Genomic DNA, 144,179 nt, shown 5'->3' on the forward strand with positions numbered 1-144,179 from the left:
AAATTTGAAGCTGGCTTCCTTTGCCAAGAATTATCCACTAGGGCACCGCCTATTTTTAGGGTGCGGCTGTCTGGATCAGGGGCTGCTTCTGCAGAGTGTAATTGGAAAGGATGGGGGAAGCAACAGCTGTACTTTGGGGCCTGCCTTTGAGCTCATCATCTGGGTTACTGAGGTCCCCTAGCGGCTGGCAGAGGAGGCCCAGATTGTCCAAATTTGCTAGTAAACGTGAAGAGACCACAAGACGAGGGTGGGAACCAGCCTCCGCCCGTTCCCAATCCATCCGGCTCACGCTCCCCACCCCACCCATCCCCAGTATCAGCAAGAAGCTATTGTGATAAATGGATTAGGAAGAAACAGGAGCCCAGACTACAGAGACGATAGTGAGAATATAAATTAAGAAACAGATCTCTCTCTAAATCTTTTTGACTTTTGTAAGAGGCCTCATTTTTCCCTTTTTCCCCTCTTTTCTATTTTTTCAACAACCTCTTGTCCAACAGACTAATTTTCTCTAGATGCCATTTTTTCCATTGCAGAATTACTTGTAAGAAAGAAAGGGGAATAAAAAAAAAAAAAGAGTTGGAAGCTGTCCTTTTGGACAAGATATTTAAAACCCTATTGTCCATCTTCCATCCTAAGTGGTCCCATCTTTCTAAAAGGAAATGCCTTCCATATTCTTCCTAAAAAAGCAAAAGCATAACAAAACAAAACTGGAAAACTGTTTCTTCTGCTTGGGACACAAGGGCCATTATCTTCCTACCTTTGGCCCCACTGATCCTCGACAGGATGTCCTGGACCTGAAGCCCAGACGAGGAAAGGTGGGGTGTGGGTGGGGGGTTGATTGACGCACACAGCAAGTAGCCTCAAGGAACTTGGGGCTGGGGCAGGCTGCGCCCCAAGGCTTTGGTCCTATCCCCCGCCCTTGCGTTTTAACTTAACACCCGATCACTTCCGTTGTAAATAAAAAAGAAATAACAAACAGTTAAATTTAATTAGGGGTAAGTAATAAAGTGACCTGGTTCTCGCTAACTGCGCTCCTGAGCCCTTCGCTGCCGGCCCTGGACTCAGTGGACGGAGCGGGAGATTCCCGCCCGGGGAAGAGGTTCCCCCGGAGGGCATGCGGTCGCGGGTGCCTTTGGATCCGTGTGTGCGGGGAGGCGGGAGAATCTCCTCCTCGCGCCGGGGCCCCTTTTCCTCATTTCTAGCCTTTTAAAAAAGGTCAAGAATACAGTGAATCCGGTTGGGGACTGCCCGGCTGGGTGACGCGCCTCTGGCTAGACCGAATGGCACAGGCTGAGCCTGGGTGTGCGGACAGGTGGGCACGGGACGCGGAGAAGGGTCCCTCGGCTCAGACTCGACTGCAGGAGCCGCGGCGCCAGGGGCGGGGGTCGTGTGCCGCCCGTGAGGGGGCCGGAGGACTTGACAGATCGCAGCGAAAGAAAACATTAAACCAAAACAAAACCCACCGATTCCCCATGTCGTTCAGCAAAGACATCATGGGTGGAGCCAGGAGGGAACGATTGAGTAGAATTCCGCGCGGCCGCCTCCACCCACCCAGTCCGCGCCCCCGGTCCCCGGCCCCCTGCCCTGCCCGCCCGCCGGGCTGGGCCCGCAGCAGAGGTCAGGGCTCAGCGAGCGCCTCCTCCCACCCGGGCTTCCAGAGTACTCGGCTCTGCTCCTCCGTAGTAAACAAAGTGTCGCCGCCGCCTCCACGCTGCTTTGCTTCCTAGCAATCAAAACACTGAGAAGGCGAGAGAATCACAGAAACACTCGAGAATTACCAGAAAATAATAGCGATCCAAAAAAAAAAAAAAAAGGAGGTGAGTGTGTGAAAGAGAAAAACACCCTACTACCCCCCACCAGCCCACCGCCGCCTCCCCGTGGAAAACCGGGCCCCCGCCCAGCCCGGCGCCCACTGGCTGCCCGGGCGGCGGTGCCGCATGCCCATTGGCCGCGCGGGCTGTCGGTCAGGGGCGGGCCGGCGCGCGCGCCGGCGCGGGCGGGGGGCGGCGGCAGATCCCGTAAGTCGGGCGGCCTGGTAGTCGCAGCAGCTGCCGCCGCCGCCGCCACATTCAACAGGCAGCAGCGCAGCGGGCGCGCAGCCGGGGAGAGCAAGCGGCCCGCGGCATCCGTCTGTCCTTCCGTCCGCGGCCCTGTCAGCTGGAGCGCGGCGCAGGCTCTGCCCCGGCCCGGCGGCTCTGGCCAGCCGTCCAGTCCGTGCGGCGGACCCTGAGGAGCCTCGATGTGGATGGCCCGGCGAAGTTAAGTTCTGGGCTCGCGCTTCCACTCCGCCGCGCTTCCCTCCCAGTTTCCGTCCGTTCGCCGCACCGGCTTCGTTCCCCCAAATCTCGGACCGTCTCTTCGCGCCCCCTCCCCCTCGGGCCCCAGTGCTGCGTTCTCCCCTTCTTGGCTCTCCCGCGGCTGGGGGAGGGGCGGGGGTCACCATGGCCGAGGCGCCTCAGGTGGTGGAGATCGACCCGGACTTCGAGCCGCTGCCCCGGCCGCGCTCGTGCACCTGGCCGCTGCCCAGGCCGGAGTTTAGCCAGTCCAACTCGGCCACCTCCAGCCCGGCGCCGTCGGGCGGCGCGACTGCCAACCCCGACGCCGCGGCGGGCCTGCCCTCGGCCTCGGCTGCCGCTGTCAGCGCCGACTTCATGAGCAACCTGAGCTTGCTGGAGGAGAGCGAGGACTTTCCGCAGGCACCCGGCTCTGTGGCGGCGGCGGTGGCGGCGGCGGCCGCCGCGGCCGCCACCGGGGGACTGTGCGGGGACTTCCAGGGCCCGGAGGCGGGCTGCCTGCACCCAGCGCCGCCACAGCCCCCGCCGCCGGGGCCGCTGTCGCAGCACCCGCCAGTGCCCCCCGCCGCCGCCGTGCCTCTCGCGGGGCAGCCGCGCAAGAGCAGCTCGTCCCGCCGCAACGCGTGGGGCAACCTGTCCTACGCTGACCTCATCACCAAGGCCATCGAGAGCTCGGCGGAGAAGCGGCTGACGCTGTCGCAGATCTACGAGTGGATGGTCAAGAGCGTGCCCTACTTCAAGGATAAGGGTGACAGCAACAGCTCGGCAGGCTGGAAGGTGAGCGGTCTCGGCGCGCGGCCGGACCTTGGGGGCGAGGTGGGTCAGGCGAGGGCGCAGCTGTGCAGGTTTGCTCGGCCTGAAGGTGCGGGACAGGAGGGCAGCGCGTTCCCGGGAGGGCGGGCGAGAAGCGGTGGTCGCGGTGACCTCGCCCGGGTCCGGTCGGGGACGGCAGTAGGTGTGCGCGCGCGCCAGTCAAGAGTTCGCGTGGGACGCGAAAAGGGGCTCGTCGAGGAACTAAGTAAAGAAAGTGCGCCAATAAGTGGATGTCAGAGCGGCCGAAAAGTTTGCCAGTGAAAGGAGAAACGGGTTCGCTGGGAGGGGCACTCCCCCGGCCAGCGCTGACTGCTTCGACTGCCCCTTCCCTCCCGGACCTCCGCGGGGGGAGGGCGGGTCCTCTGCGGCCGCGCTGCGGAGCTGTTTCCGCCTGGCGCGGCGGGGGAGGGCGCGGCGAGGGGCCCCGGAATCTCCCTGTCCCGGGACCGGGCTGCAGGTGGAGGGGACAGGCAGGGCGCGACCGGCCGTGGACGGTGCAGGGCCAGCCAGGCAGTTTCTGGAGGCGGTGCGCATTTTGCTTTGTTTTGGTTTTCTCTGGAGTGGCCTCGAGTGCCGGGGGCCGGGCGTCCCGAGCCCGAGGTGGTGCCTCCGACACGTGCGAAGGGGCGGCCACCGCCTGCGGAGCGCCGGCGCCTGGCTGCGCTGGGCGAGCTAAAGTTCAAGTGTGACCCTCGGCGGGGGCGGGCGCGGGCGGTGGCGATGGCGTGGGAGGGGCCCCGGGCCCAGGAAGCCCGCGCCTTTAAAGGCCCAGCGCGTCCGGGCCGGGAGCCGTGAGGCCAGCGTTTCTCCACGAGGGGAAGCGCCCGAACTTGGTCTTGCCCCTGGTAGGAGGCTTTTATTGAGAAGCCAGAGGCTGCCCTGGGGGCCCGGGAGCTGGGAAGTGTGCGTCTTTTCCTGCCTTGCCACCCTGTTCTTGAGAATGGAGGTCCAGATGAGGGACCAGGCGGGGGGGCTTTGCGACCAATGTTTTGAGGGAGTCGGAGTGGTGATGGGCGTCGAGGGAGCGATGCCTCAAAGGAGGATTTTTGCCATTTTTGCCTTTTAGAGAGTGGCCAGTAGAGACTTAGCGTGGGGGCAGGCATTTCCCGACTCCGAGGAGTAGACCTGGGGCGGGGGGGTGGCCTCGGCCCCGGGGAGGCTTCCCGGGGGCGGGGTCCAGTCGCCGCGCGGTCTCCCCAAGCTGACAGTTTCTCACTGTCACCGGTGGCGGAATTGCTGTAAAGGCTGTCTAGTTGAGCTAAACACCTTTTTTTTTTTCATCTCCCCTCCGAGACGGAGTCTTGTTCTGTTGCCAGGCTGGAGTACCGTGGCGCGATCTCGGCTCACTGCAACTTCCGACTCTCTGGTTCAAGCGTTTCTCCTGCCTCAGCCTCCCGGTTAGCTGGGATTACAGGCAAGAGCCACCACGCCCAGCTAATTTTGGTGTTTTTAGTAGAGACGGAGTTTCACCATGTTGGCCAGGATGTTGTGGATCTCCTGACCTCGTGATTTCGCCCGCCTCGGCCTCCCAAAGTGCTGGGATTACAGGCGTGAGCCCCTGCGCCCGGCCGAGCTAAACATCTTTCTAAACCTTTCCTCGCCTCTCATATTGACTCTACAGCATAATAAAGATTGGTCTTTGCTGCGCAGTTGTTAACACCAAGGTTATTTTACATACAGTGTCATCCCTGTGGTTAATGCGTGTCAAAAAGGTTAAGTTACTCACACCATATTGAAGTTCCTGGAGAAGGAAAGGAGTTCAAGATTCATTTTATTTTTTCCAAAGTGTGTTTCAGAGTAAAGGTATCACTTATCGCTTTATTACGAGGCATTGCATGCAATTTTACCAAGTGTTTCAAAAAGGTAAAGTGCCTTCTTACCTTTAAGCTTGGCATATATTCTATTAAGTCACAAAATCGAAATTGTCTGCCAAATCTTGTTTTACTTAACATTTGAATTTAAATACTTGCTCATCTATCAATTCCATTTCAACTGTTACAGAGTATTAGCCATTAAAAAAAAATTCCCCCCCTTTTTTTGCCTTCAAAGTACAGTGTGTACTTACACCATTCTTTAGTCCTTGGAAATGGATACAACCTACTTCAACTTGCTGGAGTGCCTTTCTTTAAAGATAAAGGCAGTGTTTTGGGATATTTTTAGTTTTGCGTCTCAAATGGCATTGTCAAAGTGTTAATCTTAAACTAGGAATGTGACTTACACTTCTTAAGATTTAGGTTTTTAAAAAATAGATTCTGATGTTAAATCATCTTTACAACCATTTTATCAGGTTCTTGTTCTGATTCTTTGAAAAATGCAAGAATAATTTAGTTTTTTTGTTTGTTTGTTTGTTTGTTTTTAAATTTCTTTGCCAGAGCTAGGAGACCTGTTAAGTTATCTGTCTGGAATTGGAGGCCCTTGGGCAGCTCCCAGTGGGAGCCTAATGGGGCTTTGCTTTGGAGTAGGCTGCTTTTCTCAAATGAGTAAATGTTTCAGGTGTAATGTCAGTTGGTTTAAGTCGGATTACAGCAAGTGCATTTTCAGTTTGAGTAAAAGGGTATTTTAAGAAGAAAAGAAACAACCTGAGCTGTTCTAACTCATAACTAGTCTTCTGGTTAGAGTTTCATAAAAATGAGTTACTTGTTAAAACCAAGTTTCACTCTCAGATCTGAAAGACTCCTGTTCTAAGAGTCATAAAAGAGAAATTTTACTATGACTTTTTACTTAAATCCAGTTTTTAAATGCAAATCAACCAAAACTTAACTGTTTTAGGACTGAGGAGACGTTGCTTTGGAACAAAATATTTCCTGTGATTTACTACTGGGAATTGGGCTGAATCTTTAATTAAATAGTTTCTTGTGTGCTGCTTCCTGGGGCCTGCCTGAAAGTTTGAGTCGTTTGCATAGGACAAACCAGTTGGAAAACTGTTAGTGAATTCAAAAACTTTTAATGTCATTCTTTAGATAGTTAAGTGCCGGTTATATTTGAAGAATATGCATTTCGTGTTTGTGGGGATGGTATGTTAAATGTCTTACACTTGTTTTAATACTGCCTAGAATTGCTATAAGGTCATGCACAAAGTGGAACCTAAGACTTTTGGAAAACCCGGGATCTTCTAAATCTAGTGCAGTATTTATAAATAGTGAAACTTCATTTCCATGACCTGTTTTCTCACATAGAAAGCCTTCTAAAGCTTGGGAAGTGGTATTGTGAACTCCGATTTTTTTAAATAAATGGCAGTTTTGAGTTGACTCTTCTGTTTTGATATTATTTAGAATAGTTTAGATTAAAAGAATGACTATACCACTTAACTCTTGTTACATACATTTTTAGATTGTTTTATTAGAGGTATCCTCTTTGATTCTAATTAAAGATAAATATTTATTTTATTTATTTATTTTTTTGAGATGGAGTCTCGCTCTGTCGCCCAGGCTGGAGTGCAGTGGCGCAATCTCGGCTCACTGAAACCTCCGATCCCAGGTTCAAGCAATTCTTCTGCCTCAGCCTTCCGAATAGCTGGGACTGCTGGCACGCACCACCACGCCTGGATAATTTTTGTGTTTTTAGTAGAGGGGGGGGTTTCATCATATTGGCTTGGCTGGCCTCGAACTCCTGGCCTTGTGATCTGCCCGCTTTGGCCTCCTGAGGTGCTGGGATTACAGGCGTGAGCCACCATGCCTGGCCCCAAAGCTTTTTATTCTTTTTTTTTTTTTTTTTTTTTGAGACGGAGTCTTGCTCTGCCACCCAGGCTGGAGTGCAGTGGCCGGATCTCAGCTCACTGCAAGCTCCGCCTCCCGGGTTTATGCCATTCTCCTGCCTCAGCCTCCCGAGTAGCTGGGACTATAGGCGCCCGCCTCGTCGCCCGGCTAGTTTTTTGTATTTTTTTTAAGTAGAGACAGGGTTTCACCGTATTAGCCAGGATGGTCTCGATCTCCTGACCTCGTGATCCGCCCGTCTCGGCCTCCCAAAGTGCTGGGATTACAGGCTTGAGCCACCGCGCCCGGCCTATTCTTAAGATAAATACTTAATTGGGAGTGATGTTTCTTATTTGGCCTATGAACTGACAGTGGATTTGCTTATATTTTGAAATAAATATTTATTCTGTAATTTGGGTATAATCTGTAGGTGAGTAATTGAACCAGCCACAGAGATCCTGTTAGAAGGATGGCTGCATGGTCACATTTGACTTAGACAATCCTGGTGAGACTGAGTGGTTAGAGGATCTGAGGCATCTTTCCTACTTCTGGATTGTCACTGAAATTACCTTAAAGGAAGCCTTGATAATCCTGTGTATATACTTGGGGAAGCAAGAATGAGGAAATAATTTAAAATGGATGGGGGGATTATGCAGCTAAATGTAGCATCATCTTAAAGGCTGAAAGTTACCTGAATACGTCTGACAGCTAAAAGATTTTGTTCAGAAATTCCAGAATAGATGCCATATTGGAATACTTTGTTTCATACTCCCAAGAACTTTACTTTTTACCATGGTTTTGTGGCAAGTCCGTGATTGAGGGGATGGCAAGAAGAGTGGCCTCTTTTTGAATGATACTAAGTTTTTGTTGTTGTTGTTGTTGTTGTTTTTCTGAGACAGGGTCTCACTCTTTTGCTCAGGCTGGAATACAGTGGCTTGATCTCAGCTCACTGCAACCTCTGCCTGCCCCTGGCTCAAGTGATCTTCCCACTTCAGCCTCCTGAGTAGTTGGGATTACAGGCACGAACCATTGCTTATGGCCTAGTTTTTTTTTTTTTTTTTTTTAAGTGACAAACACTGAAATACTGAAAATAAGGCATTTTAATTCTTATGTAAACTTAAAAAAAGGTAAAGGTCTTCAAGACCCCAAAATTGCTGAAAAGGTGTCACATTGGCAGCAGACACATAGATTTCATGCTCTGCACACACAGGGAATCTTCTCAGAGGTGATATGAAATGGGGATGAGGGGGAAGAATATTCAGTGGCAAGTTAGTATCCCTTGTAGACTGAACATGTTGCCTGTCCTTGTGCTTCTAGCCCCTCCATCCAAGCATCTAAACTGCAATTTTGTATTAGACTTTCTAAGATAGGAGCTGTATTTGGCTGGAATTTCTTTGGGGAAGCATGAATGATTTGCATTTTTCTGGAACACTCTGCCCTTGGAAACTACCCAGTTCCCTGGCATCATGGGAATTTACCGAGCCATTCTTTTGTCCTATATGTGCTGTAGCTTTGGGACTTTCTGGGGATCCTCTTGGAAAGGCAGTGTAAATACCGCATAGTGATTGGGGAAGGCAGAATTTTCAATTGTGTGGGAGTTGGTCTGCTTCCCTGCAGTTCAAGATTTGCCTTTGCCTTTGTAGCAACAACTTGCAGAGACTTGCCCAACCCCCCAGGATCTCCCTGGGGTCATATAACCAACCACCTTTTCTTGGTGCATACAGAATTCTGTTGCCTCTGGTGGTGTTCCTCAGCCATGAAACAGAAGACCACATGTACTCGAAAAAGTAGGTATTTGGTGCCTAAGGGATATGCTGTGTACAAGTACTTAAAGTGTAAAGTGTGGAAGACATCTTCCTCTTTGCCAGTTGCTGATGAGGATGAACAAAAATCAAGTCAGTGGCACAGAAATTCTTTGTAGGTGTTACTGCTTGTTATTTGTAGTCTTGTAAGGAACATATGAAACATGAAAAATACATTTTTGTACGTTGACTATTTTATATGGTTCAGCCTTTTAAAAAACTTGCTTTATTAGCATCCCAGTTTACTCCACTCAGTCTTCTCCCTGTGGTTTATCAACTTGTAAGTTAAGTACCGCCAATAGTTGAATCTTGGGTTGACTTTTTCTTGCCACTTGGCAGGAATTTGGGCTACTTTTTTTTTTCTTTCATCCATTTTTGTATAGTTTTGATAAAAGCTAAAAAGGAAAACAAAAAAGCAAGTTAGTTTTGATATTAAGTCGAATACAACTGAAAAGGTAAATCTGCAGCTCCTTTTATAATTTAGTGAATTTTACCTTTACTTACTACTTTAAAAAGGGCATAAATTCAAAATGTGTCCTTTATTTCAAGCCATATTGATTACTGGAAAAAAAAAAAAAAATCAAGGGAGAGCTGTTTAGGGAATTAGCCTGTGTAGCCCCCAATTCTGGTTTTTGTTCTGATGATCCCTGAAGCTGCAGTCTTTGGGAGTTGGGGGCATGTGTGTCTAAGTCTTCCTTTTCTTCTTCTTTTTTTTTTTTTTTTGAGACGGAGTCTCGCTCTGTCATCCAGGCCTCTAGAGTGCAGTGGCGTGATCTGGGCCCACTGCAACCTCCGCCTCCTGGGTTCAAGTGATTCTCCTGCCTCAGCCTCCCGAGTAGCTGGGATTAGCGCCACCACACCCAGATAATTTTTGTACTTTTAGTAGAGACAGGATTTCACCATGTTGATCAGGCTGGTCTCGAACTCCTAACCTCGTGATCTGCTTGCCTAAAGTGCTGGGATTACAGGCGTGATCCACTATGCCCAGCCTGTCTTTCTTTTCTTTTTCTTTTTTTCTTTTCTTTTTTTTGAGATGGAGTCTTGCTCAGTTGCCCAGGCTGGAGTGCAGTAGCGTAATCTCGGCTTACTGCAAGCTCCACCTCCTGGGTTCATGCTATTCTTCTGCCTCAGCCTCCCAAGTAGCTGGGTCTACAGGTGCCCGCCACCACGCCTGGCTAATTTTTTTTGTATTTTAGTAGAGATGGGGTTTCACCATGTTAGCCAGGATGGTCTCGCTCACCTGACCTCGTGATCCACCTCGGCCTCCCAAAGTGCTGGGATTACAGGCGTGAGCCACTGTGCCCGGCCAAGTCTTCCTTTTCTTAACTTTGCTTTCAGAAATCATTTCTTATCTTGGATTCCATTACAGTGGTCCTCCTGCCATTTGGCTTCTCCAGTGGGTTCACTTATTTTCCCTTCTCCTATCCTCATTCATAAGTGTACCTCAGGACTAGGTGTGAACTTTTTCTCTGTTATTTTCTTAGATAACTTACTCTCTGTTGCCTTGTCTATCTAGTTACCTAAAGGCTCTGGATGTCCCACTTTTATCTCAAATCCAGTATGTCTAAAACCGAACATATTGTATTTCCCCCTGCCCTCAGATGGCTCATTTCAAGGTCCCCAGTTGGGTTAATCGTCTAGTTAGCTCTCCCTAGTTTTCAAACCTTGATGTCCTCCTGAGCACTCTACTGGTGTTCAGTGTTCCCAAGTCTGTTAACTCTTCTTTCTCAGGGTCTGTTGAGACTTTCAGTTCCCACCCCCTAACCATTCTCCTAGTTTAGCTTTTAGTATTTCAGGCCTAGACTCTCCAGAGCTTAGATCATCTTGTGCCCCAAAATTCTGCAGATCTTGCTCAGACTGCAAGGCTCAAGTCAGTTCACCAACTTCCAATCTTGGCTCCTACCCAGAGGAATTTTTGTCCTTTGAGTGACTATTTGGTAATCTTTTAATTCATGCTGCTGTGTATTATATATAATTTAATGTCTGTATGTCTTAGCTTCTCAGTTATATTGTAAATATGGTGTTAGGAAAAAAATTCTTTCTTGAAACATGGGTCTTTTATATTTCAGCTTCCTGTGTGTTGAGAATATCAGTCTGTATCATGTGAGAATAATTTAAGAAGTAATATAACTAAAGAACAGTTATTTTATTTTCAACAGATTGTCAAAGTACTTTTTTTCCTTTTATTTGTTGAATGATTACTGTGTACAAGATGTGCTAGGTACTTTTGAGTGGTAGCAATGACTCAAAACATAGATCCAGTAGGAAGACTAGATGCAACGTGTGAATAACTATGATATGCAGTGGGAAGAGTTAAGTGTCTTAGAGAAAAATGAAGTTCTGTATTGGCCATTGAAGCAGGCATTGAAAGTGGGAGATTGGGCCGGGTATGGGGGTCACGCCTATAATCCTAGCACTTTGAGAGGCCAAGGTGGGCAGATCATTTGAGGTCAGGAGTTAGAAATCAGCCTGGCCAACATGGCAAAACCCCATCTCTGCTAAAAATAGAAAAAATTAAGTGAGTGTGGTGGCGTGCATCTGTAGTCCCAGCTACTTGGGAGGCTGAGGCAGGAGAATTGCTTGAACTTGGGGCAGGGGGCTGGGGAGCGCTGAGGTTGCAGTTAGCCTAGATCCTACCACTGTAGTCCAGTCTGGGCAACAGGGTGAGACTCCCATCTCCAAAAAAAAAAAGCGGGGGAGATGGGAGATTGTTGCCTTATGATTTTGCTATGAAAATTTTCAAGCATTCAGCAAAGTTGGAAGAACTTCTGCTACCTTTTCTACTAATAACATTTCATTATGCTTGCTTGATCACATATCTGTGTAAATGCACATCTTTCTGTCCATTAGTTCATCTTATTTTCAAGGTACATTTTTGGGATGGTGGACTGGTATTCATAAAGGCCTGAAAATTCTGGAAGTATCAATTTCTCTGAGTGCGAGGTCGGGAGATCGAGACTTTTAGTGCGAGGTCGGGAGATCGAGACTATCCTGGCTAACACAGTAAAACCCTGTCTGTACTAAAAATACAAAAAAAATTAGCCGGGCGTGGTGGCGGGCGCCTGTAGTCCCAGCTACTGGGGAGACCCAGGCAGGAGAATGGCGTGAACCCAGGAGGCGGAGCTTGCAGTGAGCCGAGATGGCGCCACTGCACTCTACGCTGGGCGACAGAACCAGACTCCGTCTCCAAAAAAAAAAAAAAAAATTTCTCGAGTGATAGGCGTATGAAATACACACAAAGTTTGAGAAGTATAGGGTAGGAAGGACATACTATGAAAAGAACGCTGTGTTACAGACCAAATTTATCAAATGATATCTTTGTTTTTGCCAAATAAGAAATTATGAAAATGTGATTACATTAAAAAATTTTAAAATGCAACTTCTTGGGAACACACATGTGTAAATATGGAGTCCTGTGGAATGCAGTTTAAAGCCAGTGTACTGCAGTTGATTTTGAAACTGACATACGGAATTTGGCAATACGTAGAACAGATTATGTAATTGACTTAATGTGAATAGTTGGCATTTATAATGTATTTAGCTTTTTGCTTGATCTTTTCTTTAAAATTAACTTCAGTGAGGCCCAGTGTCCTGGTAGCAGAGTGATTCAAATAAAGATTACTGTTAAATGTAAGTCTTGCTTTTTTGAAAAATGAGAAATTCTGAATTGAAGTTAGCAATTTCAAAATATATTTAAGGCAATTGTGAGAGAAGGTTATATTGGATTGAAAAGATATTTCAAAATGTAAATGTCAGTTCTAATATTGCGCTAGCTAAATATTAGATATCCTTGATAGCTTTCTCATTGTAATATTTATCTTCTCACTAACCGAAATGCAAGAATGAAGATTAAAATGGGGTATTTCAGTAGATCCAGAGGAGGTTAAATTTGGATAGGCCAAACCCAAAATTGACACCATACAGTCCAGTAGGACTGAATATATTCAGTGTTAAGTGTACTTGGAGTGAGTCTGACTGGCTCATGTTGAACCAAAAGGTTTATGCAGTAAAAACGGCATTGTGGCACATCAGAAGGCACAGATGCAGATTAAATAATACTCATCAGCCATTTAGAAATGACAAGTGTTTAGGAGAGCTGTCTGGGCATGGTGGCTCACACCTGTAATCCCAGCACTTTGGGAGGTTGAGGTGGGTGGATCACTGGAAGCCAGGAGTTGGCCTGGCCAATATGGTGCAATCCTGTCTTTTCTAAAAGTACAAAAAATTAGTCGGTGGTGGTGCATGTCTGTGGTCCCTGCTATTTGGGAGGCTGAGGCACAAGAGTCCCTTAAACCTGTGAGGTGGAGGCTGTGGTGAGCTGAGATTGTGCCACGACACTCCAGCCAGGGCCTGGGTGACAGCAAGACTCTGCCTAAAAAAAAAAAAGAAGAAATGTAGAAAATTATTTTACTAAGATGTTTATCCCTATAGAAACAGATATTTTATTTAAAAGGTACACTGCTGATGAGGGTCCGGGGGACAGTTAAGTAAAAGTAAACGAGAAAGGCCACTACCATGAAGTTTTATTACATGTCTAAGTTATCTTCCACGTTCAGAAAATAGCTTTCAAAGCGCACCAGGATCTCACGCTTGTATGATTGTTAATGATGCCAGGCAAAACTATTCAAAACCAACCAGGAAACAATATGGAATTGGCCAGTCTAATTTTTTTTTTTTTTTTTTTTTTTTTGAGGTGCGGTCTCACTCTGTCACCCAGGCTGGAGTGCAGTGGCCTGATCTTGGCTCACTGCAACCTCTGCCTTCCAGGTTCAAGCGATTCTTCTGCCTCAGCCTCGCAAGTAGCTGGGATTACAGGCACACCTGTAATAGTAGAGACCACCAGGCCTGGCTAATTTTTGTATTTTTAGTAGAGACGGGGTTTCACCATGTTGGCCAGACTGGTCTCAAACTCCTGACCTCAAGTGATCCGCCCACCTCAGCCTCCCGAAGTGCTAGGATGACTGGCATGAGCCCCCGTGCCCTGCCGACCACTATTGATGTTTGTAGATCCAGTGAAGTTCAGAATTACAGCTCATCTTTGGTCTTTTAATTTCTGTAAGTAAAGATATTATGTAAAACATATTCATCCTTCAACTCCTTTCTCATCTTGGTTCTAATTTTGAAGGGAAGAAATGTAGTAGGGTCTTATCTCCCTCAGGGAAGGGAGGTAGATCATTTCTTTCAAGATAGCCTATCTCTGCTGACCTTAAGTCATAGGAGTTCTTTAATTCTTAGAGACCTCTGCCTTCTCAGAGGCCAGTACCACCTCTAAAGTGTTGTGGCCCCTTGGTCTACACTGCAGCACCCCTCATCTGGGAAGTGCTGTTACTTCCAACAAGCCCCACTGTATCCTTTATACATCTCTGGCCAACCACTCGAAAACTTTCCAGGCTGTCAACTTTTTCAGTGTAACTTGGTTCTAGCATCTGTATACAGATCTTCAAGACCTAAAAAGAAAATCTTTTTTCTGCCTTGATGTATTTTTCTCCCTAGATGATGTTTGTCTTAATAACAATGTCATTCATTCTTTGTGCAGTTGAGGTACAGGGCTGGTCCTAATGATATACCCCATGAGCTTAAGAGCCCTGGAGCCCCTACCCATCTTATCCGATTAAAGCTAACCTGTGATGAGAAAGAGGGTGGAAGAGAGGCCTTCCCTTGTATCCTTGTGTTCTTTTTTGTTTGATTAAAGGTATTTCTTGGATGAACAGTTTTTCTCAATTGCTGTTCTAACAGTCTGGAAAATATAGGTCATGGTTTTGTGAATCTCTGCTCTTACCATGTTAGAGATATGATAAAGCATTCAAGTTGGGGGGAAAATGCGTGTTTCTGTTTACAACCATGGTTTCCCCATCTTGAAGGTGTTAGAGTACTGCCTTTGCAAGTACTGCTGAGTACTTACAAAGTACTTACAAATCTTAAAGTAGCTAAGTGAACCTGGCATCAGGAAAGGGAGGGAAGCTCAGTGGTTGCATTTTGTAACTGCAGTAAAAAAGCCAATGTGCATGATTAATCCTCTAAGTCTTATTTGGGCCTAATAAGAAAAGGAGGAAGAGGGAAACCAGTTTGGATTATGTGGGAAGATAAAGATTTCTTTAGTGGTTTGGCATTCTGAAGAGTTAGCTGAGGTCTGGAGGCACTGGGCTTTGTCTCTTCAGTGTTTCAGCCCTCTCCTTTTATATTGGTTTTCCTTTTTTAATTAAAAAATTAGTGCATTTCCTCTGCGGGTACCAGGCTCAGAAGCCTGCCATGCGAGTGACTGAGGGAAAACCCCTTTTTGAGTGAGGAATTCCCAGCACAGAATGAGAGGGTCTTCATTTTTGCAGCAGTGGCAAGGGTGAGAGTGAAAAGGCATGCTGCCTTCTGTATCTGAAAAGAAATGCTTTTAGAGGTTCAGCGTGGTGGCTCATGCCTGTAATCCCAGCACTTTGGGAGGCTGAAGCAGGTGGAGCAGGTGGATCATGAGGTCAGGAGTTCAAGACTAGCCTGGCAACATGGTGAAACCCTGCTTCTACTAAAACCACAAAAAATAGTGAGGTGTGGTGGCGCGTGCCTGTAATCCCAGCTAGTCAGGAGGCTGAGGCAGGAGAATGGCTTGAACCCAGGAGGCGGAGGTTGCAGTGAGCTGAGATTGTGCCACTGCATTCCAGCCTGGGTAACAGAGCAATACTATGTCTTGCGGGGTTGGGGGGAAAGCATTTAGATTCAAATTAAGTTTGGAGAGATAAATTATAATTGAATCACCTAATTCCCAGGCTTGTGTAAATATTGTGTCCTTCAAAGCTTGAAAACAAAATAACCACATAAATATTTGGGAGTGGTCCATACAAGTAAACTTCAAATACTTGAGACATTTTGGTTGCTTGGAAGCAAGGTCAAAGGAAATGGTTTGCATATGGTTTAGCTAGAAGCTCTTATTTTGGCAGATTCTTGAGGTAGTAATAGTCACAATGTGGATTTTATTGTTCTATTTTGACATGAGAAAGTTTTTTTCTCTTCTAACCTTCAGCATAAGGTTGCATAAGTAACATCGAGATAAGTATGTTCGGTCACCATAATTTTGTATCAGAGATGATGTGCCTTCATGAGCTGTGAGGTTTAATTTGCAGAATCATCAGTTTGGGCTGGCACGGTGGCTCATGCCTGTAATCCCAGTACTTTGGGAGGCCTAGGCGGGTGGATAACCTGAGGTCAGGAGTTCGAGACCAGCCTGGGTCACATGGTGAAACCTTGTCTTTACTAAAAATACAAAAATTAGCCAGGCATGTTGGCGGGCCCTCAGGAGCCAGAGGCAGTGAGCCAAGATTGCGCTACTGCACTCCAGCCTGAGTGACAGAGAGAGACTCCATCTCAAAAAAAAAAAAAAAAAGAATCGCCAGTTTGTCACACCAGTAGCTTTCAGCCTGCCATCGTACTGTACTGTGATTTGAATACAGGAGAAAGTGGGCTCTCTTGAGTTACAATTACCTCCTCTGTTTGCAGCAGAACTCTCTCTCTGCAGGGCTACCTCCTAAACGGGGAGGGAGGAGGAAGGAGAGGGGAACTTGCAAAACTTGTAAATATCAACTGGGGTTGTTTGTGTACTTGGCACCAAGCTGGTTGCATTGGAAACTTTTCTCTCTGGATGGGTAGGTATGTAGGCCATCATGAAATTTACATGTGATGAATGGGAAAGCTTCCTGTGGATCATCCTACCCTGAGAGTTCTGTAATCTGTATGACTGAATTGGTCTCTCCCCTTCATCCTTTTAGGATTTAATTTTCTCTTCAGTGGCCCATTATGACATTTACATACGTTGAATTTGAAAGATTCCCATACTCCCAGTCTCTTCTGTTACCAGTGTGCCTGGAGCAGTTTACTGAACTTGTGAAATTTGTGAGATAGAATGAATTTTGTAGGACCTGGATTTACTTATAATAAATTATATTTATATTATAAATAAATGTATAATTGTATGTCATGCATTTGTATTAATATGAAGGCTTTCTGATGATAAAACACTTTTTAAACATTTAGCAGTTGATGACTACATTTTAGAGGTTATCAGAATGTTTTTCTTATTGTTTTTTTCTCTCGAAGTATTTGGTATAATTAAAAAAAAATCATGGGAAGGAAATTTGTCAGGGTTAAAGATTCCTGTAATTAGGCCTGTTTTGATGTTGCTGACATCCTCCTTTCTGGTTTTGGAGTGGATACTTTCCTGCTGTGACCTCTGTGCTCTGTAGTGGTTCTCCTAGGGAATTACATTCCAGTAATTGTGGATATTTCTTTAAGGTGCTTTGTATTTCTTGAAATGCCATTTTGATACTTTCAATGTTCTGAACTATACCTAGAATGTACTTTTTATATTAAAAAAAGCAGAATCCATCCAGGCAGAGAGAGTAGTGTGCGCCTGTAGTCTTGTCTATTTGCAAGGCTGAGGCCAGAGGATCCCTTGAGCCCAGGAGTTCAAGGCCAGGCTGGGCAACACACCGGGACCATGTATCTTCTAAAAAAAAAAAAAAAAAAAAAAAAAGCAAAACTAGGCAAGGTGCAGTGGCTCACACCTGTAATCCCAGCACTTTGGGAGGCCGAGGTCAGCGGATCACTTGAGGTCAGGAGTTTGAGACCAGCGTGGCCAACGTGGCGAAACCCAGTGTCTACTAAAAATACAAAAATTAACTGGACGTGGTGGTGGGCGCCTGTAGTCCCAGCTACTCGGAGGCTGAGGCAGGACAGTTCCTTGAACACAGGAGGCGGAGGTTGCAGTGAGCCGAGATTGTGCTGCTGCACTCCAGCCTGGGTGACAGAGTGAGACTCCATCTCAAAAACAACAACAACAACCAAAGCTAAACACAATCCAGATTATTAAAATAACAATTTAAAAAGCATGATTGTCACAGGCTTCGAGAATTACCTGCCTGCTCTTGAGTGTTTGGTTTGGAATCGGCCTGTCCCTGTGCTTGAGGAGTAGACCCTCAGGGTGTCACTGCCCTTCTTTGTGATCTCTTTTTAGCCTACAGTTCTTCCTGTGGTGCCTAACTCAGAAATAAACATTCTTTATCTGTTCAGCTTAATTGAGATTCAAACCTCTTAAAAAGTAGTTTTGTCAAGAAGCATGTGAACCAGAGAAACTCCATTTTGAATAGGAGCTGGGTAAAATGAGACTGAGACCTACTGGGCTGCATTCCCAGACAGTTAAAGCATTCTAACTCACCGGATGAGATAGTTGGTCAGCACAAGATACAGGTCATAAAGACCTTGCTGATAAAACAGGTTGCAGTAAAGAAGCTGGCTAAAACCCACCAAAACAAAGATGGCCACGAGAGTGACCTCTGGTTGTCCTCACTGCCACACTCCCACAAGCCCCATGACAGTTTACAAGTGCTATGGCAAAGTCAGGAAGTTACCCTAGATGGTCTAAAAAGGGGAGGCATGAACAATCCACCCCTCATTTAGCGTATCATCAAGAAATAGCCATAAAAATGGACAACCAGCAGTCCTTGGGGCTGCTTTGTCTATGGAGTAGCCATTCTTTTATTACTTTACTTTCCTAATAAACTTGCTTTCACTTGACTCTAGGGACCAGAATTTTTCCTTGCGTGAGATCCAAGAACTGTCACCTGGAGTCTGGATTGGGACCACTTTCCTGTAACAGTTTGAATGTTAAAGTTTGTGCCATTGCATTCTTTGGTGTGATTGCTTTATTTTGAACTAGAGGTGGAGAATATAGGGATGTGGAATAAAATGAATACAGATGGAGCCCATAATTTATTGTGAATTCTGCTTCCTCACAAACAATTGGAGGGTATATGTTTGAAGTCAATCAATTTCTGAATTTATTACCTAATTTGATTGTATGCCTTATACATTATATTTCTAAGAAAAAAAATAATAACGCTCTGCGATCTCATTTAACGATGTAGATGATCTTAGGTCATATAAAATGCTGAACATATAGGCGGACCCTACTTAATCATTTCCTTTGTGATGAAAATAGGGACACGTTTCAATCAAAGACAAGCTGTTGGTGGTTATGTTTCTTAGACTAACCATGACTTCCGCCTGTGTTTATGGCAAGAAGGGACAAGGAAAACACTTTCTTTTTTTTTTTTTATTATTATACTTTAAGTTCTAGGGTACATGTGCATAACGTGCAGGTTTGTTACATATGTATACTTGTGCCATGTTGGTGTGCTGCACCCATCAGGGGAAACACTTTCATCCATGGAAGTCATCATCAATTCTGTCATGATTGACAACTTGGGGGCCTCCAATTAAGCCTCATTTACACTCCCCACCCCCCCATTTTTGTTTTAGAGAATTCATTTAAAAAAGGGTATTGGGAGGAAGAAGTAATTAAGTCAGAGAGATAAAATGAGAACTTAACACTTAGATTCTAGGGTAATGCATCAGATTGATTCTTTTCAAGACAGAATTGTCTGTGATCCTTAACTGTGTGAATACACTCCTGGGATTTGAAATGAAGACACCCCCTTTCCACTTTGTCATGTGTCCTATGAAGCTTGTTTCTGTGTGGCTTGCTGAGACTCAGTTAAAATGACATTGACTTTTATTAAACCTTAAGGTTTGTGATGGGCTGTTTGCACAAAAGCCCACTTCTCCAGGGGACATCCCGGCTCCCTCACGTTGCTGTCTTGTTACCTGGCCTGAAACAAGTTAGCCACTTTTCCGCAGACCTGCACAAGGCACATCACATGAAAGGCTGTTGATTAGAGCATAATGACTCATTTGGTCATATTTATTGTGCAAATGAACCTGAATGTTACTAGGACAGCATATCCATGTAGGCTTAGAAAACTTAATTTTTAATGCCTGTTCTTTCATCAGGCTAAAGCTTTTGGATTTATGGTTATTCATACTAGCTATAAATATATTAATAGTATTTTGGGCTGGCCAGATATGGGGTATGACCTTTGACATCCTGCTTGGCTATGCCTGGGAATTTGACATCCTTCAATTTAGGTGGAATTCCCTTGTTTTGTTTCCTGTGGTAGTGTGGGGAAATACACATTTTGGCTCCTTCAGCAGAGGAAGACAGGAAAAAAGTAAAATTGGAATGCACTAAGAAGGTATTAATAATTTTATTTTTGCTGTGTATAGTTGAATGCACATGCTTTTTTTTTTGAGACGGAGTCTCGCTCTGCCGCCCAGGCTGGAGTGCAGTGGCCGGCTCTCAGCTCACTGCAAGCTCCGCCTCCCGGGTTCATGCCATTCTCCTGCCTCAGCCTCCCGAGTAGCTGGGACTACAGGCGCCTGCCTCGTCGTCCGGCTAGTTTTTTGTAATTTTTTAGTAGAGACGGGGTTTCACCGTATTAGCCAGGATGGTCTCGATCTCCTGACCTCGTGATCCGCCCGTCTCGGCCTCCCAAAGTGCTGGGATTACAGGCTTGAGCCACCGCGCCCGGCCTTTGAATGCACATGCTTTTTATGGAAGCCGGAGCCTATGAAAATAGTGCACAATAATGAGAAAATGCTAACAATCATATTCAGGTTTTGCATTTTTTATTTGGATTTATTTTTTGACTAGTTTGACATTTTAGTGTTTTTGAACTGTTTTGCATCTAAGTATACATGGTGGGAAGAACTTTTTGTGATGCCTTTACGAGTATTGTCAGTACAAAGTATCAACAGTTGGGAAGAGCTACAAAAAGGAACTCGTAGCCAGTTTGTATTTTGACCTGAGGAAGGGAGTGTTCTGCTGCTACCAACTAAAAGTTTATGAGTGTGTTTCTGTTTCCTGAATGTAATCAGAACCTCCATCAATAATTATCCCTGTAGGGGAACACAAAATGGCTTTCCTCTACTCTAGGTTCTTTGACGGAGCCAATAATTAAATTGACATAAGGCAGACTAACAGGATAAAAAAATTGTAGTTTCGTATGCATTGGTGACTCGAAGAAGAGTCAGATGATTGAAGCTTATAGAGCATCCTCAGCTGTAAGTTAATGAGGATTATACAGATAAAGGGAAAAAGAAAAAGAGACTCTTACCACTCTTGCTTTGACCAGACTCTGCAGGCAGAGATGTGGGAGCCCAATGTGGTAAAAAGTTTTAGCTGCAGCTGGCGTTTGTCAGGGTCTCAGGATCCTGCAGCTGGAACAGTCCTGGAGCTAGTGGTGTCCCAGCCAGTGAAGGATGCTCCACATTGGGCACCAGAAGCTATATGTTAGGGAAAAATGGCTTCCCCCCACCCTTCTAAGTTCTTTGGGCTGGGCTGTGATTTAAATTGGCACTAGATAGCTGGGCGTGGTGGCTCATGCCTGTGATCCTAGCACTTTGGGACGCTGAGGCGGGTGGATCACTTGAGCTCAGGAGTTGGAGAGCAGCCTGAACAACATGGTGAAACTCCATCTCCACTAAAAATACAAAAACTAGCCAAGATGTGGTGGTTCATGGCTGTAATCCCAGCTATTTGGGAGGCTGAGGCATGAGACTTGCTTGGACCCAGGAGGTGGAGGCTACAGTGAGCTGAGATCAAACCATTGCACTCCAGACTAGGTGACAGAGCAAGATTCCATCTCAGGGCAGGGGAGGGGAAGAAATAAATAAATTGACACAAGGTAGACTCTTACAGGAGAAAATGTCATTTTATTTATACTTATGTTTGCACAAGAGTCCCACAAAATACAATGCAGGTTCCTTGATTGAAGCTTATATTGTATACTGAGCTGCAGAAAATAATCAGGGTTTGAGGTTTTTGGTGGAGTGGTGGCTACATAAGTTATAGGAAGATGAGGGGAAGAATTATATGGTGAATAACAATTGTCTTGCTCTTGGGGATAAAGTCTCTCAGGTAATAAAAGTTGTCTGGAGCAGCCCTATTCCTGGTACAGATACTTTACTAATGTAGATTTCCTTTATGGATGCAAATTTCTTTTACAAAAGGACAGCTTTTCTTGTCTACTCCGGTGTCTGCAGTTTCTCAGAATAACCAGCTCAAAATACGCCAAGGAAGTATATTTTGGGGTGGCATATTCTGATCTCCTACAGTCATATTTTGGGGTAGTGTGTCCTGGGTCCCAACATCCCTTTTGAATGGTTACAAAGTTCAGGCCGGGCACGGTGGCTCACGCCTGTGATCCCAGCATTTTGGGAGGCTGAGACAGGCAGATCACTTGAGGTCAGGAGATCGAGACCACACTGGCCGACATGGTGAAACCTGTCTCTACTAAAATACAAAAAATTAGCTGGGCGTGGTGGCACATGTCTGTAATCCCAGCTATTTGGGAGGCTGAAGCAGGGGAATCGCATTAACCCGGGAGGTGGAGGTTGCAGTGAGCTGAGGTTGCACCACTGCACTCCAGCCTGGTGACAGAGTGAGACTGTGTCTCAAAACAAAACAAAAATGAATTGTTACGAAGTTCAAATATCCAAAATTCGATGAAGCAGAGGGAAATTGCTGAAGCTAGAATTTTATAATATTCACGTTTTAGAAGTCACAGTCGTTGGCCGAGTGCCGTAGCTCATGGCACCAGCGCTTGTAATCTCAGCACTTTGGGAGGCCGAGGTGGACGGATCACAAGATCAGGAGTTTGAGACCAGCCTGGCCAACATGGTGAAACCCCATCTGTACTAAAAATACAAAAGATAGCACTCCAGCCTGGGTGACAGAGCGAGACTCCGTCTCAAAAAAAAAAAAAAAAGTCACAGAAGTCAGCTTTTGCTTTAAAAAAGAAAACCACAATTCCCTCACACCCCCCAAATAATCAATTAATAGGCTTGCTTTTTGTTCATTAATTTTTTCATTTCCTATCTAAGGCTGATATCCATCATAGACTAGTTAAAAATGTAGATTGTGGGGAGTCTGTTCTTTTCTCAATTATTCACTAAATGGAGAGTGCCATGACTTTTTTTTTTTCTTTGATACGGAGTTTCACTCTTGTTGCCCAGGCTTGAGTGCAGTGGCGTGATCTCGGTTCATCACAACCTCCGCTCCCTGGGTTCAATAATTCTCCTGCCGGCCGGGCGCGGTGGCTCAAGCCTGTAATCCCAGCACTTTGGGAGGCCGAGATGGGCGGATCACGAGGTCAGGAGATCAAGACCATCCTGGCTAACACGGTGAAACCCCGTCTCTACTAAAAAAATACAAAAATCTAGCCGGGCGAGGTGGCGGGCGCCTGTAGTCCCAGCTATTCGAGAGGCTGAGGCGGGAGAATGGCGTAAACCCGGGAGGCGGAGCTTGCAGTGAGCTGAGATCCGGCCACTGCACTCCAGCCTGGGCGACAGAGCGAGACTCCGTCTCAAAAAAAAAAAAATAATAATAATAATTCTCCTGCCTCAGCCTCCCGAGTAGCTGGGATTACAGGCATGTGCCACCATGCCTGGCTAGTTTTGTATTTTCAGTAGAGATGGGGTTTCTCCATGTTGGTCAGGCTGGTCTCAAACTCCTGATCTCAAGTGATCCACCCGCCTCAGCCTCCCAAAATGCTGGGATTACAGGTGTGAGCCACGGCACCCGGCCACTGCCATGACTTTTGAGGGTGCACATCTAAATGGCTGATGTTAAAAATGAGTACTTTTTGATAATCTCCTACTCCCCTTCCCTAGTTTTTCATCTCTTCTTTGCTTTCCTTCTCATTTTCAGCCACCTCATTTAAAATATTTGACTTGAATAAATTTCTCTAACTTTAATTAGATGAAAAGTTTTTTTAGTCATTACTGGTTGCTGGTGTGAGTTTTAAGTTTGCTACAACAATCCTATTTTACTTACTACTGCCTTTAGAAATAGTCATTGTTATTAATAGAACTGATCCCATTTAGAAATATTTGCAGGTGATGATGATACACTTGACCCTGGGCATGCAAGTCACCTTAAGGCCCGTAAAGAGGAAATCCACAAGGAGAATGACTTAGGGGAGTGAGCTAAATAGAAGTTACCTCTGTGTATTTTCACCTTTTAAACTGAAAGTATGTAAGTATGTGTTTGTCTTACCGTAGTTTTACTACCTTCATTGTGTCCTGGTAAATAGGACCTTTAAAATGGGCAGGGAAAGGGAGGGAAACAGTTTTTCTGGCATCTGATAATCTGGATATATAGATGTAAATTTCCACTGAGACTGCACCTACCCAATCTTTTTCCTACTGTGATATATTGTTAACTCACACTTGACTTTTGGGAGGAGATAACGACAAACTCATGCAGAAATACCAAGGTGTGAGGTAAGAAATCATAGCCATTTCAGTATTCTAGATGTGCACGTCACTGGCTATTCTCATTGAGCTAAATGCCTTTGTGTTTTCAGTGTTGTCTCGACTCTGTCGCCAGCAGTAGTCTGGTTTACCAAATTCTGCAACTTTCCTGCATCATCTGTGTTGAATGCTAAGATTAGTAACTTTGAGATGAGTAGTGTTGGCTGCCTTCACATTCTGAAGTTCTTAATTTTAACTTCTAGCTTAGAGAGTATGAGACCATGGACTGGATGAAGCAGTCTCTTAACGTTAGTAAAAGGAGTTAAAATTCTCAGGGTGGTTTGGTTTTTGTGCTTGAATGAGGATGGGAGAGAATACTGCCGTTCTCTGTGTTTGGGTGAATAATCCCAAAGACATTTTATATGTTGAGAGTATAGAGGTTTGACCCAGTCAGACTGGGCATTGTATAACTGGGATGTCTAATACCAAGGCCTCTGAGCTCCTGTAAAACACTTGAAAGTTCCTGAGCCATCATTGTATGTGTGACCTGGTATATCTCACTGGACTCATGTGCAGATCTTATGTTGGGATTTTTTTCTCCGGCTCTGGTTAGATTTGGCTTTTATTCTTATCTCTGGCTTCTAATCGGTCCTCCTTTCATTCTCCCACCCCACTTTTCTCTCCCAGTAAATTTTTCCTTTCTGTTAGAGGCAGTAAAGTCCTCACTCTTCCTTGTCAGTCCACATGGAAACTTTGCCTACTTGGCTACCCTTGGGGTGTGGTGAGGTGAGAGGAAGAGTCTAGTCCTGTGCTAATCGCAGATTGTTGGGGATATGTGTTTCAATTTCCTTTTGTCTCGGTTTCCCCACCTGTAATTTTGGAGCATGATAATGGCCCATCCAGTGCTAGTGTCTGCGAAACTTGCTTCGAGATCACTGGATGAAAGGTGCTGGTTAGATGTATTTACTGGCATGCCTTGGGAGGATGTCTTTAGATCACTATGGTGTTTCAAAACCCATGTTGGGGTCACATCAGAACTATCGGAATTCCCTTTAGCATTTGCTCTTTATAATGCCCTCATGAGCCTAACCTAGATCTGTAATTTTGCAGTAAATATTAGGAGTTTTTGGTTCTGTTTCTACATTGGTAACCAGATAATTCATATTTAGACAAGTCACATCACTGCTGTACTAGCGTCGTCATCTGTAAAATGGGGATAATGATACTGCTGGGAAGTACTTGTAGGACAAGTTGAGGTGCTGAAAGGAAGGAGCTATGTAATTATGCTGTATTACATATTCTAGCACTAGCCAAAATACTTGGACTTAAAACTTAGCAAACCTGAGATTCTGGGGCTTTCGTTTTTTTTTTTTTTTTTTTAATTTATAGACATTAGGATTATATAGAATATTTTTACATAAAAACATAAGATCAGAACCAAAGAAAGAATCAAAACCTTTAGACCTATCTTTCCTAGCATTCCTAGTAATTGTGTAGCAAGTTTGATAAGGGTGCTCTGGCAGACTTTTATTGTTTTTATGCTTTGAAAGAACTTCTGATGGGATGGGGAAATAACCTGGCAGCATGAGAAAGTGGAATATAAAATTGTTTATCAACTGATTTCAATTGTGTGAAGTATCTTAGGCTGTACTGTATAGCTACACTTGGGAGGAAATACACCCAAAGTTTGCAGTGGGTTGTATTTGGAGTGTATAAATATGGGTAAGTTATATATATGTATGTATGTATGTATCTCCTTTTCTCTCTTTTTTTTTCTTTTTGAGACGGAGTCTCACTTTGTTACCCAGGCTGGAGTACAGTGGAGTGATCTTGGCTCACTGCATCCTCCGCCTCCCGGGCTCAAGCAATTCTCCCACCTCAGTATCTGGAGTAGCTGGGATTACAGGTGCCTGCCACCACACCTGGCTAATTTTTGTATTTTTAATAGAGACAGAGTTTCACCATGTTGGTCAGGCTGGTCTCAAACTTCTGACCTCGAGTGATCCACCTACCTTGGCCTCCCAAAGTGCTAGGATTATAGGCATGAGCCACCACGCCCGGTCCTGTATTACATTTTAAGTAACAAGCACTTTTAATAGAAATGTTAACAATTTTGAAATGAAAATGCTGTTTGTGGTTTTCACACTCTCCTCCTTGAGAGAATTTTGGATTCAAGCAAGTCAAACTTGAGATTATTTATATTTTTTATTTTTGAGACAGGATCTCACTCTGTCTCACCCAGGTTGAAGTGTAGTGGCACAGTCTCGGCTCACTGCGACTTTCACCTTCTAGGCTCAAGCCAGTCCTCCCACTTCCGCCTCCCAAGTAGCTGGGACACAGGTGCACGCCACCATGGTAGACTACTTTTTTGTATTTTTGGTTGAGAGGGTGTTTTGCCACGTTGCCCAGGTTGGTTTCAAACTCCTGAGCTCAGGCAATCCACCTGCCTTGGCCGTCCAGAGTCTTGGGTTTACAGGCATGAGCCACCCTGCCCAGCCTATTTATGTTGTTAAAGGGCCACCCTGCCCAGCCTATTTATGTTGTTAAAGGGAAGAGCAGAGGGCTGGAATTAAACTTTTGAGGGTCTTTTATGGGATAGGCAGTGAGATAGGACCGAGCTGATCATGTTAGGATTGCAAAGAGTTAAGTTTGCCAAGCTTATATCTGTCATCTGATAGTCTGGATGTATAGATGTAAATTTCCACTGAAACTGAAATTTACATTTATATGTGGTGACAGGCATGAGAGATGCGTTTTTGGAGTGTAGTTGCCAGTGCATAAGTGAAGACAGACTGGTTGAGGGAAGTACACAGTGTACACAATCCATTTTGAGAGGGCATTCGCTAACTGTATGTCTAGATTGAGGTTTGGTTGCACTTGATACACATCCTAGCAATTCTTAAGAATGTGAAAAAAATCTATAGAATGAGACCTGTTTTTCAAAGCAGTGAAGTTACACTATCTACAGAAAAGAAGCTGATATTTATTGTGTGCTTACTCTAGCAGGCACTGCTATAAATGCCTTTTATGTATTATTTAGTCTCATAAACATATAATGTAGATATTCCCACTATCCCCAGTTTGTAGATGAGGAAACTGAGACACAAAGTTGAGTAATTTGTTGAATGTTACACAGTAAATGGACTCAAGATGCCAATGGGTATTTATTTATTTATTGAGGTGGAGTATTGCTCTGTCGCCCAGACTGGAGTGCAATGGTGTGATCTCGGTTCACTGCAACCTCCGCCTCCCAGGTTCAAGTGGTCCTCTCTCCTCAGCCTCCCACGTAAGCTGGGATTACAAGTATGTGCCACCATGTCTGGCTAATTTTTACATTTTTAGTAGAGACGGGGTTTCATCATGTTGGCCAGGCTGGTCTTAAACTCCTGACCTCAAGTGATCTGCCTGCTTTGGCCTCCTAAAGTTTCTGGGATTACCGTGTGAGCCACTGTGCGCGGCTGCCAATGGGTTTTTTTTTTTTATTTTTTATTTATTTTTTATTTTTTATTATACTTTAAGTTCTAGGGTACATGTGCATAACGTTTATATCATGTATAACTCCCCAAAGCAATCCCTCCCTCCTCCCCCCTCCCCATGATAGGCCCCAGTGTGTGATGTTCCCCTTCCCGAGTCCAAGTGATCTCATTGTTCAGTTCCCACCTATGAGTGAGAACATGCGGTGTTTGGTTTTCTCTTCTTGTGATAGTTTGCTAAGAATGGTGGTTTCCAGCTGCATCCATGTCCCTACAAAGGACGCAAACTCATCCTTTTTGATGGCTGCATAGTATTCCATGGTGTATATGTGCCACATTTTCTTAATCCAGTCTGTCACAGATGGACATTTGGGTTGATTCCAAGTCTTTGCTATCGTGAATAGTGCCGCAATAAACATACGTGTGCATGTGTCTTTGTAGTAGAGTAATTTATAATCCTTTGGGTATATACCCAGTAGTGGGATGGCTGGGTCATATGGTACATCTAGTTCTAGATCCTTGAGGAATCGCCATACTGTTTTCCATAATGGTTGAACTAGTTTACAATCCCACCAACAGTGTAAAAGTGTTCCTATTTCTCCACATCCTCTCCAACATCTACTGTTTCCTGACTTCTTAATGATTGCCATTCTAACTGGTGTGAGATGGTATCTCATTGTGGTTTTGATTTGCATTTCTCTGATGGCGAGTGATGACGAGCATTTTTTCATGTGTCTGTTGGCTGTATGGATGTCTTCTTTTGGTCTCTGACTCTTAATCACTTCAGTTTGCTACATCAAAAAGAATAATTTGGAATTTTGGAGAGAAAAACTAGGACTTAAATTTGAAACTGGAAATACTAAAGTAAAATAAAATTAACAGATAAATAATCAGTTAATTAACAGAATCTAAGCAATTAATGCACATACTGACAATCCTATGGTAGAAGTCTTACTGGCTCATCCAGCTAGTTAACTAGACTCTTAAAGATGAAAGATATATATATATGTTATGTAATATATATATATATAATGAGATATGAGATTTATATCAAAGTATTCTGTTGTTCGCTGAGGAGGAAGATTCAGGTGTGTTTGTGGTGGTGATTAATGAGCAGTTGGGAGGAGTTGACCAAGTAGCCCTGTTGTGGCTCACGGTGTGGAGAAGAGGAGTTGCCTGTGGTTTCCTCACCAGATGGATAGGAAGGCTCTGTTTAGTTGGCTTCACAGTTGGCTCTGTCACCCCCTGCACATACTGCCTAGAAGATGGAGGAAAAGAACCTCCTTTTACGGGGAATGGAAACTTGTTCTTGTTGATACTGTGGGGTTGGCACATAGAAATAACAAACACTGGCCGGGTACGGTGGCTCATGCCTGTAATCCTAGCACTTTGGGAGGCCGAGGTGGGTGGATCACCTGACGTCAAGAGTTTGAGACCAGCCTGGCCAACATGGTGAAACCTTGTCTCTACTAAAAATACAAAAAATTAGCCGGGTATGGTGGCAGGTGCCTGTAATCCCAGCTACTTGGGAGGGTGAGGCAGGAGAATTGCTTGAACCCAGGAGGCAGAGGTTGCAGGGAGCCAAGATTGTGCCATTGCACTCCAGCCTGGGAAACAGAGCAAAAATTCCGTCTCAAACAACAACAACAAAAGAAATAACAAACACTGACCTGTTTGGACAGAAAAGACTTTGTTTTTGAGGTGAGATTAAGCTTCAGGAAGGCTACTGATCCTTCAGTTAAGGGACAAGAACAAAATGAAATCCTGAAGCTGTCATTCACATTTTACTAAGAACAGGTCAGCCCTTCCATTAAGTACCGTCTCTGTTGCATGCACAGGAAACAGGCCAAGAGAAACGAAGTGATCTGCTCCAGACTGGAGGTCTGAGACTCAGGACTTGGGGGATGCTAAAGCTGCCCTTCTAACTGGATCATCAGCTGAGCAGAATGGCACCCAGGAGGGCCCTCATTGAGAAAGTCTTTTGGTTTTGCTTTGGACAATACACAGAGAGAGAGTGGAGTGTGTGGTTCAGAGGCAGTGGTAGCCAGGGCTGCCTTCAGAGCCAGACATTGCTTGGCTTAGAACTCTGCTTCCAAATAATGTTCATCCTCCCTCCCTTTCCCGTTCCGTATCCTTTAAAAGAAATCACAGTGGCCAAAAGCAATTCTTTTAATTCCCTTTACGTATGATGCTTGCATGATGTGTGGCCCTTTAGCTTTTTCTTGAGTAAGTGGTTCCTAATAGACGGACAGGATTTGTGCTATTTTAGTGTAGGATTATCTAGAGTTATTAATGTTTGTTTTATTCAAGGAGTAGAATCTATGGCCCTTTGGAGGCAGAGTTTCTGTAGTGTTTAGAACCTTGAGTATTGTCACCAAATCCATTCAAGCTTTTTTAACTTAACCTTGGACAAATTAACATCTAAGTATAGGTTTTCTCACCTGTATAATGAGGATAGTACTAGCCGAGATTGCTGTGAGGGTTGAGGGATTGGGGTTGCCACATAAGGCAAAGGTTGCTCTTTCCTCTGTCCTCAGTTGTTTTGTTTTCGAAGATTTTTCAGATAGAAGGGAGAAAGGAAAAAACTTCTAATTAGGTCTAAATTCTTCCTCTGCTAAAGACTGGGCTAGTGGTTCTCAGCTGGTCCCTCTGACATTTGGCAATTCAAGAAACATTTTTTTTGGTCACAACTTGGGTGGGGGTGTGTTGCTACTGGCATCTAGTGATTAGAGATCAGGGATGCTGCTAAACACCATGCAATTCATAGGACTGACCTCCCATAACAGAGAATTATCTGACCAGTAGTGCTGGCCACTATGTATGTCAGTAGTGCTGAGGTTGTGAAATCCTCCCTGCTCTAGACAAAATTATTGGCCTTTTTTTTTTCTGCATGAAAATGCCTTTATTCCTTACTGAGTGATTTTAAACTATTGGAATAAAAAACTGAGAGAATTCCTAACTTAGTTACTAGTGTCTTTATTTACTGCACCTAAAACTAGAAGAATGATGTGTAGGGCTCTGGACTCCTGACAGGCAATGCTCTGGTAGGGCCGAGCAGGCTGTCAGAAGGTCAGACCTCCTATTCCATCAGCCTTAAGGCTTGTGACCTCTGAAGAGATGCCAGAGTCACTCTGATGGCTCTTGAACCTTCTCCATATCCCTGCTTCTCTTTTTTTCTTTTTTTTTTAAAAAAAAGAGACAGAGTTTCCCTCTTGTTGCCAAGGCTAGAGTGCAGTGGCTCTATCTGATCTCAGCTCACTGCAACCCCCGGCTCCTGGGTTCAAGCAATTCTCCTGCCTCAGCCTCCCAAGTAGCTGGGATTATAGGTACACGCCACCACACCTGGCTAATTTTTGTATTTTTAGTAGAGATGGGGTTTTACCATGTTGGCCAGGCTGGTCTCGAACTCCTGACGTCAGGTGATCCACCTGCCTTGGCTTCCCAAAGTGTGGGATTATAGGTGTGAGCCACCGTGCCTGGCCTTAGTGACTGTTCTTTTTTTTTTTTTTTGAGACGGAGTCTCGCTCTGTCGCCCAGGCTGGAGTGCAGTGGCCGGATCTCAGCTCACTGCAAGCTCCGCCTCCCGGGTTCACGCCATTCTCCTGCCTCAGCCTCCCGAGCAGCTGGGACTACAGGCACCTGCCACCTCGCCCGGCTAGTTTTTTGTATTTTTTAGTAGAGACGGGGTTTCACCGTGTTAGCCAGGATGGTCTCAATCTCCTGACCTCGTGATCCGCCCGTCTCGGCCTCCCAAAGTGCTGGGATTACAGGCTTGAGTCACCGCGCCCGGCCCATGACTGTTCTTGAGTTACAGAGATGGTGTGCTGCCTTGTCCCCCTTCCTTCCATTTCAGAACTTCCAGTGATGGTCTGAAGTTTCTGCTGCCTTCAGTGCCTCATTACAGCATGAACACAGTGCCCATCCTTCTGATGACCGCTTCTCGCCACTGTCATAAGCGGACATGTATTTTCCTAGGACCATTGCCACCTTCTGAAACCTTAGGCCCCCTCCTCCTCCCAGACTGCCTGTTTTGCTGCCTTTTTCATGACGCTTGTTGTCTTGATTTCCTTCCCAGTTGAATGGGATATCTCTGTTTCCTTTAATTCCCCCCGTAACAGGTGTGCTCTCTCGGAACTTTTTGTGAGTTAGTCTCTTGCCCCCAAATCTCATTGGACTGTAAGCTTTTAAGGGCAGAATTTTACTTACTTTTCCTTTCTGGTCCCAGGAAACATCTTAATATAGTTTCTCACACACAATGGGAATGAAACAGACATTTAAAAATGAGAAATTACAGCTTTTTTTTTGTTGGAGGAGCAAAAATGTATTCTTTCATATAATGTCTTCCTTACATCACTTTAACATTCCTCTATAAGTTATCTCATTATGGTGATGATGGTGATGCCAGACGTTCTCATCTGGCTTGACATGTTTTTCTAGTGCAACCTTTTAAATTACTAGGTCCTTAAATTAAATGATCTGGTTCACTGCTGCCATTGTACTAAACTGACCCTAAACCAATCCTTGCTATTCCTAAATTTAGAAATGGAAAGAACCTCACAACATTCCAGCCTTTCTGCCACTGAAGTCTACTGACAGAAAACCAAATTTCAAGAATTTTTTGAAATACAAAAACTTTTAAGTGGGTAGACATATCACTGTTAACTCAGTAGTGGACTGTTGGTAGTAAAATGTATACTGCAACTTGCAGATGACCCTAAGTGTGGTGCATCCAATATTTTAGTCTCATCTGTAATACAGATAAACATGAACCTTTTCTGCAGTTTTGTATAGTATTGCTTATCTAAATAACCAGTTATTCCCGTAAAGGGAGTAGTTGCTGAGGAAGTCAGTGTAGTAGAGTGCTTAAGAGCTTCGGTCTGCCAGTCACACTGCCTAGGTGGAGTCCTGCCTTCAGTGCTTACCAACTTTTATCAGTTGGGCAGTTGACCTCACTGTGCTGCTCTTTACTCGTGTGAAGAATGTAAATAGTAACTCTTACAGGTTGTTGTGAGAATTGAACAAAACATAAAATGTGTTCTAGAGCAGTGTTTGGTGTGTAGGAAGTGTTTTATAAATGGTAGCTATTATTATCATTACTTTGGCGAAGTACAGATTATATATAGAAAGTAGAAAATAGAAGACTGACATTTTTTTTTTTTTTTTTTTTTGAGACGGAGTCTTGCTCTGCCACCCAGGCTGGAGTGCAATGGCCGGATCTCAGCTCACTGCAAGCTCCGCCTCCCGGGTTTACGCCATTCTCCTGCCTCAGCCTCCCGAGTAGCTGGGACTACAGGCGCCCGCCTCGTCGCCCGGCTAGTTTTTTGTATTTTTAAGTAGAGACAGGGTTTCACCGTATTAGCCAGGATGGTCTCGATCTCCTGACCTCGTGATCCGCCCGTCTCGGCCTCCCAAAGTGCTGGGATTACAGGCTTGAGCCACCGCGCCCGGCGACATTTTTTGAGTTGGTTAAAATTTGATAGATAGGAAGACTTAAGATCAAGGGTGAAATCCCAGCGGTACCTATTGTAACCTGTAACCTTTTTTTTTTTTTTTTTGAGATGGCGTCTCTGTCGCCCATGCTGGAGTGCAGTGGCATGATCTCAGCTCACTGCAACCTCCGCCTCCCGGGTTCACGCCATTCTCCTGCCTCAGCCTCCCGAGTAGGTGGGACTACAGGCAGGTGTCACCATGCCCGGCTAATTTTTTGTGTTTTTTAGTAGAGACGGGGTTTCACCATGTTACCCAGGATGGTCTCGATCTCCTGACGTCCTGATCCGCCTGCCTTGGCCTCCCAAAGTGCTGAGATTACAGACGTGAGCCACTGCGCCCGGCCATAAGTTTTTTACATGGGATCAATTGCCACTGCTACCAGAAAGGCTGCCACAGTGTTGAGTTGGGGGATCTTTCTGTCAAGTTTGAATCCAGCCTTCCTCCACTTGTGAATGAAATTCTTAATCTTCATGCCTCAGTTTCCTCATTTATAAATTGGCACAATAATGATCAAGGGTTGTTATGAGAACTACATAAATTAGTAATACATGGCAAGGTACCTAAAGAACAGTACCTGGTACATAGTATTCAGGAAAAATCATTGTTTATAATTACAGTAGTTTATTCAGCCTAGCACTTGTACTCCACCAGGTACTGTGCTAGACTTCTTGTTATTTCATTGTTTTAAAAAAGCATTATTATTATTTTTTGGCCAGGCACGGTGACTCACGCCTGTAATCCCAGCACTTTGGGAGGCCAAGGCGCGTGGATCACCTGAGGTCAGGAGTTCGAGACCAGCCTGGCCAACATGATGAAACCCCGTCTCTACTAAAAATACAACCATTAGCTGGGTGTGGTGGCACATGCCTGTAATCTCAGCTACTTGGGAGGCCGAGACGGGAGAATTGTTTGAACCCGGGAGGTGGAGGTTGCAGTGAGCCAGATTGTGCCACTGCACACCACCCTGGGCAACAAAGAGCGAAACTCCGTCTCAAAAAAAAAAAAGTTATATTTTAAAAATAGAAATGGGATCTTGCTATGTTGACTAGGCTGGTGTTGAACTCCTCACCGTAAGCAGTCCTCTCATCTTGGCCTCCCAGAGTGCTGAGATTACAGGCATGAGTCACTGAGCCCATCTTATTATTTCATTTTTACAATAGCCTTTCATGGTGTAAGTATCATCAACATTTTACAGGTCAGGAAATGGAGACCCAGAGAAGTAGAGGACCCTACTTTGTTTGAGGTTGTAGAGCTTGTGTAGAGCTTACGGCTGTGTAGAGCCTAACGGACCTCACTGGTTTTTTTTTTTTTTTTGGATGGAATCTCGCTCTGTGGCCCAGGTTGGAGTAGGGTGGTGAGATCTCAGTTCACTGCAACCTCTGCCTCCCAGGTTCAAGTGATTCTTCTGCCTCTGCCTCCCAAGTAGCTGGGACTACAGGTGTGCGCCACCACGCCATGCTTGGCTAATTTTTGTATTTTTAGTACAGACAGGGTTTCATCATGTTGGCCAGGCTGGTCTTGAACTCCCGACATCAGGTGATCGCCCGCCTCAGCCTCCCAAAGCACTGGGATTACAGGCGTGAGCCACCGTGCCTGGCTCCCACTGGTTTTTAGAGATGTATGCTACTGTGGGTCTGTCACATGCATGCATCTGGTTCCCAGGGAAGGGCAGCAGGTAGAGTACAGCTCATCCTGATGGCCAGGACCTCTGTCACGTCCCCAGAAGTGGGCAGGGCAGGCCCTCAGTGAAGGGGAGAGGACTCACTCTGCTCAGTGGTGTGCCTGACAGTCCAGAGGCCTTTCCTGCACAAGGCATCAGCCTTACTGACTGTAGAGGGCAGTGATTAGAGGTGAGAAATTTAGCTTAAGGGATTGTCCAGACATGACATCTCAGTTTTCCTCTGTAAAAATACTCTTCCAGACTCATGGTAATGAACATATTTTCATTGCAGTCTTAGCAGGATATTTGTTTGACAAGCAGATGATAAAGCTGAGTAAAAGCAAAACTGACCAGGATGATGATATTTTGAAAACGTACTCAGTGATGTAAACAGTGCCTCTACCTGGTCCCCATGGATGCAGTATTAAACTGGACATTAAGTCCTTCAAAAGTTGCCCTTCTTGGGTTAAAGCGTTCTTTATCAGGAACAGTTTTTTTTTTTTCCTCCTAAATGTTAAAAGAAGCTTGTAATGATTCTGTAGATGCTGCAGAATTACAGCATTACTTGTATATTTAGTAGTATACAGAAAAAAATTTATCTTAAATTTACCCCTGTGTTTCTTTGTAGAAGGAATAAACAGTGAATGGGAACCAGTATTTTTCAAAAAATTTTTTTGGTTAGTTAATAAAGAATTAGGTATTACAATTTCTTTGTCTGATATCTAATACTTTGTTTCAGGCAATAGTGAACAATGCCATATGCCTTACCAGGTAGATTTTTATATAAATGATTGCTTATGAATTATAAATGATATGAGTTGGGTTTAGAGGTTTAGAATGAATGATGCTAAATTGATGTTGAAGTTGTAGAGGGTTGTTTTGTTTTTAAAAATTGGGGCCGGGCATGGTGGCTCATGTCTGTAATCCCAGCACTTTGGGAGGCTGAGGTGGGTGGATCCATGAGGTCAGGAGTTTGAGACCAGCCTGGCCAACACGATGAAACCCTGTCTCTACTAAAAATACAAAAATTAGCTGGGTGGGGTGGTGGGCACCTTAATCCCAGCTACTCAGGAGGCTGAGGAAGGAGAATCACTTAAGCCCAGGAGGCGGAGGTTGCAGTAAGCCGAGATTGTGCCTCTGCGCTCCAGCCTGGGCGACAGAGCAAGACTGTCTCCAGAAAAAAAAAAAGGTATCAAAGCCACCTTTGTTGCTTTCTGTTTTTGTTGTTGTTGAGACAGGGTCTTGCCCTGCTGCCCAGGCTGGAATGCAGTGGCATGATGATGGCTCACTACAGCCTTGGCCTCCCAGGCTGAAGTGATTGCCCTGCCTTAAGCTCCCAGGCACTTATTTGTACATTTTTTCGTAGAAGTGGGGTCTAACTGTATTACCCTGGCTCATTTTTCTTACTAATACACTTGGAGTGACTTAAATTGTGTGTATTCTGCAGCTTCTTAGGTTTGTGTTCAGTTTATTGAATGTGGGAGTGTTCATTTGTTAATGCCTAAGTGAGATTTTATATTGTCTATACAGCAAGGTATAATAATTATATTTTCTTGTATGTAGTTGTGTGGGTGTGGATCTGAACCAGTTAAATTGTTGAGTTCTCTGTTGCACATTAGTCCAACACAAAGCAAGGCTTTGTGGTATCATTGGGAAAAACTAAAAGGACTTTGTCATGGGCAGTTTTATTAGAAAAGGGAAACTTCTTTACATTTTACTATAAAATCACACAGCCTTGGTACCCTGTCATATACCCATCATGTGGGCTAACAGTTTGATGTTGAAGAACTATTGTCAGTTATTAGATTGTAAAGTACCTCATCCAGAGAATAGGCATGAAACTTCTCATCATTCAGTTTCCAACCTTGATAGTGAATGCTTTACTGGGTACAGTAATTTGTAAGTTTATTTTGATGAACCTGGGTGCTTGGCAAAATAAGAATATCATGGATTTCTACTGATGTGTGCCTGTGGTGAGGAAAGTTGAGTTTCTATACTTGAGCATAAGGAGACTTGGGAATTCTTTCCTTGGTCATTTATAAAGTTACTGTGACTATGTATCTTTTAGTATGAAATGGATAAAGAAATCTACATTCATATATATTTAATAACAGCTTTATTGAGATATAATTCACATACCAGTTTACCCACTAAAGAGTACAATTCAGTAGTTTTTAGTGTATTTGCAAGAGTTTGGGCAACTATCACCACAATTTTCAAACATTTTTATCATCCCCAAAGCAAACTACTACCAGTGACTCCCCATTCTTCCCATATCTCCCTAACCTGCATTTACTTTCTGTGTTTATAGATTTGCCTGTTCTGGACATTTTGTATAAATGGTATCATGTTACAATATGTGATCTGCGTTGACTGGCTTCTTTCACTTAGCATAACATTTTCGAGTTTTATTCCCGTGGTAGCGTGTATCAGTATCATTCCTTTTTATTACCAATTAATATGCCATTGTATGGAAATAGTACATTTTATCCATTTATCAGTTGATTTTGAATAATTTCAAAACCTCCCCAGATTTCAAAATTATTGCTGTTACTAATAATGTGATTATTCATGTATAGTTTTTTATGTGCATATATATATGCTTCATTTCTCTTGGTTTGGGTATATACCTAGGAATGAAATGACTGGATCATAAGAACTGTATGTTTGACCTTTTGAGGAACTGTCAAACTGTTGAAAAGTGGCTGCACCATTTTATATTCCTACCATGAAAGGTATGAGTATTCTCATCTCTCTACATCTTTGATGACACTTGTTATGGTCTTATTTTAGCCATTCTAGTGGGTGTGAAGTGATATCATTGTAATTTTGTTTTCCATTTTTCTGATGCCAAATAATGGATGTTAAGCATGTTTTTATATGCTTATTGGTTATTTGTATATCTTTGAAGAGATATCTACTCAGATCCTTTGCCCCCTTTTTTCCCTTTGTTTCTTTTCCCTTTTTTTTGAGACAGAGTTTCGCTCTTGTGCAATGGTGCAACTTTGGCTCAGGTTCAATTGATTCTTCTGCCTCAGCCTCCCAAGTAGCTGGGATTACAGGCATGCACCGCTATGCCCAGCTAATTTTTTTGTATTTGTAGGAGAGACAGGGTTTCACCATGTTGGCCACTCTGGTCTTGAACTCCTGACATCAGGTGATCTGCCTGCCTCAGTCTCCCAAAGTGCTGGGATTACAGGCATGAGCCACTGTGCCTGGCCCTTTTTTTTTTCTTTTCTTTTTTTTGAGACGGAGTCTTGCTCTGTCGCTCAGGCTGTAGTACAGATGGCACGATCTCAGCTCATTGCAACTTCCACCTCCCAGGCTCAAGAGATATTTGTGCCTCAGCCTCCCAAGTAGCTAGGATTATAGGTGCCCACCACCACCCCCGGCTAATTTTTGTGTTTTTAGTAGAGATGGGATTTTGCCATGTTGCCCAGGCTGGTCTTGAACTCCAGGACTCAAGTGGTCCCTTTGCCCATTGTTAAATTGCGTTATTTGTTCTTTTAGTACTGAGTTTTTTTTTTTTTTTTGAGACGGAGTCTCACTCTGTCGCCCGGGCTGGAGTGCAGTGGCCGGATCTCAGCTCACTGCAAGCTCCGCCTCCCGGGTTTACGCCATTCTCCTGCCTCAGCCTCCGGAGTAGCTGGGACTACAGGCGCCCGCCACCTCGCCCGGCTAGATTTTTGTATTTTTTTAGTAGAGACGGAGTTTCACCGTATTAGCCAGGATGGTCTTGATCTCCTGACCTCGTGATCCGCCCGTCTCGGCCTCCCAAAGTGCTGGGATTACAGGCTTGAGCCACCGCGCCCGGCCTTAGTACTGAGTTTTAAGAATTCTTCATATATTCTAGGTACTAATGCCTTATGTATATGATTTACAAATAATCGCTCCCATTCTATGGGGTTTTTGTGTTTTATTTTTGAGATGGAGTCTTACTGTGTCACCCAGGCTAGAGTGCAGTGGTGCAGTATTGGCTCACTGCCACCTCTGCCTCTGGGGTTCAAGCTATTCTCCTGCCTCAGCCTCCTGAGTAGCTGGGACTACAGGCACATGCCAGCATGCCTGGCTAATTTTTTTGTATTTTTAGTAGAGACGGAGTTTCACCACGTTAGCCAGGATGGTCTCCATCTCCTGACCTCGTGATCCACCTGTCTCGGCCTCGCAGAGTGCTAGGATTACAGGCATGAGTCACCGTGCCTGGCTGGGTTTTTTTCATTTTTTTGGAGGTAGTGTCCTTATTTTTTAAAAATTTGTGGTAAAATAACATTTTTAATTTTGATGAAGTCCAGTGTATCTTTTTTCTTTTGTCATTTGTGCTTTTGGTGTCATGTCTAATAAGAAACCATTGCCTAATCCGAGATAACAAAGATATATCCCTATGTTTTCTTCTAAGAGTTTAATGTATTAGTTCTTACATTTAGGTCTTTGATTCTTTTGAGTTAATTTTGGTATATGCCATGAGGTCACAGTCATAGTTTATGGAATGGCGGTGCTAAACTTAAGCTCTAGTTGTTAGTCTGCTTTGGTTATGCTGAAAAGTTGGAGCATAAATGCTTTTCACGGGGATCCCTCTCCACAATGCTGCCACTTCATCACCCTGCAGGACCCTAAGTCCAGCCTCTCTTGGCCCTGAATGATTGAGAACTCTGGAACAAAGACCTTGGCAATAATGTTTTTATATCCATTTCATTTATCCTCAGTGGTCATAACAGCTCTATTCTTTCTCACGTATCCACCCCACAACATAATTTATGTTAGCTGGAAAATTCCCCCTACCTTTAGTAAGCCTCTTGGGGTGGGAAAAGCCTCACCTGTGTGGAGGCAGTGCCCCTTGCTTCTTGGTTTCGGAACCGCGTCCCTGCAGGGATCTTGGTATTATACCTTAAGGCAGCTTCCTTCCCATTTAAGAAATTAAAAAGATTTAAACAAAGAAAGAGGACAGAGTGGTGTTGGCAAAACTCATAGTCTTCACAGTATGGCAAGGGAATAATAGTTTTAGGCTCTTTTCCTGTTTGCCAGGACAGATATTAAGTGACAGGCTTTTCCTGGTTTTTCTTTTTTTTTTTGAGAAGTCTTGCTCCCTGGCCAGGCTGGAGTGCAGTGGCGCGATCTCGGCTCACCCCAATCTCCACCTCCTGGGTTCAAGCAATTCTCCTGCCCCAGCCTCCCAAGTAGCTGGGATTACAGGCGTGCACCACTGCAGTAGGCTACATTTTTGTATTTTTAGTGGACGCGGGGTTTCACCATGTTGGCCAGGCTGGTCTTCAACTCCTGACCTCAGGTAATCCACCACCTCATCCTCCCAGTGAGCTAGGATTACAGGCGTGAGCTACCGCACCAGGCTGGTTTTTCCATGTTGACAAATGATTTTTGCTTTTCAGTGAGAACAAAAAGAATAACAAAAGCAAACAGCCCCGTACTGTTTAGAAGGATCCCGTTGGCTTGCCCTGTGTATAAACTACATCCAGATTTTCTGTATAATCAGAGATTCTCAAGAGTTTCAGTTCCCCTTGCTGTTTAAATTAGCAGGACTTGAATTCCTAGAACAAAATGCCTAGCATTGTGGCGGGACTGGAGTTCCTGGTTTAGCTACTTATATTTTAAACCTCCTTCCCTTATTTTTTGGACATAGAAAAGTAGAAGATATAATACTATCAATTTTTTTTGAAGTGGTGGGCATTATTTCGTAAATTAAAAATGTTAGATGTAAAGGTTCTTATCACTTGAGTGCTGAGCACAAGAAAAGCACAAACTAGGCTACTTGTTGTAGGTCCTCTAGTTTCAGAATGATTTATGCTCACTTTACTAGCACATATTCAGTTGCCTTGAACCTTCTCAACTGTAGCTTCCTCTTACAGAACACAGTGCCCCACAAGGAAACTTTGAATCTGTGGTCTCCCCAGGTTTTAGCCGAAGCCCACAACCCACCAAGCATGTGAAGTGAGGGTCACTGGTCTTATGGGTCTTATGTCCATATACGGGTTGAATATTCCTAATCTGAAAATCTAATATCCTAAATGCTCCAAAATCTGAAACTTCTTGAGTGGCAACATGATGCTCAAAGGAAATGCTCAGTGGAGGATTTTGGAGTTTTGGATTAGGGATGCTTAACTGGTAAGCTTAATGCAAATGTTCCAGAATCTGAAAAAAATCCCAAGTCCGAAATGCTTCTGGTTCCAAGCATTTTGGATAAGCGATAGTCAGCCTGTACTTGATGTATCTCTAGAGGTTGTGAAGTCTTAGGCAGTTCAAAAGTCATGTTGTTTGGCCGGGTGCAGTGGCTCACACCTGTAATCCCAGCACCTTGGAAGGCCGAGGCGGGCAGATCACCTGAGGTTAGGAGTTCGAGACCAGCCTGACCAACATGGAGAAACCCCGTCTCTACTAAAAATACAAAATTAGCTGGGCATGGTGGTGCATGCCTGTAATCCCAGCTACTCGGGAGGCTGAGGCAGGAGAATAGCTTGAACCTGGGAGGTGGAGGTTGCATTGGATCAAGATTGCGCCACTGCACTCCAGCCTGGGCAACAAGAGTGAAGCTCCGTCTCAAAAAAAAAAAAAAAAAAGTCATGTTGTTTTAACTATTCATTGCCATTTGTTGGTTGGGCCTCTTCAACCATTGTGATCTAATCCTAGTTCAATACATTGTTAAATTCAAGTATTGAGGTCTTAGGATGAATGAGCAAGGCTTTGGGCTGGCACATAAAGCTGGGACACTCACAGGTCCTGATCTTGGGGAGTTTGGGTAAGTATATTTTATTCATGAGATACACTTGTAAAAATATACATGGTAGGCTATAGGTGGTCTCACAGTTTGTCTGTAGTAGTACAGTTACTGCTCGATTCAGGGGAGTGAGAGATGAGTCTGTTTCAGAGCCAGGTGCCTGGGAGACAACCTGGGGAGGAAGGTTGAGCCTGCAGGGCTTTGGATGTGTGAAGGTAATGATTCCCAATAGTGTTTTGTATTATTTCAAAGTACTTCTATACCATTGTTACCTCCTGCCAGGTCTCGTCTGCTTCTGTCAGTAGGTTGGCCATGTGCCCATTTCATGGATGAGGAAACTCGGCTTTGAGCATGTGGCTTGGTGTAACTGAGATTTGGGTTTAGATCGTATGAATCAATTCTACTGTACATTTTCTAGGAAGTGGTAGTAGCATGAACAAAAAAGCTGAAGAGGATGGACTCAGCACGGTGAGTTCTTTGGGATTGGGGAGGGGAAGGGTGAAAAGTACAGAAAGGGATGAGGGGATCCTACAGTGATAAGGTTTGTCCAGACAAGTTGCGAGAGTGCCCGGGAAGACTGAAACCCTCACAGGGGTGTGTGTGTGTGTGTGTGTGGTGTGTGTGTGTGTGTGTGTGTGTGTGTGTAAAAACAGCTCTATTGAGGAATAGCTGATGTATAATCTGCACATATTTAGAACGTACAGTTTGGTAAGTTTTGACATGTGTATACTTGTGAAACATCACCACACTCGAGAATGAACATTATTCATCACCCTGAAAAGTTTCCTCCTGCCCCCCAGAAGGGCTTTTTAAAAAAATTTTTTATTTTGAAATTTTTTCAAGTAAGTTTGAAGAATAAAAAAAACTTTTATGTCCCCATTACCCAGATTCACCAGTTTTTGACATTTTGATAATTTGCTTGCATCCTTTATGTATGTATATATGTATACATGTGTATATGTCTATATTTATAGGTACATACATTTGTGCACACAGACACGCATGTGTTCCCCTGCCAACCCAGTCAAGGGTAGCTTTTATGAGTGGTGCTGCTGTAGTCATTAATGTTTCAATGTGTATTTCCAAAGAACAAGAATAGTCTCTTATGGATCTATAGTACAGCCATCACATTCAGGAAAGTTACTGTTGTTTTTTGTTGTTGTTGTTGTTGTTTTTGAGTCTCGCTCTGTTGCCCAGGCTGGAGGGCAATGGCGCGATCTCGGCTCACCACAGCCTGTGCCTCCTGGGTTCAAGTGATTCTCCTGCCTCAGCTTCCTGAGTAGCTGGGATTACAGGCACCTGCCACCACGCCTGACTAATTTTGGTATTTTTAGTAGAGACGGGGTTTCACCATGCTGGCCAGGCTGGTCTCGAACTCCTGACCTTAGGTGACCTGCCCACCTTGGCCTCCCAAAGTGCTGGGATTACAGGCGTGAGCCACTGCGCTTGGCCGGGAAAGTTATTGTTAATGCAGTATTTTTTATTTCATGTTCCAGTTTTGTCAGTTTCCTAATAATCTGCTTAATAGCAAGGACATTTTTCTCCTCGTACAGAATCCAGTCCAGGGTTGTACAGTACATTTGAGCATTACCTTTCTTGAGTTACCTTTGCTTTGAACATTTCCTCAGCCTTTCTGAGTCTTTCATGCCATTGACACCTTGGAAGAAACCAGACCAACTATTTTTAAAGTGTCCAAGGGTTTTGAGTTTTGAGCCGGTGTGTGAATGTGATCTATCTGGGTTTGGGAAAAATGAACGGTTATGAGTGAGGTGGATACAGTTGGTGGGGAGGAAGTTGGAGGCAGTGGCCTTGTGCTCTGATTCCCACAGGCTTAGGTTGGTGGAAGCTGTGGTTGGGGGAATTGTTGGTAAAAGTGCTTGGGTAGGGATGGACCTGGAAAAGAAGCAGAGGTGATGGCAGGGTTCTAATGCTTGTGTTCTGGAAAATTAAAGAAATAAAGAGCAGGGAGGATTAAAGATAAAATTGGGAAAGGGCTGTTTTATGTCCAGGAGTTGTTATACATACATTTCTTCTTTCTGCACACTGTGATAGCCCTGAGGGTAACTACTTAGAAAAAAGGTTGTGAAATTTTAGGAGTTTGGGACCCAGTGGCCAGATTGAAATTCAGTGCATGTGGGGCAGTTGCCAATAAAGTCACCCTTGGGTACTTGTTCATAGCTTTAGATAGAGGAATGTTTGTTCTCCAGCTTTAAGGGATTGAGAGTGTGGTGGACCTAATTTAGGGGAAGTTCATGGGCCAATGTCTTTGCAAGTGAAACTAGGCATCTTTCCCCAATGAGAGAGCATATGGAGACATTCACTTTAAGGACGGGTTTTGAAAGGGGAGGTATTGGTAGAACTTACCAACTTTGTTATGTTGCCTAGTTATCATTTCTGTAGGTGCGTAACAGTTTATCGAGTGCAAGGAGTTACCTCTGAATCTTCTATATAAGAAAGGAAATTTAGGCATGTTTAGTAACTTGTAGTAACCTCTGGGATGCAAAATGCATTTATACTTTCTTTTACTAAGTCTGAGTAGAGAATATTTCAGTGTGGGACTTGAGTTGTCTCACCAGTAGTACAGCTTTAGAAGTCATTAGGCTTTCAGTGTTGTAAACTGTTTATCACTTATATTAAAACATCACAACCGCCTGAGACCAGTGCTCGCTCTTGGTTGCTTTGTCAGGAGACTTGTGAATATTGAATCCTTTAAAGTTTTTACATGTTTTGAGAAGTGGAATTAGTTAAAAATATATCCTATTATCAGAATGTCTGCTGGCTAGGATTTGTTATTCTGTTGTTCTATTTAAATAGAATATGTCATGTATTAGATGTTTTCTTAAATAGCCTTAGGTTTTGATAAAAAGGAAGGCCGGGCATGGTGGTTCAACCTGTAATCCCAGCACTTTGGGAGGCTGAGGTGGGAGATTGGCTTGATCCCAGGAGTTCATGACCAGCCTGGGCAACAGAGCAAGAACTTGACTCAAAAAATAAATAAAATAAGATAAGGTAAAATAAAAGGTAGTGAAGACAAAGACGACTTTATCCTCGTCCCTGGTCAGGGACCTGGTTCATAATTTAAAACTCTTGCTTCAATTTGAGAATCTATAAAGTAGGATTGATAAACTGTACTGCCTTGGATTGCTTTTGAAAATGTATGTGCCAGGGCCTGCTTTCACACGGTAAGAGGAAAGTCATTACCTATCATATGCCATGTTTTTCTTTAACTTATACCTAAAGTATTTTAGAGTACTTATTGCCTTATGTAAAATTACAAGATCATATAATCACATTCCCCCCTGTGGAAAAGTAAACTTTTTTTTTTTTTTTTTAAAGTGAAAGCAGCTTATTAAAATAAGGGAACATAGAATGGCTACTCCAAAGGCAGAGCAACTTAGACTCTCTTTGTAATTGAGTCTAAGCTAATGGAAAATGTATGATTATTTTAAAAAACTCTGTTTTATAGCAGAATTTTCTACCGGGCCACACACGAATTTTCTGCTCTTGCTGTCTTGAGTGTTAACAGTGGGAAATTGTGGACACTTACACTGAGCAGTACTTAGAATTTGCTGGATTTGCTGAAAAGTAATCCATCAGCATTGGAAACCATAAGCAGTATAAAATTGTTGATACCCATATTTATTTTTATTTTCTTTAGGTGGAGAAAGAGACCCTTGAGTTAAGAGTTTTTGGATGATGAATTTAGTACTTAATCATTAGTACATTTGTACATGTCATATTCTAGGTCAAAATAAATTATCAACATGCCACATTTGTGGTAGTTAGATAATGCTTTTATTTCCTCTTTTTTCCCCACTTTGAATCCAGATTAACATAACATGTTAATTTGTGTTTTTCTCAACTCAGTGTGGTAATTCCATTGCATTAAAGCTTTAAGCACTTTCATCTTCACTAATAATCCACTTAATCTCTCACAATAAAAAGTACTTTCATTTGTACTGACTTACATTTATCCAGTCAAAACTTTATATATTACTAGACTTTTTGTTACTTTTACCTAGCATCCAAAACCATGTTTTATGATTGGTTCATAAAGAGCTATAGAAAACAGATTTTAATATTGCAATGTATATTGCTAAATTTTCTATCTAATGGATTGCCAGAAATACTCTGTTATATACATAAAAAACTGTATGCATAATTCCTAGTGAGATAGTTATTTTCAGTACTCGAAATAACTCTCATTGAAAATTGTAATTCTGTGTTCCATTACATGCTTACCAAAAATGATTCCAGGTTGAGGGAGTGGTTGATTCCATATACTCTCAAAATTTCCAAAAAATAATTTGAGTGGACTTGATAAACTTTAAAAAGTATTAAATTCCTACACAGTATCATCTGTCACCTCCCTCTGCCAAGTTGCCTGCCTAGCCACCATTTAATTTATGATGAGATGAGTACTCTGGCCCTGGGGTTCCCATCCCACCCCCTTTATTCAGAGTGCTGTTCTTATCATATGGTATGAATCAGAACTGACCACTTATAATGCATGTTATAAGTGATTGGGTAAGATAGGCAAGCACAATTTTTAAATATTATAAAGCAAAGCATTGCTGCAATTTCTGGGTAAGTTTTCATGAAACTCATGCAGTACCATATGTCTCTTTGCTCTTAGGAATGTTCTGAGTGATCTGTTTTTTTTTTTTTTTTTAAAGCAATATTAGTTTTTCACAGCTTTGATGACATTCCTGGTCTGTTTTCTGTTGGTGGTACTATCAGGCTATGATATGATAATAGTCCCCAGGTGCATAAAATCTTAGAATTGGGACTAGGCCACATATCTCCTTTGGCTTCTTCTGCAGAGGGTCCCCTAGGCTTTGTTTATCTCCAGAGATTAGGAGTCTTTTATTTCTTACTTTTATTTATTGAGACAGTCTCACATTGTCACCCAGGCTGAAGAGCAGTGGTTTGATCACAGCTCATTACAGCCTCAAACTCCTGGGCTCAAGCCATCCTCCAACCTCAGCTTCCCAAGTACCTGGGACTACAGGTGTGCGCCACCATGCCTGGCTAATTTAAAAAAAAAAAAAATTTTTTTTTTAAGAGATGGTGTCTCACTTTGTTGCCCAGGCTGGTCTCAGACTTTTCCTGCCTCAGCTTTCCAAAGTGTTGGGATTACAGGCATGAGCCACCATGCCTGGCCTGGGGAACTTCTTGACCATGGTCCCCGGAACTGGACCCCTTTCTCATTATGGGATGCACTCTAATTTATCAATGTCCTTCTTTTTTTTTTTTTTTTTTTTTTTTTTTTTTTTTTTTTTTTTTTTTTTTTTTTGAGACGGAGTCTCGCTCTGTCGCCCAGGCTGGAGTGCAGTGGCCGGATCTCAGCTCACTGCAAGCTCCGCCTCCTGGGTTTACGCCATTCTCCCGCCTCAACCTCCCGAGTAGCTGGGACTACAGGCGCCCGCCATCTCGCCCGGCTAATTTTTTTGTATTTTTTAGTAGAGACGGGGTTTCACCGTGTTAGCCAGGATGGTCTCGATCTCCTGACCTCGTGATCCGCCCGTCTCGGCCTCCCAAAGTGCTGGGATTACAGGCTTGAGCCACCGCGCCCGGCCCCTTTTTTTTTTTTTGAGGCAGAGTCTCGCTGTGTCGCCCAGACTGGAGTGCAGTGGCCAGATCTCAGCTCATTGCAAGCTCCGCCTCCCGGGTTTACACCATTCTCCTGCCTCAGCCTCCCGAGTAGCTGGGACTACAGGCGCCCGCCACCTCGCCCGGCTAGTTTTGTATTTTTAGTAGAGACGGGGTTTCACCATGTTAGCCGGGATGGTCTCGATCTCCTGACCTCGTGATCCGCCCGTCTCGGCTTCCCAAAGTGCTGGGATTACAGGCTTGAGCCACCGCGCCCGGCCTCAATGTCCTTCTTAAAGTGTGTTAATAAATAACTCATCTAGTTCTCTAGATATAGTGTGGCCAGTTCTGAGTGTAGTGAGACTTTTATTTCCTGTGATCTGGAAATTGTACATTTGTTACTACAACCTAAGACTACCACACCTTTTTGTCACTTACAGTGGTTCATATGACACAGCAAACATTTCTGTGCCTGCCTCCAAACACATTTCCCCTTAAAAAGAAAAAAAACTATTGAACTTCCAATTTTATGTTGATTTTTAAACCCAGCATTCTAACTTGTCAGTGTAATTTAATTCTGTTGTTGATTTTATTGCTTATTTTATTTCTTCTTGTTGGCAAGTTTACCGATCTGTCTTCTGGGTTGTCATGTGATACACACAGATGTAAATGCAGAGGAAAAAAGTTGATTTTCATAATAGTCAGCAACAATAATAACTAATGCCCCACATGGTCCCCCATGTCACTTTTGAAAAAAAAAAAAAAAGCCTTTGTTCATAGAGCAGCCTTACCAAGGGATAAATGTTTTATGGCCTGGAGAGAAATACATCTCAATATAATGGCTGTGTTATTTTTTAGAAGCCAAGTTTGTTTTTCTTTACCCTTTAACTGTATTTCATTTTTTTTAAAACATTCCCATTGGAGAACTTAGAGAAAGGTGAATAAATGCAAATCAGGTGGTTTTGTTTTGATTTATTCGTACCTTTGATAAAAGGAATTGATTCTGCTGAGAATTTGACTGTTTAAGTGTGTTGCCATAGCAGACTTGCTGCCATAAAATGATTGGCATGGGCTTAAACCTTTGAATCACACCCTGGAAGCAGATAATACTTTAAGAAATCTCTAGTCTGGAATTGTTTCTTACAGAGCAGGACTCTCTTCTTCTTCCATGCTTACTTATAGTGATCCTTAGGGAATGGGCAAAATAGTAAATTTGGAAAATAATTTTTAGGTGATTGGAATCTGAGGAATAATGATAAAAAATAGTTTAACTTTGAAAAACCATGTTATGCCAGGCATAGAGCCGTGTGCTTTCTGTGTACTATCTCATCACAGGCTCAGGTAATGGTGGAATTATATTGAGCAGGCAGGAGGCTTGGTGATTTTTGTTTGGATTTTCTTTGGCTTGGGAAAGACAGATTTGCCTTTTGCCAGAAAAGAAATTCCTTCAGTGAGCTAGCACTTCAAAGTTGATGTCTCAGAATGTGGTGGAGATGCAGCCATTTCACCTGAAGGTAGTGGTGGTGGTTAAATAAACACTCCCTCTATAAGTCTAGCTTTTCCTACAGTTACGAAATTTGAGATTTTTTTTGTTTGTTTTAATGTTTATTGGTAGAAATAGATCATCAATGCATTCTTTGTGTTTATATAAACTGCATTCTCTTAAAGGTTTTTGTTTTCATTGGAGATTTTTAGCCTCCAAGTGAACTTAACATATTATCTATGCAATTGATTCTTTATAGACTTTTTTTAGATTTTAAAACTAAATTTGAGAAACTATGCATATTGTATACCTTATTTAATAATCCAAAGAATTGTTTGCACTTTCAGAAAAGTTACAAAAAGGCTGAGCACAAGTTTAATAACCTGTATGTCCTAAATTTTCCATTACTGAATAGATACTTGTTCAGTGTTATATATTGCTTGCTTTCTAATAAGTCAGATTGTCAGAGATGCTTCAGTAAATTATCTCTATATTAAAATGACATCTGAATCCCCTTTCTCTCTGAGATGATCTTGCCAGTATTAAACATTGTGCCATATGCAGTATTAGCCAAAAAGCTTAAATAAGAACCAAACTTGTAGACTGAATCTTCTAACCTTAAAATTATATACCTATATATGCATATATGGTATACTATATATTAAATTTAACATTTCAAGTAACGTATGTATAGCAAACATTCAGCCCAATACTCTTTCATGAAAAGGTATTATTCTTAAAAAGTTAATGAAAAGCTTATTTAGATAGAAATGTCTAGACACAAATACTAAGCCTGTGAAACTTGAAAGTAAAGTCTGCTGTGCTATTAAGAAAAAGAAGATTGGTTTTTAACCTATTGAATTGTGCAGAGACAAAAGTGCTTAGCATGACAAAATTACCAAAATAAAAACATTTTAGACGTTATTTGGTTCTAGCAATGTTAATTATTTTGTGTTTCTGGATAATTTAACATTTATATTTTTAAATTTTATATAAATTTCCTCTTCATAGCAAGTTTTAAAAAGCACACAAAAATAGTTCCAGCTATATATAATCGGTTATTTTTCATCCTAGTTAGCTCATCACAAGTAACTAAGCAAAACAATGCCTGAACATTCAGTTCTACTAAAATACAATATTTGAGTAGATCCCATCACTTTACCCATTGTTTGCTATGTTGGACCCTAAAACAGATCGCTGACAGATAGGACAAGTGAAATTCTCGGAGAGCCATCGGTCAGTACAATGAATATGAAATTCATGCATGCAAAGTAATTGCCTGAGCTTGTTTCCAGTTATATAGTCACTGATAACAAGCACTACGGATTTTACCTAGTTCACTATCAATACTGTTATGCTCTAGCACCGGGTGGAAAGATTATCAGTCTGCTCTTTGGTTCAATCATATATTCGGGCAGGCGTGATGGCTCTTGCCTGTAATCCTAGCACCTTGGGAGACTGAGGCGGGTGGATCACCTGAGGTCAGGAGTTCAAGACCAGCCTGGTCAACATGGTGAAACCCCATCTCTACTAAAATACAAAAATTAGCCAGGCATGATGGCGGGTTCCTGTAATCCCAGCTACTAGGGAGGCTGAGGTGGGAGAATAGCTTGAATCCGGGAGACAGTGATTGCAGTGAGTTGAGATCGTACCACCGCACTCCAGCCTGGGTGGCTGAGCGAGACTCACATCTCCAAAAAACAACAACAACAAAAAAGAGAAAGCAAGGGGAAGAATAGGTAGTGTTCCAGTCTGACTAAATCATTTGAATTTTGCAACTACGTGCTACCCCTATTGTCACTGTTTCAGGTTTGGGGCTGAGTGGTCTCATTTACACCATGCATTTCAGTGCTATCTCCTTGGGCCTACCTGTCTTGAGAGGAACCTTCCCTGTGCTGGCTGCTGTGTAACTGTACCTAAGTTACTCAGTTCTGAGTGCATCTCTGGTAAATGCTGACCATTTCTCTGAAGCTCTGACTTGGAGAACCAGAGCTTCTCTCTAATGGTTGAGCCCTCCATTAGAGTACTAGGTTCTCCAGACCCAGTCATAATCTGCCTTAAAATTGACCAAAGAGCCACTGATGATGGCTCAACAAGCTCATTCTCAGAAATCCTAGGAAGAATTCTGGTACTAACATAGGTTTGAATACATGACCGCTCTAAACCAGAAGTGATTTGGCAGAAGCCTCCATTATTGCTTTGAATAGTGACTGTATTTTTTGTTAGCCCTACTCTGGATGAGTTCTGTCTGCAGTACTATTCCGATCTCTGTTTTCTCCAGGATGGATCCTTCTCACTTGAAGGTCCAGTGTGATTGTTGATGTTGTGGTACAGCAGTTGAGGATCTGCTGGATTCTTCTTCTTCTACTGTTAGTCTTGACACAAGTCTTGAATTAGAGAATGGGGTATATGCAGTACCTCTGTGTTCTCTATCTTGCTCTAAAAAGACTTGAGTTATACCTCTCCTCCTAACAGATCTTCTAGTGGTTTGCTGGTATTGGTCTACTCTCCCTTTGTGAATTATGATAAACAGTGCCACTCTGTCTCTTGAACTGGTGAACGACTTTGGCTACTGAAGGTAGATCTTATTGGCCTTAATCTTTGGTTTGTATTTCTCACTGTAACATTACCTCTAGCTCCATTTTCCCAAACATGTCCTGCTTTAAACCGTTGGGCCTCCCTTTGCCTGAGTTTGCTACCACCTGACTGGTTTGTATGACTACTGAAATTAGTGCGTGAAGCACTAGCTCCGGGAATGCCAGCTGATCCCCCAATTCCAGTTCTTAATCTTCCCAATGTTGAGAAAGATCCTTCAGCTGAATTTTTCCCCCTTGAAGCAAGACTAGTCCTTAGAACGTTGGAACTACCACCATTGAAATTCACTGAAATTTGGCTTCTTGTTCGCTGAGCCACAGGACTAGTTGACCTTTGTTGCCTATTTGTTTTTTTGTTTTTTTTGAGGCGGAGTCTCGCTCTGTCGCCCGGACTGGAGTGCAGTGGGCAGATCTCAGCCCACTGCAAGCTCCGCCTCCCGGGTTCATGCCATTCTCTTGCCTCAGCCTCCCGAGTAGCTGGGACTACAGGCGCCCGCCACCACGCCTGGCTAGTTTTTTGTATTTTTAGTAGAGACGGGGTTTCACCGTGTTAGCCAGGATGGTCTCGATCTCCTGACCTCGTGATCCACCCGTCTCGGCCTCCCAAAGTGCTGGGATTACAGGCTTGAGCCACCGCGCCCGGCCCCAGTTGCCTATTTGTAGTATGATATCTGTTACTATCTGAAAGTGGAATGTTTGTATAATCCCCATGAATTTCACATCCTTTATTTTCTTGATTTATGTGGATTTCCAGACTAAACTGAAACTCCACTGTTCGAGTTTGTTTGACTCATAGCTCTCCAATTTTGATTCTCATTTTGTCCACTTCGAGTTGCATTTCCTGTGCCCCAAAAGGTGTTCAACTATTCTGGAAGAGAATATTCGTTTGAACTTTCTCTGGGGACTTCTGAGTCTCTGTAATTTGTTCCTTTTATTTTATTTTATTTTTTTGAGACGGAGTTTCACTCTTGTTGCCTAGGCTGGAGTGCAATGGCACGATCTCGGCTCACTGCAAACTCCACCTCCCAGATTCAAGCGATTCTCCTGCCTCAGGCTCCTGAGTAGCTGGGATTACAGGCATGCACCACCTACACCCAACTAAATTTTTATATCTGTTTAGTAGAGATGGGGTTTCACCATGTTGGCCAGGCAGGTCTTGAACTCCTGACCTCGTGATCCACCCACCTCAGCCTCCCAAATTGCTGGGATTACAGGCATGAAACACCACGCCCGGCCAATTTGTGCCATTTCTCAAGTCAGGCTGAGATGCTAGTTGTTCGTTGACCCCATCTAACCGCTGTTGCAGTTCTTCTGGTAATTCTCCGGGGGAGCCTAAAAGATTATGGTCTCTCATAAGCCGATAATCTTCTTCGTTGAGTTATTTAATAAACTGCTAATAGGCCTCTTCTCTTTGGAGAGGCTCTTGCTGCCATCTTCTCCTATTTTCACAATGATTACAGTCTTGAGATAAGGTTTCTTCACCACCACCATCTGATCTAGATCTAGACTGATTCATCCTGAGATTCCTGGCTTTCTTATTTTCCTTTCAACATTCTTTTAACATATGCCATAGTATCCATCCTTCAATTGTTTGTGCCTTTTTTGAGAGCTGCCCATCTCTTCCCAACTCAAATCCATGCCTATTGGTCTTCAGGGTTCTTAGTTTTAACTACTGTACTGTTCTTGGTTTCATAACTCTGCTGTTCAGTAAAATAACAATTATTGTCCTCTCTGCCCTCATCACTCGGCTTAGCCAAATCATCCACCAGAATACAATCCTGTTCTGTGGAACAGCTCTTGGGAGCTTGGAAGAAGAAAGTTGAGTGGGTATTTTAGTATGAATTGGTAGTATTCCACATGTACATCTAAAGTTTTCAGGGCCAGGTGTCATGGCTCATGCCTGTAATCCCAGCTCTTGGAGGGGAGTGTAGGGTGAGATGGGCGGATCTCTTGAGTCCAGGACTTTGAAACCAGCCTGGGCAACATGGTGAAACCCCTTTGCTACAAAAATTAGCAGGATGTGTAGCATATGCCTGTTGTCCCAGCTACTCTGGAGGCTGAGGTGGGAGGATCACTTGAGCCTGGGAGGCGGGGTTGCAGTGAGCCGAGATTGCGCCACTGCACTCCAGCCTGGGTGACAGAGCCAGGACCGTGCCTTAAAAAAAAAAAAAAAAGGCCGGCGCGGTGGCTCACAGCTGTAATCCCAGCACTTTGGGAGGCCGAGGCAGGCGGATCAGGAGGTCAGGAGATAGAGACCATCCTGGCTAACACGGTGAAACCCCGTCTCTACTAAAAATACAAAAAACTAGCTGGACGTGGCGGCGGGTGCCTGTAGTCCCAGCTACTCCGGAGGCTGAGGCAGGAGAATGGCGTGAACCTGGGAGGCGGAGCTTGCAGTGAGCTGAGATCGCGCCACTGCCCTCCAGCCTGGGCGACAGAGCAAGACTCCGTCTCAAATAAATAAATAAATAAATAAAAATAAAAAATAAAAGTTTTCAGATCTTGCACTACTCTAGAAGAAATATCTAGAAAGGCAGATGATGTGATTTTGGCAAGCGTGTCACCTGTTGATTTCTATTTTGCCAGTGAATGCATCAGGCCTGAGGTATGTGTGAGATCTGGACTTCTCCATTTCTTGTTTCTGATCACCTGAGGCTTGCACTTTGGAGCTTTTCCTTGTTTTCAGAGAATTTCCATTGTGGTACATCTCATTTGTTGTATTACAAACAACGTACAGAACACTTAATGCTTTCATTGGTTAGGAATCTCTGAAATTAAAAAGGAAATACCATGTTAGTTTTTGCCTTCTTATTTATTGTTCAACATTGTTACTTAAATCTTTTTCCCTATTTTCAGGTCATGTCCGCCCCCCGCCCCCCAACATGCTTGGTATTCTTTCTATCCACCTGTTCCTTCACCCAAATATAGTTAGGAGAGAGGAGTGCTGATCTATTAAGCCTTGTGTACTGTGGCTCTGTGTCTCTATTAGATGAGACTGAGTTCCTTTTCTGGCTGCTAGATGCTGGGGACATATTACCTGGTCACAAGAATGTGAGTTCTGATGATTTCCCACCCTTCTCTCTTTTAATGGTAAACATTCTTAGTAACTTTTCAACTTTCTTTCTTTCTTTTTTTTTTTTTTGAGACGGAGTTTTGCTCTTGTTGCCCAGGCTGGAGTGCAATGGCCCCATCTTAGCTCACCGCAACCTACGCCTCCCCAGTTCAAGCGATTCTCCTGGCTCAGCCTCCCCAGTAGCTGGGATTACAGGCATGCGCCACCACATCCAGCTAATTTTGTATTTTTGGTAGAGACAGGGCTTCTTCATGTTAGTCAGGCTAGTCTCAAACTCCTGACCTCAGGTGATCTGCCTGCCTCGGCCTCCCAGAGTGCTGGGATTACAGGCGTGAGTCACCGTGCCCGGCCTTTCACCTTTGTTATTGGTCAGAGATAGATTGTTCCCTAAACCGTCATTTCTCTGTTATCCCATTAGAAATTCATGCAGAAATTAATACTTTCGTATCATATTTTAAAATATCTGTTCAGTTATTTCTATTTCGAATGACTTGTATCCAGCAGGGCGGGTGTGGGGAGGTTTTGTTTGTATTCGCTTGTTAGCATAAAGATGCTAAAGCATGAGGGCTATCCATTGAAAAAGGAGCCCCAGGAAGCTCACAGGAGGTGAGTTGCAATAGAGTGTTGTTTCCTGGTTCCTTGCTCCTTTCTCCATCTGTCCCTTTTGCTCTGGCTCCCAATCTAGACTGCCAGGTAGTGCCAGTTTTTCTTTTCATTCCTTGGTCTGCTTCAGGATTTACTTTTATTGTGCCGCCTTCCCTTCACACCCCTTGCACGCAGCCTCACGGATCAACTCTGTCCTAAGTAGAGAAACACAGCTTCGTCTCCCTCTTGTATTTCCGTCTTGTTCTGCCCTATAGTAGCTCCTGATACCTCTAGCATAAATACAATTGCTCATCATGGCCTTTTCAGGCCATTCCTGCTGCTGCTTCCTGTGAGTGTACCAATAGACTTCTCCTCCACGTGCGTTTGGCCCTCCACGGTCCCTCTTCTTCAAATCGTTTTCCTGTCTGCTTCATTAGATGAACATCGTCTCATCCTTCAGACTCATTTCCTTTACAGAACTTTTCAGAATACCTGGTTTAGTTCTTGTCTTTTTAATTTTTTCTCTCTCCTTCATACATCTTTAAACATTAGTCCCTTTGCAGCATTCTCTGACTTAATTTTCTGTTGTGTGCCGAGGCATTCAATGTTCTTTTTTTGTGTTTTAATTTTTTTTTTCACTTAAAAAAAAAAAAAACCCTCCTTACTATCATTCCCAGATATTCTTGTCTCAGCTAAAGATACTTGTTTTTCATTTTGAGTAAATATTCCAAGTAACTAAAGCTCTTTCAAATTTAGGAAGAAGGTGTTTTTCCTTTCCCTTCCTATCCCACGTACGGTTTATCAGCAGTGCTGGCATCTTTATCTTCAAAATATATCCAAGTTCCTTTACTTCTTACCCCTTCCACTTCTGTGTCTGGTTCAAGCCCCTGTAGTTTCTCTGCAGATTGGTTGCTCTGTCTCCTAACTGCTTTTCCTGCTTCTGCCCTTTCTTTTGCAGCCTGTTCTCAGCAAGGCCAGATGGATCCTCTGCTCCAAACTTCCCCTGGCTGCCTACCTCCCTCAGCCTGAAAGCTGAGGTTCCCGCAGCAGCCTGCAAGCCTCTCTGTTATAGCCCAGCCCTCCTGACCTCATTTTCCTCTCTTTCATGTCTCTCTGGTCACTTGGCCTCCTTTCATGCCATGCATCCTTCTGCCTCAGGGCTTTGGCAATATCCCTTGCCTCTCTTTGGAACACTGTTCCCCAGGTGTCTGCCTGGCTACTTCCTTCACTTCTCCTCGCTCACTCAGATGTCACCTTTTCAAAGCAATCTTCCTTGACCTCATTGTTGATAATCACAGCCTCCCCGCATGCCCGGTATATATGCCATGCACCATCCCCTCTGCTCTATCTATCTATCTATCTATCTATCTATCTATCTATCTAATTTATCTATCAATGTGCGTATGTATGACGGAGTCTCACTCTGTCACCCAGGCTAGAGTGCAGTGGTGCGATCTTGGCTCACTGCAACCTTCCCCTCCTGGGTTCAAGCGGTTCTCCTGCCTCAGCTTCCTGAGTAGCTGGGATTACAGGTGCACACCACCATGCCCGGCTAAATTGTATTTTTAGTAGAGATGGGGTTTCACCATATTGGCCAGTCTGGTCTCCAACTCCTGACCTCAGGTGATCCACCTGCCTCGGCCTCCCAAAGTGCTAGGATTACAGGCGTGAGCCACTATGCCTGGCCCGCTCTGCCAGGCACTTGTTGCCACCTACCCCCAGTGTGTATTCTTGTCTATCTCCCCCACCATAGAGCACAGGCTCCACAAGGACAAGCATCCTCTGTTTTGTTCATTCTTTTGAACTCACATGGTAGTAGGTGCTCAGCAGTTGTTTGCTGCATGAATGTGCTTTTTATCTACCTCTGCATTCACTGTGTGCTTTTCTGCCTTACTGGAGTGATGGGAGTGATCATGGGGATCTTCTGGTTTTTTGCTTACCACCTATGCCATGTCTTCTGGAGCTTGGCAAAGACCTTCTCTTCCTGTGTACATTGCTTTGCCTCCTAGCTACTTCAGCATGGTTTTCAAGCTAGGAAGGGGTGAGCCTTTCAGGAGAAGCTTTATAACAAAGTGTGTTAAATAACTGGCCTTATTTTATACACAGTTTAAATCCAGCCAGGCCCTGGATGAGGATTTGAGAGGATCTCTGTGCTCTGTAGTTCTGTGGATTAGCACTTGGCTTTCATTGTTTTCTTTTAGCCCTGACTTTCTGGTTCATGTTTGTTTAAATAGTCTTGAGTGTTTCAGAGGCTGAGGTGGTTGGAAGGTTGGCCACCAGATAAGGGGAGCATCGCTATCCTTGTGCTTTCTTCTCTGCAGGGCCAAGAGATCTTCCACTGTCTGTGCAGTGTGAGAAAGTTGCCAGCGTTGTTCTCAGTAACAAAATCTTCTATGTGAAGGTTTGCTGTCCTCTCAGTTTCTTAGTTTTCCTCTTTACAAAATGAAACGTCATTGACCATATTTTCAGGCTGCTTACAACTCCAGTGACCTTGAGTCCTGTAGGTCCCTCTTGCTGAGTAGAAGATTCAGATGAATTAAATTGTGTTGCAGAATCACGCTTTGAAAAGAGGTCCTAATGCCTGCAGTGTTCTTGACTTTCTTAAGTGGACTGAGCTCATGGTCAGCATGTTTCCTGGTGGATAAACATATCTAGCTTTAAATTTTCCAGCTTCTAGAGGAGATGAAGACGATGAGAAGCAAGCACACAGCAAACTGTTTGGCTTTTGGATGCATCCTGGCCTGGCCGGGTGGACTTGCACAGAACTGCTGGTGCCAGGTTAGTTCCCTGGGACTTTTCCAACATTTGTCTCTGTATTGAGTTTTGTCCTTATTCCTGAAATAGAGTAGCCACTGAAATCAGGAACCAGAACTGCTGGAAAATACTTTTGCAAATCACTGTGTTGCATGGTAGAGGAAAGGCAACTGCCAGTAGTTAAAATACCGGGTTGAGTGCTAGTTTTTTCACCATTTATTTTTTCTCTTTTAAGAGAGGTCTCGTTTACTTTCTTCTGTCTGTTAAAGCTCTTCGCAGGCTCTTAGAAAAATAAGCCATTTAATGGTACCAGCCGTGAGGACCCAACTTCAGTTCCATGAAAGCTGCCTGGTAGTTCTGGTCACAGGGTCCTGATGGAAGACAGTGTAACTGCTGCTAGGCAGTCAGCTGGAGGGCTCTGGTGTGGCTCACGCTCGGGTTTGTTCAAGTGACCTGAATGTGCTTCCTCTTTGGGGACCTGTTTCAAATGCACATGCTGACGCCGTAATCATCCACTAAACCAAATGAGAGTCAGGAAATTCAAATTCGTGGGGCCTGTGACTTGGCCACAGTCCCTGTACACATAAAACAAGGTCTTAAATCAGAGAGACTACCATCTAGATTAACACTCAAGCTGCAGATGGGGGCCGGAGCGGCTCTTGGTGTGGGAACTGCAACTTTGAAGTTCCAGACTTTGATGTGATTAACATTTCAGACTTACAGTCCTTTCTGTGTGGTAACTTTTTTGTTTTTTTTAAACACCAAACTGAAAATAAAAATTGATTTAGATTAGGGATGTTGGAGAAGCAGATCGTAAAGGGAGAAGGCCTCTTTGCAAACCACACGTAACTATGTCACATCCTTATGTGCCTCAGGAAGAGAGAGATGATAGACTAGTGACCTTTCACCATATCTCTTTTACTTCTAGCCGTTCTCACAGAGATCCTGCCCTCCAACACACACACCACCGCCAAAAAGAGGACACTTTTGACTTTGCTATCCCTTATTGACCAAGTGATAATCCTGATGGAGAAATAGGGTTTACAGGCATGAGGTGTTCTTTTTCACCTCATGATTTCAAGGTTTAAATACTGGAGATCATCTGACAGCCTTCAAATTGTGGCTGATTAAAGTTTAGTTCTTCACCTCTATCTTGCTGGTGAAAGGAATACGAAGACAGGGAGAGTAGAGTTTGTGGATCATTCCTCTTTTAAAATGTTGCCGTTAAAATCGTAGATCAGCTGATACACAGTAGTCCTCCCTTATAGGAGGGAGATAGTTCCGGGACCCACAGTGAGTGCCTGAAACTGGATAGTATCAGACCCTGTGTATACTACATTTTTCCCTATACCTACATACCTATGATAGTTTATACATTAGTCAGAGTAAGAGATTAACAACAATAACTAATAATAAAACAGACCAATAATAACAGTATACTGTAATAAAAGATAGATGAATGCAGTTTCTCTCTCAAAATATCTTACCATATCGCACTGCAAGTAACAAAAAGGTAGAAAGTGAAAACTCAGGGAAGGACTACTGTATATGAAATTGACATCAAGGAAACAAGAAATGTTGTGCCTGGGATGATAAAATTTCTTGACCACTGAAATTGTTGGGCCAGCCTTCTTTTTGAAAGAAATCTCCTTAGGCATGCTTGCGCGCATTTGTGTTCGTACATATGTGTAACACACACACACAAGTCTCTTCTGTTTTCTTCCTTAAGGTTGAAAACCTGAGGTGTCATCCTGATAATTTCATGGAGACCCTGCAACATTTTTTCCATCATACATGGCACTTTCTCTTCATAGCTGTGTTTATGATGTGCTGTCTGCCTGCTGTGCTCTGTCCATTTGAGCTTTCTAAAACCTGTAGTAGAAGTGGGGAAGCCTAGATTTTGTTGGGGAGATCCAGGGTCTCCATGGCATGACAGCTGATAAATGGAGAATGGATAACTGTAACCCTTGAGTCAGTGCATTTTCTGCTGGCCCTCTCAGTCTACTGACCCTGTCTTCAGTAGGCCTGTAAAAAGGCAGGGCAAAACCTAGCCCTCTAGTAGAGTTTTTATTTTTATTTTTGTTTGTTTGTTTATTTGTTTATTGAGATAGGGTCTCACTCTGTTGCCCACGCTGGAGTGCACTGGCGTGATCTTGGCTCAATCCCCGACTCGTGGGCTCAAACGGTCCTCCCACCTCAGCCTCCTGAGTAGCTGAGACTAAAGGCATGCACCACCACGCATGGCTCATTTTTTGTATTTTCAGTAGAGACGGGGTTTTGCCATGTTGCCCAGGGTAGTCTTGAACTCCTGGGCTCAAGTGACCCACTCAACTTGGCCTCCCACTGTGCTGGGATTTACAGGTGTGAGCTACCATGTCCAGCCTCGGTTTTAATATTTTACTGTTGACAATACTGTAGCTGTGATGGGAGGAGGGAATTAACAGGGCTCATGGGAGAGTGCTGAGCACCATCCTCTCTCCCAAACACAGCTTCCGTGTGTTTTAGATGTGTTCTTTCCCTATCATGCCATCCATGTTTAGGGGCACGAGACGAGTCAGGTGAGGAGGGATTGGGCAGGTAAGTCCATGTGAACCCCTCTAGCAGGGTTTCCCCCCGCATCACTGTTTCAAGGACATAGGATACAATTATGGCTTAACTCTTTTAATGTACGAAATCAGCAGATGTGATGAATATTTTTAGCTTCAAATTTGTGTTACACACTGAGAACCTTATGTATGATTCTAAATTTGTTGGTCGGTCATATCCTGAACTATACACTGTATGTACCTAGTAATCTAGTATTGGTTACAGTGATGCTGTCTTAAGTTTGTTTGTTTGTTTGTTTTAAATAATGTCTGAACCTACCATAGTGGTAGCACTCTAGCACAGTTTTGGGTAACGAATAAGATTGCATTCTGACACGGTGTCATAAATCATATCTAAAACCCGTGAGGTCACATAGAACTTGTTTATGTAACAGGATAGAACAAAACTCATTGTTCTGAGAATATATTGCTCACTCATTTTATCCTCAGTCACGATGAGTTTTACAGCCTATGTGCAGTATTGGTGCCACTGAATAAGCATTTATTTTTGATAAAGATATAACTTTTCTCCTAACATTCAGTTGAGAGGTTGCAACAACTAAGACTTTGCATTCTGGAATTTATTATATGTATGTGTATAGATACATGTGGTTTTTAAGGCCTGGCAACCTTAATGAATACTGGTAGAAGATTTTGGCTGTCTTTTAACAGCATTACCACGTGGTTGACCATTTAAATAAGCAGCACTTTATCTTGATGTAGTGAATGCATTTCACTGGTTATTTTGGCAAACCAGGGTATTTGTTGGTTACAAGCATAATTTTCTCAGTTTATGTTATTTTTCCTTCTAGATGTTTGTGAGCTATTGTTTTTATAGCCTGTATTGAAAACATGCTTTTTCTTTTTAAAATGGATTGTAGAGCTTTGTTAATAAAAAAATTTAAAATAAAAATGGTAAGGCAGAATGGCTTAGTTATTTTTATATTTTCCTGTAAAAACAGCCTCAGTTAAGTGAGCCACAATGAGCCATGATGTATTTCCTCCATCAGGATGGAAAATAAGCCATTTATTATTTCAGGTCTGACTCACAGTGAACCTGCTGACACTGGGAAGTTTTAAAATCATAATCATAAGGAACAGGTTAGGGCAGAAACTTGGACGCTGGGCCTAGGATTACCTGCTTATTACAATGTTTTACAACTTGGATGCTTTAGGTTTTCTGGCACAATGTCCTAAACCTCACACACTAAACACCCCCTTGTTGTACAATTATTGCTTGCTGGTTTTAGGTGGTGCCAAATAGACAGATGCCTCATCATAATTACCATTTTAAAAAATTTCACTGTTATAGATATATATAAATAGGTTGTTATCTCCTCTCCCTTCCCTCAGTACAGTATGCTCATGCTTCCACAAAAAGCACCCCGGATGTCCTTAGTTAATAAAGACGGGCAGCTGAGGAGTGAGAGTGTGGCAAGTGGATGCAGCGTGTCCTCAGTGTTGCAGGGTACATAATATTAAATTGCATGTGATTGCAAAGGAAAGCAGTTACATCGAATACAGTTGTCAAAATTGTCATAGGGTAATAGATGTGCTTCTTTATCAATACATTAAATAATATTTAGTGGTGGGTCACTGTAATTTTGAGGTGGAGATGAATAAACAATATTTTGGATTTTTGACAGCAACTGTAATGTGAAGGCATCCAATTTCTATTGTTGTCAAAGTCACAGGTACTGCCAATACTGTGATGTGTTGCCTACATTCGTAATTGGAAGAAATGCTAAATTTTAATGAGTGACTCATAAAAATGTGTTTTTTCCTATCCAAGGTCATGAATCCCTTGAGTTCTGTCCATGGGCTCCAGGTTAAAAACCCTGGGCCTTGAGGAATTTTTTTTCCCACTCTGAAGAATTTCTTTAGGCATGAATTTGAATATATGCAAATAAAGTTTTCCTTGAAGACAATGCTATTCTACTAGCTTTGGTTCAAAAATAGGAAGACATGTTTACTTGTTTTTGTAGTCAGTTCTAATGATCTGTAGTCCAGAATTGAAGAAATTAGCTTTCATTTTCCTGAGAAAATCACTTACTCCTTTGACATCAAAAGAAGGATGCACTGAAACCTGTATTTTCTGTGGTTTTGAGTAAACAGACTTAAATTTACAAATACTCATGCATAATTCTATACACACTCTAGGCATATTAATACAGTGTAGACTGATACATATATAGAAATTACATCCTTTCCAAAGTAAGTGTATGCATCTCCTTTGTAAGACAGAAGGAAGAATAAAGAAAGCAAACAAATTAACCTTGTCATGGCAAGCAGAAGGAAAAAGAGGCAGTAGGCTCCCAGTTTGGTATTCTACCCTCCAGATGACTTTATTGCATAATGTGTTTTGTCATCCAAACGTAATTTTATTTCGGGTCTACTGAGCTTCAAAAATTACAAATGATAATGATAATTAATTAAATTTGAGTAGTTTTAATGACATTGAGCTGTGTGCTGGAATGGGAAAATGGCACAATTGAAGGGCATTTACATTGAGTGTCATTGTTTAAAGTTACCCTGATTTGGAGGCCCTTTAAAAATACCAAAAGTCATTGTATTTTAACATTTATTTCAGCTGAAGGTTTTAAAACAGCTTTTAAAAATCTTGAGTACTTGCAGTGAAGATACATGTACCCCTTTCCCACCCATCTCTAGGACCCATCATATGAGCTGAAAATTATCTTTAATAAATTAACCATGATCATGACAAATCTTACTTTACTGCTTTGAAGGAAAAAGGAGGCATTTTGTGATGTGACAGTGAAAGGATAACATTTTCTGCCACCCTCTTATATAATACCTACCTTAAGAATCAGGAAAAACCTTGGAGATGACACTTCAATTTGTAGACATTGTTCTTTTCTGAAGAGAATCTGAAAAAAGCTAGCCTAGAGAAATTAAGAAAATGTAAAACAGAAAAAGAATAAGGTGATTGCTACTTCAACAGCGAGCTAATACTCTGAGGGGTTACAGCAGTGACAGATAAGGAGAAATATGCATTTTTGACTTGAAGGATAACACATTGTGATTATCAGTCAGCTTTTGCTCCATAACAACTCCCAAAGTCTCAGTGGCATGCAAACGTATGTATTTATTTATTGCTCACATGTATGAGATTCCCTGCAGCAGCCTACTCCATGTGTCTCACTTTGAGGCCTTGGCTGGAAGGTGAGTAACTAGGGTAAGTTCTTCTCATGGTAGTGTCATGTGCAAGAGGGCAAGCCTGACTGCATGAGTATGTTTCAAGTCTTTGCCAGCATCAGATTCCCTAGCATCCCATTAGCCATAGCATCTCTGGAATCAAGAAGGAGTAAAGTGTGCTTTACCCACAAGAGGCCACAGAAATACAATTACCAGAGAGTGAAGAATTGGGACCAATAATTCTGTCCTACCACAAATGCTAAAAATGTTAGCAGCTGAGGGTAGCTTTTGGTTATGATATTATATGGTGCTGTCTTACTGCCTTGGCTTTTGTCATTTCTTCTGCCCCAAGAAACACTAGTTCAGTTTTTCATATGCACGTGGACTGAATTTAACACACCATGAGAGACATGTTACTATCAACTAGGTAAGGGACAAGAAAGAGGGTGCATGAATTGAGCCAAGACTTAAGAGATCTGGATTCAAAATCTGGTTCAGCAGTGTACCTATTGGGGGACTTCAGGCAATTCATGTAACCTGTTTCTGTCGTGGGCCTCTTGTTCTGTAAAATGAAGATACTGGGCTAGCCCATCTGCTTAGTTCTTTCTACCACTAGAATTGAGATTTGATTTCTTATCTGTAGATACAGGTTTCATTTATTGGCACCTCCATTCCCACCTTTATGTTGGCGTAGGCTCAAGGCAACAGAATGACTTTAGTAGACGAATGGGGTTAAAAACATTGAATGTATAGAGATGTATTACCTATGTGTACAATACTAAATAGTGTGGAGTAATGACTGTTGAATGCTGTGTTTGGGGTTATAGAATCTCCCCTATAGGCTTTAAGCTCCCTGATAACTTTATTTCCTTCTCTCCTTCCCTCCCACCCACCCACCCACCTACCTATCTACCTACACACCCACCCACCCACCTACCCACCCACCCACCCACCTACCTACCTACCTACCTACCTACCTAATACAGTGCCTGACTTGTAGTATAGCACTCTAGGAACAAATGGTTGAAGGAAGAAACCCTAAGTGGGAAATTAGTAGGGAAACAATTCCCTAGCCTGAAAGTGTGTCCAAGAAGAATGATGGTTTTCTGGTGCTTATATTTATTGCCTAGGATGGACAGCTTTCTGCTTCAGAGGACTGGGAGTGTTCAAGCAAGATTGACATAGACATTTGACCCCTTGCTGTGTCCCCAGCATTTTGCTAGGTGCTCAGGGTGTAGCACGAGGAAGCGTGGTTGCTGCCCTCCGGTTTTTGTCTGGAAGACAGATGTGTAAACGGAGTTGCACTGTGCCTTCTGTACCAGAGGCCCAACCAAGGCATAGAAGGGCCACGTGGGAGACATAGGGAGATCTCACTTGGAAGAAACCTGGGTCTGGTCTTGATTGAGGAGTGGGGAGAAGTTGGGCGGATCTGTGGGTTTGTAGAGAACTTTCTGGGAAGGGTGAAGTGGCACAATATTTTTTGGGGACCTAACTACAAAGTCTGAAGGGAAAGGCAGGGTGAGACAAAGCTTCAGAAGCAGACAGGGTTAGATCTGAGAGCCGAGAGCCTTGCATGACATGACCTTGGTCTTTACCTGATGGAAAAAGGAAGTTACTGAGGAGTTTAAAGCAGGGGCAGGGATGTGATGAGATAGGAATGGCAGTGAGGAAGTTGAATGTGGTAGCTGCAGGGACCTGCAGGCTGTACTATGACTTGGGGAGGATGGAGGGACAGTGGAGGGGTATGAGCTGCGCTGACATCTGGCAAGTAGTGTCCAGGATGGACAATCACTCTTACAGTCCTTCTCAGTCCCTTTTGGCACCCTGCCTCTCCCCTAGCCCCACCATAGAAAATAACATGCCGTGCTGTCACTTAAAACCCCCTTTTCATGGCCGGGCATGGTGGCTTACGCCTGTAATCCTAGCACTTTGAGAGGTCGAGGCTGGCGGATCACTTGAGGTCAGGAGTTTAAGACCAGCCTGGCCAACATGGTGAAACCCCGTCTCTACTAAAAATACAAAAATTAGCCAGGTGTGGTGGTAGCACGTGCCTGTAATCCCAGCTACTCAGGAGGCTGAGACAGGAGAATCACTTGAATCCAAGAGGCAGAGGTTGCAATGAGCCAAGATTGCGCCACTGCACTCCAGCCTGGGTGACAGAGCGAGACTCTGTCTCTAAATAAAGAGAGAAACAAACAAAGAAACTAACCAACCAACCATGTTGCTGGTCCCTGAAATAGTCAGTTTTAGGCTGTATAGCTCTGGGTGATGAGAGATATGGTGTAGTCTGTTTTGAAGAGTGATAGAAACTCAGTTTGGAAAACTGTCAACTTGATAGGTTTAAAACCACCTTGGTCAATAAAGTGATGGAGTTTATTTTGATCTTCAGTTTTTACATTTGCTCTATCTTGCTAGATAACATTTGGAAAAATTGTTTTTCCACAGTATTTTGGTTAAGTAGAACATGCCTTTCAGTAAATTCCACTACATTATTGTTAGACTATGTTTTTTGTTGTTCCAAATTTGTTGATATTTTTATTATTGCTTGGTTGATGTATGTTTTCTAGATTATTAGGCTCATACCTACTACTTTTCAATACTTGTCAGCTGGTAATCAAGAGATATCTCTTAGTGGTTAGTGTCAGCAGCATTACTGGTATAATTTGTAGCCTTCTTTCACACACTAGCTTTCCACACCTCCAAGCAGGTTCAGGGCTTACGTAGCTACTGATGCATATGTACTGCTGGCAAGTGACTAGAGAGGTGGAAAAGGGAGTTCCTTGGGGGTTTAGGGGCTAGAAAAGGTCACCATTGGGTTGAAACCAGGAAAAAATAGAGCGCACACCTATGATGAGCACTGTAGTATAGGTAGAATTTCAACAGGCTGAGGCTGTATTTGGGCCAGATTGAGAGGAGATTCGGGGGAGGAGCAGCCTGGACAGAGGGGAGGAATTGAGAAGTACAGTTGGTTGGATTTGTGTGATTGGAGTTAAGGCTGGAGAAGTGGGAGCCATGTCCCCATCATTTCTTTTTGAGAATAGGGAGCTATCGAGTAGGAAATGTGTGTGTGTGTAATGCTGACAGTAATACTGCTAGGTTACAGTTTTAAGCACCAGCTGTGAGCACTGGAGTGCTTAGTATTGTAACAGAGCATCTGCAGGCACTCTGGAATTCTCTTAAAATATCCTGGAATTTTCCTTGATCAGGAAAAAAAATGATATGGTTGAGCAGTGAATTTTAAGAGTTTTATTTTTCTGTTTATTTACTGCTATAAACATTTGTTAGTAACTGTGTTTTATTATTGAGTTGTCCACACATTGTGTGGTTTTGGTGACTAAAAATGAAGACTGGATGACCATTGACTAAAAATACTTATTTATATGATATTTCATATATAGATCAACATATACATATATATATATATCAGGTTTTTAAAAAGTAAATGATGAAGAACATCATTACTGATTTACTTAAATCAAATATGTGCCAGTTTTTAAATTCTGGAAACAAAGATTCCAAGTTTCTATAGCATTTAACAAATGATTATTCATAGCAAAATATGCATTCCTGAGGCTGGGAACTAGAGGAAAGGGTTTGTGTGAAATAGGAACCAATTGAATTTTAGAAAGGATGTTAACATATAGCTGTTTTACTGTCTATAATGTTAAATGAACACACTTTTGGTTTCTGTCTGGAAAAAAGTTAACATCTTAATCTAGTGTGTGATTCTTATACATAAGACTTTTTAGGGATGACAGTAATATTTACAAATAGGTGAAAAAATATAGAGTTGTCTGGTTTAGACTCCTGTTGTCAAGGCATGTTTAAAGAAGAAAGCTCCCAGCAGAGAAAGGCTTGTGATGAAGTAGCATTACCTTTCAGTTAGTTCTCTGTAGTACAGATTATGTGTATGTGTCTGCCTGGTCATAGTTGCTGGTGGCTAAGTGTCCTTGCCTGGTGCCAGTATGATTCTGGGCTGAATGTACATGAATCAATTCTAATATAAGTGTAAATAGCACACGGGAAGATAAACATACCAAGAGAACCACATACAGATCATGTGGTTTATTCCAGAGGCAAGAATAATAATAAAAAAAAAAATTTGACATCAGATTAATTATGAGATAGTTGAGTGAACTCAGTCATACGTACACATTAAATATCATGTAGGTACATGCACATACATATACAGTATCACTAACTAGATTTTTCAAAAGATTGCCTTGTAAGAACAAATGACACACATTTAAAGTGTTAATAGTGCTTCTAGGTGGTATGTCTTGTCTTTTTTTTTTTTTTTTTTTGGTGGAAGTTGCAAAATTTAGGCTAATTTTGTCACATTCAGTATAAATCACACAGTTAAAAAGCTGCTCTGTAGTTTTCCCAGTCTTTGCCCCATTTTGGCACATAAGTGTTTGGGGTAAATTTCTGTGGTGACACCATCATCTACTCTAGCTTTCTCACCTGGTGTTTGCTTCCCTAGCACACCACATCAACCCCAGCTCTTAATTCCCTTGACAAAACACACTTCGTGATTGTATATGGCACTCTGACTGCTAAAGCTAAGCTCTAGTACAGTAGTTGAGTTACAGTTTTCTTGAAACTCAGTTGTGCTTTTTCAGATGTGTTTGTGTAGTAGTACTTGTTTTCCTGATAAAAAGTTAGCTGTTAAATATGAATGTGAAAATAATTATCTTTAGGAAAAACTAAGTTGAACCCCTTGAAAGACTTAAGCTGCTGATAAATTATTTGCAGTCAGACCCTGTAAGATTAGGGGAAACCATGAAGAACCTCTGTAGTTGGATTGATATGAAAGGGGTTCAGTTGGATTCCTCTTCCACTGGAAAGAAACCCAAATTGTAAATCTGTGGTGACAATATACTGTGGGTTTATAAGAAAGAATGGAAGCCTAGCCAGAGGATCTTGATTGAAAGGTTTGCTGTACCTCAGGCACAGTTACCTGTATATTTTTAAGGCAAACGTTTAAGGAATACATATACATATACACACGCACAACACAAACACACACACATATAAGGTATACATACTTTTTTTATTTATAATATATGTATATATTTAAAATCCTGTGCTGTAACTCAACCTTTTTTTTTGGATTCATGTGCCGACTAGGGTCTCCATCTGGTTTGGGTTGGATTGGGATTGGGTAACACCTTTCCACCTAATAGTCAGCAGCATTAAGAGCATTGATTGCCAAAAGGCCATAGCTAACCTACTTTTTTAAGGATACATATTGTTTCTCCTCATTACCCTGTAATAAAATAAGATTTATCTTAAACATGTGCTGAGAGAAGCCTAAAATGGAAATACACGGTACAGGCATAGTAAGCTGGGAGAGACCTTAAGGACCATTGCCACCTCCCTAAATTGCAACTGAGGAAATGACTTCATCAGATTGAGATCTCCATTAGTGGCCTAGCTGTGCAGTGATGTAGGTAGTGAGTGCATGAACAGAGCATGTGTAGTGTTCATTCCCATCCATCTATCACTCATCCCACATGAAGTTGCCTCTGGATTGGGACCTTGAACTCTTACTAATTTTATGGTAGTGTAACTTGGAGAAGACTTATCAGGTAGGTGAGCTTGGTAGTGTGTTTTGCTTTGTTTTGCATTTGGGTCATCTTCACATGTGTCAACTAAGAAGGATTTGCTGCTAACCTATACCTAAATCTCTGACACAAAACCTGGAAAAGCCTTAAATGATTGGCAGGTAGTGTTGAAAGGTGCTGTATCAGGGCTTTGTAAATCATGCCATCTAGATAGAATGCATTGTGTTGGAATGAATTTAAAATAACTTTTAAAAAATGTAAATGACCTTGGGTAGAAAAACACCAGCATTAAGAAAGCTGTTTTAGCAGGTGAAGATAAATCTCTCCCCCTTCATGTTTGAAATAATCTTTTACATTGCTTGTGTGAATTTCTTTCTTTTTTTCAGGTACATTGATTATGCATCTCCCCCCACCCTCCACATTTATTCCCCTAAGGGATTGATATTAGTTTTATGCTTTGAATTTTAAAATTTTCTTGTCTTCAAAAGTGAGACTGGGGAGAAAGAGAAAAGACTTTAAAATTTTTCTTCGAAAGCTTTTAGTTATATACCTATTCCTTTTGAAAATTTCTCTGTGGATAACAGGCTTAGTTTCTTGCAAATGACTAATTTAAATGCCATAGAATATGTTTAGATTCACTGTCCCATGGTTGTTCCTGCCACATTTCTTTTGCTCAGATTCACCTTCAGAAAGTGAGGGAAAGGGAAAGCATATTAAGCATATTATGCCTGCAATCAAGGCATAGGTTGGCTACTTAATTTGTAGTTAGTAAAAAACCACTGTGATGGAACTGAAAATATTAATAAATTAAGAAGAAAACCAGATGCTTGTCTTTTGCTTTAATGGTGGGACTAAGGTTTACATGAATCTTTCTATGTGTGTGGTTTCAGCTGGTGCCTCTTGGCTCTGAAAGGTATGCATATGTAATTTCATTATTAATGATAACGTAGGTACCTCTCTAGAGAGTTCTAGTTACTGTATTTTTAAAACGCTAACATTTGAAAATGTAGATACAATTCTATTTTTTAAGATTAATAGATCTGAACTGTGATCTTTGGTGATATTTCCATTTCGAAGTATTTATCAAGACATTAATGGTAAAACAGTACTAGTACAAAGATGCTTAGGTATTGCTCTGTATTTTTCAAAAGAATAACAAAGCAAGAACAACATCTTTTAGAAGCGTGCCTAAAAAGGTGCCAGTCTGACCAAAAAACCCATTTCATCACTGAGAATTTTAACAGAAATTTAAAAAAGTATTATGTTGGAGAATAAATGTTTAGTACATTGGACAATTCAGAAGATTGATTTATTCAGGTTTGCTTGGGGGCTTGAGAACAAATACGTGTTTAAATTTGTATATATAATTTAAAAAAGCAAATTTGAAAACTAGGGAAGAGTCAGCCATATTGTTTTAATTAAACAAAATTATCACTACTTATTTAGCAGTGCTTCTACTTTGTTTTCTATGCATTATCTTTTTGAAGCCACTGGTTAATGTATGTATAAAGCTTGCCGGCTTTTTTGATTAACAAAGTTCAGTCAGTGAATAATGTAAAATACTACTAACATTATTGACAGCATAACTGGAAAGTGACTTGAGCACATAACAATCGCCTTTAAGTCAAAAGTTAAATTCTTGTTTTTATGTTATTTATTGTTTTCCTTTAGAGAAGAGATGCATGCCTCATCTTAGGAATTATTTAATATCTTTCAAAGACTGGACTTTAATGAACAAATTTGTCGTGTGGCGGAAGTTACTATAGTCTGATGAAAGGGAAAATAGCTGCAAAGAGGAGAAAACGGGTGGTGGGGGGTGTTGAGGTATAATAATCTGTAGCTGTGGGATGGTTTTAGACAGACCAGACATAGCCCAGACTCATGTTTCTAAACATACATTAATTGCAAACCTTGATCTCAAGTTTTATGTTTTTCCATCACTTTTTAGCTTTAATTTGTAGTAGATTGCTTGAGGAAAGACCCCTGTTGATTGGTTGTAATCATCTAAGATTTATGATGATTAGGAAGTCTAAATAAAAGTCTATTGGATCCAATTTGGACGTAAATTTGAATTCCCAGTTTATTGGATTGCCTTGAAATTTGCATTGGTAATATGCAAATCGAGTTAAGAGTCTGGACTATCAAAAGCACCTTAGGAGTAAATTAGACAGTTTGGAAGCTCCATTAACTCTTTCAGAGTACTAAGCTACTATTTAGTCTACCCAAACAGTAATTTACTAAGTTTAGCATACCCAGACAGTAATTTGCAAAGTAATACCTTGAAGATGCTGGAAGGAGTTAATGAAGCTTCTGAAATACTGTGTTTTTTGGGAGAATCTGACTCAGCATTTGCAGTAGTTGGAGTTGAGAAAAGGCGACTTTAAATTTTGAATGCCTAATTGGCAGGAATTTTTGCTAATGCTACAGTCTTTGATTTTTATCATACTCCTACCCTCTTCCTGTCAGGTTTCACACTCCTTTTACTAATTTATGTCAGTGCCCCCCAAGGTAAAGCCCCTGTGCACTTCTGTGGTGGTGCCTTCTGACTGGTTCAGCCTGTCACCTTGACACACACACAGATGGTTTCTGGAGGCCCATTTAGTTCCAGCTGTCTTGTTCTTCACCTCTCATGTCCATCTCTCTCCATCTTTTCTCCTGAACTTCGGTCTAATTTGTCACCTCAGTGAGGACCAGATGGCTGGCTGTTGTTTTGAACTTGTCTTCCTCTTTGAAATGGGTTTCTCCTCCTGAGGTCATCAGGTTTTGAACAGCACTTACCATCATTTTTTAGGTGAGGATAGCTTTCAGTGCTGGATCAGTGGGGAAAAACTCCAATTCAACTCTTTTGCCTCTGCAGTGGAGCATGGAGTTGAGGCTTCTTGGAGTTTTCCTCTTTCGCTTCCCCTAGTTGGCTGGAACCATTTCATCATTTCATGCTTGGGTCACTACACTGGTCTTTTCATCGGCTTGCTGCCTCCAGTTTCTTCCTTCACTCTGCTGTGGGCAAGATGACGCATCACTTTAATTATAACGTTTCACCTCCTGAAACATCTTCAGATACTGTGCTACTTTGAGGATAAAATCTAAATCCTTTTCCTGGGCATCAAGACCACTCACCATCTGAAAGGCCCATCTTTCCAGCTTCCTTTCCTACAGATTCCTCTACCACCCCTCCCAGGCCCCAGGAGGGGCACTCCCTCCCTTTGAGGTATTTTACACTTCTCTGTGCTCCTTAGCAGGGCATTCCTTTTCCCTACCCACCCTATCTAGAACCACTCAATGAAAAAAGCCAGGCTCACAAAGACGCATGCCACACAATTCCATTTGTATAAATTTCAACAAACCGGCAAAACGAATGTAAGTGCTAGTAAGTGATAATACCTGTGGGTGGTGATTTCACAGGGTACACATATAAAACTTCATCCAGCTATACACAGCCCATTTGAGCATTTGGCTGTGTGTAAATTAGACCGCAGTAAAGCAGTGCCCATCGTGTAAGGCTGTGATGAGGCTTAAATTATATAATGTAGTATATAAAATGCTGAGGGCAAGGCCTGGCATGTGGGGGAAATCCCATCTCTTTTAGACAGAAGCAGTTGCTCTCACTCTGAATTATATGGCAGATATATTCTTCCCTGACAAGAGTAACTCTGCAAACAGACCTTGTAAGCTTTTTTTTTTTCCCCAGTGTGTTTTTCACTTGACTTTTATTGCCATGTTTTGCTCAGTTGGTATTTTTGGTTTAATATGGATGTACTTGCTTTTTTTCTTGTGTATAGTGTATGTTTCTGATCAATAGAAATAATGACAGTAGTGTGTGTTGTAGAAGGCTCTTAATGGATTAAGCAATTCCCCCTTCCCCAAAACATTGCACATATCAAAAAAGAACTTTATCTTAAAAGTATTTCATACAACAAACAAGATTTATTTTCCCAAGTCATCTAGTTACCAGAGAAGCATCCATAAATGGTACTTATTAGGAAGGCATATGACTAAGGAAGACTTTCTTAATTGAGCTGTGAAAATGAAATAATAAACCATTTTGCGAGATGGCAAACTTTAGTGTATGTATTAATCACCTGGGGATCTTGTCAGTTCTGATTTAGTAGGTCTGGGCTGAAGCCCAAGGTCCTGCATTTATAACCAGCTCCTAGTGATGCCAGTGCTGCTGGCCCCAGAACCACACTGGGAGTAGAGCAGAGCTAGGGGTGTATTCAGGTTCAGAGATGGGACATTATGAAGGGCAAAACAAGAACTTAGCTCATAAAAACCACCCCACAAATTTGGGTGGGTAGTGACCTTGTGAACCACATTTATGTAAATATTCCTGAAAGAATCCATTCAAGAAAGCATCAGCTTGTCTTTTAAAGTTTTGATGTTGTGTGATTTTTTTTTTTAATGCTAGTGGAAAAGACTGGTTAATTTCATTAGTTTGTTTTTTGTTCATTCGTTTGTTTTTCTTCCCTCTTGCAAATAATATATCAGAAATGGTCATGAATTTGATCAGAATTTTAGGGAAAGAAATTTATTTGTGTGAATGCCCCTTCTTTAAAGAAATAGTAACAACATCAACAAAAAAGCCCCAAAAACTGAACTAAAAAGTACCATCCTGCCCATTTGTTACTTTATTTCATGCATAGTACTTGACAAAAGTTGCTATTCTGTGCCATATGCCATCTGAAGAGCCATTTCACCGATGTTCCATCTTCTCACTTAACCATGAGTAGATTTCCATTTCCCTCCTCTGAACTGGGGTCTCTTTCTTTCCTTTGTTCCCTTTTGCCTATCACAGTCTTGACTTGGTAGAGGATATTATGCCCTGTCAGGATCTTCAACCTCTTAGGCTCTTAGGCTGGGAAAGCCTCTGAGGACTTGGCCCGAGCACCGCCCCCACCATAACAGGTTAACAGGAAGAATGTGGCTCTGCCTGCCGGCTCCTGGGCACATTCCTTTCTCTTTGGGGACTGAAGTACTGGACACACACATTATTAAATTACTTAATGAAGATTTTGAAGCACACCTCTAATCCCTTTGAAAAGGCCCTTTGAGCTGGAGAAGGGCGTGTGGGCAGTGAGAGAGGCGCCTTCACTCTGTTGAACAGGGCCCCTTAGAAGCTCCCAGGGTGCGAGTCAGCAGCACTCCAAGGCTGACCATTACTTTCTGCCCTGAATTGGCGGAAGAGACTTAGGGGAAAGTTCTTTCTAAGGTAGGACCGTTTACCGAGGGAAGATGTAGGGTTTAGGCTCCAACCTTGACTCAGCATTGTCATTTACATTTTGACACAGGGCACCTTGTTGAAGCTATGACTAAGGGCCTCCAGGTGGTGGGCTGTCATTTATCGGTCCTGATCACAGTTAGGGATGCAGCTCAGACTGATAAAAATGGGCCTTGGGCTCTGTCAGAAATGTGTGCAGTTGAATTACATAGGTGATTCTGATAACAAAGATGTTTTTGTGTTCCCACTACCCTCTTATTGGGAAGATGTCTGCCTTAGAGAGTGAGAGAACAGGCTCCAAGGCTGGGTGACCAGGAACTCATCTCTGGCAACAAACTCCAGTAGCCTTTGTCTTTATCTTGGTAATAATAATAATAGTCCTAATAGATTCTGGGGTTATTGTGGTGATTGATTGAGAATGTATAAGGAAAGACTAGATATTAAGGCATTAATCACGTGTGACTAGCTGTGAACAGCGGTTTTGTAGGTTTTTGCTTTTAGTAAATAGGCTCCCCCATGTGATCAATACTAAACTGACAGCAAAAGAGCAGCCCATTCTCATTACGCCATGCTTGGGGAGATGACTTGCTGCTGGCTCATGAAGGACACATTCTTCTTGATGTAGGGAGGTGGAATGAGAATTTAGGCACTGTCTTCCTCCCCTTTGGGGTACCTTGCTGTCTTTTGACAGAATGAGGATGAGAGGAGGTGGTAGGAAGGTAGGGGAGGATCAATGATGAGATGGCATTGGGGACAGTGGAGAGAATGGTTGTGCATATGATTTACGGTCTTTCTTTTCTGTATACTGTAGTGCTTAGATGAGTATGCAGAAATCAAGAGTTATCAGTGATGTTTGAAAATTAGATGTTGCTGGCATGGAACTTCTGTTCTTATTGAGAACAGAGCCTGCTCAGTGACATGTATGTTTAGTACAGTAAGACAGTTGCAGAAGGATGGCCCTGATGGCGACAGTGATAATCCTAACCCTAGACACTCACTGGCTGGTCACAAGTACAGGATCTCACTGGAACCTCACTGGTATCTATCGTACTTCTTTTATAGTTGAGAAACAGAAAGCTTACGTAATTTGCCCAGGGTCATGTAACTAAATAACTGGCAGGGATTTGAGTCAAGATCTCCAAAGCTACATCTCTTCCTAAAGCTAGTTTAAAATTGCTTTTGTCAAATATGGAGTAGCCCACAAAGGCTGTATGCAAGGTAGTCTTCAGAAAGCTTACATCTTAACCAAGGCACGTGAGACTGCAGAAAGAAGCGATGTTAGGCATTCCTGATAATAATGGCCTGGATGACAGCAGTCCTGCTCCATGGTCACAGACCCCAGCTTTCCGCCAGAACATAGTTCAGGACTCTGAAAAGCATCCCATTTGGGAGCAAGTGGGCTTAATTTCCTTTTCATGGAAGGAAAGATTAGCTTTCATGCAAACATTCGGTCCATTTGGCCATTTAATAAGAAGAATGAAGTCTCATGTTCCATAACTTTATCAGCCTAAAAGTCCCTTTGTTGTATGACAAACACAAAGGCTGAAACCCCTGTCCTTCCAACTCAGAGCAAATTCTGTTGTATTAAATAACCATGCCATGTACCAAATGCTTTTACACTTATTTATTGGACTTAACACTCCTGTCTCCTTCCTGCAAAGGGAAAAAAAAAAAAAAAATTAGCTGACATTTCTACAGGGCCTACCACTAACTAGAGGGAAAAAGGCTCACATGTCACTGTTTGTAGCTAGCAGTCCAAATTGTGAAATAAACATTCTTTGAAATGTGGTCATAAAATACCTCCTGTATTTTATGGCCCACAGAGAAATGACAAATGTTTGAGGTGATATGCTCAGAAGAGCATAGATGTGATCAGGGTGGGTCATTTTGTTAACTGTTCAAGGATGGAGATTCTGTGTTCAAGGAATCAGAGAGGAAATTGTGAATTTAGTTGAATTTCTATTACTGTTCACTTGATAATTTTATAGTTGTCTTAGAGGTCCTTCAAACAGAATATGCCCCTTTATTAAATATTACCACCCCTGCCCCATTTTACCCTGATTTGATCATTATACACTGTATACATGTATCATAGTGTTACTCAGTACTCCATAATTATGTATAATTATTATGTGTCAATTTAGATAAAATTGTAGCATGGACCATTGACATCAGTATCACCAGGAAATCTCAGGCCTACCCCAGGCATACTGAACAAGGACGTGCATTTTGACAGGATAGAATAGATCCCTGATGATTCCTGTGTATGTTCCAGTATGAGAAGCACTGATTTTTATAGTACTTAGTCTCCCTCCCACTTACTGGTTACACTTACAGAATGGAGGCTTTATTCTTCTTTACAAAGTGTGTCAAGCTCTTTTAAAGCTAGGCTTTAGAGAACAGAAGTCTCAAGTGCACCTGTTCAGCATCGGAGGGGTTTTGCCATTTCTAGCAAAGTCTGACTTATTAAACCTCCTAATCACTCCATCTCAGTTTTTTCTGTTTATGTTGTATTCCATTTGCAATGTGAAGCTATTAGGATGTTCCTTCTCTGAGGGAAAAGGGGGGGCGGATTCCATCTTAGTTCTCATAAAAGTATAAAAATCAAAACCAAATACGCATATAAAATCTATTGTATGCTGGTGCAATGGCTCATGCCTATAATCTCAGCACTTTGGGAGGTCAAAGTAGGAGGGTCGCTTGAGCCCAGAAGTTTAAGACTAGTCTGGGCAACATAGTGAGACCTTGTCTCTAGAAAAAATAAATTAGCTGGTGTGGTGGCGTGCACCTGTAGTCCCAGCTACTTGGGGGGCTGAGGCAGGAGGATAGCTTGAGCCCAGGAGTTGGAAGCTGCAGGTGAGCCATGATTGTACCACTGTATTCCAGCCTGGGTGTCAGAGCAAGACCCTGTCTCTAAAACAGAATCTCCTGTAAATGGTGTGGAGGAGAGAAGCCCGTGTGTATTATTCAGAACCCTCCCTCCCTGACACCTTTTCCCCTGCCCTCATCTTGTGGTCTTTCTTGGAGAAAAGCGTGAGGTGAGCGCATAGAAAGGTGCTCCCCACTGTGGCGGTTTGAACGTTTGTTTTTGTTAATTAATGTCAGTGCATTCTGCTCTTTCAGTAACTAGATTTAGGTAACCTGGGCCTGTTTCCCATCACTTCCTGGCCTTTTGACTTTGGGCAAATAATTTTGTCTCCCTGGGCCTCAGTTTCCTTAACCCTGAAATGAAGGGGTTAGATTCCAGTGCTCTGTGCTCTCTGGCCAGCTCTTGAGGACCTGAGACTCCTTCCTGCTCTTCTGTTCTTCCTCCATCCTGGCTGACTTTTACCTGGCTCCCCCTGCCCCCATGGGCCCCCTTAAACTCCAGAAGAGCATAGAAGTGATCAGGTAGGTCTTTTTGTTCACTGTCCATTAACTTTTCAAGGAGGGAGATGCTGTGTTCAAGGAGTCAGAGGTGAAATTGTGAGCTTATCTGATTTTCTGTTCACTTGATAATTATATAGTTGACTTGAAAGTGTTTCAAACTGAAGATATTCCTTAATGAAATATGACCTCCCCACTGCCCCATCTTTAGGGAATGACATTCACCAAATCCTTTCAGATTCAGAGAAATTAGGAAACCTTGGATCATTTTAGTATTAAATTTAGTCTTAAAATTGCAGGTGGTTGTCAAATCAGACCTTGTCTAAGGGGACCTCATTAGGCAGTTCTCTATAATGGTGACAGGGTGACTTAAAATGTCTAACTAAATGCAAATTATCTCAGAGCCAAAAGTTGAACACTTGAAAGCCAATGAAATATCTAATTAAGGAGCATAGAAGGATGTCAGAGAAGGATCCAAAGGCCTGATTTTTTGTTTTGTTATATTGGGGTGGATTTACTGTAAGCCAGAGGATTCTTTATCTAATTAACTCCCATTTGCAAAAATAGCAAATAATGAAACTAATTTTTTTTCTTTGCCTTTGGTATAAATAGAACTAACCCATAGGTTGGTATGTTCAGTAAGTAATATGTATTGAGTAAGTAATATGTATTACTTACATATTACCATAGTTCAAGTGTGAACTTGAAATATTTTTAAAGCACAGACTACAGCGGTAAGAACTTTTCTTTGCTGCAGTTTTAGATTACCTAGGAAGAAAACAGTGACATCTCGGAATGATTGTAAATTAGTGCTTGAAGCCCTGGAAGTTTTCCAGTTGCAGGGTGACATGAAGTTTAGTACTTCTCCCCTTTGAGTCTTAGATTTTAAATAGTCTTAATTCAAAATGTTTCCTTAGGCCAGACATGGTGGCTCATGCTTGTAATTCTGTCACTTTGGGAGTCCATGGTGGGCGGATCACTTGAGCCCAGGAGTTCAAGACCAACCTGTGCAACATCGGGAGACCCTGTCTCTATAAATAAAAAAAAAAAACAACAAAAATTAGCCAGGCATGGTGACGTGTGCCTGTGGTCCCAGCTACTCAGGAGGCTGAGCTGGGGCCATCACCTGAGCCTGGGAGTTTGAGGCTGCAGCGAGCAATGATCACGCCACTGCACTCCAATGTGGGTGACCGAGTGAGACCCTGTATCAGAAACAAAACAAAAAAGCCCCCAAAACAAAATGCTTCCCTCTATTCTTGAGGCATAGTTGATGTTTTAGTGGTGTTATAAACACGAGGATTATCTTATATAGGCTGTAAAGTGATTGCCTGTATAAGATTGGTTTGGTAATATAAACCATATACCTTTAATCACTTTTGATCATGTGAGACCCAGAAATGCCTCCTGTACACACCTTTACCATTCTTGGGAAGACAGTAGGGACCTGCCATCACTGTGAAGCAATAAAGTGTAAAGGATTGGAAAATAGGGATTGGGATTCTTGAAAGTGGAAAAAGTGAGGGAGTAATATAAATTCTTTTGTAGTTATTAAAAGTCTGGTTTCCTGACTGTGCTAACTACTGCAGAAAGGCAAAGTGTGAGACAAAACATTTATATCTTCAGGAGCTTACATTCAAGACAAGGTTAACCTGACGCTGTAGTTTTGGTTGTGTTCCTCCAAGAGGCAGGAGAGGAGAACTGGAGATACTCAGAAAATGTTCGGGAGGAATGTAGTAATCAGGGCACCCTTCTGGTTTAAGTCATGTTTTCTGCTTCACTACTATTCAGAAAGTGAAAAGCTTTGTTCTGGAACTTTGAGATATAGATTGGTCTTTGCTTTTAATAATTTCAGGTAACTCCTTCAAAGATATTGCAGGCCTAGTTCACAAAACAAATTGTACAGTGAGCCGGGAGCAGCTTCCTCTGTCCTGAGTTTTGATGAAGTTGTTTTTTTTTTTTTTTGTAAATCATGGTCAGGATACAGGTCCTCAGTTAATATGTCTGGAATTTAGTAAGCAGAGTGCTGGAGATTGGAAGAGATCAGAGTAGCATGAAGATTGAATAAGATGGGGATTGCACATTCTGGCTTACCCAGTTTGGAAGAGTAATGCATAGGTAATATACAGGTAGTGTTGACGGGTGAGGATACAGATGTCACAGTTTGTGAGAATTCAGCAAGCATAGTAATTTGTTTCATTTAATCTACTTGTGGAGCTCTAATTTACTTACTGAGCTGTGGAAACAAAAAATTTCTAGTAGGGCTGGGTGCGGTGGCTCACATCTGTAATCCCAGCACTTTGGGAGGCCAAGGTGGGTGGATCACTTGAGGCCCAGAACTCGAGACCAGCCTGGCCAACATGATGAAACCCTGACTCTACTAAAAATGCAAAAATTAGCCTGGCGTGGTGGCACACAGCTGTAAAAATATTCCAGCTATTCAGGAGGCTGAGGTACGAGAATCGCTTGGACCTGCGAGGGGGAGGTTGCAGTGAGCCAAGATCAAGCCGCTGCACTCCAGCCTGGGCGATAAAGTGAGACTCTGTCTCAAAAAATATATATAGTTTTAGTAGTTTCTGCTATAGTTTTATGAAAGTAACAAGACTAGCAAAATTATAAGGCAATTGGCCTTTATGGTCTAAAGCGTTCTCAGTTTGTAGCCACCCAGAATGTATCGTCTGCTAGCCTCCACTCTGCTGTCTGTCCTTCCCATCATCCCTCTTGGACACCCTACCTGGCTGGCCTGCCCACCCAGTAAGTATGGGACTAGGATTCCTGTTCTGGGCCTCTGGCCGCTTTGTACTTCTCCATTGCTAGAAGTCTCTGGACCTTCAGCTGCTCAAAATTCAATTGCACCAAGTTTGACTGAAGTGCGCTGCTGATGACCCTTCTTTTTGTGAGCCTTGCCTCTTCCCTGTGAGCTACTTTCTGCCTGGACCTCCTCATGGTGCTGTGTCCAGAAGGTGAGAACCACCCAGCTAGGAAACTCAGCACTGCTTCCCTCCTAGCAGTAGCAGCAAGCTATAGCTTGCCCTCTTTCAAGGTGTTTGACTCTCTTGGATTTCTCATTACTCCCCTTCTTGCTTTGTACTTTTTGGCAGGAAGAGTCTCTCTGTATTTCTGAGCTGATTTGCAGATCAGAAGCGATGGACGTCTGTTGAACTCTGAAGCAGTCCTCCCTCTTGGGACTGCTAGCCCTCTTGCTTTTGGTATAAAGCGGTCCTCCGTGTGTCCCCAGGCCCCATTCCCCGAGAGGCCTTCCAGAACCTGAGCACTGTGTTTTTTGTTTTTGTTTTTTTTTCCAGTACTTCAGTACCTTAGAAACCAGAAGGTGATAAACGAGGAGAGTAGGTATGAAGTGGAAGAGGATTTTGATGGCCAGCTCGTGAAGAGGAATGTTAAGTGAAACATTGTGATGTGAACAATTTGGTATTTTTGAAAGTCCTAATGCTACTGTACCAGGTGAAATGTTTAAACTAAATCTCTCTCAAGCCCGTAGCATTTTGATATTCTTTAAAAAGAAAAAAAGCCACACAGAAGGCATTAGTTCAGCGTGGTATGTTATTGAGACTGGAACGATATTTCAGCATATCTCCACATCTCCCATTGATGGCACAGCTGAGCCAGTGAAACAGGTGTGAACCTTTGAGACCGCTGTGATAACCCATGCTGTGGAGATGGAAAACTAAACTTTATCTGAGTGAATTTTCTGGTTTATTTGGATTTATCTTTGGTATATCAGCAGTTGTGGTTTCAAGGTTCCATATTTTAGTTCTTGTTCCACTTGATGGAACACTTGACATCTATCCTCTTCTGCAGCTCTGCAAGAGGGGCTTTTGGTTAATGGTCATTTTGGAAAGAAAGCTATTTTGGGGGACAATAATTGCCTGGAGTCTTTATGTAAGAAGAGTCTTAGCAAGGAGAAGGTTTCTGTTTGTGGCATTTGGCCCATAGTATAGTACACATTCCTCTCATGTTTTGTTTGCATCATTGGGCTTAGCTGTTATTAGATGTTACTAGTCTAATCCAATTCTTTGTTCTTGGAAAATAGGTTTCTTGTTTATCTGAATGGCTTCTCTTTGCGTCACTATGCCAGAATAGTCATTCTTGGACAGAAATGATAGTTTTTAAATCTCTCTCACATTTTAAGACCTGCTCTTGGGGTTGTGAATAATACTGTTGTTATTGGGAGGAGCTGGGTAGGGGCCACAGCAGCAGGGAGAGAGAGGCTCCCATCGTACAAACTTGCAGACTTTTATTAAAACGTATTTATTGATTGCAAATTATGTCAACAGAGTAAGGCTTTGGTAACTCTTTAAGTTACTAGTGTTTGCTTCTTTGCATAGTTGTTTCCCATCACCCTTTAAACATCTGCTGCTTCTGGTCTTGTCCAGTCATGCTTGAGTGACCAGCCCCATAAGTCTGACAGCTCTTCCTGTCTCGACTCAGGCCAGTCCAGGACAGCTGAGCTCCCTGCACTGAAACAATGGGACTCCTGAAAACTGTTCTGCTGTTGACATGAGAAGCACATTTCCTCTTTCTTAACTTCCAGAAAGTTACTGTGGTGGCTTTGAAATTTGTTCTGCAACAGTAAGCTCAAAGGATTCTGTTAATCTATTCTGATTAATTTAGGAGGCAGCAGCATTCATTATTTGACTTAACGTTAGTGGTTAATTAACCAAACTAGAACATGTTCACTTTTTACAAATTAAATGCTGAGAGAGTAACAAAGACCAAATATTTTACAACACAGATCCTTGAATTTGACTCTGAAATATTCCGTGTTATTTTGCAGCAGCTTCCGGTTTTAGTGACACTTACTGTTTCTATTATTAGCAAGTTTTGAATTTAAGTAACTTGAAATGGATATGAAAGTTGTTTCTATAAATAATACAGACTGTACTCATGTGAGAGTTTTTTCCTTTAATTTCATTGTTGGCCTTGATTTGGGAGAAGATTTATATTTTATGCCAGTCTTGTTTCAAATGGGCAAGAATTGGATTGAGTTGTATTAAACTGTTTATGTGAATAGATAGGTACTTTTGAGATGTCTTTGAATGTAGAGTATTCTTGCAGCCATTTCATGATGGTCTACCTTGACTGTCTTATGGACAGTTGGCATCAGTGACACTTTTATTTATTTACTTATTTATTTATTTTTAGACAGAGTCTCGCTCTGTTGCCCAGGCTGGAATGCAGTGGTGTGATCTCAGGCTCACTGAAACCTCTGCCTGCTGGATTCAAGTGATTCTTGTGCCTCAGCCTCCCAAGTAGCTGGAATTACAGGCATGTACCATCATGCCTGGCTAATTTTTGCATTTTTAATAGAGACGGGGTTTTACCATGTTGACCAGGCTGGTCTTGAACTCCTGACTTCCAGCAATCTGCTCACCTTGGCCTCTCAAGGTGCTGAGATTACAGGAGTGAGCCATCACTGCCAGTCAATCAGTGACACTTTTAAATCACTCGTGTACTTGACTCTTTTTATGTTGACTTTATGAGGGACAGGCCCTTTATTCTACCAAGGGGGCCTCCATAGTTGCTCATTCTGAATTCTTTCAAGAAGATTTGGTTGAGGGTTGTTCTTATTAGGCTGGGGCCTCTGCCAGTGTGGGTTGAGGAGATTAGATGGGTAATGGGGAAATAATTATCGTGCTTCCCAGACCCTGTAAGAGAGGGGTCTTCTTAGGATAATTTTTTGGCTTGGAGTAAATGTACCCCCCCAAAATCTTAAACTCAGTTTAAGGATGAAAACTTAACATATTTGTTCCTGGACTTTGGGATTCTGTGAACATTGTTTGCTTCTGTTAGTGACCATTATGGAGGGTTTAACCGCCCACATTTTCACTAGGTTTTTAGCCCAAATAAATGGAAAAAGAAAAGGTAGGCAGGGAATTTTGTTCACTTACAACATCAGTTGGCCTGATCAGATTCAGGTGACTCAAGATTTGTTAATGAAGCTAGAGAAGTCTTGTGCAGATACACTCAAACTTCCTGATTCTGCAGTTCAGGGAATTGTAACTAGAGCCTGAGAAAGGAGCACCTTGATTATTGGAGAGCAAAGATGGAAGATGAGCACTCCCTAACCCTTCTCTACTCAGTTTCTTTAGGGTTAAATGGGCATTTATTTAAATGTAGGATTCAGCTTGCCTGAACTCCCAACGTTCTGTTAATTGAAGTGAATCCTTTATATCCTGGGCTTCCTTTCCCGCACCATAGGAGATGTGAGGATATGGAGCATAATGCAGTAGTGCTCTGTACTCTGTGTTATGCAATTTGAAAAGCGCCGTTCTAGCCCGAAAATGTCAGTGCATTAACTCTCTTTCACATGAAAGGCCTTAAAGTTTACCCTTGTAAGTCAACCTAGGGTGGCACAGAGGCAGAGACCCATTACCACCATCAACCCTCTGACCCTCTTAAAAGGTGGGGAAAGGCTACTGTGAACACTGAAGACAGCACTTTAATTGGATGGACTTCATAATTAATGTCTCATTCAGTGAAGACCTCTATTTCATTTGCCTTTCCAGACCATTCGGTAGAAATACAGAGGAATGGAGGGAGAATAGTGCATCTCAGTTGGCAGGCAGGAAGAGCAGATGTGGAAGAAGCAACAAAGATTTTCTCCAAGCACTTGAGCTGTGCTCTAGGTATAGAAGGACTGTCTTTTGGGCCATCCTAGTAATCATCATGGTTAATACCAGCTTCTCTCTCTATCCTTGAGTCTTTGAGCAAAAATAAGTTTTTATTTGACTCCTCAAGCAAGGGTACCCAGCCTTGGAGAGGAGATGAAATTAAGATAAATCTTTATTTTTTTAAATTTGTATTTGAAGGGGAAGTTTAAAACTAGTCATGTAAATAGCTGTTTGGCTTATCTGGACTTGACAGTCGTCATTTTTGTGTTCCTTCTTCTCACGGATAATCGATCTTTCACTATCTGTTCGTATTTGCTTCTCACTGTGGTCTCCTGCTCCGCCCTACCCACCCCCACTTTTTTTTTTTTTTTTTTTTACTTTGTTCTGAGCCCTTCTCAGGCAGAGGAGGTCAGGCAGGTACACGTGCCTTTGGGAAGAAGGTGGTAGAAAAATATGGAATAATGAGCCCTTCTGACTTTGGTTTCAGCAATTTAACATTGGTGCAGTAGGTGGAGTTATTCTTGGAGTCCCAGTTTGAAGATTGCTGTGCAGAAACCCATCTGTGCTGCTGGTTGCCAACATTTCTGGTACAAATATTGTCATTTGCTCTTGAGGCAATCTGCTATTTCAGTCCTAGATGCAGTTTTGTAATATGCTGGATAAAATAGCAGACAAAAAATATCTTAAGTGGTGGTATAATCTTCAGTTTAAAAACAGTTTAGCAATGTTTCCAGTAGAGAATTGTTCAGCGTGTCTCCTTTCCTTGGCTGTAAACATAATCTAAATTCATTTTTCCTCTTTTGCCTGAGCCATGGTTCCCTTGTGCTAACTTTGCATGTCAGTAACTTCTGTACCCATCAGAGAGGAAAGACAGAGGGACAGCCTTGTGCAGGTAAAAGGTTTAAGTAGTAACATTTCCTTAAAATTGTACCCTGTAGAGGTTTAGCATTCCAGGATCATTCTGTTGATAAGAAAATGAGAAATGAGGAACTATGCTCTAAAGTTATTTAGTTGCAAAGATTGTCAAAAGTGATACTACACAACTATTTCCCATTTGGTACTTTTTATCCCAGACTGCAAGAGTCACATCTTCTGTGCAGGCTGCTGAACAGCTTCACAAGGGGTACCTCTGTTGCCTGTGAGGAGTAGGTGTTCTTGAAGGGATTGGGGTCTCTCTGGAAACCCGGGGATGGGACTGTGCTACCATTTTATTGGGCTTTTGTTATTAAGCCCTTCTTAGAGAGAGAAAGCATATCCTGTAGGAAGTAGTATGTTTCCTTCTGTTTCTGTGGCTTTCTCAGTTTCTTCCCATCCTGATGCATAGTGAGAAATCCATTTTACAGTATGACTCAGTGCACATGTGCACACAATGGTAGAAGAATTTTACAAAATAATACTGTACTTAGCCATTTATGTAAGATATGCTTGCTCTGTTTTTTTATTCTTTACAGAAATACTAGCCACAATCCTCTCAATTGATTTCACTATTTTATGGATTGTGATCCAGAGTTTTAGCCTGAGGGCCTTCTCACATTCTTTCAAGTCCTTTGTGTCACGGCAGCAGCCTTGAAGTTAGGGAAAACAGATAGATATATCCATATATGGAGAATTGGCCATATATGAGAAGTGAGGAGGGAGTTCACAGGTCAGTCACTTGAACACACAATGATTTGGGCTGAGCTGGTTTTTAAGTAGCCCCTCTCTGTATTGGTCTCAGACATGGAGCTAGTTAAAATTATGTACTTAATCAAACAGACCCAAAAGATACAGTTTGGTTTTTAAGCCCTGCTGGCACAGACTAGCTAGGATAGGGGTTTTCACCCATCTGGACATCTTGTCATTTAGCTTTTGTGTTCAACCGTTGAAAATGGGCAGCTGCTGGGTCCACTTTCCTGGATGAGGTTTCATGCTTCTTTCTTTTGAGATTAACCTGAGTAAGGCTCACCTGAATCAATTATTTCCACAGAAGCTTTGATCTCATGAAAGCACATTCCACTTTTCATATCTTCAGGGTAAATACGAATTGCATGTCCACCCTGAAGTCAGAACTGTAAAGGAATTTTAGGTGTTATCAATGTTTGATAAGAAGTGATTACCCTTTCTCTGCAGAGCTGGAACAGCTGAAGCTGGTGTGATCTGGCTTGGAGAAGGCTGTGCTCTGGAATAGTGTCCTTCCCACTGAGTCCACGACTTGCCTGTTGGCATATGGAGTAGTAATCTTTTCAAAACTCCATTGTGAAGTTGGCTGTGTGTGTGTGTGTGTGTGTGTGTGTGTGTGTGTGCGTGTGCGTGCGCACGCGCAAAGGAAATACTTACATACTAAAGCGGAAAGCGGGGGAGGAAAATTCCAGGGAATTGGAAGGTGAGGTTGACATTCCTTATTCTCTTAACGCTTGCTTCTGTTTTTCTTTCTGAAAAACAATGATGACTTAAAAATTTGATCCCAGAACCAACTGGCTTTTTATCCATAAGATTACAATTTTGTTTTTTAGACATCCTTTCATAAATATCTAATGAATTGCCTTTTATTATTTGGTGTTAGTAACCAAAAGTACCACTAATACAGTGTTTCTCATATTTGCCTGTCATATAAGATACTTGTTAAGAATATTCTGGGACTTCATCTTCCTCTTGTTAAATCAGAATCTACCTAGAATACATGGTTACCTTATTTTCTTAGAATAGTAGAACTGAAAAGAATCTTATACATGAAAGTAGTTCAGGTGTTCCCAAACCTGGCTCCAGTACCGTGACTGTTTTAATAGATTGCCAAGCCCCGCTTCATACCTAGTGAATCATAACATCCGAAGCTTCCTAGAAGAGTCTGACCATTAGACTGGAGTGATAACCACTCACTTATTCATTTGCCTTCAGGAAAGGGAAATTTATGTACTTGGTTATTGGGCTGATTAATAGCAGGACAGGAAATATTATGTCTATAGATTCATCCAAATAATATATATGTATGTATGTATGTATATATAAAATGTTTGTTTGAGACAGGGTCACACTTTGCCACCCTGGCTGGAGTGCAGTGGCACAATCACAGCTCACTGCAGCCTCAACCTACCTGGGCTCAGGTAATCCTCCCACCTCAGCCTCCTGAATAGCTAGGACTATAGACACGTGCCACTACATCTGACTTTTTTCTTTTTTTGCATTTTTTATAGAGATAGAATTTCTTCATGTTGCCCAGGCTGGTCTTGAACTCCTGCGCTCAAGCCATCCACCTACCTTGGCTTCCCAAAGTGCTAGGATTACAGGTGTGAGCCACCATGCTCAGCCCCACATAATATTTACATTTCAGGTACCGACTAGGTAGACGAGCAAGGTCTCTCTGCCTTGGAGATATATGTGGATTGTTATTCAGCGTTTCTCAAGGGATGAGTTTTAGAGAGTGGTATTAGACTCACTTGGGGAGCTTTCTATTTAAAAAAATTCTAATGCCCATATAAGACTGCGAACTTAACTGATAAATGTTTGTTCTCACTGCTCCATCATCCTGCCATTCCCCGTCTCTCTCCCTCTCTTCAGGGTTCCTTATCCCTGAGACAAAACAATATTGAGATTAGGCCATTAAAAAACCCACAATGGCTTCTACATGTTCAAATAAAATGAAGACTCACACTGTCTTCTGATCTCACTCACTGTAAATTAAAGGCTAGAAATGATTCAGCTTAGTGAGGACGGCATGTATAAAGCCCAGATTGTCCAAAAGCTTGGCCTCTTGTGCCAGTCAGCCAAGTTGTGAATGCAAAGGGAAAGTTCTTGAAGGAAATTAAAAATGCCACTCTAGTGAACACACAAATTATAAGAAAGCCAAACAGCCTTATTGCTGATCGGGAGAAAGTTTTAGTGGTTTGTATAGAAGATCAAAACAGTCACGACATTCCTTTAAGCCAAAGCCACCTTCAGAGCAAGGCCATAACTCTTAAATTCTACGAAGGTTGAGAGAGGTGAGGAAGCTGTAGAAGAAAAGTTTGAAACTAGCAGAGGTTGTTAGTTCATGAGGTGTAAGGAAAGAAGCCATCACCATAACATAAAAGTACAAAGTGAAGCAGCAGCAAGTTATCCAGAAGATGTAGATAAGACAATTGATGAAGGTGGCCACACTAAACAACAGATTTTCAATGTAGACGAAGTGGCATTCTATTGGAAGAAGATGCCATCTAGGACTCATAGCTAGAGAAGAGAAGTTAATGCCAAGCTTCAAAGAACAGGTTGATTCTCTTATTAGGGGGTAACGCAGCTGGCGGTTTGAAGTTGAAGCCAGTGCTCATGGACCATTCAGAAAATTCTAGTGCCCTTAAGAAGTGTGGTAAGTCAATTCTATCCGTGCTAAGTCAAAGTAAAGGGAACAACAAAGCCTGAGTGACAGCACATCTGTTTACAGTGTGGCTTACTGAATATTTTAAGCTCATGGTTGAGACCTACTGCTCAGGATGAAAGATTCAAAATATTAAATTGCTCAATGATAATGTACCTCCTCACACAAGAGCTCTGATGGAGATGTACAAGCAGATTAGTGTTGTTTTCTTGCCTGCTGACACAACATGTATTCTGCAGCCCATGGGTCAAGAAATAATTTTGACTTTCAAGTCTTATTATTTAAGAAACATATTTTATTAAGGCCCTAGCTGCCCTGCCATAGATAGTAATTCCTCTGATGGATCTGGGCAAAGTAAAATTAAAAATCTTCAGGAAAGGATTTAGCATTGTAGATGCCATTAAGAAATTTGTGGTTCATGGGAGGAGGTCCTAATAGCAATATTAACAGAACTTTGGAATAAGCTGATTCCAATCCTCATGGATGACTTGGGAGGGGTTCAAGATTTCAGAAGAGGAAGTAGATGCAGATGTGGTGAAAACATCAAAAGAACTAGAATTAGAAGTGGAGCCTGAAGGTGCAATTGAATTGCAGCAATCTCATGATAAAACTTGAACTCATGAGGAGTTGCTTCTTATGGGTGAACAAAGAAAGTGGTTTCTTGAGATGGAATCTACTTCTAGTGAAGATGCTGTGAAAGAACATTGTTGAAATGACAATAGAGGCTTTAGGATATTACATAAAGCGGTGGCAGGGTTTGAGAGGATTGACTCTAATTTTGAAAGAAGTTCTTCTGTGGGTAAAATGCTATCAAACAGCATCACATGCTACAGAGAAATTTTTCGTGAAAGAGTCAATTGATGAGGCAAACTTAATTGTGCTGTTTTAAGAAATTACCACAGCCATCCGAGCTTTCAGCCACCACCACCCTGATAAGACTGCAGTCATCAACATCGAGGCAAGGCCCTCCAGCAACCGATCACAACTTATTGAAGGCTCAGATGATTATTAGCATATTTTAACAATAAAACAGTTTTAAATTAAGATGTGTACATTGTGTTTTAAAAATAATGCTGTTGCACACTTAATAGGCTACAGTATACTGCATACCTTTTATGCACAGGGAAACAAAAAATTTGTGTGACTCGCGTTACTGTGATACTTGCTGTATTGCGGTATTCTGGAAGTGAACTTGAGGTATCTCTAAGGTAGGCCTGTATTTCATACATGAAGAAAGGCATAGGGGCCAATATAATTAGTACCCATATGCTACCTCTCTGTTTTAGCTATAAATAGAATTCCTCCCTGCCTTGTCCCAGAGGTAGCCACTAATTCCGGAGTTGGTGTGTTGAAGGGCACCTTTCCTGCCAGAAGCCCGTCCCCCAGCTGTGCTGGTAGATGTGGTCCACAAACTCTTTGTAGGATCCCCTTAAAAAAAAAGCTTTACATAAATGTTATCATTTAAGGTAAACACCATTCTGTAACTTGGCTTTCTTTAATAAAAGTCAGCATTATATTTTTGAGATGTATTGTTCTTACATGACCAGATATGGCCCCATACTTAATAGTAAAATCAGGAAATTGAAGCCAGACTGCTTGAAAACCTTCTTAATGGAAAAAAATGCAAGAAGTGGGTGGGATAGAGTTTCTGTTGAATATTTGTATAGAACATTGTCATTTGTGGGAAACTAGTTGATTTGAATTCTGTATTATTTTGAATAGCCTAATAACAGCTTAATGGGGATTAATTGCTTGTTGTATGGAAAGTTAATTGTTTTAATTTACTATGGGTGTAGTTACTGCTGTTTGGTTCAAACAGGTGAAAGTTAAGATTTGTAGCATAAAACAGGAAGCAGATGGGGGCTAATTAAAGTTCTGTTGATGATAAAAGGATGACTGATCAAGGAGCGAGCAGCTGGTTTCTCAATTTAAACACAATTTGTACTATTGTATGAAGACAGCCCTCTGCAAGTTCTCATGAGCATCTTCCAAAGGTGAAGGCATGTGTTCCAGCAACAAGTGTGAAGGCTGTTGTGGCCCTGTTTGTGCTCGCTTCCCTTTTTTGCCTTCAAGCGGTGTCACTTCAGGGTTTGTCCAAAAAAGGGTGTTAAGGGATCGCAAAACCTGGCCAGATTTTCAGTGATGCTCTCTGGACACTTGTAGTGTCCCAGAAAAGTCTAAAGTCTGTCTGCAAGAAAATGCCCAAGCATTTCCTTTTGTAGTTTTTCTTACTTATCTCAACTCCGTCTCTTGGTGGGCTTTCCAATGTTGTTGCCCTGACCATAACCCAAGAAGGCCCACATCTAGCTAGCAGAAGCACCATGTATTTAAGTGTGTAGGCGAAGGCTAAGCAGTGCTGTAGACACTTTCCTGGAGCCTCACCTTGTTCTTCAGTGTCTTCGAGCTTCTGGCCATGAGATGTTAGAGACTTGAACTTATTTTGCTTGATTGTGTCCTGGATGACTTTCACCTTCAAATGACAGCATCTTTTGTTGCTACTGCTAATAGTGGTTACGTAAACATTAAGGACGAGTGCCCTCTATGTGTTTTGCTTAAGAAACATGCCGGCACTGGATTTTCTTTGAATGTGTACAGGGAGTGACATGAGGTCAGATGAGGTATGCTTTGCTTGGAGCCAGGGACTAGATATTTGCTTGAGATTTTGTGCCCATAATATCTAATATTTATAAGTGCTTTGTAGGATTATCTCATTTTAATCCTTACAAAAATGCTTTGAAATGGAAGTTGTTTATCCCCATTTTGTAGATGAGGAGATTGAAGCCTGGAGAGGTAAAAGTGACTCAGCCAAGGTTTCACATTTGCTAAGTGCCAGTACTGGATGTAGATTCCAGGTTTGCGTGACAACAGGCCCATGCTCCTCAGCACTAGTTTTGTGTAAAACTGTTGCTCTCTTTCCCCTTCTCCTGCTTAAGGAAAGAGGGTGTTTCGTGGAAAAACAAAAATGTTAGCATATAGTTTGCAAACTACAAATTATTATTTGGTTGTGCAGGGGTGTGTGTGTGTGTGTGTATAAACATTATATATATTTCACTCAGATATATTCCACTTGATAGGAACTGCTTTATTTTTGAATGAATATATGAGAAAGGAAAATGCCTGGATTTTTGTTGGTTTCCCCAATGTAGCAACATTATGAAAGGTAAAATGCTCTTTAACAACAGCAGCAAAAAAGACAACATGCAAAGGTAATCTACTACAAAGTAAAAAGCCCCATTATATTCACCACCTGGAAGCAACATTATTATATTTATCAAAATTGTCTTGTAAAAGAAATAATCGTACAGAGCTTGTATAATTGGTAATAAAGAGCACCCTGTATTTTAGTTGCAAATAGTGTGCAGTAGGTTTCAGGGGTGTCATGATTGATGTTCATTGTCTGGTGTCGTAAATAAACTTTCCAATCCCAGATGGCGTTTTTGCCTAGTTAGGTTCTACACTAATCCCACCACATATTACACTAATGGGGAAACCCTGTGTATAGGTTCCTCATCTTCCAAGCTCTATTGCAGTGACCCTAGAAACTGCCTCTGTGCTCACATCATGGCCCCTAACAGCATGAGCGGTATCACAGCCAAGGCTAGAGGGTTTTCCTGGCCTGGGAGAAGTCTTAGGATTGTGCCTTCCCTGCCCCACCCTCACCTTTTTTTCATTCTGCTGCCTTCTCAGCGAATCAACTTCTCAATCACTCTTCTCCTGTCTTCTTTTCCCCCTCTTTGCTTGTTCCTTCCTGTACCTTGCTTGTCTTTTTACAGAAGCATTTAAGGAGGTGGAAAAGATTTGGCCCATTCTTCTCCTGTCGTAACTCTGCCTGTGTATTTTTGAAGATGATGTTGACTGTTGGGGGATGGGATGTAGGAGAAAGAGGTCTACTCTGGGTCTTGCTTCACATGGGATAATCCGACCTGGCTTGGATTGTCTGGTCTCCTCCTCCCTCCATCAAAGAGTAAGGCATGGTTCAATTACTTCTAGCAGTAAGTCCCACAGAACACCTGGGCCTTCTGAGCTACCTAGGGCAGGCGTGTTATTTGCTAGGAAGTTTGGGCAGCACTGGGGCTTTCAGTGAGAGCCTCTTTCTACCTTGGCATAATCATAAAATCTCACCAATACATAACACCTTATGCTTTTTAAAGCAGTTATACCCATTACAACTCTGTGGGGCATTTAGAACAGGCATTGTTTTCCCACTTCATAGACAAGAATGCTGAGACATAAAGGATGTAAAGTTTGTCCAGTCAGAAGGATAGAGCCAGACTTAGATCTTCTTCCTCATTACCACCATCTTGCCATTAGATCAGCATTTTCCGAAATGTGTGCTGCTGAACCTCAGTTTCTTGGTATATTCTGTCAAGAAGCGTGGGCAGAGAAATGTGTGTGTGTGGAGTGGTGTGCATGTGCATGCATGTCATCCCACCAACAAAACAAAACAAAGTCTAAGTTAGGGAACAGTTTTGCTCTTGTTTGTTTTGCATTGTTTTGTGTATTCAAGGCTCTAAAAAACTGTGCAGTTAGGAATGAATCCTGTTTAATTCTGTGTGGCCAGAGTGTCCCAAAGGTGTTTGTTCAGTGAATTCAAATCACCCTAAAAGGAACCATTATTTTGTGGAGCTGAAGAATGCTTTAGTAGGCTGCTTTGTCCTGGAATTACTTTGGAGGTGCTACAAGAGCCCTCAATTGTTAGAGGAAAATGTGATCTTCAGGGAACCTGCAGGGAAGAGTCCAGAGGATGCTGATGCACAGTCAGTGGCTGGGGATGCTTTGGGAATAAAGACTGTCCCAAAGGTGGAGGGGAATGGGAGGCTGGCTGCAGGGAATCTTTGTCATCATGTCACTGTAAGCACCGTGCCTCCAGGATTTCATACCAAGTAGGAATTTAACCAGAATGCACAAAAGTTCTCAATCTACTGGATCAGCATTCTAGGACCAGTTGTCAGCTTTGTTAGCTAAAGTTCCATGAACTGTAGCCTGAGTGACAGCTGCAGAATTTATTGGTTTAAGGATGGACTTAAGAAGTTTGGACCCAGAACAGCCAGCATGCTGCTGCATCTTGGCCTGGAGTTTGACAAGGCACATTCCCTGAGTGAGGCCATCTGCATCAAATCCCCCTCCACTGCCCTTTCTTTAGTACTTAATGTTTAACTTTGCCTGCAATTTTGCTCTTACTAGATGGCAATTGAGGGAAGAGTGGAAGAGAGGTTGGTAGTAAAGGTGCCAGCCAGTGGGCACATTCTGCATCCGTCTCCTTCATCAGCTCTTCTGCTGTCTTTTAGCAGAAATAGAACTTGATAAAACTCTTTTATTTTGAAGTAAGTTTGTTCCAGCCAAGTAGAAAGGATAAATTATTTTGCGTTGATATCTGAAACTAAGGAAGTAAGTCTAACCTCTTAAGAACTGGTCACAGATATCACCCTTGATCTATCTTTTCTCCTCTACTGTTCCATTCTGTTTCATTCTTTTATGTTGTGCTCAGCTCTGTTCTGCTCTAAGCATTGAGTATAGAACAAAAAGTTCATGTACAATATTTTTAAATCCCGACAGAAACTTTAGATTAATAGAGGTGATTAGTTTACTTAGTTTGGGCTGGTGAGGAGAATAAAATGATCCTCGTAGGAGGAGTGACTGGAAGAAGTGCTATGAAATAGGAAAAGTATTAGACTCTGAGTATTAGACTCTGTGACCCATTCTACAGAATATTTGAGCTATCTGCTAAGGTTTCTTTGTTTGCTAGTAACTGTGACTTTTAGACTCTGTCTTAAGTTGCATGGCACACACTTGGTTTGTAACAGGAAGGAAAGGAAGCAGTTAGAGGTCAGGGCATCTGGTTGGTGGAAGAAGAAAGAAAGGAGGATGGGATCTGTTGAGGGTAAGGTTAACATCACATAAAATGTATATAATCGAATTTTGTTGTGCGAAGTGCTCATCAACCTTTTAAAAGTTAAGTTTTCAAGAATTGGACCACTTGCCTTCTAGTATGCGTTTGGTTGGAGGGGGGGCGGTAATCATGCCTTTCACATTGAGGAGGAGGGGTGGGTGGGTGGGGGAAGTCTGATGCCATTGCAGCTTATCCTCATACCCCTGCAGCACCGCACAGCCTTGACCCTGCATCTCCTGTGTGCCCACCAGGGTACTGACTAATGCCTGAGTACTTTGTTGCAGCTTTATCCATGTTTACGTAGAACAATCCATGGTTACATTGTAGGCCATTATTTCCTTTAATTTCCTTTTAGCTGTTCAAAACAACCTGAAAGATGTTATGGTTGAGCCTAGACAATGACCTCGAGGAACAAAAATAAACCTTGAAAATGTAAGAACCAAGTTTGTATGCCAAATGTTGTGAATGATGGATAAAATGTAATGAAAGCAGTCAGCTTCATGGAGGGAGACTTTTAAAATTTGTTTTCAAAACAAATGGTCCTGGCCCCAGCATCCTGCCCTCCTTTGGCTATGAAAATATCAGATTATGCCGTAAGTTTGAAAAAAATCAAGTATCCTTTAAATCATGAGACAGAAGCCAAAGCTTGAATCTAAAACCCTGTCATTTTCAGCGAGGGAGACAGAGATGAGGGCCTGAAGGTAACTTGTTTCTGGAGGCCCCTTCTCTCAGCACTAGCTGCAGCAGCCTCTCGTAAGGTGGGGGAAGAACCACAGCCAAGGACAGCAGCTCCTGGAGGAGGTGCTTTTACTTATCAAGAGCAATGTAGATGTATGCAAAAATACAGACACCCACACACAGTTACATTTGTGGATAATCAGAAATATCTTTCTGCTTTGCCAGCAGGGCCCGAACTCTCCTCCTATCATCCAGGTGGGAAGACAGGTTTGGTGCTTTGCTCTAGGTTCTGCATTATAACTTTATTCTGTTGTCCTCTGATCTTCCACTTGCTCTCCTGTGCATTGCATGTAGGATAAAAAACATGCTCCTGTGTTAAGGCCCCACCCACCGTACCTTCTCTCTCTCTTCCCCCTTTCTGTGTCTAAACTCATACATGGCCATACTGACCTCTTCTCTTTTCTCCAGAGATACCTTACTAGTGTTTTATAAAAAGTTTCCTCACCAACACTAATAGTTCATATTTATTGGACATTCTGCACAGTTGTCAGTAAGTACTGTTAGTATTTCCTTCTTGCAGACAAGGGAACCAAGCCCAAAGATCACAAGCCACTTATCCAAGAGCACTCAGGCGGTAACCGGGTTTGAATTGGGCCGGTCTGGTTCTAGCACACATGTTCTGCACCACCACATAGTTTGTCAACATTGGTTCATGCTCTGCCCTACACTGAGAATTCCCATCCCCTTTTATCCAGCAGTCGAAGTCGTCCTTTGCTTCACGTCCCAATTCCAGCGTAGGGCCTTTCCTTTCTTGTTTTGCGTGTGCTGCACCTTAACGTTTCTGTGTTGTCAGCCTTCTGTACATATGTGTAAGACCATGGGAGGCAGGGAGAGCCTTGAGCCTTAATGCCTACTTGTTATTTCCACAGTACGTAGTATACAGTAGGGGCTTAGTAAATAATTGTTCAATGAAAATTACATTGATCGGTATTGATTTGGCCAAATCAAAAGATCCTAATTTATGTTATTGAAATGTGAATGGAAATAAAGTAACTTCTGAAATTGTCAGTGGATTGAAATAGTTTACACTAGGCCCACTTTAGCTAGGCCTTGCTCAGATTCCCGATTAATTTTGCCTAGATTTTCCAGTGACAAAAATGAAGATAAAAATTGATCTTTGGTTTTGTGTTCCCAATAAAAATGACTGACACAAGGTCCTTTGAGACCCTTCCTCCTTGGTGCCCTTCACTCCACCTACTCCCACCCCTGGCAAGTGCTCTAACACTGACTTGGGCAGGATGAACTGGACATGTTCTGTTTTGAGTCCTGATTCTCTGAATGGTCCCTTATTTATTTATTTTTGTCACCCAGGCTGGAGTGCATTGTTGTGAACTCGTCTAACTCCAGGCTCAACTTCCTGGGCTCAAGCTATCCTTCTGCCTCTGCCTTCTGTGTGGCTGGGACTACAAATGTTCACCACCACACCTAATTTTTTAATTTTTTTTTTTAAATGTAGAGACAGGATGGTCTCACTGTGTTGCCCAGCTGGTCTTGAACTCCTATGCTCAAGCAATCCTCCCTCTTTTGCCTCCGAAAGTGCTGGAATTACAGGTGTGAGCTACCAGCCTGGCCCAAATGGTCCTTTAAAAGTCTGTCATATGTTTCTATCAGAGACTTCATGAAGATAGACCTCAATATATTGGATAACCATGTTAGTCTTCAAAGTAGCTATAAATTAAGCTAGGAATAGCAAGCAATTTTTGAACAAAATATTTCTTTAAAAGAGTTTTCTAGGTTTGGTTATTTATTATGTGTGATAGATTTTTTAAATGTTTAAAATGTAAAACTTTTCTTTTTGGAGGTGATAGGGTACCACTGAAGAACGATTGTTTTACACTTTGTTCAGTCAACAGCAGTTCTAAGTCATCCATTGCAATCTTAACTAGGCTGTCAGAATTTAAATTCGTTTTCTCAGTAATCAAAGTGAAAGTAAATTGAAATATCAGAGACTACATGTTGGTTCAGTGAAGAGTGATCTTTGAGAGTTGAAATGCTGAAGTAATCTGTTAGGCTGACCTTACTGCTTATCTCTTTGTTATATAAGTATCTGTGACAGTAGAGCCAATAATTTCTTCTAAAAACCTTGCGTTTTGTTCTAGAATATCATGAGTTTATAGAATAATTCTCTAATATGCTTGAAATTGGTAGCATTCTTCATATGTGTAGTCTGTTTTTTGTTTTCCAAACATGTTCTCATTTAATCTTCACAATGCACCATTGAGTTATATGGTATGGAGGCACCAGGCATCATACCGCTCAGATTCACATGCGCAGTAATGGTCTAACTTGGACACAGACATACAAGCCCTGACTTCTAGTACTCTTCCTACTGGACCATATTGGCAACTTTGTAGTTTTAAGAGAAGTAGAGAAAAGGCATCTCCAGATGTGCTCATACATACATTGTGGTGGAAAACTAGCAGCAGGTCAGGGTATCCTTTTTAAAAATTTTTTATTTTACTTCAAGTGATGGGATACATGTGCAGAGTATCCTTGAATAGTAGCTTGGAAGAGATACAAAACCTTTGTACTTGTGTGCAAGATTCTAGCCACAATGGTTGATACTCATTTTCCCTTTGGAGGAAATTGTAAGTGAAGACGCTGAAACAACGAGGACTAAAATTCCAAAGAGGAGTTTAAGGTGTACCATGGCAAATTATTGGCTTGTGTGGGAGGTCCTAATTTTCCGTTGGTTTGAATCATCCTAAAAAATGGTTCATTTAATCATTCATTCCTTCTGCCTTTGCTAGTTTGTCTAAAGTTATTAAGATGAACTGTATATAATTATCTTTGTGTTTTCATCCTCAAACAACAAATGCGTATTGTGTGTAGCCAGTGTCTTTTAAAAGATCACGACTTTTCTAAAAATGATATCGATAACTTCCAAAGGCAACTGTGAGGTGTTTTTGTTTTGTTTTGTTTTGTTGTTGTTGTTTTCTTTTGGTCTTTGGAGGTTTATAAAGATAGTCTTGTCTTAATTTATGACAACAATATCGTCAGTGTTTCCAAAAATGACATGATTCGAATTGCAGCATTAGAATAAAACGTTTAATATTTAATACAAGGAAAACTCTCCATATGGTAAGGTTTGCTTAGTCATTCAAATGGGGACCCTCAGGTGGTTCAGGGATCCCTTTTGCCCTACCTGACATTCTCCCTTCTCTCTGAAGCCCAAAGAATTCCTAGTGGGATGTCCTCAAGTCATCTAAACGTGGTTCCAAGGCCGACTCATCTTGGAGCCTTCCAGAATTCCTTTAGCCCAGGCGTGATCTTGGGGAAGCACATTCTTCCTGGGCTGGCTTGCTTTGACCTGAAACTGCATTTAAGCTGGAAGTCCTCGTGGGTACCCCTGACACAGATGTGCTCACATCTGGTGGAGTGCCAGTGAATGCACAGTGGTGAAGGCTGCTCCGCAGGCTTCTTTGCTGCTCAGTGCGTGCCAAGTTTTCAAACAGACGTGAAAATGCGGCTCTCATACAGGTGCTTCCATTGGGGTGGAAATTTGACCTTACAAATAAGCAAAATGTAGGCTTCATTCATGTTAGGTGTGTGCTGATGGGGATGTGTGACGTTAGTGTGGGCACATTGAGGAGGGCCAGGAGGAGTCATGGAGGCTTTTAGGTATGTTAATGAAAGCAGCATTACTGAAACATTTCTGTGAGCTTCTTTTGGAGTCCCTAAACACGCCTGGGCTTCTGGTGGTGCTGAGGGACACGCCTGGGCTTCTGGTGGTGCTGAGGGAGCAGCAGTTTGTGAGGGGACCATGTCTTTTGTGTTATTTAGAAGGAAAGTGTGGACAGCAGGGCTGTTGTGCAGCTGACCTACTGTGTCTTAGAGTGTAATTGTGCTCTGCCTCCTCAGGTGGATCCCTGATGTCTGTGGGAAACTGGGCCACAGCCCTGCCTTGGGCTCAGTCTCTGTGGTCGGGGGAGTTTCTCTTTAGCATAAACCTGGCCCCAAATAGTTTTGCTGTTATTGGGTCAACCCATTTGGGAAGCTATTTGATTTGAGACAAACTTTGAATAATATTTGAGTGGTAACCACCAAACGGTATGTACTCGGCAGTCTCAAGTCATTGTTGCATTAGGCTTCCTAGACAGAATAATGGGCAAGATGGTGTCAAGATTCTGTGTAAACCCTGCAGGAAAACTCAGCATTGCAGGTAGTGTAATTCAGCGTTACACTTTATTGCAGTTTGCTGTTGTTTTTGTAATCTGAATTATCATATCTAGGTCCCAAAATAGGAGAAAAAACACCTAAATCTAGACTTTGTACTCTGTTTACTAAGAATTCTTAGTAAACAGACTATGCATCCAATAGATAAATTCTTCCCTAGATTTTCCAGATAGCAAACATATTTAGGATAAAAACAGTTCTACACAGTACGTACTATGGGTGGGATATTTTCCTAGGGATTTTAATCTGTCAAAGTTTCAGTGTTCTTGCTTCTGAATTTGTATCCATAAAGTTTTTCATTGGCTTCTGTAAACAATTCAGGAACATACCTTGAATATACCTAACACGAACAGGATTAGTAGGCTTATCAATATAATGCTGACAGAATACTTTAAAATTCACTTTAGTTCTTTAAAATTTTAGAAAGCTTTAAAATGGATCAAAGTATTGGTATGGTTATGCTTTATTTTATGCCTAATTTAATTTCTTCATCAGAAGAGAGTAGATGCTAATGTGTTCTTTGTTTTTGGTTTTAACTTTGTTGTGCATTAGTCTTTTGGTAGCCAGATAGATAAGGTAGTTAATTGTGTTATAATGCTGTGCGTTTATAGGATCATTGCAGATTAGAAAAATTGCATGGCCTATAAAATAGACAAAAGATTTTCATTAGGAACAGCAGAATTACTTCAGCGTCAAATGAGTTTCCTCTTAATATTCTCCTATGGGTGGGGCCTTTTGCATCTGAGACAGCCATTAGGGGGAAGTAACAAAAAGCATGGATATTCCAGTAGTTAATTTGGTCGAAGTTTCAGGAAGGCCCCTTTAGGTCCCTGATGGGCAAAATGGCGGAGTTTTGGCTGTCTGCTGTGGATTTGGCAATGCCTGGCTTCTGTGCCTCCCTGGAGAGGAGCTGGAGAGTGGGTTAAAGGGTCCCCAGGGGTAACTGCAGGCTGCATCAAAACTAAATCAATCCCAGGGGAAGCAAGCTCCACTTTGAAATCCTTGGTAGCCTACAGAACTCTTTTTTTATTTTTTATTATACTTTATGTTCTAGGGTACGTGTGCACAGCGTGCAGGTTTGTTACATATGTATACGTGTGCCATGTTGGTGTACTGCACCGATTAACTCGTCATTTACATTAGGTATACCTCCTAATGCTATCCCTCCCCCATCCCTCTACCCTACGACAGGCCCCGGTGTGTGATGTTCCCCATCCGCCTACAGATCTCTTTAAACAAGTCATTTAGAAGAATTTTAGCTAGATGAAATTTAGTCTCTGGATATCCACCACAGGGACCTTATTAGCTAGGGTTGATGACATTCATTTGAGAGCTGGCCTTGTTTGGGTTGTGTGGTATCATTAAACCCAAGCGTATGACAGTGTGAGATAGTTTCTGTTTTCCAGGCTTTTCTTAAACAGGGGTCCACATTAGTACCTGATACAGAGGGGTTATAGAAAAAAAGTGATTAAAATGAATGCCTTGTGATCTGGAGCTGGTGTCTAAGGTTATTGCTCATTTTCGCCTCACCTGGATTGTTTTGGGGTTTGTCTTTTTGGGGTCCTTTGTTTCTGATACTGCATAGAGCCCATAGTATTGAATGGTATAGGAGACTTCCATTTCACTTCCTGAAAATTAAAGGGCTTTGCCCTTCCTTTCATGAAACGGTAGCTTCCTTTATTACAGGGTTCTCATGTGGGACACAGTGAAATTTTGTAGTGCTTCTTTTTAATTACTACCTTCTGAAATGCAGAAGCTTTGGTATGGTGTAGTATCGTTAAGTACATTTTCTGTTCTGTCCCTGAAGAGTTTTTCTTCAATCCTAAATGTGTGAGGTTATTGGCTGAAATGTTACTCTGAATATTTAGGCCTTTGGCTAATAAAGATCAGATAAACCACAGAGCATCCTCCGTCGTAAAGCTTTCTGCCCCCCGTCTTGTAGAAGGTGGCCCCCTTCTTCCTTCTTTGTTCCTTTATACCATAGTCCCATTTACTTGTAATGCACCTCTTTACCAAACATTTTGTCCTGTAGTATGTTCTTATACTCCTTGAGCTCTTCACATCTTAGGGCCTTTTTTTTTTTTTGAGACAGAGTCTCACTCTGTTGCCGGGCTGGAGTGCGGTGGCGTGATCTTGGCTCACTGCGACCTCTACCTCCCGGGTTCAAGGAATTCTCTTGCCTTAGCCTCCCAAATAGCTGGGATTACAGGCACCTGCCACCACACCTGGCCAAATTTTGTATTTTTAGTAGAGGCGGAGTTTCACCACGTTGGCCAGGATAGTTTCCATCTCTTCACCTCGTGATTCACCTGCCTTGGCCTCCCAAAAGTGCTGTGATTACAGGCGTGAGCCACCGCGCCTGGCCTGAGGGCTCTTTTAGAGTTTGTTTTCCATAAAGTAAATAGTCATGGGTGACTAGTATTTGCGAAGAGATGAGAGAACATCATTCTAATAATCGCCGTCCTGGATATAATTTGTCATCAGGTCAGGTGCAGTGGTGCAGGCCTGTAATCCGAGCACTTTGGGAGGCTGAGGTGGGAGGATCAGTTGAGGCCAGGAGTTGGAGACCAGCATGGGCAGCATAGCAAAACCTAATCTATTTAAAAAATTGTTTAAAATTAAAAATTACTCTATTATCAGATAACTGCTGCATTTCCCTTAACTTGAACAACATCCTGGACACACGTGTTCTGACACAGGTCACCTCAAAAGCCGACAGAATATGCTAGTTAAGTGCTCAAATTCTTTCGTTTAAATTTTCGTAACAGGGAGAAAATGCGATTTTTCTGTAAATGAAGGATTGCAGCTCAGTTGTGAGGACATGGAAATAAGCCTGAGGAAGGCTGGCCGCCTTTAAACAGGAAGTTTGTGATGAGTGACTTTTAATCAAGTTACAACCATTCATAATGGCTTAAAAAATTGTTGTTTATGTATTCTTTCACTTCCTAAAACAAAATAGCCAGCATTTATTGTCTTTGTGTCAGGCGATGCACCAGGCAACTTCATGTATATCATGCCATCCGTACATATAACTGTTTTACAGATGTGAAAACAGACTTAGTGATGAGATCCAGGGCTTAACTCAGAAGGGCCCAGAGGTAACTCTGCCTCCAGAGCCGGCACCTCCGGTTCTGCCTCACAGTGTACTTCCCAAGTCCATGAAGCTTCTCCTGACACCTATGAGTTCTTCCATTTGTCTTTGTAGTACTGTTTGACATGCAAGCGTAATCTCCTATATTCCTTTTACAGTGGATAGTCATATTTTTCCTTCCTTTGGAATGACTAGAGTCAGAGATAAAACTGTGTAGAACTAAATTTGTGTCTATAATGGTTTGAGACTATAGGTAAGGATTGGCTTGGCTAGGGGAGGAATATTGCATGTTCTTGGTACTTGCTTTACATTTCTTCCAGTACTAAATAAAGCTCCACGTGGTTCTATTTTTTGTAAATGAACACCCATAAGTTTTCCATCTGCACTGCAATCTCTCTGAACTTGGTTTCCCTAATATAAAACAAGAGTGTTGAACCAGATGACCTTCGAAGTACCTTCCGGTTTTATCAGGCCACGAGTCTCTGCCCACAGCCCTGGGATCAGTGGAGACACTTTAAGACCTCTGCCCACTGCGGGTCGTAGTGGGGGATATAGTGGTCTTTGAGGATATTCAGGCAAGAAGGAGACGATTCTGGGAAATGAACCAACCTTATGGAAGGATCTAGGGTGTAAGCATGTAGATTAGCTATTCTTAGCAGATCTTGTGTAAAACACTTTGTAAAATTGACTTACATACTATCTATTGCTAACGTGTGTCTACTGACATCTCTTGTAAAAAGAAGGGTTGGCAAAAGGTCATGTTTTCCTTCTGTTTGCAAACAAAATGGATTATTTTTAAAAGTTGTTGTTTTATTAGTAACTCTTAATGGGAACCCTGTTGAATAGATTTTTCTACTTTAGTTTGTTTTCACTTGTGGAAGTGCAGGAAGAGATGGTGTAAAAGAGAGGAAGGAGGAGGAGGGAATAAAGACCATGCCGGGAGCCTGCGTAACAATTGCACACATTGAGAAAGTTCACATAAATTAGATAAAATGCTTTGGAAAAATCTAGTTTGTCTAGCATTTTGAAAGAATTTCTAGAATTTCTGGGACAATGAGTTCATTTAATCATATGTTCCAGTTTCTGAGTGTGAAGTTCTTTTTGTTGGATTTGGTGGCTGTTGCTCACACCTTCACGCAGGGTGGTGGGCAGTTCTAGGTAGCTGGGGGTCTCTGGGGACCTTTCTGCTTTGTCTGTGAGTCCCCACAGGCTTTCCCTAGGACGATGCTCACATCTGAAATGCACACTTCAGCTGCTGTGGATTTCTGCCATAAAGAAGAACCCACTAGAATAAAAGCAAATCACATTGTGTAATTTTTTTTTTTTAAGACGGAGTCTCACTCTGTTGCCCAGACTGGAGTGCAGCGGCGTGATCTCGGCTCACTGCAACCTCTGCCTCCCAGGTTCGAGTGATTCTCCTGCCTCAGCCTCTCGAGTACCTGGGACTACAGGCCGCTGCCACCATGCCCTGCTAATTTTTGTATTTTTAGTAGAGACAGGGTTTCACCATATTGCCCAGGCTGGTCTTGAGCTCCTGATCTTGTGATCTGCCCGCCTCAGCCTCCCAAAGTGCTGGGATTACAGGTGTGAGCCACCACACCCGGCCACATTGTGTTAAGGCAGAAAATGAGCTTTATAAACCAGTAAACAGAATTATTTCTGCTCCCTCAAGGTGCACACATGTAACCTCAGCCTTAAGTATGTTCCTTTGATTCCTCTTAACAGTGGTGAAGCCAAGGGGATAGTTTTTCAGCCAGCAGTGGGGTTGCAGGTTGACTCACAGAACTTTGCTTTGAGCCCTAACTGGACAGATCATTTTCTGAGTCTTAATTTTCCGTTTTCCATTTCTAAAGTGAGGCCAGTAATACCTGCCTTATAGGGCTGTTGCAAGGATGGAATGAGATATATTGACAGCAGTAAACTGTAAATACATAGTTTATATAATAAACTATAAAATAAAAAATATGAAACACGGGATATGAAGGCTATCTAAGGGTTTCATGAGCAAGGCATAAGTTGCGATTTTGCATTGTTTTTGGTTAAATATAAAGACCAGGGTTATCATAGAGCTGCCAAGCAGAAAGAAATGCAGCTTGTAGCAGTGGTGTGGAGATCACTGGCTGACAGGTGGTGGTCTTCATATAGGCTGAGGGACAAGCTAGATGCATGTGAACTGGTAGCTCAGGTTGGAAGGCAGGATTTGGGGATGTGAGTCTCCAGGCCAGGGTGAAGAGAAGTGGCTGGGAAGGCGGCCAGGCTCAGCTCTGAGGAGGTGGAGAGCTGCAAGCAGAGGGTGGGACCAGGTCTCTTTTTTTCAACCCAGTCTTGAAGGATGGGGGCAAAGTCAACCTAGACTTGACTTAGAGCTAGTTCTGCTGGTTTGATCATCTTTATTGGGGCCTTCAGGCTCCTAGAAGGCTACCGTGAAAGACTGACTAGTGGTCTGTAAATGCTTTTTATTAAAAAAAAATCACATACCCTTTTTGATAAAACATACTTGTTTATACACTTTAAATATATTGTGGGTATTACATAATACATTCACAAATAAGAATTTTAAAAGACTGAGATAAAAAATTTAAAGTAGGCCGGGCGCGGTGGCTCACGCCTGTAATCCCAACACTTTGCGGAGGTCAAGGCAGGCAGATCACGAGGTCAGGAGTTCGAGACCAGCCTGGCTAATGTGGTGAAACCCCGCCTCTACTAAAAATACAAATAGTTAGCTGGGCATTGTGACAGGTGCCTGTAATCCCAGCTACTCGGGAGGCAGGAGAATTGCTTGAACCGGGAGGCAGAGGTTGCAGTGAGCCAAGACCGTGCAACTGCACTCCAGCCTGGGCAACAGAGCAAGACTCCGTCTTTAAAAAAAAAAAAAAAAAATTAAAGTAAATGAAAGTTGTAAAGATTTCATCCTGCACTTCAATGGCTATCTAATGATTGCCTTAGACAGCTGGGAGCATCCTGGGGAGGGCATTGTGTCCTCAGGGATCTCTGGGGACCAGCCTCAGCACCTCACTTCTTCCAGCCACAGAGGCAGAACAGTGAGGGAATAGAATAGCAGTGCTCAGTTGGAACCATCCCTCGTGGAGCCTCCCAACTGGCCTGTTGAGGTCCCTGCTCTGCCAACCCCTGCTGCTGCTCTGCACATGCTGACTGTGTCCAGAGCTTGGAGGGCCCTGGCCCCAGCAATGTGTAATGCCTGCACATGTGGCTTGGCTGCAGCACCTTGAGAAGACTTAAGTATTCTAGTGACACTGGCTGACCAGGGCATTGACAGACTTACCTTAGTATTTGAATCAGTTCTGAGGCAATATCTAGTGTGAAGAGACAAATTGTTTTTCCCAAACCAGTCAATCTTTCCAGTAATTAACATACCAAAAAGCCTCATGTTAAGTGAGAGCTGCAACGTGTGGTTATAAAGAAATAAGACTAATGTTTATGACATAGATAGGTCTGTAAAACACAGACATATGTTATTTTATGGCTGCTATTATGCCAGTAGTGATAACAGTAACATTAGCTAGTAGAGATTAAGGTAAGCCTTTCCACGCATACTATCTCATTTAATCTTCGCAACAACCCTATAAATGTGGGAAATACTAATCTGTTCAACTGTTACTTGAGTGCACCATATGGTGTTGGCGCTGTGAGGATACAGTGTACAAGAAGACAGACAAAAGTCCCTGTGCTCTCTTGAGCAGCTCACAGTGTAGTGGGGAGCCAGGCATGCCCCCCACCAGGGATCCAACATAGTGGAATCATAAAGAGGGGTGAGTAACCAAGGTCCCATGTTAGAGCTGTAGGATGGGATGAGGTCATCAAGAAATGCTTCTGGAGGGGACAGTTGGGCTGAGACAGAAACTGGGGCATGGAGGGCAGGGTGGCAGCCTTTGGAAAGAAAAGGTCCATGCTTCTGGACAGTCTGTGGGTTGTGTTGTTTTCTGTCCTATTAAGTGGCTCTTTACATGGACTCACTTTCTCCCCAGGTAGATCAAAAGCTTCTGGAGGGCATGTTCTGTGTCTCTTTCCTTCATGTCTTTCACTACTCCTAACACAAAATAGTTTCCAGTAAATGTTAGTTGACATGAATTGGTACTCAAATGGATGGTTAAAAGATGTGTAGTGTTTAAGATACCGTATTTTCCTTGTAATGTTTTTTGGGGTTCAAGCAACATTTATTGAGGCTATGGTATTAGAAAGTAAAGACAAACTTTGGCCCTTTGCTCTTTAAGGAGCTCAGAATCTGAACATAGAACAGCTAGCAGAGCAGGTTGAACAAGCAAGTACACCATGTCAGGGTTCCCCAACTCCCCCATCTGTGGAGCTCATTGGGTCAGGCTTCCCAGGAAGCACGTGCTGCACTGCTTGGGGTGGCCAGGCACGCAGATGGCAGACGGGGTGTGTGCAGAGGCTTGTGAGGGGTGTGTGCAGAGGCTTGTGAGTGGGGCTGCAGAGAAACAAGCTAGTGGAGAGGAGACTGGCTGACTTGTGTTTCTCTACTGTTGTCATGTAGAAACCGCTGGATTTGGGCAAGTGATTGACAGGGCATGAGCCTCTGTCCTGACACCCTGCCTCTGTCCTCAGGTAATATTTGTTGAGAGTTCAAGGGCATAATATCTCAGAGCCCAGCAGTGCCACGCGGCTCTGCTGCGGAGTCCCTCTGGTGAACTGCTCTTTCATCTAGCCTCTCTCGTGGCCGGTAGAGGCGTGCAGACACAACGTCGTTAATAGCAACACATTTTTACAAGATTTACCTTTTCAAACCCCACCCCCTAGAAACCGTAGCTTCTTTAATGTCCTGCTGGCTGTGTGAAAAACAGGAATTTATGTAACAAGTCCTGCACAGCAAACCTTTTCCTGTTCGGAAAAAATTTAATTGTTGGCAAAGTTAGGAGACAGCTCTGTTACTCAAAGAGCGACCTGAAATGTCCTCTTAGAAAAATATGTAATATGATGTTTTGATAAGTAAGAGACTGCTGTGGCTTTTTTTTTTAAAAGTCTAAATTAGTATATGTCCCACCTGAGTTAGTGAATGCTTCTTGACTGTTTTAAAGATTTCCTTATTATGTCTCCTGTAGTCTTTTTAAATATGACCCCCAGCTGCGCTTGCCAGTGATCTGACAGGCTTATCATGAATGTTAGAGAACTTCACCGACTCTCCCCAAGTCAGTGCAACAACCAGGAAGCTTCTATCTGGGAAGATCTTTCTTCCCCCTTTATCATTAACTAAATGTGACAGGGACAGGAGTCAAGCTTCCTCTCCTCCAGAGATTTCATCGGAGCTTATCTGTGTTTCTATTGTGTTCAAAGAACAAAACTGTCATGATGGAATATTGTGCAAATGCCTGGACTTCCAATCCAGTGTATAGAAAACGTCAGGGTCAGAGTGCAGGGCTGCATTCCAGCGCTACCCCAGGGGCAGGCCTGCTGATAGTAAGGAGGAATTAAGAACTCGGTTCCGCTGGGGTTGGTGAGTGTAGCAGACAAGGCTGTGGCTCTGTGAGAGCATGCATGTGTGTGTGTAGCGCCTTCCCATAGGAATTTGGGAATCTTAGGGGAATGAAATAGGATGGGAGGGAAATGTACTCCCTGGCCTCTTTTAGGGATTCTTGTACCGACTTTAAGCCCCTGGCCCTCCTCACAGCATGTCTCAAGGTGAGGGTAGATCTTGGGTGCGGAGGAAGGCAGGGAGTCTTGGGAACAGGAGACAGTCACTGCCATGCACTCACACACCTGCTCCACTCCAGCTGGGAATCTGGGGCTCTGGTGGTGTCTTCCCCACTCTCACACTCACTGTATGCTCTGGCAGGAGGGCTTGTCATGTAGCTGCCGTGTTGAAATCTTTAGGCGGAATGAGTACAGAAGTCAGAGGGCATTTTGAAATGTGGATTTCTCAGCCGTGACTGCTGGGCCTTACCCTGACTTTTGCATCTCCCTTTAGAAAATGAGGCCCCTCCATTTTCTCTCTTCTACCACCTTTTAATGAGAGAAGACTTCTCTCCCAGTTCATGTTGGAGCCAGGCCTCATCCTGCTGTGCAGAGGCTCTGCTCAGGCGCAGTGGTTGGCACTCGGGCCTGGGGGGGCCCATGTCAATGGCATGAGGATGTGGGCGCTGTGGCTGCACCCCTGGGTGACCACAAATCCAGCCAGAGACTTTTTGTGGTTGAGAAGAGGGCCCGCAGAGATGGAGGGGGCATGGTCAGCTGAGCCTTGCATCCATTTGGCAGATGAGGCCAAGAAAGCTGGGAGACTGTGCACATTCCAGGGTCTTAGAACACCCAGAATCCCACTCCTGGCCTTGGGAGCAGATCTCTGAGGAAACAGGCTGCTGAATGAATAAGTTGCAGTGGCTGTGTGCCCTGTACTGTGCTGGGAGCCAGAAGCTGTAAGACAAGGCCCTTCCCCCTGGGGAGCTCACAGCGTTTCCCTCGTCTCCTTTTCCACGTGTCCCATGGACTCTCCTGAACACCGTCTTAACTGTGTGTTGTAGAGGAGGTAAATCAAACCATGACTTTCTCATCTGCAGCCTGGCTCTGGTGTTTCTACTGAAACTTGGAGAGACCACCTCTGGCCCCTTTCACCATATATTTGCAGTTGTGGGTTTGTATCTCTACTACTTCTAAGCTCCTATACACGCCACACTGAATAGGAATAGGGAAGCAGGACTTTGGGGGCGCAGGATACCACTATTCTAAGTTGGGGTCTAATATTCCCTTCATGGTGACTGCTTACATGCCAGGCACCACTGAGCATTTTTATGTATCTCATTTAATACATGTAACAACCCTGATAAGGCTCTATAATTTATCCCTGCTTTACAGGTGAGGAAACTTAAGACACATTAGGGGCTAGGCAGCTTCCCAAGGTCACCTAGGTAAGTAAGTAGCAGAGCCACCCAAGTACTCCAAAGAAAAATGGTTGGTTTTTCTTCCCTAGTTGGCCTACGGATGATAAACGTGGCATGATTAGTCATGAAGCTGCGCTAGCTTGAGTGTTAGAGCTCTTTGCATTCTTTGTCATTTCTTCCCATCCCAGGTTGTCTGTTTGGACAGTGTAGCCTCTGGCTACGTGGAGGTGTGTCATGGAGTTAGTTGGTGCATCCTACTCATACTACTGGTTGTTGGTAGAACTGGAGGGTAGGGGCACTACTTGAAATAAAACAAAAATTTCTTTTGGCGGATCAGCTTTCTCAAATACAAAAGCAATGACTCTGTTTTCCTTATATTCACTTGTATTTGCTTAATGGACCTTAAAAGTGTGAATGAATCCAAGCCTTACTAATTTGGGGGCCTTTAATTCTTGATCAGCTCTATATTCTTTTTTTTTTTTTTGCGACAGAGTGTTTAACTCTTGCCACCCGAGCTGAAGTGATCTCAGCTCAGTGCAGTCTCCTCCTCCTGCCTCAGCCTCCCAAGTAGCTGGGATTACTGGCGATTGCCACTACACCCGACTAATTTTTGTATTTTTAGTAGAGATGGAGTTTCACCATGTTGGCTAGGCTGGTCTTGAACTCCTGACCTCAGGTGGTATGCCTGCCTTGGCCTCCCACAGTGCTGGGATTACAGGTGTGAACCACCATGCCTGGCCTATATTCTCTATATTCTTTCATCTTTTTTGTTTCTATGAGCATGTGGGCCCAGTGATATAAAATTTCTTTATGTAAAGGGCACATTTTCAAACTGAAGAGAATTGGCAGTAGTTTTAAGGATAGTAGAATGGAAGGGGTTTTTGATAGCACTTTGATACAGAGTACTATTGTAGCTAAGCAAAATTTAAGCGGTTATTAAAACCAGTTCCTGTGATTTTTCCATAAAATATAGCTGTATAAAAGAAGGTATTTCAATACTTTCTATTAAATTTTATCCCTTCATTAAATTAAAATACAGATTTTTTTTTTTTGAGACCCAGTCTCGCTCTGGCACCCAGGCTGGAGTGCAGTGGCACGATCTCGGCTCACTGCAAGCTCCGCCTCCCAGGTTCACGTCATTCCCCTGCCTCAGCCTCCCGAGTAGCTGGGACTACAGGCGTGTGCCACCACGCCTAGCTAATTTTTTGTATTTTTAGTGGAGACGGGGTTTCACTGTTTTAGCCAGGATGGTCTTGATCTTCTGACCTCGTGATCCGCCTGCCTGGGCCTCCCAAAGTGCTAGGATTACAGGCGTGAGCCACCGTGCCCAGCCACAGATACTGTTTTTAAGATAAGATACTATTTATTCCTATGCTATTTGAGATCTTTTATAGTGACTTCAGAGCCATTAGGACTGTTCAGATGAAAATCTGTACCACACACTCTTAAGATTTTTTACTTGTTTTCCATGTAATACATGTAGAATAGTAAGTTTTGCAAGCAGAGAAGTATTGTACTTCTAATAAGATGTTTTGCCTTACAGAATTCAATTCGTCATAATCTGTCCCTACACAGCAAGTTCATTCGTGTGCAGAATGAAGGAACTGGAAAAAGTTCTTGGTGGATGCTCAATCCAGAGGGCGGCAAGAGCGGGAAATCTCCCAGGAGAAGAGCCGCATCCATGGACAACAACAGTAAATTTGCTAAGAGCCGAAGCCGAGCTGCCAAGAAGAAAGCATCCCTCCAGTCTGGCCAGGAGGGTGCTGGGGACAGCCCTGGATCACAGTTTTCCAAGTGGCCTGCAAGCCCTGGCTCTCATAGCAACGACGACTTTGATAACTGGAGTACATTTCGCCCTCGAACTAGCTCAAATGCTAGTACTATTAGTGGGAGACTCTCACCCATTATGACCGAACAGGATGATCTTGGAGAAGGGGATGTGCATTCTATGGTGTACCCGCCATCTGCCACAAAGATGGCCTCTACTTTACCCAGTCTGTCTGAGATAAGCAATCCCGAAAACATGGAAAATCTTTTGGATAATCTCAACCTTCTCTCATCACCAACATCATTAACTGTTTCGACCCAGTCCTCACCTGGCACCATGATGCAGCAGACACCATGCTACTCGTTTGCGCCACCAAACACCAGTTTGAATTCACCCAGCCCAAACTACCAAAAATATACATATGGCCAATCCAGCATGAGCCCTTTACCCCAGATGCCTATGCAAACACTTCAGGACAATAAGTCAAGTTATGGAGGGATGAGTCAGTATAACTGTGCACCTGGACTCTTGAAGGAGTTGCTGACTTCTGACTCTCCTCCCCACAATGACATTATGACACCAGTTGATCCTGGGGTAGCTCAACCCAACAGCCGGGTTCTGGGCCAGAACGTCATGATGGGCCCTAATTCGGTCATGTCAACCTATGGCAGCCAGGCATCTCATAACAAAATGATGAATCCCAACTCCCATACCCACCCTGGACACGCTCAGCAGTCATCTGCAGTTAATGGGCGTGCCCTGTCCCACACGGTAAGCACCATGCCCCACACCTCGGGAATGAACCGCCTGACCCAAGTGAAGACACCTGTACAAGTGCCTCTGCCCCACCCCATGCAGATGAGTGCCCTGGGGGGCTACTCCTCCGTGAGCAGCTGCAATGGCTATGGCAGAATGGGCCTTCTCCACCAGGAGAAGCTCCCAAGTGACTTGGATGGCATGTTCATTGAGCGCTTAGACTGTGACATGGAATCCATCATTCGGAATGACCTCATGGATGGAGATACATTGGATTTTAATTTTGACAATGTGTTGCCCAACCAAAGCTTCCCGCACAGTGTCAAGACGACGACACATAGCTGGGTGTCAGGCTGAGGATTAGTGAGCAGGTAAGTTCACCCCAATATCAAAAGACCTTTTGAAAAATAGAACTTAAAAGAGAGGAACACAGTAACTTGCCATGGTTAGCACATCTTTGATGTCAACTGGCTGCCCCTTGCAGAGAGGGATCTTTTATCATTCATTCTCTGTCCTTTTTGCAGCTTATCAATTTTCCTTCATAGCTTAAACAGAAGGAAGCTTCCTTTAACTGCTTTAAAGATTTCTTTTTGACAGTTCGATGGCTGCATCTTTTTAGTAGCTCTTCAATAAATGAATACATTTGATATAAATCAAATGCTGAAGGGTTTTTTGTAAAGTACAATTTTCCTCATTGAATGATTTTAGAGCTGTTTGAGAAAGCTCTAGCTTCTTGCCCCTAAGTATGTCTGCCACTCTTAACATGTTAAGTTGAATTGATTTTAATTTGGCTATATTTTCATTGTGTGTGTATGTGTGTGTGTGTGTGTATGTGTTTTTTCCTAGGTTACACTTAAAAGTACTTCAGATTGTCTGACAGCAGGAACTGAGAGAAGCAGTCCAAAGATGTCCTTCACCAACTCCCTTTTAGTTTTCTTGGTTTAAAAACAAAACAAAAAAAAAAAAAACGAAAAAAAAAAAAAAAAAAACTTTCCTTTTTTCCTTTCGTCAGACTTGGCAGCAAAGACATTTTTCCTGTACAGGATGTTTGCCCAATGTGTGCAGGTTATGTGCTGCTGTAGATAAGGACTGTGCCATTGGAAATTTCATTACAATGAAGTGCCAAACTCACTACACCATATAATTGCAGAAAAGATTTTCAGATCCTGGTGTGCTTTCACGTTTTGTATATAAGCAGTAGATACAGATTGTATTTGTGTGTGTGTTTTTTTTTTTTTTAAATAATCCATTTGGTCCAAGGAAAGTTTATACTCTTTTTGTAATACTGTGATGGGTCTCATGTCTTGATAAGTTAAACTTTGGTTTGTACTACCTGTTTTCTGCGGAACTGACGGATCACAAAGAACTGAATCTCCATTCTGCACCTCCATTGAACAGCTTTGGACCTGTTCACGTTGCCACAGAATTCACATGAGAACCAAGTAGCCTGTTATCAATCTGCTAAATTAATGGACTTGTTAAACTTTTGGAAAAAAAAGGTTAAATGCCAGCTTTGTACAGGTCTTTTCTATTTTTTTTTTTGTTTGTTTATTTTGTTATTTGCAAATTTGTACAAACATTCAAATGGTTCTAATTTCCAGATGATTTTTGACGTTATTGGTGGGACTTAAGAACATTTTTGGAATAGATATTGAACTGTAATAATGTTTTCTTAAAACTAGAGTCTACTTTGTTACATAGTTGGCTTGTAAATTTTGTGGAACCACAGATATTTGGGGCAGCATTCATAATTTTCATTTTGTATTCTAACTGGATTAGTACTAATTTTATACGTGCTTAACTGGTTTGTACACTTTGGGATGCTACTTAGTGATGTTTCTGACTAACCTTAAATCATTGTAATTAGTACTTGCATACTCAACGTTTCAGGCCCTATTTGGGCAGGAAAGTGATGTATAGTTATGGACACTTTGCGTTTCATATTTAGGATAACTTAATATGTTTTTATGTATGTATTTTAAAGAAATTTCATCTGCTTCTACTGAACTATGCGCACTGCATAGCAACAAGTCTTCTCTAGAGACCTCTGTAGTCCTGGGAGGCCTCATAATGTTTGCAGATCAGAAAAGGGAGATCTGCATCTAAAGCAACGGTCCTTTGTCAAACAAGGGATTTTGATCCACTTCACCATTTTTAGTTGAGCTTTAGCAAAAGTTTCCCCTCGTAATTCTTTGCTCTTATTTCAGTTCGGGTGGAGGTTGGTTTTGTAGTTCTGCCTTGAGGAATTATGTCAATGCTCACACTTCTTCCCATTCTCCCTTCTGCTGCAGATTAGGTTACTTAAGTGGAAGGAGGGAATTTAAAAATTGGGAATTGTGTGGTTTGTAGAGTTTATGTTCATAAGTTCAGATGGGTAGCAAATGGAATAGAACTTACTTAAAAATTGGGGAGATTTATTTGAAAACTTCCAGCTGTAAGTTGTGCATTGAGATTATGTTAAAAGCCTTGGCTTAAGAACTCGAAAATGTCTTTAGCCTGTAGCAACCTAAACTGTAATTCCTATCATTATGGTTTTATTACTTCCCAATTACCTGTAACTGACAGACCAAATTAATTGGCTTTGTGTCCTATTCAGTCCATCAGTATTTTCAAGTCATGTGGAAAGCCCAAAGTCATCACAATGAAGAGAACAGGTGCACAGCACTCACTGTTCCTCTTGCGTTCTTGAGAAGGATCTAATTGTTCTGTATATAGTCCACATCACACTTGCTTTGTCTTGTATGTTAATTGCGTCTTTGGCTTGGTAGTTCCTAAATGTTTAACAAGAACACAAGTGTTCCTGATAAGATTGCCTACAGTAAGCCAGCTCTATTGTAAGCTTCCCACTGTGATCTTTTTTTTGAAGATTCATTGAACAACCACCACTCTAACCATCCTCATTTTTGGGCACTCCAAGACATAGCTGGTTTTAGAAACCCGAGTTCCTCTAAGCACGGCCTCCCGGGTGTGTAATTGAACTTGGTGCCAAAGTACTTGTGTACTCTTTTCTGTTACTACATACTGTCAGTTTCCTCCCATGCCATTACTGCACCATAATACAAGGAACCTCAGAGCCCCCATTTGTTCATTGAAGAGACAACTACACTTAAAATCACCGTTAAAATCTTACTACTTCATAGAGTAGCTCTTAGGAAAATGTTTCTTCCTCCTGAGTCTGGGTAATTATACCTCCCCCAAGCCGCCATTGTGTGTTGAAATCCTGACATGAATCCTGGGTAGCTCTCTGACAACAGTGAGGTCCAGGGAAAAGCATCTGGTCTGTCTGGAAAGCAAACATTATGTGGCCTCTGGTAGTTTTTTTTTACTGTAAGAATACTGACTTTCTGGAGTAATGAGTATATATCAGTTATTGTACATGATTGCTTTGTGAAATGTGCAAATGATATCACCTATGCAGCCTTGTTTGATTTATTTTCTCTGGTTTGTACTGTTATTAAAAGCATATTGTATTATAGAGCTATTCAGATATTTTAAATATAAAGATGTATTGTTTCCGTAATATAGACGTATGGAATATATTTAGGTAATAGATGTATTACTTGGAAAGTTCTGCTTTGACAAACTGACAAAGTCTAAATTAATGAGCAAATGTATCCCAGTGAGAAGTAAATCAATGGAACATCCCAAGAAGAGGATAAGGACACTTAAAATGGAAATCATTCTCCAACGATATACAAATTGGACTTGTTCAACTGCTGGATATATGCTACCAATAACCCCGGCCCCAACTTAGAATTCTTACATTCAAGCTCTTAAGAGTTCTTAATTTATAACTAATTTTAAAAGAGAAGTTTCTTTTCTGGTTTTAGTTTGGGAATAATCATTCATTTAAAAAAAAAATGCATTGTGGTTTATGCGAACAGACCAGCCTGGCATTACAGTTGGCCTCTCCTTGAGGTGGGCACAGCCTGGCAGTGTGGCCAGGGATGGCCATGTAAGTCCCATCAGGACGTAGTCATGCCTCCTGCATTTCGCTACCCGAGTTTAGTAACAGTGCAGATTCCACGTTCCTGTTCTCCGATACTCTCTGAGAAGTGCCTGATGATGTTGATGTACTTACAGACACAAGAACAATCTTTGCTATAATTGTATAAAGCCATAAATGTACATAAATTATGTTTAAATGGCTGGGTGTCTTTCTTTGCTAATTATGCAGAATAAGCTCTTTATTAGGAAGTTTTTTGTGCAGCTATTAAATACTTGAGTTAAGTCTTGTCAGCCACAGTGTTATGGTTGGTTCAAATCTGGTATTTCCTTTGGAGGAAAGGGGGAACAGCCCCTCTGGGACCAAACCGTAGTCCCCTGAGATGGGGAACAAGTACAATCCCTGATAACAATCCTGGAGTACTTCATCTTTGGAATGTCTGAAACTACATCAATTTCAGTAATTACTAGACATATTAAGTCTTATGTTAGAACAGACTCTGCTAAAGGTAAAAATACCTGGAAGGCAAGTTAGGAGGGTCTGGCTAGGAGGTCACAAAGCAGATATGGTGGATGGAGTGCCTGAACCCCATGGCTAAGGTCGTAAGTGCGCCTCCAGTCACTACTGCACACCTTGCTGAAGAGGGAGGATCAGCCCTCTTAAGTGGCTGTAGATGGGCAGTTTATGTCTGCCTTTTTCAGAAAATGTCTTGAAGAATGAGCCGAGATTAGATTAAGATGGTTAAGATGCATTTTAAAATCATTGTGAAGCCTACTTTCTCCTAATTTCTGAGTTTCTGACCGGACAAGTGAATGAGCTGGAGAAGCAAGGAAGAAGATTATTCTGTTTATCTCTGTAGACACTGAGGGTCCATCCCGCTTTCACAGTATTTTAAAATTTACCCACTTTTGGAAGTGGAAACCCTTTCTTTAAAAGACACGACAGCCAGAAGCCCAGTGTATAGAAGAGATGAAAACATCTACCCCCCATCCCCTGGGGCTCATGCATAGTTCAGTGTGAAGACTGCAGATCTAGTCCAAAATTAGGAAAAACCCCTTGATTATACCCCAGAACTCTAACCAGCTAGCCTTTGACAACTCTGCACATATATACAAAACTGCACATCCAGTGTCATTACTTGAGGCCAGTTTCCAAGTTTTACATTAATTGATAAGCAACATATAGCAGGAAGGTTTCCCTGGGAGGCCTCGCAGGAGGAGCTCAGTGTTAGCCTTTGTAGCCTGACAGGCTTCCTTCCTTGGACAGTTATCTAGGCCCTTGATGTGACCAGAGCCGACAGTAGAATCAGGCTGTGTACCTAGGTTTGTTTCTTGACCTGTGAATCGGCCACACTGGAAGACCTTTGCCTTGGCTATTGTTTCTCCGTGTTTTAGGTGACCTATAACAAGGACACTGCACTGGTTGGTGGGGTTAGGTAAGGGAGGTGGAGGGCTGTTCCACTGGATATACCATTCTTAACAATGGCAGTCTCTGAAGCAGACGTCATCACATACACATCAAACCCTGTATCATCTGGTGGTGCTCATTCGGGGCCCAGGTGTATGAAGGTCAATTCCTGGTAGCCTTCCTTATTACAGTTTGTTGTTTTGGTGTAAAAGTTGCTTTGGTAAGAAATAGTTTAACACTTAAATCACACCAGTTACATTTATTGAGAAAATTATTGGGAAAAAGCGGATTGGGGTACAGGTCCACTTGTCAAACAAATCATAGACTCTGGGGTGTTTTTTAGTTTAAGTAACTAGAAAAAATGGAATTTCCGGTGGACTGGAAAGGGAGGTAGCTGTATGCGGGGATAAAGGAGAAGAACAAGTAGTCCTGGTTGGTGGTGGGTGATACATCAGGAAACCAGACGTGAAGCGGAGCCGTAGGCCTTGGCAGGAAGCTACGGAGTGTCACGGGGGCATCTGAAAGCTAAAGAGAGCGTTTGAAGCCAATAGGGAGAGAGGAGGCTTTCTGTGCAAGTGCCTGGCTTTGGTGATGTGGCTGTGAGAGGAGGAACTGTGTACTGAGAAGGCATTCACCTGTTAGAAGAAGCAAAGTAAAAAACAGTTGGGGCCAGCTTTTCCTGCTTGACTGGTGGCAGGACACTTTTCCACCCCCAGGCCTCTGCCCCCATATTTCCACGGACTCCAAGGCTGAAGGAAATTTCTTGCCGTTAGTACCTTTCTCATGTCATATCTCCCCAAAGTGACTCTCTTGTTTTCTTGAAAGCCGCTGGTGGAAAGTAGAGATTTACATCCTTCAGGAAGAAGGTCGCTTGTTAATTGTCCTTTACATACTAACTTCTGTAAGCTTAAATCCCCGAACAAGCAACTTTGAGAAAGAATTCCTACAAAAACACATTGCAGATGGCAGTATGGGAGCCCTGATGGGTTCTTGCAGTTGCTAGTTTCTGCAAACATACTTGACTTGTAAAGTACTAAAATTGCTGCCCAAGTCGGATGACCTTAGATGAGATAGCTGCCTAGAATAAGGCTCACATTTTAAACCAGATTTTTCTCTCGTGATGAATTGGGATAGAGAGATCCATTTGCACTTTAGCACTTGGTCCCAGAATAAGCCAGAGATATCCACTTCTTAAGTCTATGCTGGTGTCAGGGACACTTGGAGTGTGTGCAGAGTGGGAAGTTCTGATGCTTGGGCAGCAATTTCCCCACAGGTAAAATGAGGATACCTTCTGTTACCTGCCTCACAGGTTTGATAGGAGATTAGAGGGATGAGGTAATGTCTGCGAATGGTTTCCTGTGTCAGGGAGAAAGCCTGCACAGCTGAGTGGTGTCATCTTAGGTAATAGTAGGCCTTGGGATGTTTCCGTAGTGGGGCTTCTGACAGCGTCTCCCTGCAGGATAAGTGAGAACTATTTGGTACATCCCCAATGTTTTTCTGTTTTTTGTTTGTTTTGTTTGTTTTGAGACAAAGTCTCACTCTGTTACCCAGGCTGGAATGCAGTGGTGCAGTCTCCACTCACTGCAACTTCCACCTCCTGGTTTCGGTTGATTGTCCTGCTCCAGCCTCCCGAGTAGCTGGGAACTACAGGTGTGCACCACCACACCCGGCTAATTTTTGTATTTTTAGTAGTGACGATGTGTCACCATGCTGGCCAGGCTGCTCTCCAACTCCTGGCCTTGTGATCTACCTGCCTTAGCCTCCCAGAGTGCTGGGATTACAGGCGTGAGCCACCGTGCCCAGCCCCCAGTGTTTTTCTGCATTCCTATTTGCTGTGTTTCATTTCTTAAGCAGGAGAGTGTAGACAGTTTACAGGCCCATTTCCAAGAGTGAGTGGGCCTGTTTTTCTTCAGCAACTCTATTATCAGTAGTAAAACTGTAAACCTGTATCTACCCAATAAAAACTAGTATTGATATTTATTCCCCAAGAAGTTCCCCAACATGAACCCGTACTAAAGAAATTTACAGACATTAAACTTTCTTGACCTTGACCTCATCCCAGTCTAGAATACACTCTGTGGGACTCCATCTGTAAGATAGGGAGAGAGGAGAGGAGAGGAAAAGCCTGAGGTCGATGAGGCCACAGTGGTGTGTGTTGGAGCGCAGTCACCTGGTCCAGAAAAATGAATGGTTAAACTTGCAGAAGTTTTTTTTTTTTTTTTTTTTTTTTTTTGAGATGAAGTCTCCCTCTGGCCCCCTGGCTGGAGTGCAGTGGCGCAATCTTGGCTCACTGCAAGCTCTGCCTCCCAGGTTCACGCCATTCTCCTGCCTCAGCCTCCCGAGTAGCTGGGACTACAGGCACCCGCCACCGCGCCTGGCTAAATTTTTGTATTTTTAGTAGAGACGAGGTTTCACCGTGGTCTCGATCTCCTGACCTTGTGATCCGCCCACCTTGGCCTCCCAAAGTGCTGGGATTACAGGCGTGAGCCACCGCGCCCAGCCAACTTGCAGTAGTTTTGTGAGCCAATTTTAAACACCTTCATTATCAACAAGTCAGATAAACTATTATATTTAAAAACAAAGATAGTAAGTCCTCAAAACTCCTCATTTTGTAATGATGGTATTCATGTTAGTCTTGTCCACCATCGAGGTTGTTGGCTGCGACTGTGTTGCATGGTGAGGATGCTGTGTAATGGTGTGCTACCATAACTGATCCCAGGTGTGGCTTGGCTCACTGCCTGAAAGCTAGATTTGAGAGACAAGGGTTGGTGGGAGGAAAAGCAGGATTAATTGGAGAGCCAGCAAACCAAGAAGATGAGAAACTAGCCTTCTAAGGTACCATCTTAAGACAGTACAAATTTTAGGCTCTTTTTATTTTAAGGGCAGAAGGAAGAGGAGGGGATTGAGATCAAGAGGTAACAGATAACCACCGACATCTGGGTGCCAGCAAGGGTTCAGGAACTTCTTTGTCCTCGGTCAGGTCACAGTGCTCCCATAAATCTTTTAACAAAAACATAGTTGTTTACATATTTCTCCTTTAATCCCAGAGTTAGTTTTTAAAACTACATGATTGCTGTTTTTGCATATTAATAGTACTCTAAAATTATCCTTGCCTATGTGCAGAAATGGGTAAGGGCCACTTAAACCAAAATGGAGTTAGTTGTGTTAGCTCTTTGGCTGTTTCACTGTTACACTGCTGCTGTGCTGACACTAAGCAGAGTTTCAGCTTCACTAATATAATTTGGGTGAGAGTGAGAAATAGTTTAACAGTTAAATCACATCAGTTTATTGAGAAAGTAAATCTGAGAAAAAAAATGGTTTGGGATACAAATCCGTTCATCAAGTCCTGGTTGGATTGCCACCATATGTTGGCTATGGATAAAAGTACACCAAAAAAATCAGAGAATTCTGTGAGAATCAATTGACCTAATAGAATTTACAGTAGGGAGTATTGTATATTTTATTATTTGTAAATTGTTACTCATCTTTTATATCAGGAAATTATTCATTTATGTACGTATATACAGGCACACGCTATTTCCCCACAGAGCAGGTTGTTAAACATTGGCCAACACACCACCGACTGGGTGTATGAAGGCATTAAAGGACTAATGATTTTGGTGACAGAGTAACAGGCAGAATGGAAGTAAGGGAAAGATAGAATAGGAGGTTGAGGAAGGGTCTGGGGTGAGGTCATGGCAGCAGGTGTCTGAGAAGCTGTGAAGTCCAGGGCCCTAGAGGAGAAGAGGTTAGGGGATGGATGGTAGGGCCTCAGGATTGAATGTAGCATGCAAATTAGATTTCAGAGCTAACCAAGGGACTTGGGGTGGAGACGAGTCACATTTAGTGCCAGTGCCTTTAATTTAATTTGGGGGAGAAATGCGGAGCCAGTAGCCACTAGATGTCAGTGACTGGGAAGGGCACACACATAGCGGGTTAGGCTGATGCTGTAAGCATGGACACAGCTTTTAATATGAGTGTGCAAGAGAAAGATTCTAGAGTTGGAAAAGGAATGCAAAGAATGCCAGTTCTGCTTTTTAGACTCATTTTTGATGGGAGGAATTACACCTGCATACTGGGGTTACTGTGGAAATTAAATAACCTGAGTTAACCCTTTATGGTAGTGATTGGCATATAGAAAGGGCTCACAAAATAAGAGCAATCAAACGTTCTGGTTTGCTTAGGAAAAGGTGTTGTCCCAGCACAGTTATGGTAAGTTCTTCTTGTTAGTGAACGTGTTCAGGTTTGGGTGATTAATTATATGTTCACCCTATCAACAAATGACTGCTTTTTAATGACTTCCTGGAACGCTCACCTCACAGTAGACCTACCAAGAGCACCCAGTGGGTGAGAGGACTCAGAGGCCCCCTGGAAGAATCTATCACAGGCTGGAGGGTTATTCTAAAGGAATGTTAGCCTGGTGTCTCCGCATAAACGTGAATCTGTGACACATGCTACCATCCGAATGTTTGTGTACCTCCACCGCCCCCTTCAAATGTTGCAGATGTTGAAATCCTGACACCTGTGGTGATAGTGTTAGGAGGTGGGGCCTTTGGGAGGTAATTCGGTCATGAGAGTGGAGCCCTCATGAATGGGATTAGTGCCCTCACAAAAGAAACCCGAAAGAAGTACCTGTCTCTAGATACCCCTTCCTAGAAAGTGCCATCTGTGAACCAGGAAAGGGAGGGGCCTTGGTCTTGGATTTCCCAGCCTCCAAAACAGGGAAATAAATTTCTGTTGTTTCTAAGCCACCTGGATTATGGTATTTTATTATAGCAGCCTGAAGGTACTCAGACAGCATGCAAGGACCTTCCCAACCAACCTTTGCCTTCGCATCTCCACTATATGCACCAGTCACACTCCATGCCCTTTTATGCTTCCGGCCTTTTTGCATGCTGGAAGGTGTGTTTATCCGGAATGTCTGTTTATCTGGAATGTCTTGCTCCTCCCTTCCTTACCAAAGTCCAGCTCAAAGCCTTCCCCTATCATTAAAGTCCACCCCACCCCCTAGTATCAGAGCAGTTACACAGGTGAACTGGAACCGTTTAAGACTCCTTTCCCAAATACAGCCTTGTGGCTGCGTTTAGCCCTGGCTAAATACTAACAATCTCCCGAGGCAGCCATCTAACCATCCTAACAAGAAGTTTGGAGCCAGGCCTGCTTGACTTTGGTTCATCAACAGCCTCCCACTGAGCCTGAAGCAACTGGCCAGTGCAGTTGACCACTGGACACAGCCAAAGACATTCTTCTTTGGTGAGCCAGCCCACATCTGCCAACATTCCACCAAATTAAAAGCAGACCAAGAACCCCCAAGTCTTTTGACAAGTGTGGAGCTGCTATTACTTCAACCGAGGCAAGCACAAAGGCAAGAGAGAACGGTATAGGTAATGGTGAAATGTCTAAAAGGGATCGTTGGCCTGCCCTCGCGCCATGCCATCTCCAGGGCTGCAGAATCCTTTCTTTACATAGAGATTTTTCTCTGGACTTCAGGGACAGAGGCAGCCCTTTCCCTTAGTTCCTACTTCCGAAATTGCCATTAACAAGACTGAGATGCCAGTTTATCTACTTTCCCCCAGAAAGGGTGGCATGTTTATAGGCAGAGCTAGGATGTGCTCGTCTTGGGACAGTTATAGTCTCTGAGGTTGTTTTTTAACAAGACAACTGGCCACCCTTAATTAAATAGATAATGTGATTTGTTTTCATGCCACCTCACCTGAGAAGGACATTGCAGTGTTATTTGTAGTTTTTGCCTCAGTTGTGTGATGGGCGTGTCTCCAGCTCTCCCCAGCCTAATGGGATTGGATAAAATACGTGGATTTCATGTTCTGACTTAAAAAAAAAATTTGAAGTCCTTGAAATATTCAAATATTTTTGAAATATTTTGGAATTAAATATTATTTTGAAAGGAAAATAATTCTCCTTTGCAAGACAGAAAAGTTTTTCCTGTTTTATTTCCCCACTCCTACCAAAACAATGTCTTGGTGAAAAGGAGGACCTCCTGAGGTCAAGCAATTCTGTTTAGAAATAATTGGGAAGTTGTGAGAAAACGTAGCCTGAATTGGTTGGGCGCAGTGGCTCACGCCTGTAGTCCCAGCAATTTGGGAGGCAGAGGTGGGTGAATCACTTGAGGTCAGGAGTTCCAGACCAGCCTGGTCAACACGGCAAAACCCTATGTCTACAAAAAATACGAAAATTAGCCAGGCGTGGTGGTGCACGCCTGTAATCCTAGCTACTCAGGAGGCTGAGGCAGGAGAATTGCTTGAACTCGGGAGGCGGAGGTTGCAGTGAGCTGAAATCGTACCACTGCACTCCAGCCTGGGCAACAGAGCGAGACTCCATCTCAAAACAAAAACAAAAACAAAAAACCTCCTCACAAAAAACCTGAATAGAAAACTTCATTTGTACTTGTAAACGCATCTTCTGAGACTCAAAAGTTCTAAGAGTCCTATGAGCTATATTTTAAGTCAATATTACCTGTAAGTTTCTAGTTCCCCTCTGACTCCATTTTTCTGTCTTCAGTAATTGTTATTCCATTAAAAACATGGCTATAATTTTCAAAACCCTGGATAGGGCTGGCTGGAAGCATTTAACAGCTGTATGGAATCTCATCTAACCATCATGTGCCTTTTTCTGGAAACAACAATCTGAGCAATTGTCCTTGTCTTTTGTAAGAAAAATCACATGATTAAAAAAATAGATGACTAGCAATACTGTTGTCACTTGGTTACTGGCAGGAGTAGAGAGAGGGAGGAAGACATAGGAAAAATGCTTTCTTGGATCCCTCAGCCACACCAATCTGCAAACCTTTCTGGAGTAAATAATTTCCTTTGTCATTTCTGGATAACTAAAAAAAGACTTCGGAATGTTTCCAGGCCTGGGCATTCTATCATGTAATATACTTCCAGCGTTTGAGTTACCTTTCCTTGCTCAAAGAGTTGGCTCAGATCTCAGCCATGTTCCCTGCTGCTGGATCTGAGTGTTGGGGAGACTGCTATGAATTGAATGAATGAAAATTCAGTGTTTGTTATGGACAATAATGGCCCCTCTGGGATTAGAAGACATGTGGATCAGCTCCCAAAGGTGCTGCTTTGACCTTAGTAAGCATTCTGAAACCAAGCGGCTCTTTGCCTCAAATGTGTCATCCAGAAAGAGAGCTGCAGGCTTACCCCTGACAGGGAGGTGCCTGTCACCTTGTAGGCTATAGAGAATAGAGGCCCCATGTATGAAACGTTTGGAAGCAGCAAGACTGGACATTGACCAGCATAAAGCAAGTGTTGGAAGTGGTTGTTTCTCTGCAAAATAAGTTGATTTGTTTTTTTTCCAGGGCATTCTAAGACTTGTAGAAAAAAAACTATGATTAAGAAAAGTGTATGGATTATTAGGAAAGGCTTTTTATTCAAAAGGTTTTGTGATTTTAATAGCGCTTTGCATTTATAATACCTTCCATCCAAGGATACCAACCACTTCTGCCAACGCTAATTCCTCAGCCTCCCTTTGAATTAAAAAGAGTAGAGCAAAAACCCATTCGCTGTGGACCATGGAGAAGTGAAAAAATGAGTCCGTCGGGCGAAGGGGAGTTTAGTTACCCAAGACCCTGAGGGAACCTGTTGTAAGGGAACTTCAGAGATGAGACTTTCTCAAATGTGAGCTACGGTTCAGAATTACTTGGGAAGATTGGTAAAAAATGCAAATTCCAGAACCTCTGAGAAACAGAAACAGAATCTTGGATGGGGGTTGTGATGGTGGAGAAATCTGTATTTTAATTATTCCGGGTGATTTTTATGAACACTGAAATTTGAGGACTGCTCTTAGACTACAGAAACGCTGTAACATTTTCTGCCATTCATTCATTCATTCATTCATTCAATAGTTACATTTACCTACTGAGTATCCACTGTGTAGCAGGCCCTATGCAAGACGCTAGAGACATCCTATGTGGTGACTGGGACAGACGCGCTGTCTTTCCTCGTGAGGCTTGCAGTCTTCTGCTGCTCTTTAGTGTGTAGTGTGGGTTAGCAGAAAGATGTCATGAAGTATTCTGTAAAAATAGGCTCTTTGGATCAAATAAATACTGGGCTGATAGCAGGCCATGAAACTGAAAATTCCATTATTCATCAGAGGCTTTTCCCTCCCTAACCTACTGTGGGTGCCGCATAAGGGAGTTGGACAGCCTGGTCTCCTGCTCTAGGAGCTTGCGCATCTGGGCCTGGTTTGGCCTCTCCTCTGGTCTTGCCAGCACAAGGATCAATCCCTGAATAACACTGTGGAGTGGCATTGAAACCATTTGAGCCAAAAGGCAGATCTGGAAACCGGCTTATTTGATCTGGGGGGACCACATGGCTGAGCTAAATGCATCCAGGTCTGAGGAAAATAACAACCCAGCCCCAGCAGAGGGTCTGTTTTCCATCAGAAATGGGCCTCTCTTTTCTTAAAGCTGTGAAGCAGAAGCAGCTCCTCTTACAAGATCTTTGAGGTAGCATAAGCTAGACCCAGTTGTTGGTGCTGGGATGAGTTTCCCATACTCCAGGCTGGGTGGACACCACCTTGCTCCAGGCTAGCTCCAGGGCAAAGGCAGCTCCAGGGCAACTTCCAAACCCCTGGCGAGGGAGCAGCGGCCAAGGTCGGAGCCACCTGGGGCAGGGCCAGACACTCCATGATGGTAACACTTTGACACTTCATTTGGGTGGTGTCCTCAGGCGGAGCTCTGTTCCATGCTACAAATGCTGAGGAACATTTGAAGGAGGATGCCTGGATTTTTTTCTATGCTGTTTGTAAAGTGTCCCCCAAAGTGGACATAAATCAATCTCTGTTGCAAAAAGAATCAATACAACCTGGCCTTTCCTGATGCCTCAGGGGCGTCATTAGGAACGTCTGTGATGGCGCAGAGTTGGTGTTCAGCCATGTCCTCAGGGCTGTGGAGGTCGGTCCTGTTTTTGGACTCTGTCCTACCCCCTTCCGTTCCCTTCTCTCTCTCCTCTCTCCCCATCCTTCCCTCCCTTTCTCCCTTCCTTCCTCTCTTCCTCCCTCAGTCCTTCCAACCCCCTACTTATTCTTTATCATGGAAAATTGGAAACATAAAAAAAGTAGAGAGAATTAAAAATATAATAAACCCCCATGAGTTCTCCTTTTTTTTCTTTTTTCTTTTTTTTTTTTTGAGACAGAGTTTTGCTCTTGTTGCTGAGGCTGGAGTGCAGTGGTGCGATCTTGGCTCACTGCAACCTCCGCCTCCCGGGTTCAAGCGATTCTCCTGCCTCAGCCTCCCAAGTAGCTGGGATTACATGCCTGCGCCACCACGCCCAACTAATTTTTTGTATTTTTAGTAGAAACGAGGTTTCTTCATGTTGGTCAGGCTGGTCTCAAACTCCTGACCTCAGGTGATCCGCCTGCTTCGGCCTCCCAAAGTGTTGGGAGTTCTCTTTACTCAGGTTGAATAATTATCAGCTCGTGACTAAACTTGCTTCGTACACAGTCAAGTGTTGCTTCACAACAGGGATGTATTCTGAGAAATGTGTAGTTAAGCAAATCTGTTGTTATGTGGACATGATAGAGTGCCCTTGGACAAATCTAGATGGTATAGCCTGCTACACACCTGGGCTATAATGGTATGGCCTGTGACTCCTAGGCTGCACATCTTTACAGCATATTACTGTACTGAATACTGTAGGCAACTATAGCACAGTGGTATTTGTATATCTAAACATATGTAAACACAGCATAGAAAAGGTACAGTAAAAATATGGTATGAAAGACAAAAATGGTACACCTCTGTAGGGCACTTAACATGCATGGAGCTTGCAGGACCAGCAGTTGCTCTGGTGAGTGAGTGAGTGAGTGAATGTGGAGGCCTAGGACATTACTGTGCACTTCTGGAGACCTGACATATGCTCTGCACTTAGGCTACACTATATTTATACCAAATGGTTTCCCTCTTCAATAATAAATTAACCTTAGCTTACTGTCCCTTTATTAACTTTACATTTTTTTGGCTTTTTGACTCTTGTAACAACACTTAACACATACATCGTGTAGCTGTCTAAAATACTTTCTTTGTATCCTTATTCTGTAAGGATTTTTCTATTTTTAAATGTTTTAAATTTTTACCTTTTTTGGGGGGGGGGTAGAATCAGGTTCTCACTATATTACCCAAGTTGGTCTTGACCTCCTGGCCTCAAACAATCCTCCTGTCTTGGCCTCCCAAGGTGTTGGGATTACAAGTGTGAGCCCCTGTACCTCGCCTATATTTTTACTTTTTAAGTATTTTTGTTAAAAACTAAGACACAAACACACACATTAGCCTAGGCCTTCACACTGTCAGGATCATCAATATCACTGTCTTCCACCTCCACATCTAATCCCACTGAAGGGTCTTCAGGAGCAATAACATCCATGGAGCTGTCATCTCTTATGATAACAAGGCCTTCTTCTGGATACCTCCTGCAAGACCTGCCTGAGGCTAACAGTTAATATTAAAAAAAAAAATATATATATATGTAAGTAGAAGGAGTATGCTCTAAAATAACCGTAAAAAACAGTAACATGGTCATTTATTATCATTATCAAGGATTATGTATTGTACATAATTGTATGTGCTGTACTTTTGAATGACTGGCAGTGTGGTAGGTTGGTTCATACAAGCATCACCACAAACACACAAGTATGCATTGCTCTAGCACAGTAGGACAGCTACCATGTTACCAGGTGATAGACAATGTTCAGCTCTATTATCTTATAAGATCACTGTCATGTGTGGTCCATCTCTGACCAAAACGTTATGCGGTATGTGACTGTATCCTCATCCTCAATAATCCTTGGTTATTATTTTAGAATTTCAAATAAATGAAATCATATCATTTACTATGTACATGTTTTTGCTCCTGGCTTCTTTCACTTGAGTATTATTTTTGAAATTCATTCATGTTATTGCTTGTATTGGTAATTTGGTCCCTTTTATTTATTTTTATTATTACTATTTTGAGATGAAGTCTCACTCTGTCGTCCAGGTTGGGTACAATGGTGCGAACTCAGCTCACTGCAAGCTCGGCCCTTCGGGTTCAAGTGATTCTCCTGCCTCAGCTCCCCAAGTAGCTGGGATTACAGGCATTCACCACAACACCCAGCTACGTTTCTCATTTTTTAGTACAGACGGGGTTTCACCATGTTGGCCAGAGTGGTCTCAAACTCCTGACCTCAAGTGATCTACTCGCCTCAGCCTCCCAAAGTGCTGGGATTACAGGTGTGAGCCACCATGCCCAGCCAGGTCCTTTTTATTTTTAAGTCGTATTGGCAATGTGTAGATATACCAGTGGGTTTATCCATTCTTCTGTTGATAGACATCTGGGCTATTTCCAGTTTTTGACTATTATGGATAAAAGTGCTATATATATTCTTGTACAAAGTTTTTTTGTGGGCATATATTTTCATTTCTCTTGAGTGGGATATTTAGGAGTGTAATTGCAGGATCATAGGTACATTCAACTTTTTAAGAAAATGCCAAATGGTTTTCCAAAGTGACTGTACCAGTTTACACTCCCTCCAGCAATGCATGAGAGCTCTGATTGTTTATGTCCTCTCCGAAATCTGGTATTTTTCGTCTTTTTCATTTTAGCTATTTTAGTGTTCGTAGTAGTGTCTCATTATGATTTTAACTTGCATTTCCCTGATGATTATGATGGTGAATGCTTTTTCATGTGCTTATTGACCATTTGTATGTCTTGTGAAGTGTCTATTCAAGTATTGTATCCATGTTTAAATTGGATTATCTTTTTATTATTTTATTATTTTTTGTCTTTTTATTGAGTTGTAGGAGGTCTGTATATATTCTGCATATAAGCTATAGGAATCTATGTGTATATAAGGATGTAATATCTTTGTATATGACATAGATTAGATATAATAGATATTCAGACACAGGTGTTGCGTGTATTTTCTCCCAATGTTACCTATTTTCCTGAGTGCATTTTGGTGAACAATTTTAATTTTTGACGAAGTTCAATGTATTACTTTTTTATTTTGTGATTTGTGCTTTCTATGTCTTCATCAAGAAATCTTTACTTACCCTAATATTCTCTTATGTTTTCTTCTAATGACATTGTGTTTATATATGTGCACAGAAACTAAAAAAAAGCAACAACAAGAAAAGCATAACCACAAAACCCAGCATAATACATAAGGAATAAAAATTCTTAATATTATCAAATACCCAGTTAGCACAATGTTCACATTTTCTCACTTACTTTTTAGGTTTTTCTTATGATTTGTTCATTCAAATTAGAATCCAGATAACATCCATATTATAATACATTTTTTTTTTTTTTTTTTTTTTTTTCTGAGACAGAGTCTCATTCTGTCTCCCAGGCTAGAGTGCAGTGGTGTGATCTCGGCTCACAGCAACCTCCACCTCCCGGGTTCACGCCATTCTCCTGCCTCAGCCTTCCGAGTAGCTGGGACTACAGGTGCCCGCCACTGCGCCTGGCTAGCTTTTTGTATTTTTAGTAGAGACAGGGTTTCACCATGTTTGCCAGGCTGGTCTTGATCCTGACCTCGTGATCTGCCTTCCTCAGGCTCCCAAAGTGCTTGGATTTACAGGCGTGAGCCACCATGCCTGGCAATACATTGCTTTTTTTGATATGTATTCTAAGAGTCTTTCTTAATCTATCGGTCACCCCTATTTTTTTTTTTTTTTGGTACTGTTTTAAAGAAACTGTGTCATTTGTAGTGTGTCTCATAGTTTGGATTTTGCTGATTTTATCCTCATAGTGCCATTAGTATATTTCTCTGCCCCTGTGTAACCTGAAAACTAGATCTAGAGGCTCAGTGATATTTAGGTCCAGTCTTTTTTTTTTTTTTTTTTTTCTTTTTTGGAGTTGGAGTCTTACTTTTGTCCCCCAGGCTGGAGTGCAGTGGCGTGATCTCGGCTCACTGCAACCTCCGCCTCCCAGGTTCAAGCAATTTTCCTGTCTCAGCCTCCTGAGTAGCTGGGATTACAGGCACCTGCCACCACGCCCAGCTAATTGTTGTATTTTTAGTAGAGATGGGGTTTCACCATGTTGGCCAGATGGGTCTCGAACTCCTGACCTCAGGCGATCCACCTGCCTTGGCCTCCCAAGGGCTGGGATTACAGGTGTGAGCCACCGCACCCAGCCTGGGTCCAGTCTTTGTCAAGAATACTTTATAGTATTCTGTGAATAGACAGGGTGAGAAGCACATGATGTCCACTTGCCTTTTGTATATTAGCAGCCATTGATGACCATTGTTATTATCATTATTTCATGAGGGTTACATAATGGTGATATTCTAATTCTACCATTTCTTTTTTTTTTTTTTTTTTGGTTTGAGACAGAGTCTCGGTCTCCCAGGCTGGAGAGCACTGGCATGATCTCAGCTCACTGCAACCTCCGCTTCCTGGGTTCAAGCTTCAAGCGATTCTCGTGCCTCAGCCTCCCAAGTAGCTGGGACTACAGGTGCACACCACCACAGCCAGCTAATTTTTTAATTTTGAATAGAGATGGGTTTCCGCCATGTTGGCCAGGCTGGTCTTGAACTCCTGACCTCAGGTGATCCGCCTGCCTCAGTCAAAGTGCTGGGACTACAGGTGTGAGCCACTGTGCCTGGCCCAATTCTACCATTTCCTCTAAATTCATCAGCTGAAAACTTTTATGATTATAATTCCTTGAAATGACTATTTGGATGCCCTGTGGACTCTATCTTGAATAGCTCCAGGAATGCCAGGAATAATTTCTGAAGTTGTTAATCTGCTTTGTATCACTAGTTTTTAAGTTTTCTCCACAGTGTTAGGCTACAGTTGTTGCTTATTAATATTTACAACAACAAGAAAAATAATCATTATGTTCTGAGCACTCTGGGGGCAGGGTCTAACTGAAGCACTCGTCAGATCCTCTGAGCTGGAAATTATTATTCATAGACACTATGGCTTTCCACATAAGGTAACAGATTTATCAAATAATCTGATCTTCTGTATGGGTTTCTTCCAGGCCATTGTTTCCAGTATGGATATGTGGAAGATTTTCCTCTCCTTTAACTTTTTAGGTTTGAAAATATTTCTACCATTAAATGCCTTTCCCTGTGTGAAATAATATGAACCCAGGATAAACATTCAAATAATAGGATGTTGACTATTCCCATTAAAGTTGAAAGAGGTGGCCCATAGCTGTGGCATGAGTAATCTCCACTCTGGCCGCTTACTGCGTCAAGTCAGGAATTTAAACAGATCCTTTGCCCCTCACAAAGGCTCCATTTCCTCCTTGGTAGAATGGGAAAGAATAATACTGGCTCATGACTTTGTGCCAAAGAGGTGTTTCCCACTACAGACCAACTGGAGACAGCTTGGGCAGATGCTGGGGTCTGAAACCTTTTCCAAATAAATATAGGAGAACGACATTCCAGGGAACACACCCTCCCTGGTGAGATTCCCCATTTTACCTTCTTTGTGGCTTAGTGTCTTCTAAAAGGAAATGATCTAAGTGACTAGATGTGTGAAGGAAATTATTAAACAGAATACTCAAAATTGGCCTTGACATGAGAGAAGAAAGTGTTTAGGGTCTGAAAGACTAATGAGTTTATGCGACATAGTCCCTTTCACAGGGACAGGTACCGCCCAGCTGGTTCACAGGCAGGTTTGCATTCTCTCTTGTTTGGAGGAGGGGGATTATTTCTTGTATATTAGGCTGCTTATGGCTTTTGCTTCCTAGCCCTTGATTGTCTTTCACAATTATCTTCCACAAGCCAGCAGTTTCTATTCCTTTGCACATTTCACTCAGCCGTAAGATGATCTATTTCCCCTCAAAACCCCACCAAAGATTGCTGTTGACTTTCTTGAAGATACAGATACTTTCAGTAAATGTTGACCAGTTTCTGTTGTTTTGAGCTGGAGATTCGATTTTACACAGAGTGACTGTGCATCCCAGTTTTCCCAGGACAAACTTATGCTTGTTGCCATACTGTAGTTATTAATAGTACCTTCTTTCACTTTCAAAAGTGTCCTGGTTTGAATGACAAATCACGTGGATACCCTATTTATACACAATAGTTACCCGTTACTTTTCTTCTATTGAGTAAGAGGGAAATGGAAGATCACCCTTAAAATATCATAGTAATAATTGCCGTAGAAAGATCTGCTGATGAATGGTAAGTTAGAGGGCAAAAGGGAGAAATAGGATATTTACATAGTGTCAAAGCATCTCCCCTCAAATACTTTCTAATTATAAAGGGGGAAAAGAATGAGATTACAGTGGAAAAACCTGGAAGATATCACTTTTGCCAAATGATCAAGATTAGCATCACCAGTGGTAAGATAAATCAACATCATGTACTTTTTTTTTTTTTTTTTTTTTAAGACAGGGTCTCACTCTGTTGCCCAGGCTGGAGTACAGTGATGCCATCTCAGCTCACTGCAACCTCCACCTCCCAGACTCAAGCGATTCTCCTGCCTCAGCCTCCCTAGTAGCTGGGATTATAGGCACACAACACCATGCCTGGCTAATTTTTATATTTTTAGTAGAGACAGGGTTTCACCATGTGGGACAGGCTGGTCTTGAACTCCTGACCTCAAATGATCCACCCTACTCAGCCTCCCAGAGTGTTGGGATTACAGACATGAGCCACCGCACCTGGCCTGTATATTCATATTGTACCTGCCATAATATAGAATACTGTGTTTCATGTATTACATAACCTGTATGTTGCTTAAAGTATGGTTTCTGTGTTCTGGAAGGCAACAGGGAAAGGTAAAAAGACCAATGCCTTTTTTGTTGTGCAAACTTGAGTACCAGCTCTGTCCATTATTAGCCATTTGCCTTTGAGGAAATTATTTAAGCTCTTGGGCCTCAGTTTCCTCATATACTTTCTTATATGATGCACTGAGAAGGGCACGTCATCTCTTTGGGAATCTTGCCAGAAATGTATAACCTCAGTTTAATGGTGAGAAAACACATCAGACAAACCCAAGTTAAGGGATATCCTACAAAATACCTGACTAGGACTCTTCCAAATTGTCAGGGTCCTGAAGGACAAGAAAACGCAGAGGAACTGTCTCAGCTTGCAGGACACATGAGGATAAAAGCAGCAAGGGATCCTGGATTGAATCTTGAAACAGAAAAAAAAGACATTAGTGGAGAATCTGGTGAAATCTAAGTATAGGTAATAGTATCATTCCAGAGTTAATTCCTTGGTTTTGATTATTGTACTATGAGTATGTAAGTCATTAACATTAGGAGAAGCTGGACGAAGGGTATGTAAAAACTCTCTTTCCTACTTTGTTTTTTCTAAGAGACTGAGTCTCACTCTGTTGCCCCAGCTGGAGTGCAGTGTCACTGTCATGGCTCACTGCAGCCTCAAACTCCTGCACTCAATGGATTATATTGCCCTGGCCTCCCAAGTAGCTGGCATTACAGGTACGCACCACCACACCCAATAATCTCTTCTTTTTTTTTTTTTGAGAGGGAGTCTTGCTTTGTTGCCCAGGCTGGAGTGCAGTGGCGTGATCTCGACTCACTGCAATCTCTGCTTCTCAGGTTCAAGCGATTCTCTTGCCTCAGCCTCCCAAGTAGCTGGGACTATAGGTGCCTGCCATCACACCTGGATGATTTTTGTATTTTTAGTAGAAATGGGGTTTCTCATGTTGGCCAGGCTGGTCTCCATCTCCTGACCTCAGATGATCTGCCTGCCTCAGCCTTCCAAAGTGCTAGGATTACAGGCGTGAATAATCTTTTTATTTTAATTTTTTTGTAGAGATGGGAGTCTCTCTATGTTGGCCAGACTGGTCTCGAACTCCAGGGCTCAAGAGATCCTCCGGCCTCGGCCTCCCAAAGTGTCAGGATTACAGGTGTGAACCCCTGAGCCAGGCCTTTTAAAAGCTGGAATCAAAGCATGTGTGCAGGAAAGCACAGGAAAAGAGTGAGCAGGTACGCTTGGCTGAAAGTCAAGGGCCTGGCAGGGGGTGAGGGAGCCAGGCTCTTCGTGGCACCGGGGCTATGGGGAACTGGATGGCTGGACCAAGGTTACTGAGAGCCCTCCTCGGCTGAGCAGCAGGGGATTTACCCACCAAAGTAGTCAGGGACGGAGTCTGAATCTGTCCGCATTGACTCAAGACAATTAAAGGGGGATGGAAAAAATGGTATCTTTTAAAGGGCTTTGGGAGGTTGAGGACTTCGCAGGAGAATGGCCAGGGGACTGGTGTGTGCAGAGAGGCAGGCGGATGGTCCCCATCCCACAGGGGCATTTATTTTATGGACACTGGGGTCACCTGGGAAGCAGGTCTGGCCTCGGTTCTCTGGCCTGGGGCACTGTTTGTTCTGTGTCTCGCTTGTGGAACACAGAGGATTCCTGTTTCAGTGAGGAACCACACCTGCTTAGAGAGAAAATACTCTGCTTGTCAGAGTCTCCCCCTTTCTGGGAACCAGATCCTTGGCCTGACAGGGTCTCTGGGCCCAGGAGTGGTCAAGGAAGCGTCTGTGAACGTACTGAATGTCAAGAGTATCCAGGCGGATTGTGGAGTTTGGCCCAATTCCTGTCATCACCAGTGGAAAGGCCATCTCTGGAGCTTGCCCCACGTGTTTGTGAAGCAGGTTGGGATTCGGAACTGAAGGCTCCTCTAAAGATATGTGCTGGCTTCTTATGTCATGGCTAGACAGCCCCTGCTGGGCCTGTTTGCTGTCCCTTTCTCTTTGCCCCTGAGTTGTGTCAGGAGATTTGGGGAACTTCTGACTCATCTTAGCAAGTGGCTGTGGCCTTTTTGCAAAAAGCTGTGTCCCAAGGGAAGAGGCACATGTGACCCAGGTAGGTGCCAGCAGTCACATGGTTTGCAGGGATGACAAGTTCAAACAGGACTTGATGGCTGAGTGTGATGGAAACCATAACCCATGATTCTTGGGAGCAGGTCAGTGCTGGCTGGCAGGATATTTGGCTCTGTTTGTGTCTCAACAGTCTGACAACAGCCATAAAGCCTAGCAGCTGTGAGGTATTTCAGGTGCTGGAGGACTTTTGGACTTAACAAGGGGTCTTGGGACCAGAACTTTAGCTTTGAATAATTCAAGGGCTTGGCCTGTAACCTCACGCCTGTAACCCCAGCACTTTGGGAAGCCACGGTGGGCGGATTACTTGAGGTCAATAAGTAGAGACCAGCCTGGGAAACAGCGAAACCCCCTCTCTACAAAAGAAGAAAAAAAAGAAAAAAAAGAAAAGAAAAGAAAAAGCCAGGTGTGGTGGCATGTGCCTGTGGTCTTAGCTACTTGGTTGCTAAGGCAGGAGGATTGTGTGAGCCCAGGAGGTCCAGGCTACAGTGAGCCATGATTGTGCCACTCAACTCCAGCCTGGGTGACAAAGCAAGACCCTGTCTCAAAATAAATAAATAAATAAATAAATAAATAAAAAGTAAGCAGTGAGACAGCTCTTACTTAGCAAAGGTACCCTTAAGCCCTCTGCATATTCAGTTCTGGAGCTTCTGCTAGAGCAGCCCTTCCATTCATTAATTTTCTGAAGAAGTGGATTTAGATATATTGCTGTGTTTTTTTCTTCCAGAAGTTGATCCCTAGATGCCAGATAAATATCTCCTTGATCTTCTGGGAGCCTAAGGTTTTTACTTGGTCCCATGGGATACAATAGGGCTAAGTAAGGCCTTCATGGAAAGCTGGAAGTCAAACTCGGGAGGGAGCTTAGCCCAGCCTCAGCGACCCCTCCTCTTTGGACCTGTGATAAGGATTCATGAAATCCAGGGATTAGTACCTAAAAGATCGTGTGCTGGCATGAGCGCGGGCTCTGGGCCTCTCTGGGTCCCAGGCTGGGAGCTGGCTGAGGCGCTGGAGAGGAACAGTAGGGAGGGTTGGCATCTGGGTGGACCCGGTGTCAGGCCTGGCCCGCGCACCCACCAGTTATGTAACCCTGGGCAAATGTCCTCCCTGAGCTGAGCCTTTCTTTCCTCATGGACGAAACAGGGTAAGACCTTGTTTTCCAGATGGTGTGGGGCCGGAACAGCAGCAGGGAGTGTCAGCACCCAGCTTGGCGCTGGCGTTAGTGTCCGCAGCTCTGCCGCTGGGCTTTCTGCTCATCTCCTCGAGGGAGATCTTAGGGTCTTCATTTTGAAGAGAGGAGATGGAGGGGAGCTGCTGGGCCCGGGTGCAGGGTTGGTGGTGCTGTGCGTGGGCGTGAGGCCGGCCTTGGCAGCCCGCTCCGTGCCCTTTCCATGGTGCCAGGCCTGTTCTGGAGGTGACAGGGCTGACTGGCCTGTGTGGGCTCGAGAGACGGCCGCAGCCCTTTGAAGCTCTTTTAAACTTCTTCATCATTTCAGAATCATCACTGGAAAATTCTGTTCGTCAGATGTGTGCCCTGCCAGGTCATCTGGCAGCTCAAGTGCTCTGTTTTTTTATTTTTATTTTTCATTATTTTTGAGACAGAGTCTCGCTCTGTCACCCAGGCTGGAGTGCAGTGGCATGATCTCGGCTCACGGCAACCTCCGCCTCCCGGGTTCAAGCGATTCTCCTGCCTCAGCCTCCTGAGTAGCTGGGAGTACAGGCACGTGCTACCACGCCCAGCTAATTTTTGTATTTTTAGTAGAGATGGGGTTTCACCACGTTGGTCAGGCTGGTCTCGAACTCCTGATCTCGTGATCCGCCCGCCTTGGCCTCCCAAAGTGCTGGGATTACAGGCGTGAGGCACCGTGCCCAGCCTATTTTTAATTTTTTTGGCCAGTGAAACATGCTGCAAGTCCCCCTCTTGTTCAGTCTCCTTGTGCAAGCCTTGGTGTTAGAAACAATCATGGCCACTGGTTTGGGTTGAAATCTTAGATGCCAAGCTTTACTGCATTACCTCGTTTAATTCCTGCATCTATCCTGCAAGGAAGGGGTTTTTATTCCTGTTTTCCTGAAGAGGAGTCTGGGATTGGAAAGGTTAAGCATTTACTGAAGCTTGCTGAACAGAGCCCATTTGTCCAACCCTGAAGGCCACGCTCTTTACCACCATGCTATGTTGCGTCACTCAGATAAATCCAGAGAACGTGTTCGGCATTTTCTTTGGCTCTGTGTCCAGAGCAAGTGACTGATGTTCACAGTCAGATGTGAGAAAACCTGTTACTCACCTGACAGGTGTCACTTTCAATTTTTAGGAAGTGCCTTTTTTGTTTAACAGCTTTATTGAGGTATAATTTACATATCATAAATTCACCCATTTTTAGTGTAAACTTAAATAACATTATTTGTGAATGTGTAAGCTTTGATGTTCATGCAACAATTTATTTATTTATTTATATTTGAGACAGAGTCTCATTCTGTCACCCAGGCTGGAGTGCAGTGGCGCGATCTTGGCCCACTTCAACCTCGACCTCCTGGGTTCAAGCAATTCTTCTGCCTCAGCCTCTGGAGCAGCTGAGACTACAGGCACACACCACCACACCTGGCTAATTTTTTGTATTTTTAGTAGAGACGGAGTTTCACCATGTTGGCCAGGTTGGTCTTGAACTCCTGGCCTCAAATGATCCACCCGCCTCGGCCTCCCAAAGTGTTGGGATTACAGGTGTGAGCCACCTCACCCAGCAGTGTGCAGCAATGTAAAGTATTTTCTTTAAAAAGAAGCCATTTAATGGGTCTAATTTCACTAGGGTTGACTATTATAAATGGTGGTGGGATGCCCAGGCACAGTCTGTGTGCAGCACCGCAGTGTGCACAAACCATGACGAAAACACCTCCAGATCCCTGCTCAGCACTTCATCTCCCATTTGTGGGTCACATCCTTGTATTAGTGGTTGGTTTCCATTTCCTTTGCAACATCCCAGGGATGGGAGGCAGCAGTTCCACACTCTGTATGGGTTTGAAGACACGGGATGTAAGTTATGGTTATTTGGTTTTTATATTATTATAAAAATTTATTTATTATTATTTATATGCCATCTATTCCCACACATCAATTGCATTAATAGCAAAGGTAGAAAGTTGAGAGCTAAATAATTAAGAGAGAGTGAAGTAATGAATTAAAAGGCTTTTTCTCTTCCTTGTTGTTTCTCTTTTCTTTTTTTCAAATTATTTTTTAATACTCCACTCTTTATTTATTTATTTATTTTTGAGATGGAGTTTTGCTCTGTCACCCAGGCTGGACTGCAGCGAAGCAATTCTTCTGCCTCAGCCTCCCGAGTAGCTGGGACCACAGGCCGTGCCACCACACCTGGCTAATTTTTGTATTTTTATTAGACACACGGTTTCACCATGTTGGCCAGGCTGGTCTTGAACTCCTGACCTCAGATATTCTGCCTGCCTTGGCCTCCTGAAGTGCTGGGATTACAGCTGTGAACCACCGCGCCCAGCTGCTCCACTTTATTATAGAACATTTTGAATGTGCACAAATGTAGAATAGTATAATAATGCCTGTGTGCTCCCTACCGTTTGTCCCCATCACCTCTGCACCAGAATGTTTGGAAACAAATGCTTCGAATGATCTGCAAATATTTGTAAATACTTCAATATTTGTCTTTAAAAGATAAGAAGTATTTTTAAAAAATGATAATGCCTTAAAAATCAACAATAATTCCTTATTGTTCATTAGTCTTCATATTTCCCTGATAGCCTGACACAGTTTTATTGAGGTATAATTTACAAGCTGTAAACTTCATCCATTGTAAATAAAGTTTGATTGTTAGTAATTTTTTTTTTTTTTTTTTTGAGACAGAATCTTGCTCTGTCTCCAGACTGGAGTGCAGTGGCGCAATCTCGGCTTGCTGCAACCTCTCCCTCCCGAGTTTGAGTCATTCTCCTGCCTCAGCCTTCCCAGTAGCTGGGACTACAAGTGTGCGCCACCAAGCCCAGCTAACTTTTCTCTTTTTAGTAGAGACAGGATTTCACCATGTTGGCCAGGATGGTCTCCATCTCTTGACCTCGTGATCCATCTGCCTCAGTCTCCCAAAGTGCTGGGATTACAGGCATCAGTCACCGCACCCTGCCTATTGTTAGTAAACTTAAACAGTTGTGCTAACATTGCCACAAGCCCGGTTTAGAGCACTTATATATCATCGGAATTTTATTAGGGCTCATGTGCTGTGATTGATTGTCTTTTCAGTCTCTTTTAATCTATTGGTTCGCCCTCTCATTTTTCCATGCTTTTTTTTTTTTCAGTGTAGAAATGTGTCTTTGTCTTTAGAATTTCCAAAAGTCTAGATTCTGTCAACTGCATCATTGTAGTGCTATTTAACATGTCCCTCTACCCCATATTTCCTGTAAATTGGGTTTGGAGGCTTGATCAGATTTAAGTTAAATTTCTTTAGCACATACATCATAGAGGGTGTTGTGTACTTCAGATAGGATGCCATGGTGTGTGATTATTTCTCTCTTCTGGATGTTAGCAATCTTTGATAATTATTGCCCAAATTCATTTTTTCATTAGGGTTGTAAAATTGTAAAATGGTGATTTTCTTTTCTTTTTCTTTCTTTCTTTTTTTTTTTTTTGAGATGGAGTCTCACCCTGTTGCCCAGGCTGCAGTGCAGTGGTGCGATCTCAGCTCACTGCAACCTCCACTTCCTGGTTTCAAGTGATTCTCCTGTCTCAGCCTCCCGAGTAGCTGGGATTATAGGTGCACCCCACCATGCCTGTCTAGTTTTTGTTTTTTGTGTTTAGTAGAGACGGGGTTTTGCCATGTTGGCCAGGCTGGTCTTGAACTCCTGACCTTGTGATCCACCTGCCTCAGCCTCCCAAAGTGCTAAGATTACAGGCATGAACCACTGCGCCCGGCCCAAAATGGTGATTTTCTAATTTCACCTTTCCTTCTTCCTTTATTACGTGGATCATTTCTCTAAAGATAAACTTTTCCTTTTGAACCAGTTATTCTAACATTTAATTTGAGTATGCAAGGCAAGATGAATGTTTTATTCTACCATTTTTCAAAATAATGAGTTGATTTCCCAGCATCATTCCAAGGCAACCAGTGGGTTTTGTTTTGTTTTTTAGTGTCATTATAAAGTCAGAGATTTAAACATACTGAAAGTGTTTCAGTCAGTTGTGGTTATTATTCTTTTTGATGCTTAGTTGTTCCATCTTTGACCAGTGGAAATCCAGTCAGGTTGGTGGCACCTCAATTCTTCTGAACATGACGCTAGTAGTTTTTGGTAGTTTATTTTCTTTGTGGTTAGACAAACATTTTAAGACTTATCTGGTACATTTTGTATCACAGATCTAGAATCGATCACTTCTTCAAGAAACATCGGTTCTTTTCAGTGGAAAATTGTATTAGAGACCACAGTTTGGGTGCTAGGGGCTCATAAATACTGGGTAGGTCATTTTTCACTAGGATTTTTAGTAGACAAAGCTAAAAAAAATGTTTAAGATCAAATACATCAGTCATTTATACTGTTACTTTCTATTCCATTTCAGGACCATTTAAGTTTTCATTTAGCCCAATTGATCTTACATTTGTATCCTTGTCCTCCACTCTGAATGTTCTCATTTTCAACCACACCAATATGATCACTTGTTTACTTGATCAGCACCTATAGAGGTCTTAGAAAAACTATACCAGTACTACTACAAACAATATGCTTACTGAAAACAGTTTAAGCTTTTTAAATTTTTTTTTTTCCCCAAGATCTTCTACTAGGGAGTGTACAGTAACATCACTAAGTTTTTTGTGTTTGTTTTTTAAATTTAGAAATGGGGTCTCACTATGTTGCCCAGGCTGGACTTAAACTCCTGGGCTCAAGGGATCTTCCTACCTCAGCCTGAAGTAGCTGAGACTACAGGCACATGCCACCATGCCCAGCAACAACGCTGAGTTTTAAGGTCATTAAAGATAAATGTTTCAGTGTTTGCTTTAGTTCACTTTCAACTTTTAGGAAGTGCCTTTTTTGTTCAACAGTTTTATCGAGGCGTAATTTATATATCATACATTCCCCCACTTTAAGTTTAAAGTTAAATAACTATTAATAAACTTAATAGAGTGGTACAACCATCACCAGAATTAGATTTTGAACATTTCCATTGCCCCCAAAAGCACCCAGCACCATTTGTTGAAAAGGCCATCTTTTTCCAATGGAATTGCCTTGGCATTTTTGTTGAAAATTAATTGAACATAAGCATAGGATTTCTTGACTCTTAACTTACCTTCGTTCATCTTTAGGTCTATTTTTACACCAACCTATCTTGGTTACTACAGTTTTATAGTAAGTTTTGAAATTGAGAGATGTAAGTCTTCAAGTTTGTCCTTTTTCAGTATTGTTTTGGGCACTCTAGATCCTTCACATTTCCATATAAGTTTCAAAATCAGCTTGACAATTTCTGCCGGGATTTCTGCTAGGGTTTACACTGAATCTGAGACGAATTTAGGTAGTGTTGCCATCTTAACGATATTGAGTCTTCCTATCCATGAGCATGTAATGCCTCTCCATTTATTCAGACCTTCTTTAATTTCTCTCAGCAATGTCTCATAGTTTTAGTGTACACACCTGGAACTTTTTTGCTAAGTTTATTCCTATTTTATTCACTTTTCATGCTGATGTGAATATAAGTTTTCTTAATTTTATTTTCAGATGGTTCCTAGTATATAGAAATACAACAGCCTTTTGTATATTGACCTTGGTGAACTTGTTTATTAAATCTAGTAGGGGTGTGTGTGTGTGTGTGGTGTGTGTGTGTGTTGTGTGTATGTATTCCTTAGAATTCTATACAGGACTATATTGACTATAAAAAACAGTTTTACTTCTTCCTCTCCAGTGTACATGCCTTTAATTTCTTTCTTTCTCTCCCCTTCTTGCTGCCCTTCTCTCCTCCTCCCTCCTTCTCTTATCTCTTTGCCTCATTACACTGGTTAGAACCTCTGTGCAAAGTTGAGAAGACAGTACACAGAGCTCCCATATACCCCACACCCTGTTTTCCCTGTTATTAACACCTTACATTCATGTAGCACATTTGTTATAATTAGTGAACTAATATTGACGTAGTATTAATATCATTAGCTGAAGTCCAACCTTTATTCAGATTTTGTTAGTTTCTACCTAAAGTATGTTTTCTGTTCCAGGATCCCATTCAGCATATCATATGACATTTATTTTTTATTTTTATTTTTTTTTGAGATGGAGTTTTGCTCTTGTTACCCAGGCTGGAGTGCAATGGCTCGATCTCGGCTCACCGCAACCTCTGCCTCCCGGGTTCAAGCGATTCTCCTGCCTCAGCCTCCCAAGTAGCTGGGATTACAGGCATGTGCCACCACACCCGGCTAATTTTGTATTTTTAGTAGAGACGGGGTTTCTCCATGTTGGTGAGGCTGGTCTTGAACTTCCGACCTCAGGTGATCCGCCCACCTCGGCCTCCCAAAGTGCTGGGATTACAGGCGTGAGCGACCGTGCCCGGCCTCATATGACCTTTAGTTGCCCTGCCCCCTTAGCCTCCTCTTGACTGTGACAGTTTCTCAGACTTTCCTTGTTTTTAAGATGTTGACAGTTTTGAAGAGCACGAGTAAGGTTGTAAAATGTTCCTCACTTGGGGGTTGTAAAATGTTCCTCACTTGGGAGTTGTCTGATGTTTTTCTCATGTTTAAACTGGGATTACGGGTTTGGAGAGGAAAACCACAGAAGTAAAGTGCCATTCTCATCACATCATATCAAGGGTATATACTGGCAACAGGAATTATCACTGTTGATTTTGACCTTGGTGACCTAACTGAGAATAGTGTTTGTCAGGTTTTTCCACAGTAAAGCTACTCTTCCCCCACCCCACATTTTCTTTCTATTTTTTTTCTTTTCTTTTCTTTCTTTCTTTCTTTTTTTTTGAGACGGAGTCTCGCTCTGGTGCCCAGGCTGGATTGCAGTGGCGCCATCTCGGCTCACCGCAAGCTCCGCCTCCCGGGTTCACGCCATTCTGCTGCCTCAGCGCCCAGAGTAGCTGGGACCACAGGTGCCCACCACCACGCCCAGCTAATTTTCTGTATTTTTAGTAGAGAGGGGGTTTCACCGTGTTAGCCATGATGGTCTCAATCTCCTAACCTCGTGATCCGCCCGCCTTGGCCTCCCAAAGTGCTGGGATTACAGGCGTGAGCCACTGCGCCCGGCCCTCCCCGCCCCCCATTTTCTATACTGTGTTCTCTAGAAGGAGGTCACTCTACTTCCACATGTAAGGAGTGGAGAGTGATGCTCCACGTCTTTCAGGGTGGAATACCTACATAATTTATTATTAAATTATTCTACACAGGTGATTTCTCTCTTCTCTCCATTTATTAATTTAGTCATTTATCTATATTAGAATGGACTCATGGATATTTCTTTTATACTTTGGGTTATAATCAGTACTATTTTATTTATTTTGTTTCTTGAATTATTTCAGCTTTGGCTGTTGGGAGCTCTTTTACTTGGCTTCTGTGTCCCTTTGGTGTACCCCAGTCATTTTTTTTTAAAGCACTTCCTTACTCGGCACTACAAAATGTCCAGATTCATCTTACCTATTTCTTGCTCCAGTTCTACAATCAGCCATTATTCTAAGGAGCACTGGTTCCATTTATTGGAGAATGGTATTAGAAACCAATACCTAGGCTATAGATGTGCTTACTGATTCTGGTGTGTCATTACTTTTCTCAGCTGACAAAGCAAGGAAATACATATGTAGACTAACCAGTGTATATAAGAACATCTGTAAATAATTCTTTATGTAACCACATGTGTTCATATTAAGCTAAACATGGGTTCATAGCAGACATCTCCAACTCTAATCTATTACCCCACACACAGATCATTCCAGCATTCTCCTGTTGCTTGTCTGTAATCTCCCGCTGTACAAGCCATCCATTTGCTTATTCAATTCCAGTATACATGCATAGCACTAACAGAATTGTTAACCAGTATGACTGTGGGAAGCAACTTTATCAGCCAGAATACAGTGCTCATGTGTAGTTTCTTTGCTGTTAGTCTTACAGATTCCACTCATTTCCAAAGTTTTTCAGGACAACAACTTTTTCCCACATCTACTTCAGTGAGGTCATTTCATGCATTTTTAATATAGTTAGATTCTTTTGTCACTTCCTGCATTCCATCTGAGAATTCCCCAGGCTCCTAAATGATACTTTAAAAATTTCATACCTTAATGCTTTTTCTTCATGCTGTTAAGTTAAATGGGTCTTGATAAATGCAGTCATGTATCCACAATTACAGTGTCATACATGGTAGTTTTATGACTCCAAAAAAAAAAAAAAATCTCCTGTGCAACACCTATTAATTCCTCCCTTCCTACACTAAACCTCTGGCAACCACTGATCTTTTTTTTTTTTTTTTGAGATGGACAGAGTTTTGCTCTCGCTGCCCAGGCTGGGGTGCAATGGTGCAATCTCAGCTCACTGCAACCTCCACTTCCCGAGTTCAAGCAATTCTCCTGCCTCAGCCTCCCAAGTAGCTGGGATTACAGGCATGCGCCACCACGCCTGGCTAATTTTTCTATTATTAGTAGAGATGGGGTTTCACCATGTTGGCCAGCTGATCTCGAACTCCTGACCTCAGGTGATCTGTCCACCTCTACCTCCCAAAGTGCTGGGATTATAGGTGTGAGCCACCACGCTCAGCCAACCACTGATCCTTTTTATTGT

General features: G+C 42.6%; 1 protein-coding gene and 1 pseudogene across 2 annotated transcripts; one reads left to right on the forward strand and one right to left on the reverse strand.

Moving 5' to 3' along the window:
• The first annotated feature begins 2,012 nt into the window (after positions 1 to 2,012).
• On the forward strand, positions 2,013 to 115,421 carry FOXO1 (forkhead box O1). Of its 2 annotated transcripts, XM_033234494.1 has the most exons (4): positions 2,015 to 3,071; positions 57,081 to 57,188; positions 110,296 to 111,647; positions 112,123 to 115,415. In XM_033234494.1, exons 1-3 carry the CDS (start codon positions 2,442 to 2,444, stop codon positions 111,631 to 111,633), a joined length of 2,076 nt encoding a protein of 691 aa, XP_033090385.1. In that variant the 5' UTR covers positions 2,015 to 2,441; the 3' UTR covers positions 111,634 to 111,647; positions 112,123 to 115,415. The 2 variants fall into 2 exon arrangements, with proteins under 2 accessions (XP_033090394.1, XP_033090385.1); XM_033234503.1 differs by lacking the exon at positions 57,081 to 57,188 and having other exon boundaries at positions 2,013 to 3,071; positions 112,123 to 115,421.
• Positions 3,341 to 52,106, reverse strand: LOC117096319 (annotated as a pseudogene).
• Positions 115,422 to 144,179: the final 28,758 nt, after the last annotated feature.

This window comes from Trachypithecus francoisi, unplaced genomic scaffold (genome assembly GCF_009764315.1).
Source record: "Trachypithecus francoisi isolate TF-2019V2 unplaced genomic scaffold, Tfra_2.0 Contig01461, whole genome shotgun sequence".
Lineage (NCBI taxonomy): Eukaryota > Metazoa > Chordata > Mammalia > Primates > Cercopithecidae > Trachypithecus > Trachypithecus francoisi.

Coding starts and splice junctions, on each gene's coding strand:
- FOXO1 (XM_033234494.1), top strand. CDS start 2,442: ATGGCCGAGGCGCCTCAGGTGGTGGAGATCGACCCGGACTTCGAGCCG. Junction 3,072..57,080: donor ACAGCTCGGCAGGCTGGAAG/GTGAGCGGTCTC, acceptor TAAATTTTCCAG/CTTCTAGAGGAGATGAAGAC. Junction 57,189..110,295: donor CACAGAACTGCTGGTGCCAG/GTTAGTTCCCTG, acceptor TTTGCCTTACAG/AATTCAATTCGTCATAATCT.